The following is a 144,179-nucleotide window of genomic DNA, read 5'->3' on the forward strand; positions in this document are numbered from 1 at the left end:
GGAATCAAGAAATCCCTATGTTTAATAAACCCTATTAACCAGATACCAGGCATATGAACCACAAATCGGGATTCGAAAATCAAGAAGGTTAAGGTGCCTTAGTGGGAGGATTATAAGCAGAAGGTTTAGTGGATTCAATGGATTGGGAGTGGATCGAATGGGGTGCAAGTTGGGGGGAAAAGTCAGGGGAGTGAAAGAGAGAGGGGAGAGAGGGGGTGGAGAGAGAGAGAGGGAGGTACCTGAGTGGTTGAGTCTTGCATCTGGGTGTGGAATTGTGGAATTCATCGGACACAGGAGATTTTAATGGGTTTCAGCAAGTACGAAATTACCCTTGCTACAAAATTTTCATAGAAGGCTCGGTTATGGGCAAAAGTGGAACTTTAGCCCATATGGGACTGAAATGGCGCGATTCTCCCAAATTTTTTGGCGCGCTAACATTTCTGGGAGGAATTGGCAATTTGGCTACTAATTGGCTAGTGTTTTATTTATGAAATAACCTTTTCTAAAAAAATTAAATGGCATGCATATCAGTTGATTGTACATGTAGAGTTATAAGTAAAGTCGTTCAGTACAAAATAACATTTATTCTTATTCCTTCAAATTTTGTTCATCTATTTGTATTAATAATTGAAAAAAATACTCGAGTACAACTAACTAAGTTAATAATTGGAAAAAATTGACTATTCGTCCCCTAGTTTTTTTGGAAAATATTGGTATATTATTTTAGTAAAAATAACCAGCAGTTAATTTTGTATAGCTTGAATAGTTAGGATTTTGGTGTTGTCTTTCTAAGTCAAATCCTAAAGTTGACTCAAGTGCTCACAGTCAAGGTTGGCAGTATCTTGATACGTATCCTAGTAACCTACGATACCATGAATCTGCAATATTGTTTTAAAATAGAGTGGATTAATAATATTATGAGTAAGTTCCTTCTAAAGTTGCATAAATTAAATTAAATTTAGCAAAATCTAATATTATAGGATTTAATGTATACTATAAATTATAAATCTTATATAAAAATTATATAAAAACATGTATTTTAAAATCTAGTAGGATCCCGATACTTGATACTGCCAGACAAAAAAAGATACTACCTGGTATCTTGATACTGATTACCTTTCTTACAGTTACACTAACAAATGTGTGCAAATAGAACTTATATGATCCCATTCGATCCAATCCGAATACATGACATATATATCGGTTGGCCCCTAGTCCTATCCGCCCGCGGCCTCCCGGGCTCGCTGGCACGGGTGAGCCCCTCCAACCCTCCCCTCCCCACTCACGTCACCGATGTTGCTGCAGACGAGTAGTACCGCAATAGATATTGTGTTTATATATATATATATACACACACACACACTACATCTGTCCTTAAATGTTTTACGCCTTAACACATGTTTGACTATTCGTCTTATTTAAATTTTTTTATAAAATATATAAAACTATATATGTGCATAAAAATTTATTTAACAACGAATCAAATGATATGAAAAGAATTAATAATTTCATAAATTTTTTGAGTAAGACGAACGGTCAAACATTTATAAAAAAGTCAACGACATCAAACATTTATGTAGTATATACATAAGAAAAAAAAGGCAGAGCTTGTTTTCATCTATTTCCGAGAAGTTAGTCTGCATGGTATATGTCCATTGGGTACTCATATACTAGTTGGCAAAAAAAACCTGCTTTAAAGCTAAAAAGATGCTGAGCATTCGATAGTTCACGATGTTCATTAAAAATATAAAATGCACACGTCTGTCTTGTGTGCAAACTAATAAATACTTGGATAATAGTAATGCAGTAAGTAATTGTTTCAAATATTACAAACATATTCCCAGATTACTTATTAAAAGAAAGCTACTCATCATCAGTCTCACTAAGTGGACCATCAACTCCATTGTTGATATGGATAGTCCCGGGTATCGTCTTCACATTCTTCTTCGCTGTCACTACTATAAAGTTCATGAGCAATATTTTTGCCTTTTTGGTCTCAAATATTTTCAACCATTTCAATCTGAAGGTCCAAAACGTCTTCATCATCACGGTGAAGTGTCTCTAGGAGAGGATTGATATCACTTACGATGAATTCAGTAGAAAAACTCTCTTGTTGGTACGCATCTTGATTATCCATTTGAAAATCATCATTTTCGTTGGTCTCTGTTCTTTCTTTTTCAGGGACATCATATACATGCCTATGTTCAAAATTCTGCGCTACTTTCCAATCTTTACCAAATCTTGTGTCATCCAAGTAAAATACTTGTTTTGCTTGGGGTGCCAAAATGAAAGGATCGTTCTTGTACCAACGACCACGAATATTAATGCTTGTAAAGTACCCATCATTCCTCATCCGTGTCTTCCGTCCATCAAGATCAAACCAATCACATCGGAACAAAAAAACTGATCTATCCCCATTTTTATTTGTTGTGTACTGCAACTCGAGAATTTCTATAAGAACACCATAAAAATCAATGATTAAATTTTTATGTGCACCCTCAACCTTGATGCCACTGTTTTGAGTCTTTCGATTCTTTTCACGATCAATGGTGTGGTACCGAACCCAATTCACATTGAAAGCTGAGTACACTCTGAGACGCCTATCTGGACCATGTGCTAGAGAGTACAAATCATCTGAAACTTCCGGTGCTCCATTGTAATGTAGCTCCTCAATCTATTACAAGGTTTGCACATTAGATATGCTCTAATAGTTTTTTAAGATCTGGATAATTGAATTACTTACATAATTCTTGAACCATTTTGGAAATTCTCTCTCAAGTCTTGTGTCAATATCATTCACATTGTTCTTCTCTAGTTCTTCTCTGAATATATTAGACAAAACATAAATAGGTATTTAAAACATTATTATAATTCAACAGTAGCAAATTAATGCATAGATTTAAAAGAACGGTGCTTACCTTTTATATTCATCTATTTCAGGAGAATTATTAAGCGCATACCAAACCATTTTTTCATATTCAGTATGAAAATATTTTAGTTTGGAAGGACCAAGTGCATGGGTACCATGTGAAAAAATTGGCAGTACACCGGGTGACACATTTTTTTACCATCCTTGTTCCTCTCTTCCTTGTTAAATCTTGTTTGTATATCATTGAAATATCTTGAGCAAAAAGTCAGACACTCATCAACAATATAGGCCTCAGCTATTGATCCTTCCGGCCTTGCTCTGTTTCTCACATACTGCTTGAGCTTACCCGACCGTCTTTCAATGGAAAACATCCATCCGTACTGGACTGGTCCTCTAAGAATTGCTTCATCGGGCAAGTGAACAGCTAAATGCACCATTACATCAAAGAAAGCAGGTGGATAAATCTTCTCTAACTTGCACAGAATCACAGGAATTTCAGCCTTTAATCGGAGCAAGACATCAATTTTAAGAGTCTTAGAACACAACTCCTTGAAAAAATTCCCTAACTCAGTAATTGCTTCATATATATCCTTTCGCACAATTCCTCTAATACTAACTGGTAGAATTCTCTGCAGTAGAATATGACAGTCATGAGTTTTTAATCCATGCAATTTACATTTTTCAAGATCCACACATCTTGCTAAGTTCGAAGCGTATCCATCTGGGAATTTCACACTGGCCAAAAATTGGCAAAACTTATTTTTTTTGCTCCTTATTAAGTGTATAGCATGCTGGTGGCTTGAGATACGAAGTCCCATTATTTATCAAGTGTAACTCTTTCCGAATATTTTGATCTTGCAAATCAACTCTAGCACTCACAGTATCCTTGGACTTACCCTCTATGTCAAGCAATGTCCCTACAATGTTGTCACAAATATTTTTTTCGATGTGCATTACATCAAGGTTATGGTGTAATTTCAATTGAGACCAATATGGTAAATCAAAAAAACTGGCCTTTTGACTCCAACTTGGATAATCCTTTTCAGGACGCTTTCTCTTCTTGTTTTTTGGATGTTTCCCAGGAACAAAGTCTATGAGGTTCCCTAACTTCTCTAGCAATTCATGATTGGAAAACTTTCTCGGTTTTTCTCTATTCTCATGCTTCCCATTAAAAACTTTGCTTTTTCTCTAAGGATGGTCAGTAGGAAGAAATCGCCGATGCCCAACATATCCAATTTTATTTCGAAGTGACACAGAGCATGGGTTCTCAACACAGTGCACACATGCAAAATAACCCCTTGTGCACCTCGTTGACATAGTGCCTAGTCCAGGATAATCGTGAATACCCCAAATTATAGAAGCATGCAAGGAAAATGTTTCATCTTTATATGCGTCATAGGTAGGAATACCTTTCCACAAAAGTTCCATATCTTCCATTAAACGTTGCATATATACATGGAAATCCTTTCCTGGTGATCTTGGTCTAGGAATAAGTAATGCCATTAGAAAATTTGATTGATCCATACACATCCATGGTGGGAAATTGTATGGCATGACAAATACTGGCCACACACTATAAGAGTTGCTCATGTTTCCAAATGGATTAAATCCATCTGTGGCAATACCTAATTTTATATTGCGAGGATCGTTGGCAAACCATCCATAATTTCTATCAAAGTCTTTCCATGCTTCACCATCAGCCGGATGTCTCATAATATTTTCTTCTTCGCACCTCTTCTCCTGGTGCCATCGTGCATATTCAGATGTTGCCTTTGATACAAATATTCTTTGAAGCCTTGGGATTATTGGGAAATATCTAAGTACCTTGTGGGGAATTCTTTTCTTTCCTTCCATGTCTTTCCATCGTGATGTACCACAGATTGGGCAATGATTTTTGTTGGCATGCTCTTTCCAAAACAGTGCACAATCATACTTGCAAGCATGAATCGACTCGTAACCAAGACCAATTGTACGAAGAACACTTTTAGCTTCATTGTATGACTTTGGTAGGCTATGGTTTTCTGGGAGTACCATACTCAACAATTGAAGCAAGGAATTAAATGCAGAATTTGAAATTCTGTTGTTAGATTTGATATGGAGCAACTTAATCAAATGACAATCTTGTGAATTTTTTACATCCAGGGTAAATCTCTCTCTTGGACTCATCAATTAAATTTGCAAATATATTTGGGTGACCACCACCTTGATTTCCACCCCCTTGATTTCCAGCTACGTACAGATCTTGTACTAAACTCGGAATATCATCGTCGTCGTCCTGGTCGATATCAGCATTTTCTCCAGACATATCAAAATCATCACTATCCACATCAAAGTCATAGGGAGCCTCCTCATCATTTTCTTCAACATCACTGACTGATTCTCCATGAAAAATCCACCTTGTGTATGTAACTGACATACCATTCACATGTAGGTGTTCCATCACATCTTCTTGGGTGTGATTTTTCAAATTAAGACACCGGCGACATGGACATAATATTTCATCGTTTTCATTAAAATGATCTTGAACAAACTATCTAAATTGCTCAACACTGTCTATGTATGTAGCACTGAAACATCGTGCTTTTATCCAGCTTCGATCCATTTTATCCTAAAACAAAAACATATTATGCCAAATTTTTAATAGGGAAGACAAACTTAACATGATAATATATATACTTTACATGGACAAACAAAAGTTATAAGGTTGTCTTTTGAGGAAAGTACACACCAGTTTATTACTATTGAAATTACTTGCATGTGGGCATTTCATCAAACAGTTTGACCGCATAGAGAGCAAACAACATAGTTTTCTCCCAAAATCACTAAGCCAATAGGTGTGTCTAGTTTAGAAGAAAACAAGTAGCAGGGAATCACACAAGAACAATCAATTATATTTAAAATTGTTGGAGAACTAATAAAACAAGATCAATAACTCGATGTGCTTTCAACACTTCCTCGTAGAAAGGGAATGGAATGCCTCTTCTTCCAACACATGAACCAGAATAAGGCATCGAAGAAGTAAATCCAAAAAAGAAAAACAGAAAAGAGGTACCTGAGTGCCAATTTTGTGACTATTCATCAAAAGGTCTTCTCCCCCATTCTTATCTTGTTGGTATAGGAAGAGGAGGTGGTCTGGCCACCTTATCTAATCGGCACTATATACATGACGATGCATTATTTTGTCACAAACAGAAGTTTCTTTTCCAATATAAATCGTCATAAAGTAGATACACTGTGACAAAAGATCTATCGTCATAATAATCGTCATAGATTATTTTTAATTGCCCGCACCAACCCCATAGAACATCTATGACAAAACATAGTCTATATTTAATGACAATTTTGAGAGATCGTCACAAAAATTAGCCTCCAGCCAGGTCTTGTGACGCGGCACTAAGTATCGTCACATATTATACTGTTCTATGACGAAACCATTATTTGTCATCCTCCTTTTGTCATTGAACGTCAGATCTGTTGTAGTGTTTACCTGCTAGCACAGATGGCCGAAAAGCTGAATTTTTAAACGAATTGGGTTGAACATCTATACACTCATGTCCCACTGCTGCTCTACCCCTGTCAGGATAGGTTACACGGTTGATCCTAGCTTAGGTACTAGATCTACTACATATAGTAGTAGGTCTGATTCATATAGATTCTATGCTTACATTAGCCACATAAACAATTCTGTTCCAATGGGATCTCATATATTAGTATCTTTTTTGATACAGTAATGTTGATCTCCCATGTCCAACCTATGGCAACGGATATGAAATTGTGTCCATATTGTTTAATTTCACCGTTTGGAGAGGCTTGCTTAGCTTACTCTTTCTATTCATGTTATTTCACTTATTCATTCAGTTGTTTCCCACTTCTACACTAGAATTGGATAAACATGGTAGTCAATGTCTTGGAGTGTCAATTAATGACATACACGACACTAAGCGCTACCTCTTGCCATTAATGAACATGTAATTTTTATTATATGTAACTCTATACATTCAAGTATATATCGATCAATATTTCTAGTGACTAAACACGTGAACTGTAGTATGCTAAACTTATGGTTGATCCCTCAAAACTCAAAATGCATAATGCATGACACAATGAACGCTTATCAATATTTCTAGTGCTTGGTACTCTGCCCCTTCCAAACGAGAGCACTACTATGGTTGCTTTGGACAGTATTCTAATATCTACATAACTCATATAAACAATGAGTCATTGGTTTATAATTTCACTACTAACACTATTAATAGTTGAGAGGTCGAAGTATACATTGGTATGTTCCATTAGATTTGGAAAGATTGATTTTGTTGTTACTAGAGTCAACTGTAAAACTATATATCTCCAAAGTAACACCTACAACATGGTGTGAAATTGGCTAGAATTCTAAACGCTCGCAAACACTCTGCTTTGGCATGAGAGCATACTCTGAATATTTTGTGGAATGCTACAGTATCTAACAAAATTTGAAGAATAACGGATAAACAACGAGACTGAGTTTTGTGCTACGAACTTCAGCAGCTTTGTTCTTCTCGGTCGTCTTTATTTATCCCTAAACCTGTGTTGTTTGAACTCAATGAAAAACTCGCCTAAAACAATGCCACGATCCATATTGACGGCCCCATTCCATAATTAGCTACGTTAACATAATAGCTGAAGAAACTAAAATTACTAACTATAGCTACTTCTACGGTTTGGACTTCACCTGAACACAGCATATGTCAAGTCCATTTAAAGGAAGGTCGACACGAGAGCTAGGTGCTAGCTTTAAAATCTATTCATGTCATTCCGAGTTAATACAGTGTTAACTTGTATGATACTTACATACAAACATATATTACATCATATATTACATGATATAAGGTCCACCTCCCATACACATGGTGTGTTCGAGTTAGTGAAGCAGCTAGGTATAAATCTGTAGCTTCTTTTATTCTCTCTCCTCCCTCTATAGAAGTATTTTCTCTCTTCTTCAAGTAAACATAAATGTGATGTTGTAATTTTTAGAGCTCGCTTACGCCACTCATTGTACTCGCTCTTATGCGTGTAAAGTAAATAGAGGATAACAAACTAATACAATGGGATTACACAACATGGCATGTAGTCTTCTTTTGATATGTATTACTATTACATATCCGTAGATAAAATATAAATACAAGACAATATATCGTTGACTATGGTCTTTAATATTGAACATTTTGACCATCACCTTCTTTTAGGATATATTATCACAACAACAAAATTAATATCATGCAAAATAATTTCATATATAAATTGAACAATGTTATTTTTATATATGTTCAATTAATTAAGCATTTATGGTGCTAGGCTAATTCAAAAATAATAAAGTTTGAATCTCAAGATGCATATGACCCATATTTTCAATGTGAAGAGTATAGGCAATATAATGCCTTGTATTCAAAATCTATAATAGCCCACTCTACACGTTGAGCAGACCTAACGTGCGCATAGTATGGCACCGATATTTTTATTCTCATTTCGTACAAAAGTGTTAATCGTGAGATATCTTACTTAGAGCACCAAGGCTTATAATATAAGTTTTCATCCACCTAAAATTCGAAGGTGACACTACACTACCATATTACTATGACCACACAAAAGGAATAAAAAAGCAAAAACCATTTTACATTCGTAGATTCCTAAGTATTTATTTATTATTGATTATGATATTAGTTTTGTGGACATTCTGAAGCCTCAAGGAGTAAAAGTCTAGTTTAAACTAATAGTTATCGCTTGAGAACCAATTAACAACAACACCATCGAGATAAGGTTGTTGTATATTGTTCCTTCCCAAGCTAGCATGGACACCAGCAAAGTAAGGCATGGCCTGTAAATCATTTCTCCATTTCCTAAATGTCTTCCTCTTTCTCTATTTTATATTATATATATATATATATATATATCAAAACAGTTATTTTTCCATTTTTATACCATCGAATACTAGTAAAATGTGAATTAGGGTGTAAGGTAGCCAATCTCTTGAAATGCATGCACAAAACATGATAGTATATATTTTCTGTGCATACTCAATATATGCAACTATCTCTCTCTCCATAATATCTTTATCCATCTCTCTACAATATCTCTAGTGACCTAACGACATGAGAACAATGAAACAACACGGTCGTCAACTGGCATCTTCCGGCCTCCTCTTAATCCTGATAGCAAGTAGGTGATAGTTGTTTGTTTTTTCTTTTGTTCTGAAAGCTCTTATCTTCTACATCTAGTGACCTAATGACAAGTGAATTATGATAGACCTGACGTATGGTAGAGCACTCCAAAATGCAGAAAGGCTGCTCGATATATCTTGTCAGCATCCACAGGAAACAACCGGTGGCATGAGGTTTTTCCATTCTTTTAAGCTCCACTTGCTCCATTGTTCACATCTAAACCATATTTATTAGCTATATACATAGAAAATGCAAAGTAAAACTATTTTGTTTTTGTCGATTGAAAAGTATATATGCCTCTTGTTAAGATCCATATATATGTCACAATAACTGTGGACATCTTAAGTGAATTAAGATAGGGTGGCCACTTACACACCGCTCTTTGTGACATGTAAGAAAAACAACTAGCACAACATACAGTTTTTTAATGATAGAAATATATATGCTAGTATGCTACTTGCCCTCGTAAATATAACTCATAATCTAGTATGGCATAAATGATTTTCAGCGGTGAACTCATAATCTAATGTTACCGCTTAATATGACAATAAACACACATATTAATTATTAGCTACAACTTAGAAATTTGATTATGGAAGTACACACGCGTATAATACTTTATAACGGAGAGAGCACATGCATCCATCTATCTCTTGCCTATCCTTAGTGACACAATAAAGGAAGGTAAAGCAAAGCCGTTTTGTTTTTCTTGACTCTAAAGATATTCATCTCATTGAATACGCGTCTTATGCACTCTACAAAGTCCCAAAGTCCCAACTAATAACGCTTACATGACATCCAGATACATATATCTCATCACCCTATCAATCCTCTCGTCATGTTTGACCGACACACCGTTGAACCACCACCGCCCATGCTATAGAGAACCGATTAATTAACACAAAAAACTCATTTCTACCAGCAAATGTTTTTGTCTACACCCAAACGGTTCGACAAAAAACAAGATTTTAATAAAGCAATTAATAAAACCATACTCTCCTGTTTGAGTGACTTTTAACAAAGCAATTAATAAAACCAGGCTCTTCATGTAAGGAAAAATCGAGGAGGAGCAACAAGAAGAAATTTTTGTTTAAATGGAAAAAATAACAATTATCAACCATTTTGCCAGTAACATAACCCGCACATTAACATATGCGATGAATTTATAATTTTTACGACAACATTAACACTATTATAACTATTGATATGTTGATAAACTGAGATTCACGTATAAGTGGGTGGGTGTAACGGCAACATAACGACTATGCTCCAAGCCCATATGAGGCCGGGGTTCCAGAATTCCCATGTCCCATCGCACTAACAATCCGCGATTTTTCTCGCGGCAATGAAACAAAACGAGACGCCGACGGAACGGCCGGGCGGAAAGAAAAGAAGAGAGGACAGAAATCTCGGCGCGGAAAAAGGCCTCCCCTTTATGCTCTCCATACACGGGTGAGGTGACGACGCCACGACGACGACGTCGGATCATTCAGCGCTAACTGCTGAGACGTGCCCGGTCCGCCGGAGGCGGCCGGAGCGCGAGCGAGACGAGACGACCTCCAGCACGCAGCACGTCCTGTGCGACGTCGCTGCCTTGTCTTGCCTGCCCGGCCGCGGTGACCGACCGACCGGCGTTGCAGGGGCAGCCACACCGATTCTGGCGCTGCCCGGCAATAATTCGCGTCCCGGCAGATCGATCGACTACGCATCGCATCGCACCAGCAGCAGCAGCAGCAGCAGCGCGAGTGGTGGTGTCGCGACGATACAAAACCCAAACCCGCCCACCATTAATTCCACCGTGATTCCATCTCCTTTGTCCTCCTCCTCCTGCCTCCACCGCTTCGTCTCTCTCTCTCTCTCTCTCTCTCGCTCGCTTTCCTCTCTTATATATCGCCTCTCCCTCTCCGTCTCCCCCGCTGCGTCGCCATTGCTGCCTTCTCTGAGCTTTCTTTGGCCGGGGTGGTGGTGCGAGGCTGGGAGTTGCGTTGGTTTGTTGTTAGCTTCGAGTGATCTGTGTGGTGTCGTTGTAGTGTGGTGGTGGTGGTGGAAGGCGGAGGAGGAGGAGGGGATGAGGGCGGGCGGAATGCTGTGCCGGTCGCAGGCGGCGACGGCGGTGTGCGTGCCCGGGGACGCGCGGTCCATGATTGTCGCCCGCCGCGCCGACCGCACCATCGCCGAGGACGCGCGCCTCGTGCATGACGTCAGGTACGCGCGCCTCGGAGGGGCCGGACCCGGCGGGCCGCGGGTCCCGTCGCGGCGGTTCGCCGGTGTGGCGAGGCAGGCGGCGGCGGGAGCCCCGCCTGCGCCTCCTCCGCCACCGCCTCCGCCGCAGCACAAGCAGCGGCGCACCCGCCGCGGCGGGGCGGGCGTCGCGGTGACGCTTCCCATGGTGACAAAGAGCCCCAAGGAGACCCCGGCCAGGGAGATGGCCGCCGCCGCCGCCGCCGCGGCCAAGCGTGCGCCCGTCGCCGCTGCGTCGCCCGGCGACCAAGTCCTCCAAGTACGTATACTCTGCTCGATCCTCTGTTCTGCGGCCTGCACACTACAAAATCCCTTCCAAGTTCCAATTTTTCTTTTCACGCAAAAGAATTCTCACAAGTAATCGTTGCTAGTACTATTTGCAATTCGCCCTCTTTTTGCCAAATTCGCCATTTCTCCTCAAGAATATAAACGTCACCTTTGCAAAGAAGATTTTGAGTTTTTGACCATTAAAAAGCACACCGATTTGAAGAATGTGGGTAGCATTGGTGAGCAGTAGCAGTAGTAACTACACGAAGCAGTAATAACAACGCTCTGCTTCTGCTTCCCTCGTTTACGGTGAACTGAAAAACTGAAAGGCGCCCGCGAGCGTTACAGTAACACCATTAACGCCAAATAAAGAAACAAAGAGGACTATGCCGCTGGGAGAACAGTGAAGCAGCGGCAGCAGCAGCAGCCACAATCCACAAGGCAAGGTAATGGCTGCTCCTCTTCTTCTTCTGCAGCAGCAGCAGCAGCCACCACCACCACCACCAATACGCCCATGGCGCCAGTGCCTTCTGAAATCTGCACAGAAATGATGGACGACTTTGCGCCTCTTTTGCAGATTCAGACCGGCGAACTCTGCATCGCCATCTCTCTCTCTCTCACACACACACCTCTTTCTCCCTCTCTCTCTCTTCCATGGCCGGGCCTTTGCTGTTGCTGTTGCTGTTACTGTGAGTCTGTTGCTGCCATTGCTTCTGGTTCTCGTATTGAAAAAGAAAAGCAGGATAGAAAGCCAGTTCATCAAAGAAAAAATATTGCAGGGATAGAATCACTGTGTAACTGTGTAGGTCAGAGTTTACTTGTAGTGAGGATGATGCTGTTTCTTTGGCTTGCTCATACCCAACTCTTTCACTGTGTTCTTGATGGGAATCTTTCCTGGTTTGAGATTTGGGCTTGACAGCGTGTATTATGTGTATGTATGTATGTATGTATGTATGTATTTTTGCAGGTGGTGGTCATGAAGGTGGCTATTCACTGCCAGGGGTGTGCAGGGAAAGTGAGGAAGCATATCTCCAAGATGGAAGGTATGTTTCATGCTTGTACTTTCCCACTACTGCAATTTACCAAACTACCAATCAAAGAAAAAGGTTACCACTGCAATGTGAATTTTGTCACTATGTATGTGTAGTTTAGCACTTTTTGTTAAAATTTTGTTTAGTCATTTTGGTCTCTTCCATTTAAGCATTAAGAGTGCTATCAATTTACAATCAAGTCCTTGGCTAGCTATATCCTCTGGCTTGGTTACAGTGCTAAGTAAACCCAAGAATTGTACTGTATTGCCATTTTGGCCCTATCTTGATTAATTAATGGATCAATAAATATTTCTATATATGTTTCTAAAATTATTAACATCCATACAAATCTAATGTGTGCTAAGGACTTCTTATAATGTAAAATAGAGATCATACTAAGTATTTAGAATTGGAAGAGATACTTGGCAATTAATACCATATAGGTAAAGGTAAATAAAATAGGCATTTGGTAGAATGTCTACTGGGCTTCTGTGCAAAATTCCTTGCTGGTTCCACACATACACCTTTTGACATGGTCTAGTCTACCCCATCAGTACTGCAGCTATGGCAGTATACTATGTCCTGGAGCTATGAAGATCACATGCATATATAGTTCTTTTTGTTGTTGCATCTCCCTTAATTCCACTGGCCACACATGCCGTAGGGCATATACTACTGATCATATATCCAAGCATTGCATTAACTAAAAGAAGCTCAGTGACAATAACATCAGTGGCTTAATTAGTACTGTACCAGAATAAAAGTGGTCAACACAGTAGGTAGTACAACTCATGCTAAACTCTCATGTCAACGCTGACAGTGATGGCTATAAGTTCAGAAAATAGAATTGTGTGTTCTTTAAAATAGAGAGATCAAGTGTAGGTCACTCAACTACTGTTTCTAGTAGAAACACTACCAGTCTGGAAGTAGAGAAATTGAATTAATTAACTTTTTCAATTAACTACTTGTAGAGTCTGAACCGATCGGTCACATGGATGTATGGTGTGTGTTTATATGTATACAGCTAGTCGTCGAAGGACAAATCAATACTTCCTTAAGAAAATGTGTTGAGTCAAATTAATTAAACACACTTGTAACAGGCACTCATGTATTGACTTAACCGGAACACAATTAGATTGAATCTAGAGATCTCTTTGACTAAATGGTCCTAATTAGACGCAAACAAATTTTACAAGATTCTTACGTGAAAGAGCAGTTTAGTTTCTCCAAAATTTATCACGAAATCCTTTCAATCTGAATATACCCTAAAAGACTACGACTGTTGCATGTATGCTAGAGTGATTTCTTTTTTCTCCGAGAACTCATGTAGAGTGACTGAATTTCTGAAAAAGTTCTGACGAAGCACTTGGAACTGAACACACAGTGGTGCCTACCTTTTGTGGCTTATTCCGAATAGATGAAACTACGTAGTTATAAATAAAAATAATTTATTAATAAACTTTTTATATAAACTTGTAGTAATTGAAAAGTCAAGACTGAAAAATAAATTATAAAGGAAAAACTTTAAAATCAACTTTAATTTAAGATTAAAAATTTAAATTTAGGTTTATAAACATAGACATAACCCGAAAAACGAGGGCGCATATCTCTCTGTCCTTTGGAAAATGTTACTATTTTCTCCATGACCCACATGGCAATATATATGTCACCCAGGCCCCTCTCTGACCGTAGAATTAATTTTCACTACCTGATCCATTCAGTACAGAATGTGGTGACGTACTTGCGTGCGTAGGAGGGGATCACGTGCCTGTGCTCTTCAGTAGTACATGGCAAAGATAATACGAGTAAAAAGAAAGATGTAAAATAATACTGCTCTACAGTGCACAGCTGCAGGACGGACGTACGTACGTACGTATTGCATGTTCCTGTGCTTTCATTCACTGCAGCATGTAGCGAGCAATCGACTGTCAAAAACTGCATGTATATGCAGATTGCAGAGTAGGGGCTGCTGCTGCTGCTGCACGAAGCACTGTGAAACTTAACCTGGAGTAGTAGATGGATCGAGCAGTAATTTCTTTTTCATCTGCTACCTCTGTTTGGATTCTTACCGGATGGTGTGTATGCATGCATGGTGGTGGTGGTGGTGGTGCAGGTGTGACGTCGTTCAGCATCGACCTGGAGAGCAAGAAGGTGACGGTGATGGGTCACGTGTCGCCGGCCGGCGTCCTCGAGAGCATCTCCAAGGTCAAGAAGGCCGAGCTCGTCTTCCTCTGATAAACATATGTGATCACCAATCCTCGCCGGCCAGCCATAGCCGCCGTCGTCGTCGTCGCCCCCATGGATGCTTAGCTAGCTGAGAAGAAGAAGAAGAAGAAGAAGCTAGCTAAATTCGCAGCAAACTAAGCTACTGTGGCAGCAAGAGAGAGAGAGAGAGGTTAGAGAGAGAGAGAGAGATGGGGTACATGCTGTGATAGATCAATGGGTGAAAGCTAGTGAGAGAGAGGGGGATAGAGAGAGAAGACAGGCAGGGGCATGCGTGGTGAACTGTGCGTGTTTACTGGTGTCTTAGTGTTTGTGTCGTCGTGTACTCGATCGTGTGTGTGTGTGTGGCGCATGCATGCTTTGCTTTTCGATCTCAAAAAAATCCCTTTCTTTTCATCTCCATTTCTTTCACCTTCGCACGCGTCTCGATCGATCGATCGATCAGTCGCCTGTTGTGTTGGACTTGGAGCTAGAGCTAGAGGGAGACAGCAAGCAAGCATGCATGGCTGAGACATTATTCGCCATGGCCGAGCTCAGCTTGGCCTCTTCCGTTTGGCCCCCGTGCTTTTTGACTGCATCTGTCTAACGCACTATGCTCCTTGGGGCCAAGCTATAGACATTAGCCAGCCCAGTTGCAGATTCCCTTAACACTGACAGGTGGGGCCCTTGCTCGTATTATATATACACTTGCGTGTGGAACTCTCTCCAGACTCCAGTTTTTATTAGCTATTATATACTCGCACCGTCTAAAAAAACCAACCTTTTGGTTTTTATCGAGTATTTAATCATCCATCTTACTTGAAAAACTTTCAAAAAATTTTAAAAAAAATAGTCACACATAAAATACTATTTATGTTTTATCATCTAATAAAAATAAAATTATTAATCATAAAATCTTTTTGAATAAAAATAGTCACACATAAAATACTATTTATGTTTTATCATCTAATAAAAATAAAATTATTAATCATAAAATCTTTTTGAATAAGACAAAGAGTTAAACATTGTATTTAAAAACTGAAAAGTTGATTTATTTTAGGACAGATTTTTTCTAGTGAGATCAACCGATCATATTAATTTATGAAATGGTATATATATATAGTTTTGTAGTCATCCTGTGCGAGGCTGTGCCCCTCGTGACAGGCAGATCGACAGCTCACTCATTTGCTCAAAAGCGTACGTACAAAAAATGTCTCGTGATTAGATCAAATGGCAACAATATGCTACGCAACAAGATGGAACGGTTTGATCGTAGTTTTGGCCGGTCATTTGGCTCGTGGCCTAAGCTAAGCAAAGATAAGCACGCAAGCGTACGTGATGGACAAATTAAGAGACCAAATGGATCCGGATACGGGCAAAAGGGCACTTCATTTAATTTCCACATGAAAAAGAGTATATATATATACGTATAACGTACGGATCAATAATTCTGATGATTCAGGTTGGACGTTCTGACTGATGTCCACATCTCTTTGCTTTATTATTCTCTTCGGATACTGATATATATGACCTTGACCGTGATGGAACAACGAATTACTTTGGTTTCGACCGTTTAAAACAACTTTGGTTTGTCGATGCTTTGTTGCCGACAAGAACGTTGATGTCCAATTAATACGTACATGATTGATTTATCAAATAATTCTTTCAGGTGAGACAACGTGAAATACCAGCCGAAAGTGATCAAACAAAAAACAATTCGAAAATGTGGATGTTTTTGTGAATGTTCAGGTGTCAGCTGACAACTGACAAGGAGAACTCTTTCAATTACTCGAAGGGACGTGCTCCTGGTTTCTGAAAAGAAAGATATACGAAACAGAGTAGTAATAAAGAAAACATAGGAATATAATAGAATCGCATTCGTAAATTATATGATTGAAAAACATAGAAAGATATATAAATGATCGTTTGCATGGCTGGTAGGAATTATATGAATATAATATAATCGTTTGAATGTTGAGTATATTAGGTTTGGAGGAAATTATGTTTGAATGCCTCGACCCATACAGCTTGAGGCAAATATACATGATAATGACGTAATTTGCCTCAATCCTACCCATAGGAATGAGACAAATAAGTCTGGTCGGATTTACCCTTTCCTGTAAAATTCTTTTGAAATCATGTTCAAAGGAGAATTTCCTACCATTTTCCTTTGCTTCATTTCACCTGTGAACCAAACATGTTGAACAGTGACCAATCTATAGGATTGATGCTCCTACGTTTTTCGTTTCACTTTACCTACAAACTAAAGAAGTCCTATAAATTGTTATGAAATATTCTAAAATAGTTAGGGCTCATTCGGAATGCACGATATACAAATTAATATAGGAATAGGAAAAACACAAAAATAATATGGGATTACATGCATGAAATGAAGGATTGGAAAACATAGGAAAAGAAATGGTGTTCAGAACAAAGGAATCAGCTAAACACAAAAATCTTTATAAGCAAGCACATTAAATTGAACAAACTTGCTTTTGTTGTTCTTATCTGAAAGTCAGTTGATGTTTTGAGCATCGATTTTCCTTGGAGTTAGCAAAGTAAAAGGTAAATTCTAGTGCATGTTTAAATTCCTATATTTTCCTATGAAATCTATGGCAGAGGAGAATTTCCTCCACTTTCCTATACCCCAATCTTCCATTTTCAATGAGTAAAGAATGTAAATTCTTATAGGAATCTGAATCCTCCTTTTTTACTCCAAAAATCCTCAAACTGAACAAGCCCTTAAAAGATCCATGTACCATACATATACCATCATTCAAAATCAAGTCTAAATTCAATTCATGCATCAAGAAAAAAATACAAATCCAACATATGAGCAGTACTTTGTATTATTCACACTGTATTTATCATTTTTTCCTCTTTGTGTACTAATTGATTTCAAAATAGATTTTTAATGGGTCATAGATATAATTATACACTATAATTTATTTCAAAAAAAATTTTCCCATAACCATTTATAATCTATTTGACAGAAAGCGATGCATGAGGGGACATCATTGAGGGGTTATAATACCACCTCTGTTACAAAACATAAGTATTTCCGTGCAAGTTCTAAAAGGTACTTGAACGGAGGGATGTCCATATTCATTTTGGAACTCCTACGGATATGTTTAAATTTTACAATGGAGACAATACATTATATTGAATAGTCCAATACATTGATTGTTGAAGCGCAAAGAAACCTTGTTTAAAAGACCCTTTATGATTCTACAATTGATATCACAGCCTGCATAACGATACATCTTTTCCTCACTAGACACTAGGAATGTGAAGGTTGGAAGCCCTATGGGTGTCCAAGGGGCCCATGATCCATCATAATTATTTATTGGTCTATGGTGAAGAGACGTGAACCAAAGGGAGACACTAATATGTTAATAGGAGAGATTGTTGAATAGTTCCAATTTAGCTGCATAAGGGCAATTTAGTTTTGTGGTAAGAATTGTCATTTTTTATTCTATATATTTTGGGAATAAAATGCCTAGTCCAATATCAGACTAAGATAGGTGAACTCTACACCAATGGTGAGCAATAGGGCAGATATATAGATTGCACATGAAAGATGGTGGTGGGTGGTGCACAGATCAGAAAGTGCAAGATCTTAAAAAAGGGGAGAATCTACTATATATCGCTAACTTTGTCCCAGTTTCACGATTTGTCACTAATTTTATTGAATTGTATAACATGCCACGGACCTTTTTTTTAATTTCAATGATTATCATCGCGCGCCGTCCAATTAGTGCTCGTTAGTATTTCAGAAAAAATTGACTAAAACCATAAAATTTGATACTTTTGATTTTTTTTCAAAAGTTTTTGATCCAAGGGTATTTCAGTCATTTAAATAGAAATATACAATACTCATGGAGGCTAATTGGATGCCTATGTACGTTAAATCGTAAAAGTTAAGCAAGCGTTAATACCATATTCTGGAGGTGAACAGAGTTAAGGACAACTCGTGGAGTTTTGCCAAAGGTAGTGTACAAATAATGAATTTTCTCTTTTAAAAACAATGGAGGTGAGACCAGATGTTGAACCATATCATAGATGACATTCCCATATCAGTGACCAATTCATACTCAGGTAAAGGAACTATCATAGATGATATGGTTTTCAACTGTTTCTATAAGATGTTTCTTCTATGGCAGTGAGCCACTGACTATGCACCCGTAGGTCATCTTTTCAGAAGATGAAGGGAACATTTATAGGCTTCTAACACTTTTATATGACATTTGTATGTACCCAAGTTAACATCAGAAACAAGTATTTCGTAGTACTAATGAGTATCAATGATACGTTATATTTATTGGTTTTATGGGGGCACAACCTAATTGATCTATAAGCGGGTTTGTAGCCCACTTACACCCTTGGTCATCTCAAATGGTCTGGTGATCTAACATTTCGAGTGCTCTAGCACTAGCGTGCTGCATTGATGCACTCCCAAGTTATCATCGGAGACTGATTGGCACAAATGTCTAAGATTTGAAAAAAAAATAAACATATATATTGTACACATTATTGTTCGATTAGAACATACTCACTCCACTCCAAAATAACAAAAGGTAGTATGTTTATTTTGGAAGGGGGTACGTAGTATATATGACCCAGAAGGATTAATTGAATTAGTAGCTAGCAAACAAAGAGACCCTACAGGGAGTACTTAGTCCAAATTCAATGATCACCGATATATGTCTGATCTCGAATCGTCGAGTCCAAATTCAATGATCACCAATATAATGCCTGATCTCGAATTGTCTGATCGACTCATCGACATATTACCTGCTAAGTGCATGGATGCACGGCGCCATGTAGGCCGGCCCTTGCCGGTGTGGCCATGTAGCAGCTGGTAGCAGAAGCGTACACGCGAGCTGGGGCTTAAAAAGTACACGGCCGATCGATCGATCGTACGTACGCGTCGCATATATCATGCGATCGATCCGATTGACAGCAGCCCTGCAGCCAGCCATTAATTCGCAGCGAGGGGCATACAAACACACGACACGACACATGCATCCATCCATCCATGGGAATATATATACATATGAAAATATACTGCAGCGACGTCGCAACAAACGCTAGATGCTCATGAGAATTCCACTACGTACGTACGTACGTACAGTATTTGATTATATATATATATATATCGCTCGATCATCTCGTCATGGCAATGCATACAGGCGATGTTGTATGCTAGCTTGTGCTTCTTCCATTATTTATTTTATTTGATACCGCTAACTTTTGTATCTACGGTCGACCGTTTTTTTATTAAAAAAATTACCCAACTATATATATATATAATTAGAAAGTCATGTTTAAATTATCTATAGCAATAAATCAAATCACAATAAAAAATTAATAATTATATAAATTTTTCAAATAAGATAAATAGTTAAACGTATATAAAAATCAACGACATCAAATAAATAAAAATAAAAGAGAGTATATATGTGTGGGGGCAGTGGACCACTTCGGCCGACCGATTCGATTCGATCTCTCTGCTATGCGTTTTCTTTGTGCTTGCTCTTCTTTTATTTTTTTATTAAATAATGCTTCTTGTTCTTTCTGATGGTTGGAGGAATCTAGAATAATAAAAGAAACTACTAGTACTTCTTGTGTATTTAAGCATATGTTGCCTACATGAATATTGTTTATATGCTGAAATAATGCAGGGTTAATTTGGTATATATGTCTGTATGTATATAGAGACTCCTGTCGTTTTGGGAGGGATTACTTAGTTGTTAAGCTTGATTACGCTGATTAATTAATTGGTGTGCGTGTCTTAAACTCGGATTATATTCCATTCACCTACTGTTAACAAATTAATAAACAATATGTATGAGTTGCATCCTGATGCTGGATGACGCAGAATTATTGCAGGCATATGTATGAGTTGGATGACGTAGAACAAGCTATCAACTCGCACCGCCATCATCACTACTTGAGAATATATGTTCACCATTTAAATCTGCTGGTAGTTTCAGTTTGTCCAGTTTGAACTAAAGTCTAGTAAACAATGATGTATCATATCAGCTGCATACTGGTGCCATTGATAAACATAACGTATCCAAAAATACCATCGACGAATACAACTTCTAAGAAATAACATCATACTAACTAACTTATCCAAGAAATATCATTGCCGTCAGTACTCCGTTAAAGTGACACCGTTAAACCATGTGTAAAGACCATTTTACCCCTCGATGTATAATGTGCAAACTAAGACATTGTCTGAATTTTAACAGGAACACTACATTGGAAAAAATATCTAAAAAGTTTACCAAATGAAGTTCATGACAGCATATACTTTGAGTAATTTTTTCTCATTTTTGTAGAAATGCAGCATCCCAAAAAATTCTGCAAATCAGCATCCTTTTCTTACAAATTAAGAAAATTCACCTCCATAGTTCCTTCTTGTCCTGTCTCTAAACAGTGGCCCCAGGAGACCTAGGGCCCAACCTGGACCCACCTGTAGGCCCATCACACGCAAGCCAAGCCATTGGTTAGTCATTTTTTATAATCACTAAAATGAACTTTGTTTTAATTAACTATTGAGCTCTGAAAATTCTAGAGAGTATTTAGGGCATGGAGAGCATAAGAAAATGATTCCCAGCCATGACGTACTAAAGTAAAATTAACTTTCTTTTAGAAATAGTTAATAATATTTAAATCTTTGAGATACAACAAAGCTTGACAAAGACAAAGGTTGATGCAACGACATGAGTTTATTAGGGGATTCAGTCCTGTGTTGAAGAGGGTAATTTAGTCATTCTGACAAAATTAACTATGTCTAGGGGAGTTCAAGTGATGCTGAAGGCATTGAGAGAAATTGACTTGTACGATAGGCATTTATTGGAAGTTGTATTTGTTGATGGCATTTTTTGGAATAGGACACTTGTTAATGACTTTTGCTAGATTTTCTCTTAATATAATGTATCATATCAACACTGTCAAAATGCATACTCTTCTTACCATTTATCATAGTCATGGCTAGTGTTACCTCGACTTGCAAGTCCCAATTTTTTTTGTTGTGTATATGTGAACCCCCGCGTTGCCACAGGTCATGTGTGGGATAACACACATTGGACGAGTCCAATGTAGCGAGATGACAAACAAGGTTGATGCAAGGATCAACGGATATAGTCAAAAGGAGAGTAAAAAGAGTAGATCAAACAATTGATCGTCATTACCATCATCCCCGACCACCGCCGGCATCACTATAGGTACACCTTCCTGCCAATAAGGGTAAGAAGTGGTGGGGATAGGAGAAAAGGGAGGAGTAGAAGGGATGAAGCCATGGAGGCGATGGCCGGTGTAGGGGGACTCATCGTCGGTAGGGGAGCATAGGCTACAGACACATATACCAATACCTCCGCGATTGAAGATGGGACCGCCACCATCTTTCTGTTTAGTCATTGTATTTCATAAATATTATAAAAGGTTTTCCTTTTAATTGATTTTTTCTATGTTAGTCCTAAAGTTTATATTTATTTTTTTAGATCTAACCCTTGGTAATCCTCATCCATCACTAGATCATGTTTTTTTTAATTAATAATACATAGTCTATGAATCCTATTTTTTAAGTGTTTGCCAAGTTGGACTCTGACTCCCGAGTTCGAGTATTGGTAATACTGGCTACAACCATACACAAATCAAATTGAACTTTTACTTTCTAGCAATTTCTAATGTTTTTTAAGAACTTATTCTAGATAAGAATATAAAGCTCGGTGGCCTTGGACTCGTCGTTAAACATCTTAGCATCAATGATCCTGTCACCAAAATCTCAGATACATGTCCTTGTGACATGGACGAGGTTGGCATAAGCCTTGTTGGCACCATCCTCTGCACCCTCTTTCCTAGACCAGAGTTTAGTCCTAAAACTGAAGACGATTTTCTAGAAATGAAGTATGGTACGTACTTGCTTAATTTGTCAGGTCCATCTTAGAATCCGACGCCAAATCAATATGATTTGAGGACAGGAGTGGAGGAGAAAGAGGAGTATGTCTAAATATTAGTAAGAGAAAAAAGACATGGTACGATTTACCATGTTAGTCCACTGTCACGTTGTTGGCACGTTATATGTCAAAGCTTTATCACTTAATTCAGATCTCTCAACTAGTTAGGTTCTTTGTGATGGAACCTATTCATGCGGGTTAAAATCCTAGATTTAACATGTGTTAAATATTTATTGCTAATTGTTCTTTCAGCAGTCAGCGACATACATGTTACCATCAATTGACTTTGTCAATCTTAAAGACATGTTGTTTAATTATTAAAGGTGTTCATATAGTCATAAGGGATGTGTATGCGTCAGTTTATATGGGTGGGCGTGCTATATTACAAGCACATATGTTTTTTTTTTTGCAAAATGATAATAATAATAATATCCTTAATTTGGAGTAAAAATTTAACCAAGCCATGAAATAAATTAACCCCACTACCTAGCTAGAATACACACGATGCCGACAGATCGACTGAGGCACAAGGAGATGACTGAGGCCCTATCTGGGTTAATTGGGGTCATCCTGCCTGCCTGCTACGTACTGTGCATGCGTACATGCTTGGGGTCCGATCTATATTAAGATCGATGTATCGAGCCTGATCCAGGCGTCCGGGTCCTGCCAGGATTAGTCCCATTCATTTCGTTGCCGGGACTTGGACTTGGCCTTCTTCTTCCTCCATCGCCTCCCATCCTGTGTCCCCACAAACCACGCAGTCATTATGTTCGTCTTATTTGAATTTTTATATAAATATAGAAAAAATATATATCATGCTCAAAATATATTTAGTAATAAATTAAATAAAAATAAAATAAGTAATAATTATGTAATTTTTTGACCGAGTATGGTAAAAAATTAACGGCGTCAAATATAAAAAATAATAGAAGGGACTACTTGTTTTTTTTTCGGCCTTTCCCGGACAAATCGGATTTTTACCGGCCGTACTGGATGGTCTGAACCGTTGCATTGCTCGCCAATCTAACAGCCGCAAGCCAACGTTCAACCAATCAAATCAGATTTTGTCGGAATCATTTTGTTGATTTATACGATCGACCAAGTCCTTACTGAATTTGACAACGCCCTTGGAATATATGCATGCTTTTGCTGCCTCTCCAATCATTTTCCTCCTTGCGTCAGGCCATGCCAAGTAACACACTTAAAGATTTGCAGGCAGTAATGGCACCACCCATAAGATCTGCCGGAATGAATGAACGAATGAATGATGGAAGTCTGCGTTCTTTGTAATATAAATTATTCTTCAGCTTTTGTACCTGCATGTATGCTTTTTAAACTGCTGGTTGGTGTATTTCTTGCAAAAAGTTTCTATAGAGAAATTGATCATCTTATATTTTAAAATAAATATATTTTTTAACTTAATAGTAATTAATTTTATTGTTTATATCATAAAATAGCTATCAAAGATCCAGCAAGCGTTCATCTTTCATTTTTCATCTAACATAAGTGCTTCCATGCCATGGCATCCCAATGCAAAAAGCCGGCAGCTGAACAATCACCTGTGACTTTGTGGTCTTTGCAGCCAAATCAACCAAAACCCAGATGGTCCATGAGCACACAGGCTCCGAGCCAAAAAGGCCACTGGAACGAGGCATTCTGTCCCTCTCCCAGCATCAACAAATAGGAGTGAAGTGATGGCAGAGAGAGGCTTGGCTGGGCTGCTGCATGGCTGGCTGGTTGGGCCGAAAGACAAAACTGGGGGATGCAGCAGGGTTACTTGCTCTGGGCCCTGGAGCAGAGCCTGCAATCAGAGTAAATGCATTGTGCAGGCATCGGCTCCGGTTTTGGGCCCCCTTTCTTCCAGCTCCCTGCCAACGTTTCTTCATGTGTGTCATTTAAATGTGCTGTTGTGTTGTGTACCCGGATCGGTCAAGCAGCACGGCTCAAAAGAATTCGAGTTCCGTTTAACAAATGTATAATACTAGGAATTTTATAAGATTACCACATCAGTGACTGCTCTCGCTGTCCCAAAAAAACTAATTTCTCGGTGTATATATGGACAACTAATTGTCTAAATCTTGTTTTGAAGTTGATTTATTTTAGGATGGAGTCCGTCAATTTTAGATAGTGGTGAAGATATTTTTCTAGTAAATAAGAGCATTTAGCGTACAGGAGGAGCCTTAAACAACTTAATGCAACTCTATATATTGTAATCCAATAATTACTACGCTTTTGTCCCAGTTGTTTTGTTGCTAGTACTCCACTTTGAGGAAGCTTACAGGAGAACAGAACAAATGTGCCACTAATATCCATCTACGATAATTGTCATTTTCCATGTACCTTTCTATCAACCGAGTAAATACGCAAGAGTAGTCCAAGAATAAGTATATTTTGCTGATAACGTATGCTAGCTGGTATGGGTTTGGTCACTGCAATATCATTTCTAACTTGGCCTCTCTTATCAACATACCTACATGCATGCAACTCACCTCACCAAGTTAATTTGTTCCAAATGAAAGGTAATTCGGCAATCATGCAAATAAAAACGAACTCATCCATTTGTTAGGTATAAGTACAAGTAACACTTAGAAATGGACAAATTTCGACTTGTTTTTTTTCTTTCTTTTTTTGAGAATTAATTAAGGTGAGATTTGATCCAGATTTGATACTGGACTGCGTGACAATCCGAGGTATGACAAGGATGCTGAAAGCTATCTAAACACATATTTATACCAACTTGCTTGAAGAAAAATCGATAAAGCCGGAAATCTGCACAAAATTCGGTGTGAAACGGCACTAAAAATTCGATTTCATGCTGTCAGTAAGTGTGCACGACCGTGACCCACTGACCGGTCGTGTGGCTATATATCACTCTCTCTTTCAGAATTCAGATTATCCATTACAAATTCTACCAATTCTAAGGTCGCGTCAAATATGTAATGCTAGCAACTCGTTGATAGATTCGTGGCCAGTTCAGATTGCTCGCTTCAAGCTAAAATTAAGCAGCAAAGGAAAATTGCAGTTCTAGAAAATGTAGTTGGTGATGATCATCAGATCAGTAAATGTCAATCATTAGGCGCATGGCCTTTTTGACTTTTAGTTTAGAACAAAGACGAATCGTAACATGGCACACACAATTGTCCAAAGCAGCCATCCATATCGGAGAGACTAGACTAACCCGGCCGGCATCTCAGCAAGAACGTTTCTGTGGTCGCCGGTGACTTGCCCTGACATTGTAGCAACTGGTGAGGCATTTCAAAAGATCAGAACATTGGAAGGGAACTAATTTATCCAATGTGAGTACATGGAAGATGGGTCCTGCATCGTCCCCCCGATGGGTGGCAAAAAAAAAACCCTAGTAGCTGCCACCTCTCTCCCTCAACCTCTACCTCATCGCCGCCAGAAAGTCGCATGGTGAGCAAGAATGGCGGTGGTGGGGCAACACCTAGGTGGCGCACCCGGGCAAATGACAACACAAAGGTGAAAACTCCATACAGCGATGGGCCGGCGGCTATAGAAATTTTTCATTTGGCAGTCGTATCTATCATCACATCATAAGTCTACTAAAAGTCTAAAGTTACAAAAGAATTTAAAATAAAATATAAAATATATTTATATAGAGGTGTTCTTCTTGGTCAAAAGGTCTACAGCAGGCTATAGCGCCATGAGCACCCAACACATGCAAAGCTGGCTGCCTAGCTCTCTCAGGGACAATGGAGGTGGCTAGGACATCCAAGGCTGTGGCCAGATCTGGTGAGGCTAGATCAGGCCAGGTCATGCAACCAGCACGGTAGGGCTGATGGTGTAGGCCGACTACATGGGGATTGGTAGTGAAAGGCTAGTGGAGAGGGCCTCTTCTTTCATCAAGTTCTACATAGGTTAGGAGGGATGGCTAGGTCCTATGTCCCTCGAAACAGAACGTGTTGGTGGTCATGCGAGGCGGCGACAACTCAGTTAGGAGCTGATGACGGTGGGCATGGTGTGGTGGTCTCCGGTGATAACAGATGAGGGGAGGTGGCTATTGCCCTTGCCGGATGTAGTTGCGTCGAGTATGGCTTCTATCTCCCATGCTTGGCAATGGCTGCTGCAAGAAGGGTTGGAACAGGTGTGGCAATAAATGGTAGCTCTCTCTCCCCTCCACCACCTGCCATGTGTCGCCATTGGAGATGAGTTTGCACGCCTGCGACACATTACTTGGGTGAGGCTTGGACTGCAATTTTGATATTTTGGTACTTTTTGAAAACTTATTTTACAAATAGACCCCTAAAAAAACTTATTCCCCGAATGGACCTTTCTGACGGTGCCAACATCATCAACAACGTCGTTGAATAGGACGGCGCCAATGTCATTGGCGCTGAGGACATAGTTGTAAAAAAGTTCTGGAAAAAGGATTAATCTGTAAGAAAAAATAATTACAAATTGGTCCTTGGTGCCAATGTCATTGGTGCCAAGGACCTATTTGTAAATATTTTTTCTTATGTACAGGTCCTTTTTTAAGAATTTTTTACAAATTGGTCCTCGGCGCCAATGACATTGGCGCCGTCCTTCACCATATCAATGACTTAGCTGTCTCGAGGGGCCAAGTTTGTTGACGCCATCATCTTTACCGCCGTAACATTGGACCACGGCACCAATGATGTTGACGCCGAGCTAAAAGGTCTATTTTTGGTTGAAGTTTTTTTAAGGGCCTATTAATGATTAAAGTTTTTCAAAGGGCTACAAGTTAAAAATTCAAGGAGGCTTGGAGCTATGGATGCAAATGGGCAGATAGGCAGCAGGTGAAAGCCTTGCCTGGTGTTTGTTAGGTCAAGAATAATGACACATTCAAGTGTTGTTTTCCCTCTTGGGGGCACCAACCAGCTGCCATGCCTCTCTCGTAATGGAATACTTTTGACGTCGAAAATTCGATCCGACGTGTCACACATAAGGCCTGAGAGTCCATCTTAGACAGCTCCAGTGCAGGACCTAAATTCATAAAATGATGCACGGACGTGCCAGCCAGTTTGATCCTGAAATTGACAAAATGAAAAATAAAACAAGACGATCGGCTATCGAGCCGATAGGTAAATAAAAGCCCAGCCGATTGGATGTTGATGCTGCAATGGTTAGCCGATAGGATGAACGATCGGCTGCAAAAAGTTTGGATTGACTGGAAACTTTATAGAAATAGAGTTAACTTAAATATTAGACCAACATAATCCGTCAAGTTACTTATTAATCTTAGTCGATCGAACAAAGCCCCTATAACCAGATCAAACTAGACGTACAGAGATTGGACCTAACCAAGACAGTATGTAGTCGAGCACGATATGATTATAGGAAACATGAAGATCGATAAGGCTAGTAAATAAACCGACGAATTACTTGGAATAAACAATGAATCATGTGTTGTGATTGGCCAAGACCAATTAACATGCAATCCTCATAAGTCGATACAACATAAATAACTGTCGATCTAACTAAATCAAGCCGATTGGTATAGAAATAATGCAGTAAAGCAATCGGCTACTCTATTGATGTAAATATGATAAGCATGTAGATCAGCGAAAATTGTCGGCTACAGACGGCGGACAAACAACTAAGATCTATAAAATACCTAGCCCAGATTGCTAAGAATAATCATAGAAGATCGGACCCAACCGAGACAGTTCAAGATTAAACCTAGCAATGTCAGGATAGATACTAAACAGATCTAGATTGCTATTAAGCCAATGAGCCGATGATTGGTAACTTATCGGCTGGTACTCCGATAAAACAATGAACAAAATACATAGACCTGATATAAACTATCTAGCAAACGCAATCTACTAGATCGGTGCTAACCGAGACAGTACTAGATTGAATATGTCAAACGGCGAATATCAAACCAACATAGATCACTCAAAGTGGTCGACCAGACCAACTCAAAACACGAAAGTGATATAAGTTGAAACTGATACGATAACTAGCAATCGTGCAACTAGATTAGAAGATCAGATCGAACCGAGACAGTTCTAATCTAGCCGAACGATTACCGTAGCCCGGCGGAACATAGGACTTACCCCTCCATCGGAGATCGAGACGATGCAGCCCCACGTCAGGTGCCAAGTTCCGTCGGAGTTGAAACCTCAGTTAAGAGGGTGGCGATGCACTGAGAGTAATTGATCTAATTGATTGGTAGATGATTTACAATGACCCGAGGCACACATATTTATACCCTCGGGTGGATAGTAATCCGTGTCGGACATGGCTCCTAACAGATAGAAATAACAAACTCTATCTCTAACACGACCCGGTTTCTAATAGATAAAAGAAAACAAACAAGTCCCAATAGGACTCTAATCTACTAGAGATAAAATCCTATCTAACTCTAACTACTAGATAAAATTACACCGCCAAGCCTTGGTCTTCATGATTCCCTGTTGAATTCTAACTCTTCCAGATAAAATATCTATCGGCGATTGCACCATTCCTTATCTGAATCCAATTCAGAAATTTACCAAATTTTGGTGTTAACACATGCCCCCAGTTTTGAAGTATGAGAACTCAGGCTTCAAAGTTATCTTCTCTGCTCCGGCTTGGGCTACTCCAAAAATCCTCTTCTCTTCGTAATCGGCTTTCATGTACCGATACTGCTTGAATGAGATGGGCCAAACTTGCAAACTCATGGCAAAAGAATTTGACTTTGATTGGTTCTAGTAGCCCTCCGAATGCAAGCTCTGCCAACTTTTTATCATTTAAGCTTAAATTATAACATCGGCTGTGAACATTACGAAACCTTTGTATATATTCCATAGTCGATTCTCCTTCCTACTGCTTAACCAGAATTAAATCTGTAAGTGTCATCTCATCCACGCTAGCAAAGAAGTATCTGTGAAACTGCTTCTCCATATCGGTTCAACTTTCGATAGAATTTGGAGGTAACGACGAAAACCATATGAAAGCTGATCCAGAAAGTGACAGCGGGAACAACCTAACCTTCAGGGTACCATGAGCCGATGCCTCTCCACACTGTGCTAGGAATCGGCTAACATGTTCAATAGTAGAAACATCACCTTGCCCTGAAAATAAGGAGAACTCCGGAATCCTATATCGTCGTGGCAATGGAACCCTATCAAACTACTCAGGATATGGCCGCCGATATAGATCTATTTGCTTTTTTGGTCTGATTCCAAATCGTTCCCTCATTATCTCAATAACTTTATCGGCCAACTCATCTTCCTTCGATCGTATTCAACATGCCAATACTTATGAGGTTCTTCTGGCCGATGTTGCCCCCCCGAGTCGAACTCCTTGAGTAATGTATTCATCAAGCATTGTCTTGATTAAATCTTGCAACATATTCATCAAAACTCCAGATTGACCAAATAAAGCAGGATGAATTGACTCATTTACCGCATCTTGAAGTGTTCCATCCATCGACTTTGGGAGCTGAGTCTTCTAAACTGGTCCTTCCGGTGTCATGACGAAACTTTGAACACAACACCTCCGAAAATCCGCCAAGGATTGCTCCACCAGTTGTTTCTGTTCTTCTGTCAAATCTTCCATTGTGACTGAGCTGTTGACATTGACTTTTTCGGAAGACATCTTCGACTTCTGCTCAAACGATCGCTTGTGAGTAAAATTAGCACGTTGTCCCACCAGGCGTGCCAAAAGTGTGTTGACGTCGAAAATGCGATCCGACGTGTCACACACGAAGGCCTGGGAGTCAATCTTAGACAACTCCAGTGCACGACCTAAATTCTTAGAATGATGTGCGGGCGCGCCAGTCAGTTTGATCCTGCAACTGACAAGATAAAAATTAAAACAAGACGATCGGTTATCGAGCCGATAGGTAAATAAAAGCCTAGCCGATCGGATGTTGATGCTGCAATGGTTAGCCGATAGGATGAATGATCGGCTGTAAAAAGCTTGGATCGGCTAGAAACTTTATAGAAATAGAGTTAACTTAAATATTAGACCAACATAATCCGTTAAGTTACTTATTAATTTTAGTCGATCGGACAAAGCCCCTATAACTAGATCGAACTAGACGTATAGAGATTGGACTTAACCAAGACAGTATGTACTCGAGCATGATATGATTGTAGGAAACATGAAGATCGATAAGGCTAGTAAATAAACCGACGAATTACTTGGAATAAACAATGAATCATGTGTTACGATTGGCCAAGACCAATTAACATGCAATCCTCATAAGCCGATGCAACATAAATAACTGCCGATCTAACTAAATCAAGCCGATTGGTATAGAAATAATACAGTAAAGCAATCGGCTACTCTATTGATGAAAATATGATAAGCATGTAGATCGGCCAAAATCGTCGGCTATAGACGGCGGACAAACAACTAAGATCTATAAAATACCTAGCCTAGATTGCTAAGAATAATCATAGAAGATCAGACCCAACTGAGACAGTTCAAGATTAAACCTAGCATTGTCAGGATAGATACTAAACAGATCAAGATTGCTACCAAGTCAATGAGCCAATGACTGGTAACTTATCAGCTGGTACTCCGATAAAACAATGAACAAAATACATCGATCTGATATAAACTATCTGACAAACGCAATCTACTAGATCGGACCTAACTAAGACAGTACTAGATTAAATATGTCAAACGATGAATATCAAACCAACATAGATCGCTCAAAGTGGTCGACTAGATCAACTCAAAACACGAAAGTGATCTAAGTTGAAACTGATACGATAACTAGCAATCACGCAACTAGATTAGAAGATCAGACCGAACCGAGACAGTTCTAATCCAGCCGAACGATTACCGTGGCCCGGTGGAACGTAGGACTTTCTCCTCTGTCGAAGATCGAGACGATGCAGACCCACGTGAGGTGCCAAGTTCCGCCGAAGTTGAAACCTCGGTTAAGAGCGTGACGATGCGCCGAGAGTAATTGATCTAATTGATTGGTAGATGATTTACAATGACCCGGGGCACACATATTTATACCCTCAGGTGGATAGTAATCCGTGTCGGACACGACTCCTAACAGATAAAAATAACAAACTCTATCTCTAACACGACATGGTTTCTAATAGATAAAAGAAAACAAACAAGTTACAACCTCACCAGCCTCACCGAGCCGAGCTCGAATGGCTCAACGAGCCCAGCTATTCACGTACAATTAAAAAGCCACACCCTGTTTGCTTTCCACACGTTACAACCTCACAGTAAGTCTGAGCCTATCTTCATCTTTTTATATAGCTAGTTTTATCCAGGAAGCCAACCATCAAAGCACATTCTCCAACAAAACGTTGCATGGTGGGGTGTATCTCTATGGGTGCAGTGCAATGTCGCATCAACTTTTCGTAAAGCCTACAAATAAAGTACTAATGGTACTCCAGTCAAGCTCGCTACTAATATTTCAATCAATCAAGCTCATGCCTAGTCCATCGTATGGCTGCAGCCATACCAATACTCCAAGCCCGTGAAAAGTTTGAAGCTCGAACGAGCCAAATACAAGCCTAACATAAAGCTCGAGACATGATGAGGCTCGGCTCGAGCTCGGTTCGAGTCTATACAGAGATCGAGCCTAGATAGATAGGCCCACTCAAGATCGGCTCGTTGACAGCCCTAGCCTCCAGGCAGTTGGAACATTGCTTCTTGATGGTAGTGATTTTGTTTGAGGATCCACACCTCTCCTATCCTTCTCACTAAGGCCACAAGTGTTGTTAGCTAAATGGAGATGTTGGGGTGTGTTTTGGCTTTAGCTTTCTTGTAAGTATTGTGGCGTTTGGTCACACCTAGCATCGACAAGTGGTGTGCCAATCCGATGGTGTGGACAAGTGGTGTGCCAATCCGATGGTGTGTGTTGGTGTTGGAGCATGGTGGTTTGATCCTTTTTCTTTTTTGGCTATACTCTCTCAAGACTGTAATCTTATATTTGTTTCTACTCTATTCAATGAAATTAGAGGTCGCTCAGAAAAAAAACTGGAAGGGTTCTCTAGGGTGTCATCGTCATACATTGTACTATATTATCAATGTTCAAGAGATAGACATACTTTTCTTTCAGAATGTGGGAATGAGAGGCCTAATCCTATATTCTCAAGGTTCAAACCCTTCTTAGCTTCATCTGACATTTGTACCACGACTATGGAAGTGAAGGTGAAAAACTAGTACAAAAATGAGTAGTCTTTGTAAAATTGCATCAATCTGCCAAGTGAAAAATAACAACTAAATAAACTAAATTTTATTCGCATTGAAACTTAGTTTTTTTTACTTGAACTAAAGCTCCACCTTAAAATAACCATTGGTCGATCAGTGTCCATACTACCTAGGACCTTCAATCATGGCAAGGATATCAAGATACAATATTTGTTAACAATATTTAGCTGAAACCTATGGAGGTGCTTTCCAAAACAAGGGTAATCCTCACTGGTATAAGCTAGAAATTCCAACACTAATTATAAAAACCTAGAAATTCTCACTTTGGTAAAAAAAGATTAAACCATATGCATCCACTAATCAAGTCCATGACTGGTCTTCCACCAGAATATATGGAGTTATTAAATTTTCAATTAGTAAGTATTAACGGTTGTTAAGTACCAAATTTTGGCTTCAGTTATCTCAGAAATAAAACAAAAGCATGTATTTATTACCTGCAAATTTGCTTAGAAAAATTGTTGTTCTGCTTGTTTTTAGAGATTATGTATAATGCAGGGATTATATATCAAATTAAGGAGAAAATACATCCGACGTACGAATAAGCACACATGCAGCAATTAAACCACAAGAGAGTTTATAGGCCCACCTGTGCTTATAAACCAGAGTATATCAACATAAGTAAGGTCAATTCAACATGTGCTTATAAAAGGACCCACTTGTCAAACTCAAGAACAAAGTCAGTGGCTAAAGGACGTTGACCTAGTTTGGCTGAACCACTATGTCAGCTGACCTAGCCTCTGTCCTCTAACCGTCGGTCGTCACGTGGAGGTTCCTTGTTTAATCCCTAGAACTGTTATGGGTGAAACCACCTCACACAATCGTCATTAAGCTGGTATAAATAGGTGGGTCAATTCTCATTTCAACACACACCAAACAATCATTCTCTATTCGATTTGTATTTATCTCTAGACTAGTGGAGTTTAGGCTAAGAGTAGCTTTACCCTTTGGTTGCCATGTCTTCCTGGAGATCCAAGTATAGCTCTCTTTCCCCTTTGTAAGACTTTAAGATATGCAATTATCTTCTTTGCTCATTGATGTGTTTGGTTCATATGGTGCTTTGTCAGTTATATGTTTCTTGTTTAGTTCCTACACATGCCTTATATTATGTAAGTTTAGGCTAATCAATCTATGTCATCACATTGGTTCAATTATATTTATGTTTGTCAATCTGGAGGGTTGGAATCATATAGGGGAATTAGAGTATTGTTTGGCCATGCAAGCATGGTGCATGCTTTGTTTGGTTAAACGTCGTTGAATGTGGGTGTGCAACACAGGTTGTAGAGGTAGACTGTAGGTGGTGATAGTCGTGTTCATCCTTTATATATAATCCTCCATGTTTGGGTATATGACGTAAGAGTTCATAAATTAGTCGTAACCATGCTGATAGAACAGCAGGGCACGGTCTCTCGATAGTGTCTGGGTACATAGAAATAAGTCCTAACCTTGTAGGTGGTGAAGGGTTGACAGCAAAGGGGAGGACATACCTCTCCACCCACCCGCTCTTCCCCTCACTAGGTTTGTAGGTGGCGAAGGGCAATGACTAAAATGACAAAGGGAAGGGGCTGCGGTGGTGGTGGTGGATCTAGCACCACTGGGCTTAGGAGAGGCGTGCTTGGGAGAGGCAGATCCGCCTACTATAAGTGCAATATAGAGTATAGTTGAATAAAGGTAGGTGATCTTTTTCTCTCGAGAGGGATCCGACGTTCTTTTTTTTATGTCACCCACACTACGACAAAATCGATTTTTGGATGACACCCTCATCAAATTCTAGATGGACCATTAGAGTTCCCGTTTTGTGATGTTGTTAACCGTGAGGGAAGAATACATCCTGCCTACAAAAACTTACAATTGCATGAGGACCAATAAGAGGACCATTTAGGAAAATAACAACACTATTGCAGACAGGCTACAAAGAGGCCGGGTTGGGAAAGCTTATTATTGTAGGCTGGCCTCTTAATGGTCCACCTACAATAATCTAAATTTTGATATAATACAATTTGCACAAAATTTTTCATGTAAAGTTGGATAAAGATAAATTTTATATAAAAAATGTTGGTCTTGATGAATCTAAAACTTTGGAATTGACCTTTTTTTTTCATTTGATGTGTTTTACAGGCCCAGATATTCTATATAACATATCGTATTTTTTATATAAAATCTCATATCTACATTTCAAATGATCTCAAATGAAGATATAATTTATATGAAAGTTATAGAACTTAACTATATCTACAACTTTGTAATGATTATATTTTCGTTAAACATTATTTATAAGTATTATAAGTTTTGGAGAAGTGAAGTCAAAATAATAGCATCTTGTTTTTAACCACCAAGTGCTTCATAGTCTAGTGGTGATGATGGGTGCAAGTGGAACAAGATCTTGGGTTTGAATCGTATAAATAACATATGTGTATACCATGATTAAAAAACATGGTTGCTAATTATGGGATACTCGGATACGAGTTAAATGTAACCTCATATTGAGTCAGTGAGGAGTTTACCAATCTCTAGATTGTATCCTGGTATTATTGGCTTTAACCCTATCTGGGATGCATAGGCTTTATCTTATCATATTATAATTCTATTTGTAACTCTGCCCCTTGGTATATAAGGGGAGTAGGGGTCCCAATGGGCATGGCATCCAAGCAGGCAGAGGGGGTGGGTAACCCCACCTGCATAGTTTACTGCTAATCCAGATCATCGACACTAAAATATATAGGTCTGTGAGTGTGTAAGGTGCTAAAAATAAAAATATTTAACATGGTCCACCTAGGATAATTGATTATACTAAAAAGGTGGGTTGTCTGCCGACATAGAGGCTTATTATTTGCTGACAAAAGAGCTAGGCGGGCCAAATAGCCACATGCACAAATAAATTCTGATTACCCCAAGAAGGTGGGTTGCCCGCCTGCATAGAGGCTTATTATTATCTACCCTATAGTGCACCAAGAGGTTTCAATCATTACTCATTTACTTATTGGACAGATCCAACAGCTGATATCATCTGCATCCATCGAACGGCTCAGATCTATTCCCTGTCTCCCATCTATTCATAGCACGCACCTCCTCTATCTCTGCCTCCGTGACCGCGTACGCCGCCTACGTCGCCACCCGCCTGCCCAGAACCCTAGCCGCCCCCACTTCGCTCCCCCCACCGCCACCTCCCGTCACCTCCACCCCTCACTCGGCCTCCACGCTGCCCGCGCCGCCTCCTCCCTGCCTCCACCGCACTGCCGCCTCCCTCCATCGTCGTCGCCGCGGAGGCCACCTCTTACTCTACATTGGGCCACCACCATCGCCTCTACACGGGGTCCTCCCCGCCACTCCTCCACCGCCTGCACCGCCTCCCTACGTCGTCATCGCCTCGGCCGTCGCCTCCACCCTGCCTCCACCGCACCGACGCCTCCCTTCATCGTCGTCGTCGCGGCTGCTGCCTCCACCTCCAAGTCACGGACGCGCCGCCTCCCTCCATCGTTGTCGTCGTCTCCGCCCCCAATTCGCCGACCCCTCGCCTCCATCCTCGTCGTCGCCCTCTTCGCCCCCCCCAGTCGCCGTACCGCGTCAGCTCGGGCCCACGTGGGCCGCCGATCTCACCGGTGGCCTTGTTCACGTGCTCACCGCCTCCTTCCCCACGCCAACGTCTCCTCCCTTCTCCTCCTCCCCGGCATCACTCCCTTCCCAAACACCTAATTACTTTCTTGCAAAATATTAACACCTCATCGATCAATACTGTTTATAGTAATTTGTCGTGATGTATGCGTGCACTTATCTTCACCCATCAGCCTACTGTAATGGATAACATCGTTGAAAGCGCCCCACTAAATCCATGCTCATAAATGTATGCAGGTGGTCGCTGATCTTCTCTCTGGTTAATTCTCTCAAGCACCTACTACTAATCTTCTTTGGTTAATTCTCTGAAGCACTTTACAGGAAAGGAAGTTTGAGGGTGTAATGGAGATTTCTATCCTAAAAGCTTTCAATTCGCCTAGGTAATTGTCTGTCATGCCAAAGATGTCCTATCGTGCATGGTGTTATCATTATCTTATTTTTCAAGTTCGTAAAGTATGAAGCAAACTGCAAATGAGCTGAGCCCATGCCTGATCTTAAAAGGAGAAAGATATAGTGTTGTGTCAAAGTGGTAGTGTCATTTTCACAATTTTTTTTTGAATTATGTACTAATGTATTTTTGTCCCTACCTACCCTCCCCACCGCATGTTGGTAACATAATCTTATTAAATATTTCAGTGTATGATTATGTTACTTGCTCCTCTTATCAGTCATTTCTTACAGTTAATTTGTATTTGTTTCTTGATTTAGTATGTTTAAAATGAGAAGAAAGTGCCACTGCCGGCTGCCTCTGTGCACCAGGTGCTCAATAATCAAGATAGTGCCTCACAACAAGATGATCTTTGGGACATATGAGAGGGAAATATGGTGCTGCCATGTCACCGGAGACCTCCATTCTCATGGCGCACCAATTGATATGGTCAGTATTTGTTTACGGGTGTGCCATTCGATTAAACCTAATTCATGTGGTGCCAATGGTCTATATGGAGTGCTTTTACTAGGATGTGGATTTTGGGAAGAAATACCGTCGATTATATTATATTGACCATGGTTTTTTTGTTTATTTTAAACAAGATATTTCTATTAATATGCAAATGGAGTTACTTCATATGTAATTCGTGTGTAGCTCCAAAATTTGTTATTTACTTTAGTTGGTACATCACTATCTTGTCTACCTGTATATACTCAAGATCTATTGCTGATTTTTTTTTGTTGACTGGATGTTTGTATTCTGGGCAGGTAGCAAGGTATACACCGCCATATATTTGTGTATTTCGGTCTTCTTTTTGTTTAAAGAAATAGAAATCAACATTTCAAAGTGCACCAGCCTTAGATGTATGAAAAGTTCAGAAGGAGATAGGGGATGAAACTTAGATGTGTGGGTTAGTGCTGATCATTTTGTCCTCAAACTTTAGACACTGTTTTTTAGTGTGAAGAATTGGAATGTGTATGGTTCTGAAATGAACTATGCCCCAATTAACATATTCAGTTGTATCCCCTTTTAAATTAGCTCATTTATTTTCATATCTTTCATGAGCAGAAAAACCCTGGTGGTTAAAAACATGGATTACCAGATGTTATCGTGTAAATTTGCCCTGAAATATAAGTTGGTCATCTAACCTTTTGTTTAGATTTACATGTGATTATTAGTGGAAAATAGTGCACTGCACTAGAGTGAAAGGCAGGCACTATGTTCGATCGAGGAGTCCATAGCCCTCGTGTTATTGAAGCTTTTTTTATCTAAAATAGCCTAACAAAGGAGGCTGGTGGAAGAAGAGAACTGAAGCAGGAGCAGAATAGAGGTTTTTTAGTTTCTGAAACTGTCTTCCATTCCAACTGAATGGGTGATATATATAGTAGGAGTACATGGTCAAGTCAGTTTGTCAACCGTGTATTCCAGCTAGATGTAAAATCAAAATTGACTAAAATACTATAGGCGAAACAAAGTGACTGCTACAACATTTAGCTTCCTGCCTAAGGAAAGCTACTACTGCTAACTAGCTAATATAACTAAAAACTAACCAGAATAAGGACTATACTAACAGTTACCAATCCTTCCCAATTGCTAGAAAGCAATTACCGTGTGAAACGACGACATCTGTGTTTTTCTTTTTTTGATATACGAATATAGTGCGTACTCGTGATCTTTAACTTGTGAGAATTTAATTCTTGGGATCTTTTACATAATCTGTGAGTAGTAGGATTGTTCTGATTTGGAACATGACTCTGGTTGAAAACTTGGATGAGCCCGTGTGAATTATATCTCCTCTTCAATGCACATAATTCCTTTCTTTATCAGTCAGTTGTACTCTATGAGGTCTAGAATCAATGTTGAATGCACAATCAAGTGATAATGTCTGGTCATATTGTCAATATCTTGATTTGGTAAGATAATATCACGGCAAGCACCTGGTTCGCATTTCCAGTGTAAGCATCCATACTCTTGTGTGTGTTCATAAACAACACTTATTTCAAAACTGAAAGATCGAAGGAATGTTATGCTGTGGTGGATGAACAGGTTACAATGAGATTGAACAAGCAGCCCTATGAGCATGGAGCGAAGAGGAACCATGGTACACCATATGCCCACCTTATTGGAAAGAGGGCTCCACTGGAAATTCTGATGTGTATGGTTAGTCCTCGCATCATTTTTTTCCTTCGTAATTTGCAATTCTGATATGCTGCTATAAATCAGTCTATAACTCCACACCGTATCATTTGCCCATCATAATATATACTCTGCTTCTTTTTTGTTAATCCTGTAGCAGGTAAGATGACCTTCCAGGTTTGTAAGTGGCTTGTAAGTTGTGCTTTGAGCAAGAAGAGCAGTGAATAGCTATATGTAGTGTGTAGAATAGTAGACGATGGATGATTGGATTGCATTGCTGTGTATGTTGGTCTTACTGAGCTCAAGAATGTATTTTTCTTTTTATGACATTTTGCAGTCACACCTTAATGTATGAATATTGCTTTCTATTTTGTTTCCTTTTACTAAACTCATTTTATTTTTGAATGGTAATGTAATTTTGATAATCTATTTATCAAATTCACCCCAGGATGATGATGTGAGAACTAGAAACTATTTTCATTTATTGGAATGAAGTTTTTCATTTATCAGAGAATGACGATAAGCTTCATGTCGCATTCCTTATAAAGGGAAAATGAAAAAACGCAATTTATTTCAGTAAGCTTTCCAGACTGTTAAGTTATGTGTGTCTTTTTAGAAAAAGTTATATTTCAAATTACTTTTAAAAACAATATTAATTCAGTTTTCAAGTTTGTAATAGGTAATACTTACCTTATCATTTATTGATCAGATATCTCATTTTGCATGATCTTCTTTCTTCCGCCTTCACTCTGAAACTCACCCTTAGTATGGTTTTCCATTTTCCATTTGTCTCATTCCATCCATCTGAATATACAAGTCAATCCCTCGAGTCAATCCCTCAAGTCAATTTTTTTTTAAGATGAGGATGTTAGTTGCATAAATGTTTGTGTATGAATTTGAATTGATGATGTTTTACATCTCATGAAGTTAATTGCCAATCCTCCAATGGACTTTTAGCCTAATAGTGCTACTTTCTTTAGTTGATTGATTTACATTATTAGATACCACCGTAGCGTTAGCACAGGTACAGTACTAGTAGATAGAAAGAGCTTGGTGGGCAAAATAGCCTACATGCAAAAATAAAATCTGACCGCCTGTAAAGATATTATCTGCAGTAGCGTCAGGCTTTTTCGGTGCGGAGGATTTTAAAACAAAAAATGAAGGAAATGAGTTGTTTCACTTTTAAATACCAGCATTTTAAACATAACCAAAATGTTATTAAAAATTAATCAAAAATAGACAAGTAGATCATTATGTGATATATCACCATACAAACTTATCATTTGAAAACAAAAATAAGAAATTTGATTGTACTTGTATATGTCGACCGAGATATCACATATTGCTCAATTATTTTTTAAAAATATCTTTTAAGTGACATGACAGGACGAGGGGACTTTCGTGTTAATAAATAGAGTAAGCAAATAATAAACAGATACTCCCTCCGTTTTTTAAGACGCCGTTGACCGGACGAGGGAACTTTCGTCTTATTAAAAAATTTTGTTAAAACATATAAAATTATAAATCATACTTAAAGTTATTTTTAAGTAATAAAACAAACTATAATAAAATAGTCAATAATTATATAAATTTTTTAAATAAGACAAATGATCAAACATAGATTAAAAAGTCAACAAAAACTACTTAACATGAACATGTATTGTATGTCTATATTTACCACCGGGCTACGGAGGCTTCAGCTCCTCCCACCTGGTTGGCATCATTAAAACCACCTGCCCACCACCTGCCCTCCAACAAAACTAAGAGAATAAGAACTGCAAGTAGACATTAGCGGGTGATGCCGGTGTGGGTGGCGAGCGCCCACAGCAGCGTGATGAACTCGCCGCCCTGCGCCAGCGCCTCTGCGTGGCCCTCGATCTTCTCCGACGGCGCGATGTACACGACCAGCTCGGTCCACACCTCCGCAAGCAGCGCCCACCCGCGTGCCACGTTGCTGCCGTCGCCGTCGGAACCGCGCCACTCCTCCAACAGCTGCTTCCTGAGCTCGCCGCCCATGTTCGCCGCCTCGTCGGGGTCGGAGACCTCCTCGACCCTCATCACTCGGTCGAGCCTGCTCTCCGACTTGCTCCGCCGCCGCTTCTTGCTCAGCGAGCGCCGCAGGGCACGCTTCGCCGACTTGTACACGCGCTGCGACCCCTCCGTGTTCTCCGGGAGGAGCTCCGGCGCGCACGCCACCAGGTACGCGCAGTACCTGGACAGCGTCGACGCGATCGTCTCCTCCTCCGCCGCCGCGCTCCTCGTCTCTACCGCTCCTCCGCCGCCGGCATTCTTCATCTCGAAGAGGCTGGTCGCGATGTGCCACACGAGGATGACGTGGGTGACGCTCCTGCTCTCGCACGCCCACAGGAGGTCCTGGCGGCCACGGCGGTGAAGCACGGCCACCCCGTTGCTGAGCTGCTCGGCGCCGCCCGTCTTCGCCGCGAGGGAGCGGAATACCGCGCGCTTCACCTCCACCGGCACCGGCACCGATGCCATGCCGAGGAACCGCTGCTGCAGCAACTTGGACACGATCACCCACGGCGTGTGCCTCCGGAGGTCGAGGACGCACACCTGGTTGAACCGCATCCCGGCGCGCGGCGGCCGCCGCCGGCCGAGCCGCTTCGCCCACAGCAGCGCGCGGAAGGCCTTCCGCACCCTCGGCGACGACCGCCACTTGGGCCTACGCGCGTACTCGCACAGCATGGACACCAAGAACCAGTCGGAGAACACGTACACCACGAACTCCCACACCTCCATGAGGATGAAGGTGAGGACGAGCATGAGGCAGACGAGGATGTTGAAGGACGAGAACATGACGCTGATGGTCCTGACTAGCTTGTGGCCAATGCACCGGAATAGCTCGATCGCCCGCCGTGACAGCATGACGACGTCGCGGGCGAGGCAGCTGATGATGGGAAACAGGCGGCCATTGCCGGTGATGAACAGCACCATGACGGCCTGGTTCACCACGATGAGGAACACGAAAATGTAGTTACCTACCAAGAACCACGGGCTACACAGCACCACGGGAACCACCGAGTGGTAGTAGTCCATGACGAAGTTGAGCTCCAGCTCGATCACGTGGAACGCCCTTTCTGCATGGTCGTCGTCGTCGTCGTTGTCGCCGTCGCGGAGCCCTCGGAATATGAGGTCGCGGTTTTTTACCACCACGTTCTCGTCGACGTCGAGGTCCTCGAACCTCGCGCGCAGCAGCTTGAACAGAGCGAAGGCGAGGCAGAGATCCTTCAGTTTGGGATGGTCCGTCAGCAACGCGTCCGCCGTGCCGCCGTCGTCATTTCCTTCCGACAGCTGCCATATGTCTCCCACGGTGATGAGATCCTTCTTCTCTTCCGACTCCGGTAGCTCCACCCGGTAGCCATCGGGGCCAACTTCCCGCTTGAGCCTGTCCTCCCCCATGACCGGGTACCAACACTTGCTCAGAAGTGCCGCGCCGCTCTCCGGCGCGTCTCCAGTGTCCTCATCGTCGATCATCTGGGCAGTGTAACCCACGACGAGTTCTGCGTTCTTGCCGACGGTGAAGGAACGTTTGGCGACCTCGACGGCGGCGACCCTCTGTCCGGCCTTGATGAGGGTGAGCACCCAGAGGATGGTGCACTTGGGCTTCCGTAACCCGTGCACGTACGAATAAATGAGGTAGCCGATCCACCCAATGCGGACGATCTGGTCAATGGCGTCCCAGAGCGTCTGCTGCTGGTGGACGGCGCGCAGCGACGACGAGCTCATGGCGGCGAGGATGGCGTCCACCTTCTTGCGCAGCAGCTCGACGAGGAGCATCCAGATGAGGATCACCTGGGCGCTGAACGGCAGCTGTGGCTGGCCGCCGCCGCCGCCGGCGACCAGCTGCTGCTGCTTCTTGCTGGCCTCGTCCTTGGCCTGGGAGAACATGTAGGACATGAGCGGGAGGAAGAGCGCGAAGGAGGCGTTGAGGAAGACGCGGACGGTGGGGTTGAGGGCGGCGCGCCCGGAGAGGCGGCCGAGGAGGCTGAGGCCGAAGAGGAGGGCGCCGAGCACGAACATGACGGCCGACGCGAGGAAGATGGCGGCCTCGGCCTTGTGGCCGTTGGGCGCCTCCAGGGCGTACACGAACCATGGCCGCGAAGACTGCCCGTGGCAGAACTGGTACGTCGTCGAGTTGCTCGTGTAGATGTCGTCGCACCGCATTTCCACCGATTCGATCTTGCATGCATACATGCTATCAGATGTAGCTATCCCACCCACGTATATATAAAGAGCTTTTTTTATGTAGTTAATAAGTACTCTGAGGTATCATATTATTTAGTGTAAAGTTGTTATCATAATTTTACGCTTAAATTTTTAATATTTGAAAATACATTTTAAGTATGACAAAAAAAAACTCATATATAAAACATATTTATATATACGGATGTGTTATTAATATCCTCTCTCCCCTCGTATTATAACATGTTTTGGCTTTATCTAGTTTGATCCGTGTATCTATAAATATGTTTTAAGGTCCGTCTAATGATCAAATGTTTGAAAATTTTAATTCCATCAATTAAATCCGGTAACTGTTGTTGTTGGATGATAATCTGAACACGCGCACGCAAGTCAAAAGGTTCATACACGACCTCCCCTAGCCCCCACTGTGCGCGTGTTTGATAGAAAAAAAATCAAACGGTTGATCAATAGCAAAAGTGAATAATTTTCAATTATTTGATAAGTAGACGGATCCATTATTTTTTTTCATCAGAATATTGAACACTTTGCTTCGAGTACAAGCAAAAATTCAAGATTATGTGCCCATTGCTCCATCAGATCGACTCCATTTATTTATTTATGGTCCGCCTATTAATCAAATGTTTAAAAATTTTAATTTCATCAATCAAATCCGATTAATGATGTTGGATGATAATTTAAAGATATGTAAGAAAGTCAAAAATTCCATACATGCTCTCCCCTAACCCTCATCTAGTGCGCACGTGTTTGACAGAAAAACAATAAATCAAACGTTTGATCAATAGTAAAGTGAAAATTATTTATTTAAGAGCGGGTGGTCCACTGTATTTATTTTTCTTTCTTTTTTTTTTGCTTTTTTTTCCTGCTTCAATGTAGGACATCGGCCCAAAATAAAGTGATTCGCTTAGTTGTTCCACTTTGACGAACACTGAAGCCAAGCACCTTCGTGATGTGCAGAAAGCTTGGATCAAATTAACTGCCAGCCAGGTTTCTACTTTGCGGCACGCGAGGTGTACCATATATATGCGCGATGCATGCGTAGGGTGTCAACGTGTCATACGCACTGTATATTTTGAAGTCGATTTTTTTCTGGTGAAACTATAAGCTAGAATTGTACTAAACAACAAGAATGGTGTGACCAAATTAAGTTAGGAGTTCAAAATTATAAAAAGATTCAAAAAAAACAGAACACAAAAGGATAAGTGGATATATAGCCTGCAGACTCAAAATCAATAGTGTAGATGTTTATGTTTCTAAGCAACACTAGCATTTGTTAGAGATATAGATATATGTGTTTAGAGTCATCGGATTCAAATATAAGCTCTATACATAGATATAAACTCCTAAAAAGATGAAATAGAATATTTGTCTTGTACTCCAAGTCTTTATCTTATATATATATGTGTTGACGTCAAAATGAGATCGCTGACACGTCACACATGTAGGCCTGTGAGTCACTTCTCAGAACGCTCCAGTGTAAGACCTAAATCTTAGAAACCAGACGTGTCAGTTAGTTTGATCCTGTAACTGATAAGACAGGAAATTGTTAAACCTAAAGCCCCCATCGGCCAGATAGCCAATATAGCTTTAGGACCCTAGCCGATACGTTAAACAATCTGCTTTACAGGAATTTCATGAAAATATATCTTATCGCTGAATTATGAGTAGGATAACCACTAAATAGTTCAATCGACCAACTTATCTTAAAAGATCGGACCTAACCAAGATAGTTTTAAGATTAATCAGCCGATTGAACCGATTTAGCACTTATCGCATGCGTAGTCAGCAGCCGATAGGATGTCAAATGAATTAAATATAGTAAAACTGCATTACTAGACTAATTACCAGCATAAAACAATAATAAATAACTGCATGCATATTTATATTAAACCTATAAGATCGGACTAAACCAAGACAATTCAGATTTAAACATAACCATGCATGAAGCCAATGTAATGCTGCGATATACAGGGAATCAACCATTAACCCAACATAATCCAATGACTTACATGTTAAATTTAATAGATCGAACGAGCTTCTATAGATAGATCAAACCAAATTTACATAGATCGGACCAAACCGAGACATTACGCGGTCCAATTCGATATAACTATAGAAAATATGAAGATCTATAAACTTAGCAGGCAAACAGATGAATTACTCAAGATAATGCCGGTTAGAACTCCAGCAATAAGATCCGATCTGTTAATACAAACCCAACTAACTAGATTGATCGGACTAAACCGAGACAGAATCAAGTTAATTGTGCTCATGCTGACATACCGAACAAATAACTCGCAAGACCTTGATCGAAAACCTGTAAATACTTCGAGCCAAAGACAGATCAAAGCAATAACAAGTCTTAGATAATTCATTAAACTACTAGATAGGAGATCGAACTAAATCGAGGCAGTCCTATCTAGCCGATCGATGAAATGACTATCACGAACTACATTGTGAAGCTGACAAACCGCACGCCGAGAGCTTGCTCCTGTCGAAAAGTTGGCGATGCGCTGAACACGTGTTGATCATATGAGAGTTGATGTCTTTACAAAGCTACAGGGCGCTATATTTATACCCAAGAATTAACTAACTAACCGAACATGGATCCATATCTAACGACTAATCTATTACACATGAACTCTAAATAGAGATAATACATAAACAAACTCAAATATCTAGATAAAACGAAGTTACACGGATTCTAACTACTCTCGAATCCATCTGCTTGATTCCCAGGCCCAATCGGACTCCTTTTCCCATCCGAGTCAAACTCCATCGGTTGTATCCGATTCGTATTCCAATTGTTTCCTGTCTAATTGCCATGTTTCCTATCTAATCCTCATTAATTCTAGTTTAATCTCCAACGATAATTTTCCAAATTCTAGAGTTAACAGTATGATGTACAGGGTCATCCCGAGAAATTTTGGAGCTCCGTGCGAAATGTTAAACAAGTAATTACATTCATCCTAAAATGTAAGTATTTTTAGGTTATTTAGTATGGACTAAAGTCAAAAATAAAAGACTATTATAAAGAGGAATGAATGGGGATGGTAGGATAAGTGAGGGATAAAATCAAAAGAATTTTAAATGTGACGTAATTGATGGGACATGAAGTACAATTAATAGTAATGCAAATACTTATATTTCGTTATAGAATTAAATTCACATAAATGTGGAACAGAGAGTACGTAACTTTAGTGACAAAATAAGATGATAACAACTTAGAGTCCACAAAATATTTTAGAGCAACATGGAACATAACAAAAAAATTTACTTACTAGAGTCCACAAAATATTTTAGAGCAACATGGAACAGAACAAAAAAATTTACTTACTTGGTAAATGAAGTTTTATGCTTTTTAATGTCCAAGCCATATTTTTTAACTGAATTGTATAAGACTTGTCTTGAAAGTTCAAATACTAGATAAAGCTATTCTAATCCAATTGTATAAGATATGGGTTGAAATTCGAATACTAGATAATACTCCCTCCGTCCCTAAATATTTGACGCCATTGACTTTTTTATACATGTTTGACCATTCATCTTATTTAACTTTTTTTTTAACATATGTAAAGCTATATATATGCATAAAAGTATACTTAACAATAAATGAAATAACATAAAAATAATTAATAATTTGAAATTTTTGAATAAGACGAATGATCAAACATATATAAAAAAGTCAACGGCGTCAAACATTTAGGGATGGATGTAGCAATAGATAGATGTTAGATGTAGAAAAAATTAATATAATGTGCATACTAGATAAATTAAACCTACGCACCAAAATTGGAAATTGGAAAATTTTAGGATATGTGCCTACTAGATAAATTAAACCTACGCACCAAAATGGGGAATTGAACATTAGAAATTGGGAAATTTTAGGATTAGGTCACCAAAAACGTACTAGTCATCAGCCAAACCAGGCGTACACTGCAGTCATGTGGCCAGCTTCAGCTTGCTGCCGTGTTGTGCCTGTGTGCTCCGTTAGCAGGACTTTAGTCTTATAGAAGCAGCGCTGCCAATGGCATGGGCGGCAACCGGGAGTTAGATGGCAAGACGATAGGGTCTGCTGAAACGGCTGGTCGACAATAATCCTGAGTGGAACTAAACTAGATTATTAAGTTAGATCACTATAAACTCGTTTATAATAAGTTAGGGGAGAATTTGTTTATCAGATTATTGGATAGGATGGATTAATAGATTTGCATGGCTAAAGTCTGGAATGCCTTCAACTATTACTGGGTTTGTGGTGGCAAGGTGCATAATTACTTCGAAATATCAAAAAGCAGTGGGTCTTTAGCCGACCAATAATCCGAAAAAACACCTATGGAGATGCTTATTAGATTATAGTAATCTAGCTTATGGATTATAATAAGTTATCACAATAATCCATCTGTTTATAGTAATCTTGAGTAAAAACAACCAGGGCCTAAGTCGACACAAGTCGATGTGCTTCATTTTACTGCTTCCACCAAGACGGTTAGGCCCTAAAAATTAGGAGTCCTGTGCAGTCACACGTGTTGCACACCCACGGAGATGGTCCTAGCGCTATATATATGCATAAAAGATCTTCTTATTTATTTTATATTTAATATTTTTCACGTTGTATTAGGATCGTAGCTAGAGCCGTGTCATTCAATCGTAGGTTCATCGTCATTTTCCATTTGTGCCGCACCAAGGCAGTTGAGATTAATCTTCAAAATTTCCCTACGACACCGCCGCATCAATTAGCTACCAAATATTATTCATAGATTATATTTTTCCAAGAATTAGTATTAGATCAAATTATTTTTAGCAGTGAGACCCTATTTTGCCTCTGTCGTCGACAATTCGACGTCGTTGTCTTCGTTGCGAGGACCATTGATCACCTCCCGCCGACAGCCATGGTTGTTGATGCTGGTGGTGGCCACCATTGACAAGAGCAAAGCCTGACGTGAACAATTAAAAGAGCTAGTAGCAAAGATGAAGCTCATCAATTTCTTCTGTTAAACACCGTTTCAAAATGACCAACAATTCCAGCATCAACATGACAGCAAGATCGAACGCATACATCGATCTTGATACATTTGCATGCATGCTTTAGATCAATAAATCAATTAAGTTGTCGAATGCATGCGATAGACACCATCATCAGTGGTTTCGAGGAGTTCGACATCAAGCACTGCTCTGACATGCTGCTAACCTACTTCGACAACATAGTCCAATCATGGATCAAGGCAAAACAACACATTTTTTTACATTTTGGCTCTTTTTAAAAACTTATTTTGCAAATATATCCCTTAAGAAACTTCAGTAAATAGACCCAAAGCTTAGCACCAAGAAGCTTGGCACTAAGGGGTAGCATGAGGCATGAGACAGTGTCATCAACCCTAGCGCCGAGTTTGGAATACATAATACATGCTGGCAGCTTACTGGCTGAGGGACGGAGCCAGGCAATGTGGCAGGCAAGGTCCTGGCTGGCAAGGGCCCAACCTTTTCCTTTCCCTTCTCTTACCTCTCCCTTCTCTTCTCTTTCTTCCTCCTCCCTTGTTGGTTATTTGTGTAGATCGGAGTAACGACCTAGAATGACTATATGCATAGTTTTTTAAATTTTTGTTGTGATGAAATGGCTAATTGATTCAGCCTAGTGTACAAGCATGTGTGCCGTACTCAGTTTTCTATGTGAGTATGTGACATCGTATGGAAACCCTAGAAATCAATATATGTAAAGTAATAATCTATTTGTAATATGACATTGATATTGTCATTTTTTTTTTACGGTAGACAAGGGTGCAATTTTTCTTTTTTTCTTTTTTTGAAATGTGAATGGAATCCCTAGAAGGCAATGTATGTAAAGTAATCTATTTGTAGTATGACATTGATAATGTGATAGTTGTTTTTTTTTACACAAGGGCGTAATTCATGTTTTTCTAAATGAAGGTAGTAATTGCACAGTGGGTAGCGCATGTATGTATGGCTATAAAATTTAATTTGGATGTAGTAAGATTTTGTATATCGTTCATAGGATGCTTAAGAAGGATACAACCGGTTATTGCCCTAAGCAGCAACCACCACCGGATACAACCCATCCCATGTTTTAGTGCGGTAATGAAACCTAAGCCTCCTAGTCTTGGTTGTGCTGCAACTAAGCCTATAGTGCTTAGAAACCTAAACCGCAACCGAAGCCTAAGGGAAGGAAGGCAAAGACCAAGCCCGTTGAGGTAAATTCTGTTGTTACAAATTTGGGATTTTGAATTGTTGTTAAATTATAATGAGTTGGTAATTAAAGCATATAATTTGTTGGCACTGAAGTCATTGCGTTCTATGTGAGACTTCATCGAGTGGATTGATAAGGAGATTGACCCTTCTGATGCTAGCATGGTGGCTACATGGCGCGAATGGGAAAAAGAACTGTTTGAGGATCACATGGCAAATGCGGCAAGGTGAGAGTAGAGCAAGAGAAGAGAGAGGGGATAGAGCTTAGAGAGAAGGCGAAGGAGCTAAGGGACAAGCAATTGTGTGAGAAAGGATGAGATAGGAAACTTGCTAGGGCGAAGCATGTGAAAGAGGTCGAACCTGAGGCCACTAGGAAGAGGAAGTATCCAAGGTGGACCAGTAGAGCAATAGAAGTTGTAACATGAAGGGAAAGAGAAATTTCTTTGGTCTCATCAAAAAGGGCAAAAATTTGAAAAATACTAGCAAAACGATCACGTCGCCACATGAAATTTCTTCCGTCTCTTCAGCAGTACCGATGGCTACTAATGTTAACCACTTTGCATCACCAACCCTATGAGTCTAGTAATCTTTATCAACAAGGTAATACGCCACTGTCGTTGTTTTATCTCTACGAACGGATGTCTCGTGTTCTCTGATAGGAATCTCTACGTGATGCTTCAATCAATGCCTGCAATGACCACATCCTCTACAATGGCCATGATCACTTCATTGACAATGTCATTAACTATGTTATCTATTACGGAAAAACTGCATCGGCCCAACATCACTATAGTGATGAGGTTCTACATGACGTACAGACTCTAACTAGAAGTGGTGACTTGATCGTCAACGTCATTTGAATCTGTAAGATGACCTAAGGGCATTATTAACACCAAAATTTGGTAAAATTTCTTATTGAATTCGGATAAGGAAAGGCGCAATCACCGATGAAAATTTTATCCGGAAGGGTTCGAATTCAACAGGGAATCGTGAAGACCAAGGCATGGCGCCATAATTTTATCTATTAATTAGAGTTAGTGTAGGATTTTTCCTTTATCTCTAAGAAAGTTAGAGTCTAATTGAGACTTATTATTTCTTCTTATCTATTAGAAAACAGTGTCGTATTCAGTAGGAATTAGAGATAGAGTGCAAATAGGATTTGCTATTTTCTTCTATCTATTAGGAATCGTGTGTTGGGTCCGATATGGACTCATATCCTCTCATGGATATAAATATGTACACCTGGCGTCATTGTAAATTATCTACTTATATAATATATATCAATTACTCTCGGCGCATCGCCACCCTCCTCACCGAGGTTTCATCATCGACGAAACTTGGCACCTGACACGGGGCTGCATCGTCTCGATCTCCGGCGTGGGGGGTACGTCTTATGTTCTGCCAGCCACGGTAATCGTGTCGGCTAGATTAGAACTGTTTCGGTTTGGTTTGATCTTCTTGTCTGCTTGTACGGTTGTTAGTTATCATATCATTTTCAACTTAGGTTACTTTTGTATCTTGAGTTGATCTGGTCGACCACTTTGGGTGATTTACGTTGGCTAGATATTTGTTATTTGACATATTCAATTTGATACTATTTCGGTTCGGTCTGATCTATTAGATTGCGTTTATCAAATAGTTTATATCAGATCAATGTATCTCGCTCATTGTTTTATCGGAATACCAGCATCTAAGTTATCAGTCATCGGCTTGATAACAGTCTAGATTTGTTTAGTATCTATCCTAAATTGCTAGACGTAATCTTGAACTGTGTCGGATTGGTCTGATCTTCTATGATTATTCCTATTAAGCTAGACTAGATATTTTATGGATCTCGGTCGATTATCAGTTGATTATAGTCAATGATCCATGCCAATCTATATTTTCATTGTATGTATATTAGTAGAGTAGCTAATTGCATTACTGTATTACTTCTACACCAATCGGCTTTATTTATTTAGATCAATAGTTGTTTATGTTGCATCGGTTTATGAGAATTACATGCGAGTTAGTTTCACCCGATCGTAACACATGATTCATTGTTTATAATTATTACTCAAACATATTCGGACTAGATTCTCAGCTAATCCAAGCTTTCAACAGCCGATTGCTCAGCCTATCGGCTAAACGCTACTACATCAACATATGATCGGCTGGATTCTCAGTTATCTATCGACTCGATAGCCGATCGGCTTGTTTTACTATTTATCTTGTTAGTTACAGGATCAAACTGACTGGCACACCCGTACATTCTTACAATTTAGGTCTTGCACTGGAGCAATCTAAAAAGAGACTCTCAGGCATTCATGTGTGACACATCATCGGATCAATTTTTGACGCCAACAGGCATCCTTTGACATATACTACATCTGTTTCATAATATAAGATGTTTGACTTTTTTTATTGTAATGTTTGGTCATTCGTCTTATTCAAAAGTTTAGTACAAATATAAAAAATGACAAGTTGTGCTTAAAGTTCTTTTTATAATAAACTAAGTTACAAGCAAAATAAATGATATTTTCATAATTTTTTGAATAAGACGAACGGTCAAACATCACAAACAAAAAAGTCAGATATCTTACAAAAACTGAGGGAGTAGAAAAATAGAGAAACAATTAAAATGACAAAGTAGCTGAAGCGTATAACCATGTAAATAATATTTTAGCAAAACTTATTTTATTAATGCTATTATTGCAAAAGGATAGGTATGTAATTTTCTAATGCGGTCCGCCCTCCCGCACCGGCAACCCTCGCGACTATTCCGCAGTCAATTCTCCACCTTCCATTCTCCCTCGGGTCCGCTCGTACGACCCGCGCCGTGCACCCGTAGACCCGAACCACGGTTGACCGCACTGCTCCCGGGTGCCCGGGCCCACCCGCGGCCGCAGTCTCCCTGGCACAGCCATTTTCGAGTGCCACTGTATTCGTGCGTGCCGAGCGTGCGACTGCGTATATTTGCCGGAGCGAAATCCGCCATTGCTGCCCGCTCGCTCCTCCTCCTTCTTCCTCCCCCTCCTCCGTTGGGAAGGACGGGACGGCGAGGAGTTTGGTCTTCCGGTTCTCTCCAAGTATGTGTTGCCCGCGTCTCTGCACGTCCTTCCAAATGGTCGCGCTGTTGTTTTGTGCTGGTGGTCTTCTTCGTCTTCCTCCTCCTCCTTGATTCTAACGCCTTCGTTTCTTGGCCTGAAGCGAAGGAGATGTCGCGTTCTGCGAGTGAGGCCTGAGTGGCGCCTCGCTTACCTGGGGAACCCGGCCAAGGCGCACCTGAACCGTTCGGTAAATTTCCTGCCTGAAATTACTTGTTCTCCATTACCTGCATGCGTGCGTCAGTGCGCGAAAATCGTTTCTTTCTGTGCTTCTGCTGTTCTTCTTGTTTGAGAGGAGTTCTTCGACTATATCAGGGATGGTTAGAATGTTTGGGTTATTTTTTACCTCTTCACTGTTGTTAAATTTGGATTGTCTAATATTGTTGCCACTATTTTTAGTTATTTCTAATGTTAGTATTTTATCCCCCCGTCTTCCAATCAACAGAAACCGGAAACACACACCCTGCATCATCTTAGCCTGTTACGAGTCAGTGTCCGGTATAATTTAATTACATAGGCCAAAAAAAAAATCAATCCACAATTGAGTTACATATGCCCCATTCTTCCCCCCACCACCTACCTAGATATTGGATCTTTTGCGGGCATACTTTCCATGTTACTGAACGATATGTTTCATACAAAAATTTCTATATAAAAGTTTCCCGTCTAATCTTTCTATAGCAAACTTTTAAATTTCTAATAGTTAAATCATTCATTTATACGCTCGAAAAGCCATCACAAAAATCACATAATCTTTCAATTCTTCAACCTCGGCTATCTTACAGACCGTCATATTGCAAGCTCTGTTGGAATGTTCAGGTTTTCTGGTTTATTCTACAGCAACCTAAACTCATGCTGCAGAGCAATTAGTACAGGATAGGTCACCTGTGAAAAGTGTGATTATAAGTGATCTTTGCGGGACCTACTCATACAAGCAGAAGTTTGAACAATTGATAATTGTGTACACAGCTGCCTCTGTTAACCTTCTTTGATTGGAAATTGCATAAATGTACGCCTGCATAGAGTCATATCTGGTAAAATATGCACTATCAAATCATATATGGTAGATAATTTCAGGCTACGCGCAAAGATGGCTGAATTTGGTTGTCTTATAAGTTGCTGATTTATATAATTGGTTCAGGATTCCAATCGAATTGTTCAACCTTTCCAATTATTGCAGTCTGAATAAACCTGCTTGGCCTTATCAGACTGAAAACGAGTCTCTTGAGTTTATCTGAAGTAACTGTCCACCCACCATATGGTCCACACGGAATGTAACAACGCCATGGAAGTCTCTCCCTGCAATGTATATTGAATAGATAAATAATACTAGAACTAATAGCCGGCAACTGAGATAAAAAAAATATTGCTGTTTTTCTATGTAAGAGTTTCACAGAACAGCCACACCTCCATTGACAATGCTTTGTCTGAATTCTGAAACTGAAAGCATCTTTACGGTGCTCTCTTTTGGTAGTATTGTACTGCCAGTATTATCATTAGTAGAATAATCTCAACCGTCAATTTAGAGTTCTATTACTAATAGAAAAATATTCTACTATCAATAGCTGTTGTAGTAGCAAAAATAGATATGATCAATTAGATTAGAAAAGGTAAATGGTATAGATTAGTTTTACTACTAGTAGAGAGTACTGTAAAACACCTCTTCTATATTATGTCATCTGACCCTAAGAGCTATAAGCATAAATTTATTTTCTTTCTGTATAGTTACAAATTGCTGTTGGAAACTGATTGAGTGACAATAGTTGTGCAATCTTTACTGTTGTGACATCCATTGATCAACTTTGTGCAAATTTAACTGTTGTTACATCCATTGCTTTGAAGTAAATAATATTCCTGATTTTGCAATTAATTTTACCTACCTTTTATTTAAAAGCATATTGGCATACCGCTCCTTGACTAGTGCAGTTTGCTCTCGTTTCATTGTCGCAATTTAGAAGTATGTTCACCAACAGCTTCCATTGTTTCTTCTGTAGCTGAAGTTAATTCCACTGTTTTCCCAGGTTATTTAACAGTTAATATAGTACTTCAGACATGGTTCATCAGCATGATGAGTCAACTGCCAATGAAGTCAACACCAATGCACAGCTTCCCTCCTATGAACCGTCTCAAGAACCACACGTGTACAAGGTTGGGCGTCCCCCTCAAAAGAACTTGGCCAAAGAGCTTGCAGACACATTGAGAGAGACTTTCTTCCATGACAACCCACTACATCGGTACAAGGACCAGTCTGGATCGTCAAAGTTCATGATGGTGTTGCAGTTCCTGTTCCCAATCTTTGAGTGGGGCAGGAGCTACAGCTTAAGCAAGTTCAAAGGTGATCTAATTGCTGGATTGACCATTGCAAGTCTCTGCATTCCCCAGGTATAAAATGGGACTAGTCCATTAGAGTGTTTTTACTACTTAATATGTCCCTAAAGTTGTATTTTTACTGTAATAGGACATCGGATATTCGAAACTTGCTAATTTGGATGCACAGTATGGACTATGTGAGTTCTCTGATTAGAGCTGTTGTGGCGTTTTGAAGTGAAAATTTTGAATGTTTCTGTGCTATAACTGGCATTTTGTTTGTTTGGTTTCAGACTCCAGTTTTGTTCCCCCATTGATATATGCTGCAATGGGAAGCTCAAAGGATATTGCAATAGGTCCAGTTGCAGTGGTTTCTCTTTTAATAGGTTCACTTCTACAAAATGAAGTTGATCCTGTCAAAAACAAGGAGGAATACGTACGCCTTGCTTTCACTGCTACCTTCTTTGCTGGTATCACTCAAGCAGCCCTAGGATTTTTAAGGTATACACAAATATCTCCCAGAAGCTTTCACTGTACTGTAGATGGACTAAGGTATGAGTTGATGTATTTCAGGCTAGGATTCCTCATCGAGTTCTTGTCACATGCTGCAATTGTTGGGTTTATGGGCGGAGCAGCCATTACTATTGCTCTTCAGCAGCTAAAACTTGTGTTGGGTATCAGGAGCTTTACAAAGAAAACTGACATAGTTTCTGTTATGCGCTCTGTTTGGAGTTCAGCTCACCATGGGGTATTTATCTTGTAAAATCCTAAAAAACTTACTATTTTGTTCTATACTGCTGAGTTTTATAAATAAGATGACAGCGAGTTTCCATATGCAGTGGAATTGGCAGACTATTGTGATTGGCATGGCCTTCCTTGCTTTCCTTCTTTTTGCCAAGTATATTGTGAGCATCTCAAACTTCACCTTTAACTTGTACTAGCTAGAAGAATTGATCTCACATACTAGATTTTTTGATATTAACACAGGGAAAGAAGAACAGGAAGTTTTTCTGGGTGCCAGCTATTGCTCCTATAATTTCAGTTATCTTGGCAACACTTTTTGTGTACATTACCCATGCTGAAAAGCAAGGTGTTCAGATTGTAAGTACCAAGTTAGTACTAATAGGTTCAGTTTGTATCCATCATCTATTGTTTTTCATGGATTAAAATGTATGGGCATTTGACCATCACAGGTTAACCATATCAAAAAGGGCGTCAACCCATCATCAGTCGACAAGATTTATTTCACCGGTCCATTTGTTGCAAAAGGTTTCAAGATCGGTGTTATTTGCGGCATGATCGGTTTAACGGTAAGGTATTAACTATAGACTCTTGCCTTTGTTCCTGCAATGTGCCTTTTTGGATGTCACGTTAATCTTTGCTTGGGTGACTTATTAGGAAGCTGTAGCAATTGGAAGGACTTTTGCTGCTCTGAAGGACTATCAATTAGATGGAAACAAGGAGATGGTAGCACTAGGAACTATGAACATAGCAGGCTCAATGACATCTTGTTATATTGCAACAGGTAACTATATCAACTTAGCGTAACAGAGCTTCTGGTGACCAATCTGAAAAATACAATGCTGAAATCCACACATTTTATTTTATTTTCCCAGGTTCATTCTCTCGTTCAGCAGTCAATTTCATGGCTGGCTGCCAAACACCAGTATCCAATATCGTGATGTCAACAGTTGTTCTCCTGACCTTGTTGGTCATCACACCACTCTTCAAGTATACACCGAATGCGATCCTCGGGTCTATAATCATTTCTGCAGTGATCAGCCTTGTGGACTACGAGGCAGCAATTCTCATTTGGAAAGTTGACAAAATGGACTTCATTGCCTGCATGGGAGCATTCTTTGGTGTGGTTTTTGCATCTGTTGAGATAGGTCTCTTAATAGCTGTAAGGACTAAATCTTGGTTTGACTGCCGATGTCCTTTTCTAAACACACATAAAAATTAAGTTCACCTTGTTTCTCTGATGCTAACAGGTATCAATTTCATTTGCTAAAATACTTCTTCAAGTAACGAGGCCAAGGACCGTACTTCTTGGAAACCTTCCAGGCACCACAATATACAGAAACACCGATCAGTATCCGGAAGCAAGACATGTTCCTGGGCTAATAATAGTGAGGGTTGATTCTGCTATCTACTTCTCCAACTCTAATTATGTCCGGGAGAGGTATAATCTTTATATGTTTACCATTTCTGAGTGTGGAATTTGAGTTATAATGAAACGCAAATGAACACAACCTCATATAAATTTGCCTGGTGCTCCATTTCAGAATTCTTAGGTGGTTGACGGAGGAAGAAGAGAGAGCCAAAGCAGAGGGAGAGTCTAAAATCAACTTCTTGATCATAGAGATGTCTCGTAAGTAGAATGATTTGGTAGTCTTGTATCAATAATATTGATCATCAATCCTTCTTGAGAAAATACTGATTCAAATCTAAATACTTTTGCAGCGGTTATCGATATCGATACAAGTGGCATCCATTCTCTAGAAGATCTGTACAAGAATCTTCAGAAGAGAGACATTCAGGTACATGCTCTTAAACAAAATTATCATCACTTATACCAAGTACTTCTGATAAATTGTCTACTAGTAATCGGTCTAGTAATATGGAAATATTAAACCAAAATAGTTTAATATGGAAATATTGTGTATTTGGCAGCTTATCCTAGCGAATCCTGGATCCATCGTCATCGAAAAGCTCCTGTCGTCCAATCTCACCGAGCACATAGGAAGTAACAATATTTTCCTCACGGTTTCTGACGCTGTGTGTTTCTGCACAAGCAAAACGATGCAAGAGCCGTGAAGAAAAATGCATGGCTGTGGTAGACATGGTGTTATAGTATACGCGTATCATCTATCCGATGATACATAGGAGCAATTGCATAGCCCAATCAGGTGGTTCAGTGACATGGTTATAGTACTGTAATATGCATATATAGCTGTATGGTGAATAGGTTTGATGCAAACTAAAATGCCATACCTGTCACAAATTTAGGAACAGGTAATAGTAATAAGGTAGGCATTCCCTCCTACCCTTGAACTGTTTTCTTTATTCTCAAATAGTTTGATGGCTAGGTGAAATTTAAAAATCATAAAACTCACTAATATATATTAAAATATATCATACATAAAAATATGTAAAAATGTTTTAGGAGAACTACTGTACAACACTTAGCGCATTATTCAGCCTAAATAGCGCACCTCCAAATTTCCACTCCTTCCCATCACCACTCCACTTTTGATGTAAAACAATTATTCACTCGTATATTTACCTGTATATTATTTACCACCCCCACACCTCTCTTGATATAAAACAAATACTCATGGTTTTGTCGTTAAGCTCTTCACCAATCTTATCCCATCTTGGTATAAAAGAATTACTCGTACATTTACTCAAACATTAGTTCCCACCCCCACTCCGCTCTTGATGTAAAACAATTACATGTTTACTCCGGGTTAAAAAAAACGAAATAGTGGGGTACCACTCATTTATTTTTCAGAGCTAGGTTTAGGTTGTTGCGAGTGTCTGAATTGGAAATAGATAAGCTCTAGCTAAATTATTTTCAGAACAGGGGTACTAGGAACCTGTGCAAGCAGCTCTAACTAGAACATCAGTTTTGTCAGAAAATTGTCACTCCCACAGTTTCCAACACTAAAGGCTTGATGAATACCATAAAGCTAATAGAAAAAAAAGTTTTTTTCACCATTCTTATCAAAAATTTTAGTATAAAATTTCGGTACTTTAAGCTATATTATAGATCAAGTTACTAAATTTTAGGGTTTTTAGCATCCTCTAAAAGCAATTCGAGTTACCAAAAATTTTAGTGCAAATTTATGGTATCTTAAAGTACTAAAATTTTACATTGAGAAATATGGTACCTCGAGTATTTTTTAAGAATGTTAAAAGAACTTTAAATTTTTAGATTAAGAAATATGATACCTCGAGTTACTTTTTTAAAGGCAGTAAAAAAATTATAGATAAAAACAGAGGGAGTACTACCATTCGTTGTTAGTGGAGCTCCAAGTTTCTCCAGCACCTCGGCGAGAAGAGAGGGACAAGCCTCCTTGAGCTCGCTGAACCCCTCGGTCGCCACCACGGCCGGCAGCATGCCGGGCGAGGCGACGTACTCCACGCACAACGCCCTGAGCTGCGGGCAGTGGTGCCGGTCCGCCAGCTGCAGGGTCGCCGCCACGTTCGTCGCGCCGACGGTCCGCCACAGCAGGTGCTCGCACAGCGCCCTCATCCTCTCCAGGTCGAACCGATCCGCTGCCAGCCATTCGCTGATCAACGATCTCTCCATCGCTGCCAGACCTTCTCTCGGGAATCCGGCGACGGCCTCCATGAGCTTCGCGTGGTGGCTTCCTGCGGCGCCGCTGGGCCGTAAAGCCTCGTCGACCCCGGAGAACGGCAACGTGTCCGTGTAGACGAAGTGGAGCACGGCCTCGAACACGGGCGGTCTCATGTCGTGGATCTGGACGTGCTGCCGGCCGCCGCCGCCGCCGGCGCCCGCCATCGGCCCGAAGAACTGGGCGCAGAACACCGGCGACCGCGCCGCGAGCACCGCTCTGTGCGCGTCGTACTCGCTCGTTTCCACCTGGAGCGTCACGTCGGCGCCCCTCTTGCTCTCCAGCAGCTGCTCGAGGTGTCGCACGACGCCCGGCGGCGGCACAGAGATGAAGCGGCTGAGGCTCACGGTTGCTCCGGTCTTCGTCTCCTTGAAGACCTCGACGGTGCAGTGCAGCCTCAGACGGTCATCCATGAGGTACTCTTTCTCCACGGTTGCGACCTCCATAAACCTGAACACCCCGCATGGTCTAGCGATACGTCTGAAGTTACACCACACCGGAGACGACGACGACCTCCGAGCCTCCGACTCCGAGTGATGCTTTCAACGTGGAATGCGAGCCTCGCCGTAACTTCGCTTCCGGCATCAGTAATCGATTGCAGCTCGAGGAGCGTGGACATGTATCCTTCGTGCTCCACCGGAAGGGTACAGTCGAACCGCCCAGCTGAACCCGCCGACCTCAAAGACGCCGGACGTGATGGACTGCCCGGCGCCCTTCATCTTCTGCAGACTGAAGCCGGCGACGGTGAACTCGTGCGTGCCCTTGACCAGCTCTGTCGAGTGCGTCGACATGGTTGTGTTCGCCGTCAGGCTGCTGGTAGAAGACGACGGAGGCATTGATGATGCAGCGGCGGCCATTGGGGTGTGTGTCTCTATATATATATATATATATATATATATATATATATATATATATATATATATATATATATATATACTTAACTACTTTTTACAATTGACAGGGTAGCTCGGAGGTCAGATGAAGGGTCCTCCCCATAAAGATAGATTGTACTGGAAGGTTCAGATGAAGGAAGGGCCGAAACAAGGCAAAAACTTTAAAATGGGGTAAATAAATATGAGCAATCCGTGAGAATAGCAAACCCCTATCTCTTATAAAGAAGAAGACAGATAGGTCCACGAGTTGAGACAGAGAAGTTCTGACTAATCAAGTGTATGTATGTATATATATATATATACACACACGTGGTTGACAAAATATTCAGGAGATTAGGATAGAAAAAAGTATATTTCTAACTAATCTATCAACTAATCCATCGCTGCATCATTAGGATTCTTCCTGATGTTATCATTTTTAGCACACGAGTGTACATATACCCGTGTGTTTGTATGTCATCTAAACAGTCATCAAAAAATATGAAAAAAATTGATAAGATAGATTAATATGAGTTATATCACTCCACAAATATGCAAGCTTAAATTCAACTTCTACAAGTTGTAGCAAAAAAACAAATAAAACTGAAACTAACTATACGCATATTCATATTTATTTTTATTATTTTTTCTACAACTTCTAGAAGATAAATTTAAACTTGCATGTTGGTAGAGTGATATAACTCATATTAAACTATCTTATTAAACTTTTCTATATTTTTTGGTGACTATTTAGATGACATGCAAGCAACAGGTGTATATACACCCGTATGCTAAAAAACTGCTTCCCACACATATACCTTCTCAAACTATATTTCTAACATGCTTCCCGAGAGAGTATATACTTTTTGTAACTTGGGTACTTATTATTGATTATATATGGGAGTAATTTCTGAAATTGAATGATGACAAGTATTTCTTTATATGTACGTACATACAAATACGCCGTTGGGACACAATATTATCACTTGATTATGATTTGACCATACCTTATCTATAGTGATTTTATCTTTCTTTTAATTCACCTGTGTCGGCGTATCCGCATCTCTCTCCGTTACATATGCTGGGGGGAAATACTGCGTGTATATTTGTCCTCAAATCTATTCTAAGGTACACCAACTTGTTTTATTTACTCATCATCATCATTGTGTGACACATCTAGTAATCTAAAACATTTTTAAGCCGTTTAAGATCTAGATCCTCCTCTATGTTTCCATTTAACCTAAATCTTTAATATGAAAAGCCAACAATATATCATAAAAGGATCACTAATTAAGAATTTTTCTTCTTAAATCTTATATATTTAATTATTTTATTCATGTAAGGATCACTACTTTATGATGGATAATATTTGATATACTATATCTATATTACAAGAATTTCTATATATAAGACAAACTCTATCGCAGAATCACTAGAGATTGATGGATCACACTGCTATTGTCTGCATCGTTTTTAATTGCAATGAACATTGGTAGTCAGTTGGTGCAGTAGCACTTCCGTGGCTAACAACATATTGGTGTTGTCCGTAGTAGCAATGTATGTTGGCAGGCGCCTGGTACAGTGTCACTCTCACTGTTGACAACATATTGACATCATCCGTGACAGCAACACATGTTGTCTGCAACGATACTTTTGTTTTCTTCACTAATTTTATATTAAAAATGCTACACGATTAAAGTGCTTTTATGTGTGTGTGCATATGGATGGTATATTTATGTCAATTGTGATGAGAATAATACGTACACTGTTATTTTTGTTCTTGATATGTACTATAGTCTTACAAAATTATATTTTGTAAATTTGTATCTATCTATCCTATAGTGCACAACATACTTTACTTATTCTATGTATTTCACTTATCATTCTTCAAATCTAACAGCTAAAATCATCTTCATAAGATCAAACGGCTAGGATGGACTTTACCTCTCTTTATGTAGATTTTTCATATATTAAAGACTTTCTAAACTAGAAATTATCTTACCAATTTTTTAATCATAAAGTTTATGCAAATATGCTATATATATACATTTAGAATCAAAGCTCCATCTTAATTTTTTAGTCACGCATTAAAACACTGACAATGATACAATACAATAAATTTTGTGTTCACTACTATGCCGCAATTATGCTAATTATAATATCAATTAAGGGTCTATACCACTATTATTGGACGCCTAGGAATCACTAACGATAATATCAAAGACTCTAGTAAGAGAATGAGTATCTGGTGTCTTAAAAATATTTTGTTAGCACCATTTTTATGTGAAATAAGTTTTTTTTATATGCCAAATGATTCATCACTATAGAATATTTTTTAAATCATGAAAAGATATAATTAGTAGTTTCTCTTTGTTAAAAACTATATATTTTGTAAACTGTAAAGAATATATACGATAAATATAATATTTTCTAAACTGTAAAGAATGTGTAACATGTTATTTGAGAGTTGCACAGTTATTTTGTTCCTTTGATATATAGAAATATCAACAACATTTTATTTATTATAGCAAAACGGAAAGTTGAACGATGCAACTCATGTTTGTAAAAAGTGGTTTTCATTAAATTTATCCTTATAAAGTTCAATTTTTAATATTTGGTAATGCAAATAAATTATTTAATTAAAATTATCCTTGTGATGTATGAACTTTGATATTATAGTGATTATGAAAATAGTGTATCAATTTGTTGTTGCAATGTTTCTGAAATTAGCATATAAACATGGTCTTGCAATTAATGTCAAACTTGAAAACTCATAATTTATTATAATATGGTTAAACCTATGATTAATTATTTAAATATTTTGTCCGACTTTGTAATTTATGACATTTATATTTGAAATCATTTACAAGGAAAATAAGTATTTCAAGAAGAAATAAAAAACACATCATTCTGAATATAACAAGTGTTTTATACTGAGATGGTAATATAATTCTTTGTTGCCGAGAGCGGTCTTGAGTTTGCACCTCAAAAATCGAATTTCGTTTTCCAGGCATCATGTCACCACCACAAAAAGTCTATTTTCAGTAGCAGCCAGAGGCCGAACTAGTATTGCGCTAGCGAAGATCGTTGATGTTCACTTACCTTTAGTGGAACGTCTAGCCGTCAGGGAAAATGTATTCTAGCCATCAAGAAAAATGTATTTTTTAGTAGTAAAAGGATTAAGAAATAGAAAGTTCAATTACTAGCACTCTTCTTTTAAAGTTGCTACCATTTTATCAATTGATAAATGTATATAATTTTTATATATGTCTAGATTTTTTTAGCATTCGTATAAATTTACGTAAGACTAGAAAATTATATTATGAAACGGAGGGGGTAAATTTTACTGCATGCTCCGATGATAATAGAGAGATAATGATGTGTATTTGGCAACTTATTCTAGGAATTAATCATGGATCCATCGTCGTCGAAAAGCTCCAGGCATCCAGAACTCTCCGGTATCTCAAGTTCTCTCTGCATTTCTACACAGGAAAGTGGATGGAACGATAAAGAAAATTAGATGTGGAGTATATGAGTATCGTTAAGACATCGACCATGCAATGAGGCAATGATATGTACAGAGTGGTAGGTGGAACGGCGATAATATTTCAGAATGCAAAAGGTCGTAAAAAAAATTAAGACTCGATATGCAACAATTACACTCCCTAAATTTTTCAAAAGTATTACACCTGTAAAATGTCAACACTAACTACTTCTATATAGTTAAAAAGTAATGATGATACTTCCGTATTGAAGACTATATATACTTTCTCCTTCCACATACGATCTACGTATAAGTTTTTTCGTTAATCTTCTAGAATTGATCTGTATATAGCATACGTCTCTTTGGTTCTGTTGACTTATTGAAGAGATACCATACATCGGGAGCCTAGATGCATACAAACTTATGTATGGCGTTTGTTTTATTATCATATGAATTAGTTTAACTTAACCTTCATATTAGGGATGTGAGGGATAATTCAATGGTAGATAATCCATGCAAATTAAGCTTTGGTTAATTTTGGTACAAATACCAAGATTATTTGTGGAAGAAGGGAGTAATGTATATCAGCAATGTTGCAAATGACGAGTTGAAGGGAAGTCCTAGCTGCAGCTTCCAAGTTTCTCCAGGATCTCGATGAGAAGAGAGGGGGAGGCCACCTTGAGCTCCTTGAACCCCTCGGTTGCCATCATCGCCGCCAGCATTCCTGGAGACGCGATGTAATCCATGCAGAACTCCTTGAGCTGCGTGCGATGGTGCCGGTCAGCCAGCTGCAGCGTCGCCGCCGCGTTCGCCACGCCGATGGTCTCGCACAGCAGCGCCATCCTCACCAGGTCGAACCTGTCCGCCGCCGCGAGCCACTCGCACACCGTCGTTCTAACGACCTCTTGTTTGGAAGACACTTCCAGCTGGAAGGTGCCCTCCTCGACATGCGGCAACGTGTCCGTGTAGACGAAGTGCAGCACGGCCTCGAAGACGGCCGATTCCATGTCGTCGATTCGCACTTCACTCAGGCCGGCCTCCGACGTCGCCATTGGCCCGAAAAACTGGGCGCTGAACACCGGCGACCGCGCTGCGAGCACCGCCCTGTGCGCGTCGTACTTGCTCTGTCCGACCCGGAACGTCACGTCAGAGCCTTGCTCTGTCCAGGAGCTGCTCGAGATGGCGGCAGATGGACGGCGGCGGCACCGTGATGAGGCGGCTCACGGTTGCTCCGGTCGTCGCCTGCTTGACCACCTCGAAGGCGCAGTGCAACGTCAGGCAGTCATTCACCAGGTACACTGACTCCACGGTTTCTATCTCCATAAATTCGGGGAACCCCCAGTCGGTGCGAGGCTTGAAGTCGTGAATCTCGGTCGAGCGCAACGAGCTCGCGGCAGCGTCGTTGAAGTGGAAGCTGCACTTCGCTGCAACTTCCTCTACGCCAGTGCTTTGCAGCTCGAGGAACACGGACACGTGCCCTTCCTTTTCCTTGGTGCTGCCGGCAGCATAGAAATGGATCGCCCAACTGTATCCACCAACCTCAAAGGAGCCGGACGTGATGCGGTGGCCGGAGCCGTTCCTCTTCTCTAGGCTGTAGCCAGGGACGGTGAACTGATGCGAGCCCTTGACAAGCTCAGTGGAGTGCGTGGACATGGTGCTGTGCGGTGGGCTGGTGGTGGAAGAGGATGAAAACACAGTGGAGGCGGTGGCCATGGCGGATATGCCTGAAGAACTCTTCGTCCACAGGGGAATTAGTAGCTCGATTCCTCTTTTGTTTCCGTTTCTCTTCCTCTTCCTTCTGGGATCCATACCCCGTCCGGAGATTTGCAAAAATGACGCTCTAAACATGGTTATTTGTAATTTTGTCACTGGATGACAAGGGGTACGTCAGGGGAATGCGGTGCCTTGTACATACTGCTTCCTCGTCTAATATAAAGCTCACCGGGTGAAAAAACCCGGCATGAGTTAAAAAAAAAAATTAGTAGCTGGATGTTTCTACTTGGTTAGGTCTCGGAAGTTCAACCGTCGTATTAACGACAGTAAAAGCTAATCGAAGCATTTCGAGGGGCCGGTGTCTCATCGATTCTGGCATAATTTATCACGGATGTATCGATGTGTCGAACAAGCAGTACTGCGGAGTAGTATATTTTAAGAGCAAGTTCAGTCAACTACTAGATTTAATTTATCTATATTTAATTCAATAACTAATTTATATAATAGTTACCTATAAAACATCAATACATAATCTCACATATCATACACACATTTTGTTTTGAGCCCGTATGCAGCTGGCTAGCTACAAATTAGTAGGTAACCCTTCTTCTCTGTTTCCTCTTATCTTTTTAAAATATGTTTATAACTGGTTTACAGCCTATACCTGCTATAAGGAGAATACATATATTAATATATATTGGAAAATGCTGGTGTACATATTTGCACGATCGTACTGAAACCTGGAAGCTCTTTCCCCATTTGAAAAGGTTGGAAAATATAATTAAGGCATGTGTTTATTTAGCAAAGTCTTTTTTTGTTAACAGTTAAGCTGATAGCATAACATGTACCATCTCTGTCTAAAAATATAATTATTTTTAGGTTATCTAGCATGGATTAAAGGTTGTCATGCTCATCAACAAGTGATGAATGAGTGGGAAGTGGATATTGAACTCAGGAGATTGAGATTCATACTAAGTGCATGTACAGTAATCTAAACAATTTATTATATATATAAAGTAATAGGAAAAGGAGTCTTCGTATTCTCTCTCAAAGGCTAGAAATTTCGAGATTAATCAAAAGAAAATTAGAGAGAAAAAAAAAGAGAAGACCGTGCATTACAAGATAGAGAAAAAAATATTAGCCTTTTGAGTCGGACAACAGGAAAAAAGGAAAAGATCAGTCACCGTGTATTACAAGAGAGAATAAAATATCAGTTTTTTAAGTCGGACAATGGCAATTTAATGATTGTGGCAGCATATTCTTTATAATGCAATAGCGCGTTCATTCTTATGAGCACATGTTAATCAAAAACAAAAAAATATAATTAGAAATACAATTTCAGAGTCCATTATAATAAAAAAGAATTCGGTTAGAAATAAAATTTTAGAATTAAAAATAAAAAATAATAAAAACGAGTCAATGTGTAAATACAGTTTAGAAAAATCTAAATACCAGATTAAAACCCACATTAATCGAAATAACATACGATTAGAAATACACTTTCAGAATTATGAAACAAAGAAAGATAATAAAAACAGTTCATGTGTAATAAAAAGAATTCAATTAGAAATACAATATCGGAACTAAAAATAAAAAAATAATAAAAAGAATCCATGTATCGATACAACTTAGAAAAATCTAAATCGCAGATTAAAATTTTAAAATAATTAATATTGAGGGAAGAGTTCATCTATAAATAAAAAGAATCTGATGAGAAATACAACTTTTGAGATTAATTGGAAGAAAATTAGAGGAAAAAAAAAGATAAAAAGATAAGACGGACAATGAAAAGACCGTTATTATAAGAGAGAGAAAAAAGAAAATATCGATCTTTTTAGCCGGACAATTTAAATGAATTAGTACCGTAATTGGATGTGCTTCAGCCATGCATCAACGACGAATAAATATGATTAGTGTGATGATATGTGCTACAATTAGTTTCCGAGTTGAACACAATCTATCATGATATATCTAGATCATGCGGTCTAAAAATCCAAATTTCCTATTAAATATTTTAAAATAATTGATATTGAGGAAAGAGACCATCTATAAATACAATTTAGAAAACATCTAGAATCTGATTAGAAATACAATTTTTGAATTAAAAATAAAGAAAAAAATAAAAGAGTCCATGTGTAAATACAATCTAGAAAAAAATCCAAATTTTAGATTAAAAATTTTAAAATAATTGATATTGAGGAAAGAGACCGTCTACAAATATAATTTGGAAACATGTAAAATTCGGTTAAAAAGTAAAATTAAGAGAAAGAGTTTAGATATAAATATAATTGAGAAGTATTTAAAATTTAAATTACAAATTAATTATTATGCAAAAAAGAGTTCAGGTACAAGTACAATTTAGAATATAGATAAATAAGGTTTCATGTAAAATCATCTTCAAATTAACAATTGAATTAATTATTATAAAGATAAGAGATCCCTGTATAATGATGCTAGCCGCACATTATGTGCGGGCCCCAATGCCAGTTACTATCTATTTGACATACATAGACAATTAAACAAACATGTTGTACAATGAGTTATCTATTTTGTTGTCTCTATTGTATTTAATACATGTTTTGTATTTATTGCATGTAACCAATGTATAAAGTTTTTTTTTCGTAAAAGAGGTTGCATGCAGCTTAGGAATATGTGGACTAGCAATAGACAAATGAAGAGATACAACCAGGTTTGTCTTGAGTTAATAATACTACGTAGGATAATTAATCTGGCATAGATATATATAGATGATTGTTGTGTCACCGTTGTACAAGCTGTAAGTGCACTTCAAGAGAATAAGATTTGTAAAGTAGATTTTTTCCCTTATTTTTTTGCATTTGCTATAATCGTCAAGAAATATTAGCGCCAAGGTTAAATGATTTGAGATTAGGTGTCTGATCTTCCGAATTGAATTTAGCAACATGAAAATATTCATGTTTTGAGGCTTCCAATCACCAATCACCACCTCACGATAACTACACCCTCATATCTAGTCGTTATCGACCATGCTCTCACGTAATCGATATCCAATACGAAGGTTATGCTCCTGCACAGATAGGATGAAATTCACAAGAATAGGAAAAACACTATCTAAATTGCTGATAAATGATTAATTAGGCCCACAACACAATTACAGTGTCCAAGGCTGCAAACAGACTCGGATTGGGTAAGGTATGTGGTTTGTTTTGGTCATTCAAGATAGCCTCAAAGAAATTTTGACGTGTAACCAAAACCATCTAAAAGTATGCTGCGAGGCCTTTCCACAAGTACTCAGGGGCCCAAAGGCCTTATGCATCAGTGGCAAAATATGCTTGAAGATGACGATGTTTGGAGGACAAATTTTGAATCCAAAGCTTAGTTCTTTGTCTCTTACCTTTTGTTGCCCAAAAATGATGTGGTAGCTTCAAGGAATACTTGGATAAGATCATGAATTGGTCCCCAATCAACTTGATTAATCGATCAAGCATTCCATGATCTTTCTCCCACTGCTTTGAGCCATGCAAGTAGTTATGCAAATGATAATACGATCGAATAACTCATGTGCAGAGTTTTTGCTTCAAATATACAAAATATAAATATAATATAGAAATCATGTACCTGGTTTATCAATGTGTAACATAGGCATTGTCATATTCCAGAAGGTTATGTTCTCTCCGACAAACATCTCGGCATCAATGACACTGATGCCAAGATCCCTGCTCCTAGCACCAAAAAAATGGGCTACTATTGTACACTATCTTGTTCTAGAACATGATGATACCCACAAGGTACTAGGCTTGATATGTCAAGCCCTAAGTTTTACCTACCCAAAAAAGTCAATAAGAAAAATCACCAAAAATCAATTTTGTTTAATAATCCAAGAGAAAACAATCCAAAAGAAATTATTTAAATAAATCACCTAAAGGTCGCGAAAACGGGTTTTCGTTTTTCGTATGATCAAAATCGATTAACATGACGTATAGTTGAATTTCAGAAGAATTGCATTAAAAATTCACCAAATAAAAACAAATCAAAGCTTTTAAAGGCAACTCGGCATCCGTTTTTCTTTTCTTTTAGCAGTAGGTTTTGTGGGCCGAAACTAAGTTTTGGTCGTGTTTTGGGCCCAAAAGGTTGCAGACCCATCTCTCCCTCCTCAACATGCGGCCTCCCCTCCTCTATCCCTTTCCCAGGCTAAACTCCTCCCCCTCTCCCTAAAAATAGGATCAGTTATGCAATGGCTTCTTAAAAAAATTGCATTTTAGTCATTTAGTGATAATCATCGACTTTTGAATCGATTAGATTCCTTTGTGTGTATTTAAGGGGGTGTTTGTTTCCCCCTAACTTTTTTAAACCACGTTACATCGAATGTTTAAACACTAATTAGTATTAAATATATACTATTAATAAACTCATCCCATACTCTGGACTATTTTGCGAGATAAATCTATTGAGCCCAATTAGTCCATGATTAGCTAATGTGATGCTACATTAAATATTTGCTAATCATGGATTAATTAGGCTTAAAAATTTGTCCAATGTAATATCCTTTATTTATGCAGTTAGTTTTGTTATCCGTCTATATTTAATACTCCTAATTACCGTCCAAACATCCGACGTGACAAGAGACAAAAAAAAGTTCCTAGATCCAAACGGCCACTGATTGACTTTAAAATTATTAAAATGATTAAAATCATACGAACTAATAAAAAATACTACCTCCGTTTTAGTTCAGAAGACTTTCTGGATTTTCTTAAATTCATATATATATGTATGCATATGTTTTAAATATGTGTCTAGATTAATTAGCACACAAATGAATCTACAAGAATAATTTCTATCTGTATTTATTGCTATGTCATGTAAATAATTTGATGATGTGACATATTATTTAGCGGAGAGAGAAAAAAATAAATAATCTAGTTCTAGATTAAGACCCAAGATTTCATATAAAACAAGACTGCTTGTGAGAGACAAGTGAGTCATGTGATAACAAGATATAAAAGTTGTATTATATAAGATAGTTTTTTAATACGATTTTCTAGAGTACATAAACTAGGCTAGTTTTAAGCATTATAAGTGTTTTATAATATGAAACAGACCGAATACTTATATTACGATACAAAATTTGAATAAATGCATGCTCTTGCTCCCCAAGGCCCAACTGACCGTTCCAAAGCTCCGGCGTGGCGATTCGTGGCTTATCCAAATTCCCAATCCAATGGCTCGCGCCCTCTCTCGCCTCCTCCCCGCCCTCCTGCTCCGCCGCCCTCTCCCTCCCCTCCTCCTCCTCCTCCGCCGCCGCCGCCGCCGCGTCGTCCTAACCCCTAGCCCCAGAGCCCTCGCCACGCGCGCCGATGCCGAGGCCCTCGCCTCCCGCCACTCCCTCGTCCTCCCCGGCGACGAGCGCTCCCCCTCCCACGGCTCGGTCCAGCCGCCGCCGGACTACGGCGGGGGCGGGGGCGGGGGCGGGGGCGGCCTGGGGACCATCGCCGCCATCGTCACCTCCCTCGGCGGCGGCCCCGCGGCCGTGGGGATCGTGCGGCTCTCCGGCCCCGACGCGGTCGCCATCGCCGGGCGCGTGTTCCGGCCGGCCAGGGGGGCGGCGCCGTCGCCGTCGCCGTGGCGGCCGCGCAGCCACTTCGTGGAGTACGGGGTCGCGTTGGACGGGGACGGCAACGTCATCGACGAGGTGCTAGTGCTGCTACTGCTGGCGGCTTCGGTGGCGCTGGCTGTCGATTGGTTGTGTTTGATTATCTGGCTCTCTGCTGATCTCGCGATCTCTGGCAGGTCCTGCTGGTGCCTATGCTGGCTCCGAGATCGTACACGCGGGAGGATGTGGTGGAGCTCCAGTGCCATGGGAATGACCTTTGCTTGCGGCGTGTGCTCAGGGCCTGCTTGGAAGCCGGTGCTAGGCTCGCTGACCCGGGTTAGCCTCTTACTTAATCGCTCTATGTGTTGATTTTCCTTCTCACCTTTTGTTTTAAATGTTTCTTTTAGCTCATAGAACTAAAAGATGGACAGAACGTGTTGATATATACTACTCTCTATAGAGGATGCCATGACTTTTTGACACACATTTGATCATTTGTCTTATTAAAAATGTTGTGCAAATATGCAAAAATGTAATTTATTATTAAAAATGCCAACTAATAATTCCAATCACAATGATAATTGCGTAAATTTTTTAAATAAGACAAATAGTCAAAAGCGTGCCAAAAAGTCAATAGTGTTATCTATTAAAATACGAACTGAGTAAAATTTTTAAACCAGCATGTCATCAAATTTATGTCTTTTTCCAGGTGAGTTTACTCTTCGTGCATTCCTTAATGGGAGATTGGACTTGGCACAAGCGGAAAATGTGTCAAGGCTCATTTCAGCCAAGTCTGCTGCTGCAGCAGACTCAGCATTGGCTGGCATACAGGTATGGCACCAGTTTATGTTGTGGCAAACTTCTTTTTAGTACATAAAGAAATATATAAGTGGGAAAGTGTTAGAAAGGATTGTGATAATTCTAGTAGAGATACCAGAGCCCAAATACCCTAGAGCAGGAAGCCAGGAAGTAACTGAAACAATTTATTTCTCTGTAACACCCCTGGAATCTTTTGTACGGGTTATGAATCGTTATAGATTTTCAACCTTTTTTAAATCATGGAGTTTCAGTTCAGCTCCTTTGAAAGGCTCAATGTATAAGGCTTTATGGAGAAGCTGAATGCTCACGACATGTTCTGAATTGTACATATGTTTGAATGTAGGGAGGCTTTTCTAAGCTAGTAAAGTCAATGAGATTAAGGTGCATAGAATTGCTCACTGAAATTGAAGCCCATCTAGACTTTGAAGATGAATTGCCTCCCTTGGATCCAACAATGCTGGTCAGCAAAATTAATGGTATGACACAAGAGGTTCAGGATGCTTTGGATACTGCTAATTATGATAAGCTATTACAATCTGGTCTACAGGTACTTTCTTTGTATCGTATTTTAGGGTTAAGATAGAAACGTAATGAACTGAAAAAAGAAATGTTAAATATATAATTCATTGCAGGTAGCAATAATTGGACGCCCAAATGTTGGGAAGTCAAGCCTCCTGAATGCTTGGAGCAAGGTATGTGCTTCCATATCCCTCTTTACTCTTTTGCATATTAAACCAGCGTCTGTTTTCTAGCTCTCTTTTCTATGTTATTGTTCTTGTGAAACTTCTACCGTGTAAATATTTCCTACGTTCACGTGATAAATGAAATGACCTATTATCATGTAACACTTTCTGCTGTGAATTTGAATAAACCTCATGCCATCTGATACGTGAAGGGAGTTAAGATTACTTTCTGTGACATCATGGGCCCAAAATTCACTTAAATCTGAAACTTGCCCATACTTAGTTACTTGCTTGGGTCCAAGCTGCATTTTTCTTTTGCCAGTAGCTTAGTATATTCCATACTTACGGCTGTGCAAACTTAATGACTTGCTTGGGATTTTATCCCCACTGAGGCCAACGTGCATTTTGTTGCCAGTAGCATAGTATTGCACCCCTCAAAATGGCAGACCATGAGCTACATCTGAATTTGGCTGGGATGTTACACTTTGTTCTTTTTCAGCAGATTCAGTCCTGAACACAATTATTTGTTCCAACTGAGTGGATGATATATAACCAGGAGAAATAATTGTAGTCTATATTTTTATATACCACATCATTGTACTGCACACTTGGAATGTCATATGTAGTTGGATTCCTCTTGGATTGCATCCATACTGGTTGATATTGGAATTTAAATGATTAGCTTGCAGAGTGAAAGAGCTATTGTTACTGAAATAGCTGGAACCACAAGGGATGTAGTAGAAGCAAATGTCTCAATTCATGGCATTCCCATCACACTTCTAGATACTGCTGGTATAAGAGAAACTGATGACATTGTGGAAAAAATTGGTGAGACATTATTAACTTAGATTTTGGAACATATATTCGGTGCTGCATACTTGCATAAGAAGTGGTGGTAAAGGCTTAGGTACAAGCTAACTGACGCATATCTTTAATTCTGCTCTTACATAGGCGTCCAACGATCAGAAGCTGCTGCACTGGGAGCAGATCTGATTATTATGACAATAAGTGCAGTTGATGGGTGGACTGATGATGACACCAAACTTATTGAGCATGTATTGATCAGTAAGGTACATTCAGTCTGATCTTCTTACCAGTTTTCCTGCCTTGTTCAGGATTGCTGCTTAGCTGGTTTTGTTAGAAGTTTTACTTTCCTTGTTTGGTAGTCCTGACAGTTATAGTACTGCTCTTTGAGATATTTTATCTGTGGTCATTCAACAATGCTACATTGTGACCATTGTATTTTTTTTTCCTTTTTTGGATATCAGAAATCCTCAGGTTCCGCAGTGCCAATGGTCCTTGTAATCAACAAGGTAGACTGTGCACCATTTATTTCAGGAGAACAGTTTGAACAATTCAGTGGAGTTTTCAGAAAACATGTGCAAACATGTGCAGTCACTGGTAAAGGCATTTCTGAGTTGGAGAAGGCTATAATAGAGGTTAGAGGTCTTGATCCTCTACCTTCAGAGGGACGACGATGGACTGTAAATCAGGTAGGTGACTCAATATTCTCAATAACAGAAGAAAAATACTTCAAGCATTGAGAAACTCCAAATGTTTACATATGAACGATGTTTTAACTGCTTGTGAAACTATTATATATGCAGAGGCAATTTGAACAGTTATTGAGGACCCAACAAGCTTTTACTAGGTTAGAGTCATCAATCAATGAGCAGTTGCCGATGGACTTCTGGACAATAGACTTGAGGGAAGCAGCATTGGCCCTTGCAACAATTAGCGGGGAGGACATCTCTGAAGAAGTTTTGAGCAGCATATTCAGCAAATTTTGCATTGGAAAATGACTGGCAAGCATTGCAAACTGCGTATTCTTGTTGATGCACTGAAGATAGTTACATTCAGGTGTTTTGAGCCGAAGCAGTAACTGCTCGCCGACACATAGAATGGTGTGTACAACTTTGTCAGTCTGCCACCATCTCACTGAAGTTTGAGACAGAGCAGGAGTAAAGGACACTGAAACCTATCAACGGTCTTAGGTTACTCGAACATATGGATGATTGAGCAAGCTCAATGACTAGCTGCGAGGTTACTTGATTTTTCACCGTTCACCTGAGTAGCTGTGCAATACCTGCAAAACTTTCCTTATCTGCGCAAGATGTCTTTAAATGCAGTTTGGGTCTAGAATGAAAAACTCGTTTGTGCTGTTTCGATCATCCTCAGCTGTTTTGAAATTTGAATGAATGGCTCAAGTGTATCTGTATACCTACTACTTTTTTTTTAACCAATGCACAGTGGGGGAAGCCCCTACGGTATGTATGCCTACTACTTGTGAGTTATGGTAATGCATTCTGAAATTACAATAACCTGTACGGTGTGGAACTGAAAAATTCAAGGGCTTAAAAAGCTTCTAGATTCTAATATTCCAGATCTTAAACCATGAATTCGTTTACCAGCTATTTGTAATGGGTAGGTTCAGTTGTATGGAAACGGACACAGCTGATAAATATGAGTAAGACGAGGAAAAAATCATAACCCGACCTTAGCTCAGTTGGTAGAGCGGAGGACTGTAGTTGTTGCAAGTTAATCCTTAGGTCGCTGGTTCGAATCCGGCAGGTCGGAATACTTTTTTTAAAAAAATTTCCCACTCATCTTTTTTTTAGGCGCTTACTCTGGCAAAAATCTCTGAAAAACTTTATTTTTATCCCACGCAAACATTATAAATTAAAAGTACAAAACACCGTTACCAGTGCCGTGCGGACGTCATCGGCCAACCCACCCAGCTATCCTGCCTGCCTCGACAACTCGTAGTCGAGCTTGCCGGCCGAGTACCCCAACTGGCACGCATGTCACCGGGAGGTGGCGGATGGAGGGCGGAAGCGGGGTGGGGGATACCCTACATCCAGATGTGCCGAGGCGACCTGCCCTAATGACGAATGTTTTGAATTTTTACTTTTATTTATTAAATAATTTACAAATTTTATTTTGCATTTCGAAAAATCACAAAACTAATCTCCTGCCGTCCTCTAGGAGGGCGGAAAGATCGACGTGGCAAATGACCACTAAGCCGCGAGAGATGGCCCGACAACGGCTGCACGATGAATTTTTTTTTATTTAGCCTCATCTGGAAATTTTACAATTTAACTATGGTCGATACATATGTGTATAGTGTATAAAATTTCTTAGCTAAATATAAAATTCGCCGTGCTGCCGTCCCTCGCGGCTGAGTGGTTGTTTGCCGTGTCACCTTTTCATCCTCCTAGAGGACAACAGAAAGTTGGTTTTGTAATTTTGAAAGGCAAAATTAAATTTATAAATTATAAAAAAAATAAAATTCAAAAAATTCCCCTAATAACATACGACGTGCTTGGGTTAGCACAGCCCAAACTGACCTGTCGTGCCTTTGCACCGTGCTTGGGCTGTCTGCTCGACCGACACGGTGAGCAGACGGAGTGGCACGACCTGCTTTCGCACGAAGCAGGATGGGCCGTTCCGTTCTAGCCGAGGACGGCCCAAAAGTCCCATGTCTACCGGGTCGCAAACGCCATGCATGCTGGTCAATCACGGACAGCTACAGCAAAAAGAACGGTGAAGAAAATAATCCATAGGGTCATCTTGCTGCCGCGTGCAGCCGTCGTCATTAAATTTCTCTGACATTTCCAGGCTCATTGTTTGGTTACTTTTTTAAAAAAACAAAATCAAACCGTCGTATTTACATATAAAAAATAATTTTTAAATAAAAGTTTTACATAGTTCTTTTTTTATCTAAAAGTAAAAGACCAAAAAATAAATTATGATAAAAACACCTAAAATCAACTATAAATTTAAAGTTAAATTTTTTTATTTTGACTTATAAATATATGGGAAAGCGAAAAGATTGACCCTCTATCCGTGCAGCCATATGCGCCCATGGCTTGGTCTCTCTTCTCAGCTGCAGCAAGGAAAGAAAAAGCGCTGCACTTTGGAGCATGCAAAGGGCAAAACGAGCAGTAACCTCACTTCTCAATCATGCATGCTGACTTGGGCCGCGATCGGCAAGGGCCTTAGTTAACTTAAAACCTCGTTATCTGTTCACACGCTTTTTTTATAAAAATTTTCTATAGGAAAGTTGTTTTAAAAAATCATATTGATCTATTTTATATTTTTTTAATAATTAATAATTAATTAATCATGTACTAATCTATTACTACGTTTTTCATGTCGGATAAGTTAACTTACTAAGTCTATGCTGGAATATAACTGTTCCAAGAGATAAATGTAAGGATGGAGACAAAACTCGATGGGTGCCAGAACCAACGATACCATCGAGTCCAAGCGATGAAAAGCTTCTCTCAATTATTACTGCTCCCTTAATTTCATACCGCAAGACATTTTAGTTTTATTTATATTTATTTATTAATTAATATATATATATATATATATTTTAATGTATTAGTAATACGTAGATCTAATCAATATTAAAACATCTTAACGAGGAAGCAGTACTTTTAAGGGTTTGTAATAGTACGGGTGGTTTATCTGCAATGAGCCTAATCGACGAGCCAACCAGCTGAGGACTAGCTCAAAGATCTAATTTGCCGGTCCTCGGCAATACACGTTAATACAACTTGCCCTTACAACATACTGCCCCAATTTAAAATATTACTATTTCTAAAATTTAAATTGTGTATCGTAATATAATCATTGATATACTAACTTATATGATAATTATTTGATGATTGCTAAGTATTGCAAAGAGGTGATTGTTTGAGTGCATAAAAAAACCAAACACTACATTTACAAATAAAAATAATTTATAAATACAAGATCTATATATGTATTCTTATCGATCCAAAAGTCAGTGCTAAAAAAATAAAATTCGGTAAAAAAATCTTAAAATTAACTCCAAATTTAAGTTTAAAAAATTAAATTTTGGGTTATAAGCTAAGCACAAGTGAAAAGATGGGGTATTTAAAAAATAGTCACTGAATTGATTCAAAGATAATCTTTTGATCTAAATTTAGTAGTTGCTAAAGTATCTAAAATACTTCTATTTTAGAAACTATGGCCGTGTGCATGTTTAGTTGCTATTTTCTTAGTGTAAAACTCTCAGTTAAGTACAAGTCGATCCCTGCATTAATTAGCCACATGATTTCGTAGCCACATGTATTGGACTTACATTTATAAACCACTTTCTTGCATCCAAAGCATGCACTTGCACTAGTATAAACCACGTAGCTGATGGACGCAAAGCTAGGCTAGCCACCCATAAACGCATCACCTCAGGTTTATTTCTCTCCATTTGTGCAGCTTTCAGTGACCTGGCTGACAGGCAATTATCGGAATAATCAAACGCCTAATGATGATGGCACCTCTTGCTGCTCCCTATCACCCCTGCATCAGCTCTAGCCATGCCTGCGTTTGCTACGAGTTTGAACTACTCGTATGTAAAAAAAACCAATTCTCCGGTTTCGTGTCTAACGTTTGACCATCCGTCTTATTTTAAAAATTTTCAGAAAATTAGAAAAAAAATTAGTCACACGTAAAGTACTATTTATGATTTGTCATCTAATAAAAACAAAAATATCAATCAAAAAAATTTAAATAAGACGAAAAGTAAAAAATTGTAGGTAAAAAATGAAAAATTGATTTATTTTGAGACGGAGGGAGTAAACAAATAAGTAATTAATTCAGGTTCGAGTCGAGCTCACATCAGTCACTCGCTCTGCTCCAGGAAGAATGGTCCAAACTGTACATCATCATGCCATTCAGATAGGTCCCAAACTAGCTACTTGCAGATGAAATCAAAAGGTAAAAGAAGATTAGCATGCGTTATATTCTTGCTGAACTTCCATGTTGCAAATGTCACTTTGGAGTGCAAACCTAATGTTCACCGGACTATGAAAGCTCCAACCATTGGAAACATTCTACATTTTGTTGGGGTGGGGGTCATAATTGATGAGTAGAGATAGGTTCCTGATATATGCTATGCATATGAAACTGTGCTGTTCCTTTTCTTCTGAGGATATGCCTATGCGTACGAAACCACTGTAACATGCAAATTGCCGACCTATCTTTTATCTTTTGCTTATACTTATAACCTAAAATTTAAATTTTTAGTGTTAAATTTAGAGTTGATATTTAGTTTTTTTTACTAAAGTTTATTTTACAACCTTGGTTCTTAGCTTGCTATAAACACGCATATTAAAGTTTTTGGTTCTTAGCTTGCTATAAACACTGCATATTAAAGTTTTATTTATAAATTATTATTTGCAAACATGTCGTTTGGCCATTTCTTTTAACCCAAAAGACGACCCATGTATCCTTTATGTTTTAATCCAGGACAGTTGCATGCATAGACTAGCAGTAGCGGACCCAGGATTTTTAAGATGGGGTACAAATTTGTTAAGAATCGTTGATCCATAATAACTAATAAAATATTAATATTTTTAAATTAAATATATATTCATGTTATGCTAAAAGCTAAATAATCAATAAGATACATTTACAATATTTTTAGAAAACAAGAAATTTTACGATCATTAAAAAACTAGCGAGATTTACCAAATTTTTACTGTAAAATTTCAGTACATTTAGATACCTCAAAATGTAATACCTCAAAAAATTAATGCTTTTAGTAAATATGATACCTCAAAATACATTGTTAAGGAAGGTAAAAAAGGACCTTTAGAAAATAGATAGTATAGTTAATAAAAGATTAATGCTTTGTTCCAAACCAAATATAAATTTATTTTATGCTCAAAGCTACAAAATAAATAAAACAAATTTAGAATATCCTTAGAAAATTGATCCTTTCTAAAATGAAGGTCAAACGATCTGGCTTCTACTTGAAAGTCAGATATAGAAGTTTTGAGTTAGGATTCCATCTTTTCCATCCGGTGCGTACACTAAAAACATAAAAAAAACTCTGAACGACTAAATAAGACCCGTAACTAAACATAGCTCCAAGACCCGGGAAATCACACTTCTAAGAACTAATTAAACACAAGACTGTAAAAAGATATTATGCATGGTTTTTCCACTAGCTATTTTGACTCAACTTATGGTACATATGTCTAATATACAGGTTATGAAGTGATTTTTTTGCCAAAAAATTTCAGGTACAGCGTACCCCCATGTCGTTTGGTGTCTCCGCCACTGTAAGACTGGGATCCAACATTAATTAGCAATCCAAAAAAAAATAGCCTACAAAGAAACTTGTAAGTGTTCCCACATTAATCCGCTTGAATTTTGACAGTTTCATATATATTCCAATTTGTCCTGGTCTAATATATATCATATGCCTATAATCCTATATATATTCGAACACTAATCAGTTCACATAAAAGTGCGAAAAACCACACGACAGAGACTCCACACCGCTCACAAAATAGGGATACATGTCACGGGATCAGAAATCAAATCTTAACATTCGCCGCATATATCGACATATTTCGCCATATGATCTGCTAGACACGCATCAAGCGTGTGATCGATCATCGATGAGCATACATATGTGGAATCATGGATCATCCACATATGTATGCATATATGTAGACTGTAGTAGTATTCAGCTGGCAACCCAGGCAATGCAAGTTGGCCTCATCTTTTCACCCATATTTATACTTATAAAACCAAAACTAAATTTTTACCTCAAATTTAGAGTTGATTTTGGTTTTTTTCATCGTGTTTTATTTTCCGGTCTTATTTTTAAATCGCTAAAAACACGTATATAAAAGTTTTATTTAAATTTTATTCCAAATATAACTTTTGGTTTTTTTCTCAGAAAAAAACCCAAAGATGACCCTGAGGCCATGTTTAGTTTCCAAAAACTTTTTCCAAAAACATCACATCGAATCTTTGGACACCTAAATAAAGTATTAAATATACATGAGTTACGGGGGAAATCGTGAGACGAATGTTTTGACCTAATTAGGACATGATTAGTCATAAGTGCTACAGTAACCAATATATGCTAATGACAGATTAATTAGACTCAAAGTATTCGTCTCGCGGTTTCCCGGCGTAATTTGAAATTTGTTTTCTCATTCGTGTCAGAAAACCCCTTCCGACATCCGACCAAACGTTCGACTTGACTTTTTGGCAAAATTTTTTGGCAACTAAGGTGGTGTTTAGATTGAAAAATTTTGGGAGAAGTGTCACGTCAAATATTTGACCGGGTGTCGGAAGGGGTTTTTGGACACGAATGAAAAAACGAATTTCACGGCTAGCCTAGAAACCGCGAGACGAATCTTTTGAGCCTAATTAATCCGTCATTAGCACATGTTGGTTACTGTAGTACTTATCACTAATTATGGACTAATTAGGCTCAAAAGATTTATCTCAAGATTTCTTTCATAACTACGCGGTTAGTTTTTTGGTTCATCTATATTTAATGCTTTATTTAGGTGTCTAAAAAATCGATATATTGTTTTTGGAAAAAAATTTTGGAAACTAAACAAGGGCTAAACAAGTCCTGAAGTCTCCATCTCGCTTTTTGCTGCCACTATCCTGGAACAAACTTCCACAGTGCTACCAGAGGACACGCCCAGCTTGCACATCACAAGAAGCAACCTCGCACACATCTTTGCAACAAGTTGCAAGATAGAAAGAAAAAGGCTCTCTCGATCCCATTTGGCCCTGTTTAGTTTTAAAATTTTTTTCAAAAACATCACATCAAATCTTTGGATACTTAAATGAAGCATTAAATATATATAAACATTAAAACTAATTACACAGTTATAGGAGAAATCGTGAGACGAATTTTTTGAGCCTAATTAGTATGTAATTAGTCATAAGTGCTACAATAACCAATATGTGCTAATGACGGATTAATTAGACTCAAAAGATTCATCTCGTCGTTTTCAGGTGGAATCTGAAATTCGCTTTTTTATTCTAGTCTGAAAACCACTTCTGACATCTGGTTAAACGTTCAACGTGACTCTTTGCCAAAAAATTTTAACAACTAAACAAGGCCACTCGCAAAACCATTTCACTCTGCGTATGTCTCCATCGATTGCCTGACGCCGTGCCACAGAATAAGAACAAGAACAGTTCCTTTCTCTTTAGCTCATCGAGAGAGAAAGAGAAAGAGAGGGAGAATGTACCGGAGAGAAGCTAGCATACAATACGTGCATACAGAGATCGATGGTGAGAGCGACGAATAGGAGAAGAGAGAATGCAATTGTTGCGTACGTGGTGGGACAAGTGGACGGCGAAGGAGAGCAGTAGCGGCGGTTGGACGTGAGTGAGCGCAACGCCCTTCCAAGGGGAGGACCACCGGTGACAACGCCAAGATTCAGAATTTTCAGAGTTATGGGAGACCAGCGCTACTGCTAACAATGTAGGTACAATTGTTTCAGCATGTCTATCTTTAATTTCGGTTTGTTGCTTATGCTTGTAAACTAAAATTTAAATTTTTAAACTTAAATTTACAGTTAATTTTAGGTTTTTTACCGAAGTTTATTTTCTAGTGTTAACTTTTATATCAGTAAGAATACATATATATAAAAGTTTTATTCACAAAGAGGTTATGATGTTCTTTATTTCTTACTTCCCATTTTGTATTATAAGATATTTTGAGGCTATTTAGATTCATTTATAGATTAATAAATATAACAATAGGATAACCAGAAAAACACGATACCTTATAATGTGAAACAAAGATATATAATAGTAGACATGTCGATCGAATTTAATCTTATTATTTAATGAACGTGAAGATCGATGATACAAGATATACTACATAATATTAGTTTGCATGACAGAAATAAGATGGCACATGCCTTTAACTGCTTACTTTTCAATACCTAAGTGCTGCTAACTGTGCTAGCTACAATGGACAGCGCACAACCTAGCTAAAAAGGAATCGTTTGATAGTCCACTGAGAGATATGTGTACGTAGTTATGCTCTTAATTTCTTTTGTTGCAATTCATTGTTGATCGATGCCGTTGCTGGGGATGGCTGTCACGATGATGAGGCCGAAAGGGACCTCGCAGATCTAAACATATCATGTGTTTCTAGGTGTGCCCTGGCGCCCTCCTAGGCGTCATATGATGGAGCTGGTTGGTTATCATGGTGGTCCTACTGTTTCCCTCATTACTCACTGGATGAAATTCAGATAAACCAATGGACGAATTAGCCCACATATATACCATGTAGTATCTCGGTTGTGTTTCAGACCCGGCCATGTTGAATTATTGAGTTTTGTCGGTACGTTTTTCGAATTTTTAAATGGTGTATTCTGTATAAACATTTATATTAAAAGCTCATTATCTGAGATTTTTATGGTTTACTCCCTCTAGCCAAAATTATTTATCACTTAGAACAAAATTTGGTCAACTTCTAAAATTTCGACAAGCAGTTTTGCGTTATAATAAATTTATAAAATATAACAAGTTTATAATATTATGCTAATATTTCTCGGTGAGAATCTATGTCTATTATTTACATTGTACTTAACTAAGTATTTAAGAAATTATCGATGATTAGAATTTTTAGAAGCTTGATCAATCTTATCCTAAACAACAAATATTTTGACCGGAGGGGTATTATTTAATTTAGTTGTTTGTACTATCAAATATCTATCACAAAATTAAAATCATATTTCCTCCGTCCACTAAAAAGTGCTAAAGTATGTGCAGAGAAACAAATGGCATGGTTTTATGCATGTGTATAATGGCTGCAAAGATAAAAAAAATATTATCAAAAAAATAGGCTAAACTTTTGGTATTGCATATATAAAATTATACTCTCACACAAATCCTATTGTACACATTCTTGGAAAAATAAGTTACTGCCCAATAATTATTCAGTTTTAAGTAGTAAAGTCTTATAGATCTGTAGTTCATATACAAAAATGTGAACAAGTAAATTCGTATGAAGCACATTTTAACATTATATTTTTATTGTTTTTGTTTTATGATGATACTAGCTAAATGCATGTACTGCACAAGTTATTGAAAATAGCATAATTAAGTCTAGTTGACTTTCTTTTTAAATTGGTTGAAATAAGATCGTGTATTTCATATTGTGTTTAGAAAACGATTGGATGATATAAACGATGAAATTAAGTACACCAAAGTTAAAAATCTACCCTAGAAAAAAAAGATGATGAACCGTTTAAAAAAATGTCGTTTAGCAGGTTGGCAAGTGTACGGACAAAAAAGCATAGAATAATCTAGGAATAATCTACGGAAACGAACACAACCTCGGAATAAATTAAAAATTTCTAAATTAAACTGGCAGAAAGGTGTGGCTGGGTGAATCATTTGAGATGTGTTTCTGCAAACTTATCAGAGAGGTGAAAAAATATATAATGTTTACAACCAGACTAGTCTAGAATAAACATCATATTTGCTTGGCTGAAAGGTTCAATAACGTACCCATATTTTTTTCATTTAATCCAAAATTTGATTTTTCAACTTTAAATCTATAGTTAATTTTAGGGTTTTACTATAGTTATTTTTCAGCATTAACTTTTAATCACTACGGATACATATATAAAAATTATTTTCATAAATTATTTTCATTTGTAAATATGTCATTGACTAAGCATGAGCTAGATATTTGTTAGGCGTATCAAGCTTCATTATGTCTATAGGATCAAGCTTCATTAGGCGTATCAAGCTTAAACGAGATCAACCGTATTTTTCAGCGAGGAACAGAGCAGTTATGGGATCAGCATCAGTCAAATGAGAATGGTTAGCCGTATTAATCAATCATTAAGCGAAGGAGAGCCCTCCTGCATGCCAAAAATGGTAGGGCCAACGGAGAGACGCCGAGTTGCTGCCACGTCGGCGTCACAGGCCACCCGACAGGCAGCGTGGTCATGCCACGTAAGCAGCGACGGTTTCCGGTAAACGTACAGATGGACGGTGACGCGTGGGCCCTCACCGTGAGTCCGGTCCACCGTGTCGGCAACGGTTACTTACGTGGACGTGCTCCGGTTGGCACGTTGCTGACATAGGATAGTGGTCCACGAGAGGTGCCTGTGGACCGAAAGGACACCGTGACAAATCACCCAGCATTCCCGTCGAAAGAAAAAAGAAAATCCTTTCATGAGAAAAGAAGGCAGCAATAATTGGTACTTGGCAGTGTCGACATTGTGTCAACATTTCTGGCCTGGAGGTGTACCCTTGAGTGGATGGTTTGTCTCCTTGGGTTGTTGGAGTTGACGCCCGGGAGATCTCCTGAGATAAGCATTGTATATAATTTTTCGCATAGACTAGGAAGATATAAAAAAATTCTTCTTTAGTCACTTTGATGATTAATTTTTAAATATAAGATTAATTAGATTAACTTTCTAAGAATCTGATTGGCTCTCGAATTATTGAAATTTGGGGTGTGCCTTGAGTGGATGGTTTGTCTCCTTGGTAGTGGCATTAGAATCCAGAGTTGTTGAAGTTGACACCCTTCAAACCTCATGAGATAAAGGTAAAGACAGAGAAGTATTGTGTATAAATAATTTTTAGATTGTTTAATATATATTAAGAAGATGTTAAAATTTCCTTTTTAAGTCACTTCAATGATCAAATTTTAAATTTTGAATTGATTAGATCAACTTTCCAAGAATCTGCGTGGCTCCAGAATCATTGGAGTTATTGAAATCATGGAAATTGGTGAAGATATACTTCTATTATGGTATAAAATTTGAATCCTAGAAAAACTCATATTTTACAAGACAGTGTTATTTTGTTCATTAGAGTTAAAATCCTCCGCCGCCCACGACCATCCCTCTAAGTCCGAAGGAAACTCCCCTTTTCCCCCTCCAACAACCCCCACCCTAGCCTCAAACCCTAACCTGTATGCTCACTGCCGGAGTTGGGGGTGTCGCCGGCGCCAGAGAAGAAGGGGAGCTCGCCGAAGTCGGAGGAGAGAAGCTCATACATGAATCTTGGCGTGATCCAATAGTTCAAAATCTGTAAATATTTATCCTTAAATTTCACTCGAATGTCATATAGCAATTCCGATCTTATATACGGTTCTGTGATCCTCAATTTTAAATTGAGAATCGGGTAGCATTTGGTTTGGCTCTGTCTCAACCGGATAAGATCCAGAGTCTATGATGTCTTCTACAAATATATTCCTCCATATGTTTTATGGTGTAAGATTTATTAGTCTTGTCTAAATTTATATAAATGTTAATAGAAATAAACATATTAGGTGTTCCACGGATAAGTTTAGGTAGGGCAAAGAAGTCTTAATCTCTTAGTATTTTGTTCTGTTAGGACAATGTTTGATATCAAAGATTCATATATTAATATATTATTTATTTGATAAGAAATTATGATTATAAGAATATATTTTTGAATATAGTCTAATAATATTATTTTTTATATCAAAAAGCCATATACTAATAAAGTATCATTGGTTAAATGATTGTAATAAACAAAATGCGTAATCGAGGGACTAGCGTATGGAACGGGAAGTAGACAATTTCCCCCAACCTCGACATGTATCAACCCTGTTGGAGCATCCCCAACAGCTCATGTATCTCATCCTCTATCATGAAAATAGAGGATGAAGACTATAAATTGAGCTCCAACAGAACGGCTATCCTATCATCTATTTTTAGATGTCATCTATATTAGGAGAGAGAACCTTCATATTTAAATGATCTCTCTATCCTCCAAAAAGATATAGAGAATGTCATATATGGATGATCTAGTGGAGTACATAGAGATATAAAGGATGAAACTAGTTTAGATGATCATCCAAATGAAGATATGGATGACCAAATTTAGATGAGCTGTTGGGGATGCTCTTATGGATCCTTTCTTATTCTACTGCTAGTTTTGTTTGCGTGCAAGAGATACATATAGGCCGGCACTTCATCACACTTTTATCAAAATGTGGGGCCTACTTTTGTATAGATGTTTTGGACAAAATCATCATGAATATAAAATAGTTATAGTACCTCCATTACAAAATATAGAGGATTTCGACTGTATAAATACATTGGCAAAATCCCATAGATCATGAGAGTTGGTAAATTTTATCAAAAAATAATAATTTTTAAATAAAAAATTGCAAAAATATATGTCAGTGAGAAAATTACAAAAGAAAAGCCTCATTAAACTTTACATGGTCGACATGGCACCTACTTAACATAGGACGAATGATAGGACCCTATCAAATTGAGCTACACCAGTGTGGGTCCTTTCGAATTTCCCTAGTTTGATACGCTTCCTCCACACCAGATCTGCTGAACATCGATAATTCAACAAGATAATTCTCCCTCTTGAGATGTCCATGTTGAATTGGGTTGAGTCGATAAGCCCCTTATCGAACAGACACATATCGACATGTCCCCTATCGACCCGATCTAGTTCGACAGGGTGGTATTCTTACATTTTTTGATATAAAACATTTGTTTTGCCTTTTCATTTAAATGGTATACTTTTAAAAATCTAGTAAGATAAAAAAAGTTATATTCAAAATTGATAGCTTTATATATTTAAAAACAAAGCTAAAGGTCATGTTTGGCATGGCTCTGACTATGATCACGGAGTCTGAATCCCAAGTGGAGACGTGGAACATTCCGAAAGCTGCTCCACCCCCTAGTTCATTTTGAAGATTACTCCAAAAAATTTTGTTTTCTTTTTGGGTGAAGCTCAATTGTTCGGTTGAACTCTAGCTCCAAAGAAAGATATATCTCAGAGTTACCTACAGCCATTGCAAAAAGGGATAATGAGTACTCTCATGTGTTAGTCACTCTGTTGAAAATAATTTTATTTTTTAATTATTGCACATATATTTAATATAAAAAAGACTATAATATCCTTCACTTGATCAAATATCAATATAATTGTTTTCTACCTATTTATTTTTAATGTGTTTATTATCTAGTTTCATAAACTCCATTGTGGCGATGGCTTAAGGATGAATGGATGTTAGGATAACAAAAGGGTGAAAGATGATCTTATTTCAGGACAAGCCAGTAGATTCTGAATTTTTGGGCCGAGTTAATTATATGGTTGCATGGCGATACACCCATAGACCGAATAGTACTCCCTCCGTCCAAATTTGATCAGCGTATTATTCTTAGCAGCGAGACCAAGGAGAAGAGAAGAATGAGTTATAGTCCATTTACACCATGACGCTAGAATGATTATTTGCCTAATTTATTTGCTTGCATGGGAACCGATTGGTCTAACCTTGCATGAAAAATGAAAAGTCAGTGTTCAATGAATGCATGCAGACCTAGCAACCAAAAAGCTTATGCACTGATCAATTCTAAACGTTTGCTTTTTTCCTGCTGCATGTTTGCATCCATCCGTCCATCCATGGACGGCTCGCCGGCGACCATTTCGCTCGCATTTGGTGAGACGGCATCAACGTACGGCGTGCGTGTGGTGGTGCACCGGTACGTGCTACTAGTGCTGGCGCCAGCTTGCCTGCCGCGCGTGACAGCGGTGCGTGCGTGCCCCCGGCCATGTGATCACTCAAACCCTTCTCATGCCATTAGCTCCATAATTGCCTAGGGTTATTACATTACATTACACAATATTAATGCAACAATTTGCGATGATTGGTATATGCATACATGCATGGGCAAATAAGTCAATAACCATATACTCGTATGTGTAAAATTATAAAAAAATATCTGGCATGTGTCATGATTAATTAAGTTTGTCGTTCTGACCGCAAAATGAGATTCCCTGCCCCGGGGTTCCGAATTGGTGCTGATGTAATGCATGATTCTTTCACGCACGAGAGGTCACTGATGTAGACCTATTGGAACTAATACACAATAATGAAGCTATATGCTAATAATTAAGTGGATTGTGTATGTGATTCTCGTATAATTAACTGCATTGTCTAGCTAGTTAACTTGAGGATGCCGTCCATCATCGGCTTCAATCATTCAATCCATCTATCGATGAATGGCTCTTTTGAAATGCAAGATTAAAAATAGATAAGTGCAAAATATAGAATTTTGACTATAATATAAGTGTAAAAGAGAGAATTATAAAACGTATAATAAGTACAGGAACTGTTGGTTGGATAGATGAAAGAAATCATTGCATGAACCAGGTAGGAGGATATATTCGAAGGAAATTCTTTCAAGATGTTGAAACGCTTGCTAACTTTCCACCAAAATCTATATGCATCATGTTATTTCTGCAGAAATTTAATAGGATTTGGAAAATTGCAATAATTTTCGAAATGTTTTATATAGGAAAATTTTCTATTGAATCTAAATCCTACAAAAATTCTTATATTCCTCTCCCACGAAGGATGCCGTTCTACCACGTGGTCCACGTACCTCCTCTGTCCCACAAAGAAAGTCGTTTCAAGGGTTCTCACACAAATTTACTCTTGAGTAAAAATGATCAAATTATCCTCATTTATTAGTTGCAGCAGTACTTAATTGACTGGTTTAGGAAAATACTTAATTCAACGGGTCCTAAATGAGGCCAATTTTACTTAATTCAATTTGTAATCTGGGATGGATGGATTACTTAATTGACTAACTTAGGAAAATAATTAATTCAAGTGGCCCTAAACCAATCAGTTAAGTACTTCATATATCCCAAAATAACTTCATTTTGCGTCCATCCCACTTATACTAATACAAAGACAAAAGACTAAAACACAATATGCTTTCACAAATTGCACTGTATTGTTCTGTACTTTTATAAATTTCAGTGCAATATTTTCCTACTTTTATAAACTTCAACGCAATGATAGTATAAAGATGAGACTATTTTAGGAAAAACAAGAAAGAACAAAGATATCTTATTTTAGGACCGGTTCTTAAGGTCGATTTTTTATCCTTCCTTCTAGCCTTCTACACTGAATTGTTTTGTCATTTCGTTGAAAACATAACATGACTTTGCAGAATATAATTAGTTTCAGACTTCTAGAAGTTCAGATCAATATGTACTCGCTCTGAAAAAAATCAATTCTCTGGTTTCCGTGTTATATCGATCATCCGTCCTATTTAAAATTTTTTTAGAAAATTAGAAAAAAATTAATTACACGTAAAGTACTATTCATCATTTGTCATCTAACAAAAATAAAAATATCAATCGCAAAAAAATTTGAATAAAACATAGAGTCAAAAATTATAGATAAAAAGTAAAAAATTAATTTATTTTAGTACGGAGTGAGTATACTGAAAGCATTCAGACTTCAGTAGTATGATAAATAAATAATAATAATAATAATATATTAGAGTAGCAATCAAACCACATCGTCGGAATAGTAGTTTGCATCGTGTCATGTTTCGGAAGCGGTTTGACGCAGCGCGTGAAGGCGAGAGAATCTTGGCAGGAAGAAGTAGAACAATAATTCGTCGATCGATGGGCGACGATTATTGAAGGAGAAACAAGTAATTAAACAGCGACAAAAATTTTCCAAGGGATCGCCGGATACGGATGGATGCAGGACGACGAAGCGAAGAAGGCCAGGGTGATGAAAAAAAAAATCCACGGGCGGAGGAAGGAGGAAGCATGCGAGAGCAGAGCAGAGGAGAATATGAGATCAGATTGGAATGGCGTAACATAAAGGCACGAGGCGTTCATCCGCCATCGGTACTGGTATTACGGATGCGTCGTGGTACAGAGTAGAGCTGCATAGTTCGTCGTCGTCGTAGCTATATGGTTGGTGTGGATGTCGTCGATGGAGCCGGCGACCGGTCGGCGAGGTGGTGGGGGAGGGAGGGCTACGCTGCGGCGAGGGTGCCACCTCCGGCCGGGCTGTCGGAGCCGGCGGCCGTCGCCGGCGTCACCGGGTCCGGCATGGACGGCGGGTGCGGCGGTGTTGCCGCCGCCGCCGCCGCGGTGGCGATGGCGAGCGCGCGCTTCTCCTTCCACTCCTCGTGCGTGATGTGCTGCTGCCTGCACTCCAGGCTGCAGAACGCCGTCTCACCCCTGCAGAGACGAAGACGAAGACGAACGGATCGAATAAGCCATGGATCTCGATCTAGCTCCGAGGAGAAGGAAGAAATTAATCAAAGCGAGTGAGAAGGAATCGATGTGGGGAGTGGTGCGTGGCCGAGTTTTTTTTTTTCGGTTTTTCTTGACGTACTTGTACATGAAGGTGTCGCGGCCGGGGCCGAGGCGGCGGTTGCAGAGGCCGCAGGCGCGGAGGAACGCGGCGGTCTCGACGGCCGAGAAGTCCGCGGAGTTCCGCCGCAGCCCCGCGAGCGCCGGCGCGGCGCGCGCCCGGTACGCCGCCAGCCAGTCAGCCCTCACGCCCGCGGCGGCCGCCCCGGCGCCGCCGAACCACCCGTACGACGCCTCCTCCACCGCGGCGTCCTCCTCCTCCTCCCACCTCCCGTTCGCCACCTCCAGCTCCGTCGCCTCGTCGGCCTCCGCCTCCTCCTCCCCCGACGCCGCCACCACGTCCACCGGCGGCGCGAACTCCGTCATGCTCGTGGTCCGCCTCATCGATTTCCTCCCTGCCGCCGCCGCCGCCGTCCCTCCTCCCCTCTTCCCCAACATCATCATCCCCCACCCCTATAGATCTATACACACACTATGTACGGGCTATGTACCAGTAGCTATCTACTCGCCCAACCAAATCGAAGCGGCTATGGCGATGGAGAGGAGAGCACGAGGGCTAGAGGAGGAGGAGGTGTACGGGCGTGGAATCGAGGAGAGGAGGGGAGGAGGAGGAGGCCGTGGCCATGGCGGGGTGGAGGGGGAGAGGAGGCGAGGTGGTGGGGGGGAGGGGATCTGGTGTGGGTGTGGGAGAGGAAGCGGGAGGAGAGGAGTGGAGGGGGATAAAAGAAGGGGAGGGCGGAATCTGGGCCGTTGAAAGGAATCTCCGAATCCGTCGGATCCACGTCACCCACCACTCGATGTTATTCCCTGGGCCGTGGGCCTCCGCTGTGGGTTTTTGTCCCCTTTTCCATTGGTTTTCCCGTCGAAAAGTTTTTTGTTTTTCCGTGGGAAAAAGGAAAACTTCCTGCGTCACTTTGGTTTTCTTTTATTAAGCTCTGAGTGTTTTTTTCTTTCGAGCGAATATTCTGTCCCCGAGACTTTTGGGAGAATGTAAATAACATACGGGGTAATCGTAAATTTACCATCAGTTTGACTCGTTGTTTTGAAACTGCCACAAGGAGATTAAAAATTATCATTAAGATTGTTGTTCTATTAGTATTTTTTTTAAATATAAAAACCAGTTGTAAATTTTAAAAACCCTATAACATAAAATAAGTATGAAATTTATAAATTAACGTACTCAATCTTCTCTCATTTATTTTCAACCAATTGAACCTTTTTGCTCTGACATTTTACTATTTAATAAGAGATATTATACTCTTTTCTTTTATCTTTCTTTTATCTTTTACTCTTTCTCAGGAGTCCTAAAACCATTATATCAACAAATAGAAGGAATAGCTCATATTATCTGTTTGGATTGAATGCACTATGGATACGTAAAGATTATCTAATTTTTCTTATAACTATTTAGTGGTATAAACAATAGAACTAATTGCTGCAAAGTTAAAGATATACTTTAAAAATATAAGATAATGAATTTTATACATAATTTTATTTGCAAAAATACATCATTTAGTGGTTTAGAAAACATGTGTACAAAACCTAAGAAAAAACTAAAAATAAGCTACTACTGGTACAATACTTTGTATAACGAAAATAACCTGTAGCAAATTCCCCCTCCTCGACACATCCATGCGTACGTACCTACGTGTCAACTCCCACTGGCTCTAATTCCCGTAGCTTTAGGAGCTTTTCGCTATTTTGGCCATCAAACCAAGTGCTAATCAATCAAACCATATCAGTTATATATTATGAACAATTTTCTTTTTCTTTTTCCCTGCAACAACACTACAAAGGACCAAAGTACCTCTCACTCTCTCAAAAATATTATTTCCCTACAGTCCAAAGCCCGAAAAAAAAAGAGGAAATGCTCCCAGGCACTCCAGCGCCTGTGCATGCATGCGCTTGTGGTAAAAATTATATTTTCCACAACCAAGTTAACACAGTTGTTTGTATAAACATATTACATTTTCGAACATACACATAAAAAAAAAGAAGCTTTACTGAGTATGTCGCTTGGCTGTACAACAGTATTTGTTAATGGCTTGCCAGTGGAAATTTTTATTACCCCTAGCGCATGCATGCACAGAAATTGGAGTGCCCTGGGAGCTTTTTATCTGTTTTTTTTCTCCTTCACGAGTGAGTGCACTGGGAGCAGGGGCTCTGCGACGGCAGGAGCTCGGACTGCACATGAGGTGGTGTTTAGTTTGTAAAAAAAAATTTACAAAAACATCACATCAAGTCTTCGGATACATATTTAAAGTGTTAAACGTAGTCTAATTACAAAATAAATTTTAGATTTCGGCTCGAAACCGCGAGACGAATTTTTTGAGCCTAATTAATCTGTCATTAGCATATGTTGGTTACTGTAGCAATTATGGCTAATCACTTTTCAATTAGGCTCAAAAGATTCGTCTCAAGATTTCTTCCGGAACTATACAATTAGTTTTTTTAGTTTATCTATATTTAATGTTTTATTTAGATGTCTAAAGATTTGATGTGATGTTTTTGAAAAAAAAATGGAAACTAAACAAGGCCTAAATAACGTTTTGAGAGAGCGAGGGGTAGTTCGGTCCTTTCTGGTGTTTCTTACAAGGAAAAAGAAAAGAAAATTGTCCATCGTAAGCTGTATGGCTATTATAAAGATGTGTTACCGATTACAAAATCATTTTAGCAAAGTCTACGGTTCCATAGCTATTTTAGTGAAGCCACCTAGTTTTGTAGCCAAAATAGCAAAAAGCTCTAGCTCTAGCGGTGAAAACGAGTTGAGCACATGAAGATTGGCATGAGAATATGTTTGGCTTAACTCGGCTTGGTTATGGAAACCAGGCTCAAACTGCTCGGCTCAGCTAAGCTCGTTTCCTGGCTCGAGCTACCTCGAGTTGACTTTGGAGCTTCTCGGCAAGAAGTATCTCTCTATAAAGAACTTGTAAATAGGAAAAAAATACTATGAAAAAATAACAAGTCACAAAAGAAGACAAGTTCACTTATTTGATTCTCCAAAATTCACATGACAACCATAAGTAAATAAATAAAAACTTCACTAAGCAATAAGATAATTCACATGCGCACTTGATAGCATAGGCTCACGAGCCAACTTGGGCTTAACTAGTTTCAAAAATGAGCTAAGAAGGAGGCTAGGGCTTGTTACGTTTGGCTTTCGAGTTGAGCCCTACAAGCTCGAGCCAAGCTCAAACCGACCTAGTGAGCCTGAGCTTTTATCCACCCCTACTGAGCTCGTACAACAAAACTCAAGCCCCGTCATTGGCATGAAGAGAAACAACCTTTTTTAATAATAATAATAACATGACCAATTAAATTCGCATTGTTATAACTATATTAGAACTTTTCATTTATCAACTGTCTAGATTTGCATGGGAAGAAAGAAAAAGTCTAGATTACATGAAGATTTATATGGAGAAAATAGAAAATATTGTGGGTGTGCTCTTTAAATAGTTGTACTTCCTCCCAACTTTTTTGTGTGACGTTGGCTAGTTCACTATTGAGTTAGCCAACGTCAAACATTTGCATAGGCAGGGAGTATATGAATTATATAGAAGTTATACTGTATAGTTTATAACTTGTACTTCAAAGCTTTTTAGAAAGAAAAGTTGCACAGTATTTTAAGATAATCCTACAAACCATTCATGAAGAAAAAACATGTAACATCAATTGATTCCAAGAAGACTGTAATATAACCAACTTGTTTTGGTTTTGGACATGCAGAGCCAATCAACGATAATACGATCGGCAGTCGTCCTAAGTGTCAACAAAAATCTGGTTCTCAAACAGATACGAGGCTAAGAGCGTTCAATAGTATAGCCAACTACTAGCTCTAATTTATCTATAGCCAACTTAATAGCCAATTCATACGATAGTTGTCTACAAAACATTAATACATGATCTCACATGTCATACACATATGATGTCTTGGAGTCCGTATTGTAGCTAGCTACAAATTAGTAGTCCGCTCTCTTCTCTCTCTTCTTATCTCTTTAAAATAGAAAATATTTTGGATGCGCTCTTTGAACAGTTGTACTCTCTCCCAACTTTTTTTGTGTGACGTTGGCTAGTTCACTTTTGAGTTAGCCAACGTCAAACATTTACATGGGGAGGGAGTATATGAATTATATGTAAGTTATATTTGTATAGTTTATAACTATATTGTAGTTCTACTTCAAAGCATTTTAGAAAGAAAAGTTGCATAGTTTTTTAAGATAATCCTTATTCATGAAGAAAAGCATGTAACATCAATTGATTCCAAGAAGACTGTAATATAACCGACTTCTTTTGATTTTGGACATGCAGAGCCAATTAGCGATAATACGATCACTGTCATCCTACGTGTCAACAAAAATCTGGTTCTCGGACAGATACGAGGCTGAGCAAGTTCAATATTATAGCCAACTACTAGCTCTAATTCATCTATAGCTAATTTTTACAGTATTTATCTATAAAACATAAATACATGGTCTCACATGTCATACACACATTTTATTTTGAAGGCCGTGTGCAGCTGGCTATAAGTTAGTAGCACACTTCTCTTCTCTCTCCCCTCTTATCTCTTTAAAATATGCTTATAGCTTACTTATAGCCTACTATTGTACCTGCTCTAAGGATGCATACAACGGTAGTTATTAATTTACTCTCCGTTGTCACGTGAGCAAATAACATGACATTAAGGGCCCGTTTGGCATAGCTCTAGCTCCCAACTCCAACTTAACTAGAGCCGGAGTTGTACCAAACAGTACAGATTCTAACTTTTTTGGAGCAAAGTTGACGGAGCTGCTCCTGAAAAATAAACTACAGGGGTGGAGCTGGGTTTTTGCTGCTGCACAGCTCCACTCCACGCCAAAAGACCCACTGCTCTTTATTATTTTGTTGTAATTACTTGAATTTTCCACTCATGCTACTATATATTATTAGTAAATATTTATATTGTGTGTTAACTATCATATAGTATTTTATAACTATATAGTTATGTTGTTAAAGTTTAAAATAAAAATAATCAGTATTTAATTACATAAAAAGAAACATAATTAAATCATGGTTTAATCATGACTACACATAATTCGCAAGGCTATTATTGTCAATCTACTTCGTGTTCTCTCTTTTAGGAGTTCTGAAGCAGACCAAACTAGCTAAATAGTTTTGATCTGCTCTCCGACTTCCACAGGAGCAGCTCTCACTGGAGTTAGAGTTTGGAGCTAGGATCTGGAGTTTAGAGCTCTACCAAACAGGCCCGAAGGAAAGAGAAGTGAGGAGAGAGAAAAATGATTGTTATACATGACAACAACTTAGAGTTGACTACTCGTATTTATTTAAAGAAATTTTGCTGCATGAGATATATTAAAAGAAAAGAAAAATAATAAAAAATATATTTTGTTGTATTAACGAAGAAACAATGCCTAACTCAAACTTTAACGTATGCTTATAAATATTCGTTGCTGATGTGGCCGAGAAAAGAGTGTACTCTCAGGCTTTAAACATGTCCTAAATGGAGTGCTAATTAAAGAGAATCACATGAGTGGAGGCCACCCTGAGCTGGCAGACATCGACCGGTGGATTGACGTGGGCCTAACCGGCAGGGACTCCACGAATAAATTGCTACACGTACTTCTCTCCCAGTCGACACATAAACGAGGGAACATGATAAAAGGGCCCATTTAAAACACAAGATTAAAATAAAGGAGGAATAAGAAATAATAGATTTTGATAGGAAAAATGTATGATTGTGAAACACATGAAAAATGTGTAAATGATGGTTTGAATAGACTACACGTAGAACTCACAGAGATGTGGGCTTTTGATCAGATTATTGCCAAAATGAACCTTACCGAAATTTAGCACTCCAAATGTTGGTAAGTTGATGACATTGTTAACTTTTGGAAGAGCAAGAGTTTTTTGGTTGTGCCTCACATTTTACCCTACCAAAATTTGGCATTATAAGCTGCTTGCAAGGTAAAGCTCACCAAGCCAAATTTTTGTAGGACTGTGGTTGTTACCAAATTCCCTAGACAACTTGCCAACATTTTTTTTAATAAACTAAATGCATATTTTGTGGGTTTACCAATCACTTATAAGGTTTAAAGTGACATCAATCTAAACAGCCACAAGAATCTCAAATGGTTGTCTACTTACAACAAATTCTCCTCTTATGATCTTATCAAACAGAGAAGGTATTCACTTAGGAGTAAACGTGTATTTTTGAATGGTTAATTTCTACTGGTAGCTAGGTGGTGTTTAGATTGGAAAAATTTTTAGGAGAAGTGTCACGTCAAATGTTTGATCGGATGTCGGAAGGGGTTTTCGGACACGAATGAAAAAACGAATTTCACGGCTAGCCTAGAAACCGCGAGACGAATCTTTTGAGTCTAATTAATCCGTCATTAGCACATGTTGGTTACTATAGCACTTATGGCTAATGATGGGCTAATTAGGCTCAAAAGATTTGTCTCAAGATTTCTTCCATAACTGTGCAATTAGTTTTTTGGTTCATCTATGTTTAATGCTTTATTTAGGTGTCTAAAAATTCGATGTGATGTTTTTGGAAAAAAAATTTGGGAACTAAACAAGGCCTTAGATAATCAATCATAGAGTAAATTTGGATGATGCAACTATTTTATCAAAATTATCAGTTTACTACAACTTTAAGTAAAAACTGCAACAATAGTGTTTGATTTTATCAAAATCTTGCGAGCCTTTATTTGTTTGATAAGTGTTGGAACTATACGTCAGAAACACGTGATGGTATTAGTTAGATCTACATATCCTACAGTACGAACAGATTGCCCGTGCGTTACAACATGATTTAATTTTGAAAAATATCATAAGATGTTATTAACATTATTTTTTTATATGTTATATTTTTATTGTTACATATATTTGTTGTTGACAATGAGTCTATTAATCTCATAGTTTTTTTCTTCTCGTAACAAGTAGAGTTAGTGGAAACGGTTAATATATGTAATCCACCATTTTTTTCTTTTAAAAATAGAGTATAGATAAAAAAAACCATATTAGAGTTTTATGATAAAATCATCATTGGCTATAATTAGAGCTTTTGTGAGATACTATCGATGTAAAACCGTAGCAAAGTGATAGTTTGGCATTTTTGGTGAAATTTAATCTTAATCGTACAGATAATATTTCGTAACAGAAATGGCATTTTTTTTCAAGTTAGTAGACATCATCACTCAGTTCGTGACGGACCGACGTGGCAGGATTTATTGGTTTTCATCTGATCCATTAACCCCGTATAAGCTGTGGTTACATCAACCAACCACCAATCATATCGCTGTAACAAATACATAGAGAGATGTCTAAAATTCATGCCTAAAACTGAATTAGGGAAATTGAGCTAAAAAAAATTTCTCCAACAAATTATCAAATACATTTCTAATATTTACCCATAGCTAAATAGCTCACTTGTGTCTTAAATTTAAGGCAAGAATATGTATTTCAAATACATGATATTCATTTTTAGAGTTTTATTTGAGGGATGTGAAATTTTTGTGCCCAATAATTTTTTAGATCAACCCAATACAAATTTTTAGAAAGTAACATGTTAGCATTCTTTTGGAGATACTCAATCCCAACATTAAGTATGGCTTCTAATTTTGTTTTTTTATAAATTTTTTGAATAAGACGAACGGTAAAAGATGGATGGACTAATCGCTAATAAGTATATAAAAAAATTATTCATAAATTATTTTTCGTTTGTGAACATGCCGTACAATCATCCCCTCAGACAGTTCGATTATAAATTTGACTTTTTTTTTTCTGTGGTTTGTCTACGCCACTACGGATTTCTTGGAAACTAATAAAGCTATTACTACATATCATAGATAAGTGATTAACCTAAAGAAACACATTTAGTTAATTGCATGCTGTTCAAAGTAGATTGTTCCTGAGGAGGCACTAGGTTGAATCACAATTATTTCACACGGACTTGCATATATGGCCGTGATATATGTGGGAAGTTCTTGCATAAATTAAAGTATCTCCTTCAATAGTTTACTTTCTATATAAGTGTTACCCGCTAGCTGTAGTAATCGCTACAAAGCAGGCCCTATCCAAAGCCCCACGTCATCAGGATTATCTCGGCCATTAGATCGGGAAGTCGGATAGTTATCAACCCTTAGATGAATGTTTCTTTTACCGTGCCAAAGGCCACATCTGGACCCACTTTGGCCCAACACACCGGAAGGTTAGCTGTGGAACGGCCCATTGCAAGAGTGCTGCATCGCTGTGGATCACGCCCACGCACGACTCAGATGCAAAGAAAAAAAGTCCACCACTAAACTTGAAGGTGAGTTTATTTTTCGTCTCTTAACGGTAATACGAGAAATATGTACCCCTATCCGTTCAAAAAAGGCCCCTCTATAGTATTGACCCTTTTCTGACCGGTTTTACTAACATGGCGTCTGGTGGGTCCCACATGATAGATTTTTTATATTTTTTCTCTCTCCTTCCCTCCCTTACTCTTCTCTCTCTCCCTTCCTCTCCCCTCTCCTCTTCCTAACTTTCCTCCTCTCCAGAGCAAGTCAGGGGGGGACAGGAACGACGTCAAAATCTACTGGTCCCGACTAGGGATGATAATTATACCTGTTTACCCGCAAGTAAAAACCCTAATAAGGTCGGGTTTGTTCTCTATTTAGTACTCGCGGGATTTTATTGGGTCAAGATTAGTACCCAACGGGTAAACGGGTATAGGTAGACAGTACCCATACCCGTCTCGCTCGTTTACCCGTTTATAGGAGACTGACAAATGGGCCCAACTATCCACGCGCGCGCGCGCGCACACACACATATATGGAATTAGGTTTCCATCCACAGCAAAATCATCTCGGTCTCCTACCCGGCCGTCACCGCCCCCATCCTCCCCCTCGCTGATCCCCTCCCCCCTCTGCCGCCGTCGTCGGGCCGCCAGCGCCCCCATCCCCTCGACGACGACGATGTCGCCGCTGCCGAGGATTCGATGACGGCCGAGGCCACCACCCCCGTCCCCGCGCGACGCCCGCGCCTGACGCCGACCGAGGCCATCGCCCCCGTCCCCGCCGACACCCGATGCCGACCGAGGCCGCTGCCCCCATCCCGATCCAGCACCTGCATCCGATGACGACGATGCCGCCGCTGCCGAGGATTCGAGGCCGAGGCCGCCACCCCCATCCCGGTCCGACACCCGCATCCGACGACGTTGCGGTCTCATCCGTTGTTGTCTCCATCTTCTCTGTCCAGTTTTGTGGCTGCTACATTGCCTTGTGATTGGCGGGTAAACGGGCATTTTACGAGTATACGGTGCCCGCCGGTATCGGGTATGGGTAGAGGTTGTTGCCCGGGATATAATAACAGATATACCCGCGGGTATGATTTCTCTCACGACTATGGGTATGGGTAGGCAGTACCCATACCCGCCTTGTCCGATAGTCATCCTTAGTCCTGACCATCCAAGTACCCATCATGTGCACTGCACGCGGTCATAACAGACTAGAATTTCAGCTTCCATTGAAATTTTCTCAAGGAAAAAAAATCATGTTTTTATTCTCGAGGGAAAAACGTGTTTTTTTTTCAGTGGAGGAGAAGAAGCAACAGCTTCCGGTGAAGCTGGAGGACGGCGCGCGGCGAGCAAGCTACTAGTGTTTCAATGCTTCCAACTACTAGTGTCACCTCCTAGAGTCCCATGCTTCCAACTACTAGGGTTGCCGCTTCCTACTAATGAAGACGCTACACTCCGCCGCAGTTGGTGGTTCTACTCGAGTGTGCAACATGGGACGGAGTTGCAGACTCATGAGAAGGATGCCGAGGTACTGGATGACATCACCATAAAATATCCTGTCCCTATGATGGTATCCTATCCGCCTTTAGAAAAGAAAAAAAATGTTAATCTCTAACTTGGATGTTTGCTTTATCTACAACATAAGCATGGACCAGCTCATCTTTTTGCTTGATATAAGCATAAGTGAAACACCTATTAGCAATTTAAAAATAATTTGTTGGTAACACTTCTATACGCGTCTTCTTAGCGGTCTAAAAGTAAATGCTAAAAAATAATTTACGATGAAAAAATCCCCCAAAATCAACTCCAATTTAAGATTTTAAATTCAAATATGAGCTTATAAGTATAAGCATTAGCTAAAGACGGGGCAATAAATATATATAGATAACACAATACACCATGCTGTATGAAAGTTATACAGAATTGTTGTCGTCAAAAATGTGCTTGCTGATGTGTCACACATGAAGACCTGAGAGTCACTTCTTAGAACGCTCCAGTTCAGGACCTCAATTCTCAGATTGCGTAGGCATGCCAGTCAGTTTAGTCCTGCAACTTCAAGATATAAACAGTAAAATAAGTCGATCGACTATCGAGCCAATAGATAACTGAGAAACCAGTCGATCGGACGTTGATGTAGCAGTATTTAGATGATAGGATCATCAATTGACTGTTGAAAGCTTGGATCTGCTGAGAATCTGATAGAAATACTTGAATCATAAATAAATAAACAATGAGTACTTTGCTGCGATCGGCTAAAACCAACTTGCATGTGATCCTCTTGAGCCGATGCAATGCAAAACAATTGCCAATCTAAATAAATCCAGCCGATTGGTATAAAAATAACACAGTAAGGCAATTGTCTACTCCATTGATGTAAATATGATAACCATGTAGATCGGCAAAAATCATCGGCGATAAACGACTGACAAACGACTAAGATCTATAGTATATCTAGCCTAGATTGCTAAGAATAGTCATAGAAGATCAGACCAAACCGAGACAGTTCAAGATTATACCTAGCAATATTAGGATAGATACTAAACAGATCTAGATTGCTATCAAGCTGATGACTGATAACTTATCGGCTGGTACTCTGATAAAACAATGAACAAGATACATCAATCTGATATAAACTATTTGATAAACACAATCTCATAGATTGGACCGAACCGAGACGGTATGAGATTGAAGATGTCAAATAGCAAATATCAAATCGACATAAATTACTCAAAGTGGTCAACCAAATCAATCCAAGATACAAAAGTAACTCAAGCTGAAACTGATACGATAACTAGCAATCGCGCAACCAATTAGAAGATTAGATTGAACCGAGATAGATCTAATCTAGCCGATACATTTACCGTGGCTGGCGGAACGTAGGACATACCCCTCCGCCGGAGATCAAAACTATGCAGCCCCATGTCAGGTGCCAAGTTCCGCCGGTGTTGAAACCTCGATGAAGAGGGTGGCAATGCGCCGAAAGTAGTTGATCTATATTATGATGTAGATGATTTACAATGACCCTGGGCATACATATTTATACCCTCGAGTGGATAGTAGTCCATATCGGACACAAAACACGACTCCTAATAGATAAAAGGAAATAACAAACTCTATCTCTAACACGACACACTTCTCCTAATAGATAAAAAGAAATTACAAGTCCCGATTGGACTCTAACTCTCTTAGAGATAAAGGAAAAATCCTAATCTAACTCTAACTACTAGATTAAATAACGTCGCCAAAGCTTGGTCTTCACGATTTCTTTCTGAATTCGGACTTTTCCGGATAAGATTTTCATCTGCTGATTGCGACTTTTCTTAACCGAGAATCCACTAAGGTAATTTTCCAAATTTTAATGTTAACAGGAATATACTATCGGAAACACTATTCAATAGTTTGATATTTACCAACAAGACATAATAGGATGGTTGTATTTTGGATACTAAAGAAGCCCTATAAATCCACTGTCTTAAAAAAATACTAGCAACCGCGCACGGCATTGCCGTGCACACCTAATACTCCGTCTGATTTTTCTAAATTGTGCAATTAATTTTTATATTTATGTTTGACCCTTCATTTTATTCAAACTTTTTGTCAAATATGCAAAATTATAAATCATACTTAAAATTATATTAGTAATAAATTAAATCATAATAAAATAATTAATAATTATATTTAATAAAATGGAGTCAAACATAGATTGAAAGTGAACAACACCAATTAAATAAATTGGAGGAAGTATAAAGGTTTATTAGGATTATTTATTAGCCAATGATATTTGATGACATATTATAACCTAGTTAAGCTTAAATATTTGTTACATGACATTCATTATTCGAAGAGAATGTAAGCGAAATGAATTTAAAAAATTGAAGGATATGTAGTTTTGAGAGCTACTAGCTCCTATTCATCTATAATCAATATAATAGACAATTCATACAATAGTTACTTACAAAACATTACATGGTCCCACATATTATATACACCTTGTGTCTTGGATTCTGTGCTCTAGCTAGTTACAAATTAGTAGCTCATTCTCTCTTATCTACTTAAAATATTTTTATAGCTAGCTTGTAGCCTGCTATTGTACCTGCTCTAAGAGATTTTGTTTTGCGAGCGGCATCGGTGCCACGCGGCCTAGCGCCTGGCGGGCCGCCGCCTGCTGCGGACTGCAGTGTTGCTTGCCTTCAACCTTGCTGCCTTGTGCCTTCCTCTCTGGGCATGCACAGTGCATGGAGCTTCATCAAGAAGTCTCATATAAAAAAGTGATGCCACGTAGGACCAAGTCACAGATAGGATCCATGCTCCACAATGCACAATGCCTCATGTGGGACCATCCTAAACTTTTTCTTTTTTTTAATGTCCCAGCCTGTCTCCTCATCTCCATCTCTCCCCCTCTTTTCTCTCAATCTCTCCTCTGTCTCTCTCTCCGGCGGCGTTGGCGTGTCCCGGCGGGCGACGATGACCTCGGCTGCGGCTCTCCAGGATCTGGCGGAGGCGGGCGGGCAAGGTTGGCGTCCGGGATGGCGGCGGGCGGGCGAGGTCGGTGTCCAGGACGGCGGATCTCGGCGAGGAAGACGCTTGGCGGCGGCGCTCAGGGATAGGTCACCCTCGGCGAGCGGCGTAGCTCAGCGCCGGTGTGTCCCGCAGCAGATCTAAATGGTAGTGGTCTAGGGAGCGCAATTGCTAGAGCACGGGAGAATGAAGAGTAATGATGGTGGGTGCTCGGCGGGCCTCGGCGGCCGGCAGATCTGGGCGCGCGTCGGGTAGCGCACGTCTGGGTGGAGCTCGATGGCGACTGCATCGGGGGCAGCGTTCGGGGCGCAACGGGGTGGAGCTCGCCGGCGACCGCGTCGGGGGCGGTGTCTGGGGCGCGACGGGGCGGAGCTCGGCGTTTATTTTTTGCTTGCTCTCTCTCCTCCCTCTCTCATCTTTTTGCTAGAGCACCCCGTGCCCTCTGCGGCGACGACGAGTCTCGGCGGCGGCGTCCCGGCGGTTGTGAGCATCTCGGCGGCCTCAGCTCGGCGGCGGTGTCCCTCTCTCTTCCGGGCGGCATGTCATGGCGACGGCACTTCACCTCTCCATGCTCCGTTAAATGTTGCTTTTTCTAAGAAAACTAGCTTTTTCCTGATGAGGAACCGTGCCATGCAGAGGAGACGAGGGGCTTTGCCAGACACGGGATGTGCCGAGGTGGAACAGAATCTTTGAGCTGGCCGGGTGAAGCCCCGTGCCAGCTCACCGCACCGTTCACGACCTCATTGGTAGGACAGGGCCAACCGTTACCCTCTCATTTCCTGGACAGTGGGCATCCTGGACAGTGGGCAGTGGCACAGTGGCATGTTCCTAGCCAGAGAATCCACCCATAATTCATATTATAGAGTCAACCTTAAATTTGGATTTGATTTGAAGTTTTTTTACCGTTGTTTATTTTCTAGCATTAGTTTTTAGATCGCTAATAATACGTATAAAAAGTTTTATTCATAAATTATTTTTTATTTATAAATATATCGTTTGATATTTTTTATTAAAAGAACCAAACAATCATCACACTTCTTGTTGAAGTGAACTGCAAAAAAAGTGTGAGAGTACTGCCTATACGTCAACTAATGGTTGGGTAAGTGACAAATATTAGTTTTAAATTTGAATTTGGACGCTAAAAGTCCCTGATAAAAAAATGAGTGCTAAACTAGGGATATTTGCAGAAAGTCAAAATTTGCTACAGGGCATCGAGAAAACGTGTAATTAGCCAGTGGACACTATAAGATCACAAATTTGCTGCAGGGCACCATAAAAATGTGGTAATTAGCTGGTAGACACTTTGACCATTATTTTATTAATTTTGGAGTCAAAAATTTTAAAAATGGCGAGATTGCCCTTGGTGCCCGGGTCACCGCCGCCATCGCCGTCTGCTCCATCGCGCTGTAGGCTAGGGTTCGGGTGTGGTGCAATGCTGAGACCAACTGGGTCTGGTTCGACCGGACCCAATCGATATAACAGGTTGTCCACTGAGGACAATCTCGTCATTTTTAAAATATTTGATTCCGAAATTAATAAAATAATGACGGAAGTGTCTACCAGCTAATTACCACATTTTTGTGATGCCTTGCAGTAAATTCATGATCTTACGGTGTCCACCGGCCAATACACGTTTTTTCGATGCCCTGTAGCAAATTTTGCCAAGTAGAATACTTATATTATTTACTGGAGCGCATGATAACAATATTAACAGAGGTGCTAATAGAAAATTATTGGAGACAAAGACCAACCATTGAGGCATGGACGGGTCAGCTCTGGCAACAGTGACCAGTCCGTTTATCTCTCTAGCTTGTATTTTGTCTAGAGGTAGCGACGGGGACCCGATACCTAATTCTCCACGGTGAATTCATTTATTAGGGGATGAGGATGGTTAAGATATTATATCCATGAGGACGGTGCAGCACTCCTCATCCCCGTTCCAAACGGTGACCGGTTTACACTTTAAAGGGACCAAATATAGGCTTCATAATTAGTTTGGCCCCGAATAAAACAAAGCCCAATGTCCATGGTATATAAACCTAACCCTAGTCAATAGTCAATACTCAACCCAATCCAACACTAGTATGACAGTACACCACCAGCCGCAAGCCCGCCGCCCACCTTCGACCCCACCGCTCGCTGACGCACGACTTCGCCGCCGCCCTGCCCTTCCGCCCGCTTGCTGCCTGTTGACCCCGCCGCCTGCCGATGCTCGGCCTCGCCAGCACGCCGCCCCTCCCTCGACACTCTTTGCTGCCCGTCGACCCCCCCTCGCCCGCTGACGTGCAAGCTCGTTGGTGCGTTTCTCATCTCTCTGCTCGCCCGCTCCTTGTCGACCCCCTCCGCCGCCCGCCGACGAGCAGCCTCGCTGGCGCCGTCCTCCTGCGCCCGCCCTCCGGTCGCCGGCGTGCTGCCTGCGTCGAACTACGCCCGGGCGACCATGCCCGACCGTCAACCGCTGGTACACCGCCTGCGCCCGCCCAATCTCAGTCGCCTGCGCCCGCAGCAGTGACGGGGACGGGAAACAACTAGAAAAATTCATCGCGCGGGATCGAGGATGGGTTAAATATAGCCCCGAAGTGGTTGGCGGGGACGGGATGAAAAAATATTATCACTACGAGGGCATGGACACGGCAGTGATCCCCACGACGAATTCCGTGTTGCCATTTCTAATTTTGTCATCTATCTCATTTTCTCTGTTCTCTCGGTTGCTATTTTCTAGTCCTCTTTCTCTGGCTCTTCCTCGATGGACGAGCTGCTCCTACGGTGACGGACATATACTCCGTACGTGGCTACGGTGCTGAGGTGCAGCTGGCATGGCGCGGGCCACGTCAACTCCGGTCTACGGCATCCATGCCTGGTAACCGCTCGTGCGATGGCCGCGAGCATTCCCCGGGTGTTTGGGCATGCCACGTGCACACGTTATCGGCCGTCGGATCTCCTCAGATTTCGTAATTGAGACATAGAGATACTATCAGAAACTTTCATTTTCGGCATTTGATCTGGTTGCACATCAAAAAAGTAAAAAACTTTCCCCTTTCTGCGTGGTGCGACCAAATATGCATTGTACATGATTTCATGATTTTGATAACTTGGTCTCATTAATTATTATGCACATATATAAGAAAATAATACCTTAAAATACAGTCAAATGATGCTCATCGGAGTTGATTGCTGAATATCCATCATCAACTAAGGGCATGTTTATTGGCAGTGTCCATTATCAACTCTTATTTAATATACGTCGACAACAAGAATATATTTTATAATGATACGTATAAATGTAGAGTCATATATGGTTTCTACATTAATGCATAAAATATTTTTATTGTGCTAGTTTCTTTTTTATCTACCCACATGAAAAAAGTTTCCTTAAATAAATGCTAAGAGTCGACTCTACACTGTTGTTATGAATGATAATAGTTTTTCTCTCTCCTTCTCTCTTTTTTTTCATGTCACCAAATTTGGTTACATGAGGGCACTCATAGTGCAGACCTAGGGGTAGTTTCTATCTGTATTTATTACTATGCCACATAAGCAATTTGGTGATGTGATAGATTATTTATGGAAGAGACAGAGACAAAAATGAAGAAACTAGTTCTAGATTTAAAACTAGTGTCTTTACGTAAAACAAGATTGATCGTAAGAGAGATGAGTGTGCCATGTGATAACAAGATACAAAAGTTGTATTGTGAAAAAGATAGTTTCTTAACACGATATTCTAGAGTATATCACGATAGTTTCTAGCATTAAGAGTTACTTGATGATTGAGAGAGTCAACTAATAAACACCTTTGTACGCGCCCTAAGGCACGATCTTGTGACCTTCTTCTTTTACGTAGGTTTATAAATTATACACAAGATCTAAAAGATCATATATATGGAATAAATAAAATACTGGATAATATCAAAGGGAAGTATCTCTCCCGGTCTCGTGGGCCGCAACCGGGGAAAGGAGGCAGGAAGGCTACTGTAGCGGAAGGGGAAGAGGCACCGCCTGCCTGCGCAACCCAACATGCCTCTGACATATCGGGCCCACCATCGCCGCCTCGGTCGGTCACGCGTCCATTATCCATCCCGACTATAAAATCGCCCACGTTCTCGGTGCGTCGGGTTTTCTTTCTCCCCGCCGCCTTCGAATCTAAGAAAACGAATTAGAAAAAAAACCGGAAAAAAAGGGGACAAAAATCCCCCCAAGTTCCCCACCCTCGAGGCGCCTCGCCGAATTCGACTCGAGGTCCCGCCAATCGAGGTGAGCCCACGAGAAATCAGCCTAGATTTTAGGGAAATTTGGGCTCCGTTCCCCGTCTTTTTGATGGTTGATTCTGCTTGTTTGTTTTTTTTTTATTATTGGGCAGTTTTATGATCGGCGATTTTGGTTTGGTTTGCAGTGTGATTGATTTATAGGGTCGCGGTTCGCCTCGATTTTTGGGGCGATTTTGTGTTTTTAGGGATGTTGAATGATCGGCGATTTTGGTCTGGTTTGGTTTGCAGCGATTGATTTCTAGGTCGGATCGGGGAATCGGATAATGGACGAGTTTGAGCTGGAGGACAACCTAGAGCTAATCCTTCAGAGCATCCAGGAACTCATCGAGGACCCTGGGGAGAACAACCCCTTCGGTGCGGCCAACCATGACGAGCTCATCGCCAGCCTCCTCTACAACAACCAGGTACCCCGCCGCCGCCGCCGCTTTTGGATTTCTGATTGCTGCGTCTGTGTTTTCAGGCAGGCTGGGCTTATCTCGTGTTGTTTTGCAGGAGAATATGCAGACTGATGTGTCCGTGGAGGACGTCAGGGATGGGAAGGACATGCAGGGGATCCCGTGGGAGAAGATTGTGTTTCGGAGGGATCAGTATCGGGAGATGAAGATGAAGAATTACAGAAATTATCAGAACCTGAGTTATGCCCGAGAGGAAGTTTTGGAGGTACCTTTCGTCTGCTTTTGGACCACCTTTTATTTATCGAATCACTTAACCAACTATGGTAGCATTCAATAGTTGAGTTGAAAATCACAGGGGCATGTCAATCTGTGCCACCAATTGTTGAGTTGAAAATCACAAGGGCATGATAGTATGGGAGAAAGAAGACAGGGGTTCAAAAACATGATAATGTGTCTGTGCTACATGCCTGTGGTATATTGTGGAGAAACTGATGGACATAAAACCATAACACATGTCCTTCTAGCATACTAAGGCAATTAATTACTGATGTATGTAAGAACAGAATTCTCATAATTTAATTACCTCCTGTAGAAAATTGTCTATTGGAGTGCATATAATCTCCAGTACCACAGACAAATGGCAAATGCTTGTTTTAACTGTCTAGTTTGTTGATTTATTTTTTGTTTTTTACAGTTTGTCCCAAAAATAGTAAATTACTACTGAACACCATTAGTTTCTTACTGACCCGTTACCACTTACCACCTTACGACCTTGCAAGTTAAGTATCCATTTTATGTGTAACCTATGCAAATGCTTGTTTGTGCCCTCATACCCAAGAGCTTGGATAGTCATTTGAACACAACCTGTAGATGATTTAAGGTGGTTTGTGTGCTAATGAGTGATCATCCATCATGGTGTTGATTACTTTATCCTGCATTAGCTGATTTAGGGGTTTATTTGGTTGGGTACACATATGATGGGTGCAAAATCTTGTTCCTATTACTGAACTTTTTTTATTTATGTGTGTGAATTGTTCTTGTGCTGTTTGTGTTTAGTTGATTATATGCTTATCTCAAATTCAGACAGCAATGCTTACAACCATCACTAGTCACCAATGGATGATATAGCTTCTAGACTGTTAAATGACATGCCTTGATTTATTTAGCATGAGCCACCCTTTGACTTGGTTTTAATGGCTGTTCATACTCAATAAATCTTCTCTTATGTATCACTGCTCACCACTAAGAATTGATGATCACCAGTGATGAACACAAAATAAATAACATTTAGAATGCACAGCTAACTGTATTGCATGAGCTAATCATCTGAAAAAAAACTCATGTTGTATGAAAATGCACACCATTTTACATGATATAAAATCATCAAGCATATTAGGAAAACACTCCAAATCCTTACCTCGTGCCCTATCATGGGCTTTCCCAACACAGCTATTCCGTCCCTCATTGTAGTTTTGTATCTGTATCACTATTTCATAGTTAAGATTGTTGGCGATGGATCTTTTCTCTGAGAACTTAACATTATTGACCTGTTGTTGTTTGTTTTGAGCAACCTATAACATAGTATCTATCTAAATCAGGGTTCATTATTTTCTCTAGAATTCGTGAAATCAAAGAAATCTTGGTGATTTTGGATCATCCCAGAAATGAAAGTATTTTGATCAATTTGAATCCATGGGAGTCGTTTAGAAAAAAAACTGTATACTGTTGATTGATTTGATTGTATTGTATTAACTCACACTTAAAAGCTATGACTTGTGTATGTTTTCTTTTTAGCTGAGAGAAGAATCTGAAAGATATACATACTGCCCAAGGTTGATTGGAACTTAAGGAAACACTGTTTAATGCTATTTATGTGAGAACTTTTGTCGTGTGATTCCCATCTTTGACAGCTTTATTTAGTACTCACTCTGTCTCAAAATATAGCTGCTTGTAGGATTCAAATTTGTTTAAAGATACAACTACTTCAGCTACCTTCCCATCTCAACCAATCACAACCTTCTCCCACTTAATTTCTTTACTTACTTTCTCATCTCAACCAATCACAACCATTCTTCACTTCACATTAACCCCTCCAAAAATAAGTTTATATATTTTAAGACAGAGGAAGTTGCATGTTGCTTTCTACAAGGTATAACGATTTTCTGTAAAATTTTTCTTTTTTTAGTAGTTCTTGTCTTATGTATGATAATTATACCTGACATGTATATGACTATATGCTGGAGTGTATAAATGGATTGCAACTTTTATGATGTTCCTTGCATGATTTTGATGCTGTATTGTTCTTATCTAGCTGAATTTACCTAAAACTAGGATGACTTGTGAACTCAATACAGTCCCCACAAACAGCTGAAACAATCATTTTGTTTTTACTGTCTGCTTGAATAATTAACTGGTAAGCATGGAAGAAGATGAAAATACTGTTAAAGGCTGTTTTTTCTTTTGTTTTACAACAAGTTGCTTTGCTCCCTAAGGTGTAATTGTAACTGCATGCAGCTTTCTGCGGAAACAAGTAACTCTGAGGGATTAAGGAGGAAAGTTATTTTTACTGTTTGCAGTTGTTTAGGAACAGAAAGAAAGTATGCGTATGAACCAACTAATTTCAAATGATATATGTACTATGTAGCGAACCAATTTTTATAAGTGTTTACGTAGTACCATACTGGCGTTTATGCCATAAGTTGTTGCCTGAGATCATTTAATTTGTTTAGTGAAATTTCTCCACAAGCCCCTAGTCTTCATTGACTAACTTTATTATTATGTAGTCCAGTGGGTAGTGTTAGAAATTCACAACACAGTCAACAGTCAAGTCCTGAAAAATAACTTGTATCATCAGTTTTCTTGTCAATCAGCTTCTCTAAAACTTTTATTTTTATGTTATACAGGACTGCAAATATGTTGAAAAAGATAGTCCTTACTACGATTTCCAGTACAACACAAGGCGTGCTCGTCCATCAATTGTACATTTTCAGGTTTGTATTAACTACGTTGGCATTCCAATGCAATGGTGTGGAGCTTAGTTGTGGTATGGTTGATCTTATCTTAACTTGACAGACTATGCTGTTTTTTGATACTTGGTCATAGTAGTTCTAGGAAATGATAAACCTTTTCAAAATGCTGGCTCATAGAGATAATATAGGAATTGATGGAAAACAAGATAGTGATCTTCCAAGAACTAACATTTAGATAGCTGAGCAAGTGGCATAACTTTACCTGTATGGCTATATGGCATACAAGATTATGAAGGAAAAACTTTACTAATTTTTGAACATCCATTTAAACATGCTAGATGTGATTCTTCCATACTTGCATGCATCGAAGGCACCAATTTGCTACATATAACTCTCTCTCCTGTACTTTACCTTCAGTGGTATTGAATCATTTTCGAGCTACTGAAGGTGTGACTAGTTTTAGCAAATGGCATATAGTACATTAGCACCTTCTGAGCTAATAAGAATTTGTTGAGACAGAGGGATTAGGAATCTGTTAATTATGACAACAATAGCTTGATATAAGTTACTTTTGTTGTCGACAATCATACTCTGTTTTCCATTCTATATGTTTGCTGGTAATTCTTGGATTTAATTTAGTCAGATGTAGGCCGAGTTTTACGTAGCTGGGTTAATGAGATCAACATGTTATGTCTTCTCAGCATTCTTATGCTTGATGCCTCAAGTTAAATAAGTATATCAAAGGATGTGGTTTTCAGTCCTGACATTAAAGTTTTCAGCTAAGGAATCTGGTGTGGGCAACAACCAAACATGATGTTTACACGGTGCACAACCAATCAGTGATGCACTGGTCATCACTGGACCAGACAAGCACTGAGCTAATCAATGCAGATGACTGCATTATACCAAAACAGGTGCCTACTAAATCCATAGACCTTAGCTCTTGTTGTTGTTGCCTCATCATCTCTTTGGCCTACATCATGCAAAATTGTCTTGTTTCTGGACAGAGAGGGCATGGGTCACAGTCCGTTGCAATGGTCCAGGTGACAACTATGGCTGTGGATGATAGTTTATTGGTAATTGGTGGTTTTCAGGGTGAGATTATATGCAAGGTATGCTCATGGAAAAACATATAGTTATACTCTACGTTTTCATCTAATGACCCGTAAATTGACAAGTTCTTTGGTAATAGCGCCTAGAGGATGATGGAGTTCTTTTTAGCACCAGAGTTACAGACGATGAGAATGCTATTACCAACTCTTTGGAGATATATCAGGATCCCAAGTAAGATTTGATGCTTTTGGAGTTATAGGTTTTACTTTCAGGCCTTGTAACAGCTCCTAAATATATATATATTTTCAGTGGATCTAGACGGTTGGTTGCTGCTAACAATGACTGCGCTGTCAGAATTTTTGATATTGAGTACTTTGACCTGCTGAAGCACTATGTCTTCCCATGGTCTGTGAATGTAAGTAACTTCTCCATACTTGTTTATCCCCTGTAGTTATGCGTCTTCTTTGTCTCAAGCTTACGATTTTGTTTTCAATCAGAGCGTTTCAGTGAGCCCAAAAGGGGGACTGTTCGCTGTCCTTGGGGACCATGAGGATGGCTTGGTAGTGGATCCCAAGTGTGGCAAGGTAAGAGCATGACTATTCGTACCCTAATGTTTGAGCTCTTAGCGGCCTCTGATTTTATCTTAATCTGTAATTACCTCTCTTGCTTTAGGCAATTGGTACACTTAAGGGTCACTTGGACTACTCTTTCGCATCTGCCTGGCATCCTGACGGCAATATCTTGGCTACCGGCAGTCAAGATACAACTTGTCGGCTGTGGGACATTCGGAACCTGTCACAGTCTGTAGCTGTACTTGGCGGAAGGATGGGCTCGATACGTTGTATCAAGTTCTCTTCAGACGGGCGGTTCTTGGCTACTGCAGAACCTGTGGATTTCGTCCATATCTATGATTCATATGCAGACTATGGCAGATCTCATGAGATTGATTTGTTTGGTGAGATTGCTGGATTGTCCTTCAGCCCAGACACCGAGGCCTTCTACGTTGGCATTGCAGACCCAACATACGGAGGCCTCATCGAGTTCAACAGGAGGCACCAGCACCATTATTTGAACTGTATGTGGTGATGCCTTTGCATTTGCAGTGCATTCAGTCCTCAGTCGAAGAGCAGCAGGTATAGCAATCATTCGATTGTGTGCCGCATAACTTGCACAACTGGCGCACTAACAGTTACATCTCACTGAAGAAATTTGCTGCTTTAGTTTTTAGGTGCAGCACCTGAAGCTCATGAATGATCTGGAACTGTATAGAATTATGTGGTCTTCCCCCTTGTTTTTACCCTTTCGTTTATAGGTTGTCCTAGGAACTGGTGGGAGATAGTTATGTATGTACATATAGTTGGTGGTACAGGTTGTGCATGTGGAGAGTGACTCCCCGGTTCTTTAGTCTCTACAAGCCAACATCAAGCATAAGAGCATTGGCCACAAAACAGCATGCTTTTGCGGAGTTGTGGGTAGTTCGTCTCTAAGAGCATTCCCAGCATCTATTCTACCCTTCTCTATTATGGAAATGGAGTACGAGAAAAAAAAAGTTACTTGAGCACATATTTTATCTCATTATTAAAAAATACAACATTTTTCATATTTAGAGTTTCTCTTTCCTCGTTCTATATCTTTAACATCCAATCTCAAAAAAGTATATCATAGTTACATATATCAATAAAAGGTCTTACAATATAGAATTGACATCAATAAAAAGTTTTACAATATAGAAAAGGCGCAGAATAAGTTATTGTTATTCTCTACGGCGTTCGTGTACTTCAAGCTAATTGATATGTCCGTCCATATCATACCTCTTAATATTTTGTGATCATAGGAAGACACCCATGTCACTGGCACATTCACAAATATGTATTCTAATAAAAAAAATAGGTGTGGCCAAGTGCCACAGGGAATAGAAACAATGGTAAAGAAAAATAATTGTGTATAAAAATAATGGGCCTATAAGAAACTAAATAGACTGATAAACCATTAAAATATGCTTAAATTATCTCTTCCGTATATCCATTAATATCAAACAAACCTAAATGCACTTTCAAATATTCTACTGTAACAAGTTCAATATCATAACAGTTAAATAGGTATTCAAATATACCAAAATTTTAATCATTCAATCTATTTTATACCAAAAAGTAATCATAATAGTAAAATCACAATGGTCAGGCTCAGTCTATTGCTGCTGGATCGTTGACCATCAATCCCTAGCCTTAGCCTTAGTGTCTTTTATTCGCTGAGCTCGCATAGTGTAAATGTAATTCAGTTCACAAACTCAATACAAGCAATACAGGAAGAATTGCTCTCTTTTTATCGCATCACCTCCTTCCTCTCTCTCATTTGGCTCGAATGACAGTCGGTAGCACAGTAGACGAACGAATGTTCACTACCAGTCTACCAAGCAGGGGGAGGGGGAGGAGGTATTCATGGCCAAGGAAATGTTTGGCGGGTTTCATACCTTGCCACACTAAGGCCGCATTCGGCTAGAGTGGTGGTAAGTTAAATTACCCAACATGGAAAACGTAGTAATAGATTAGTACATGATTAATTAATTATTAATTATTAAAAAAATAAAAAATAGAGTAATATGATTTTTTAAAACAATTTTCCTATAGAAAATTTTTATAAAATATACACCGTTTAGCAGTTCGGGAAACGTATGGGCGGAAACGAGAGGGATAAGTTAACTTAGCAGTGGTGCCGAATCTCTGCTTAAAAGACATATTTTGGTGCAATTGTTTGATGTAATTAAATTGTTATTAAAAGTGCAATTGAGTGAGTATAATTTTTATGGGCACCATAAATTATACCTTGGTGACATCTCATATTAAATGTTCAATCCATATAGCTATTTGGTTTTATATAACATAGGAGGATCAAGTCATAAAAAAATTGTTAGTTATAAACAGTCATAGTAGAATTTACATAGACTACGCAATGCACGTGCACTAATCTCTCTAAGTGAAAGTTTTCTCTAGAACACCTCTAGAATGAGCTGCCTAATCAGGGCACGTACAGAGGTATTTATTAGCTGATTCTTTTATACGCACGTATGCAAATTTGCTGATATGGAGGAAGAGAGGTAATGAGAGAGAAATGTCAAGAGTCTGACTCTTAGTATTTATTAAAGAAAATTTTGTTGTTTAGAGATGAATAAAAAGAAAAGTAATGTAACAAAAAATCATTTTATTGTATCAATGAAAAAACCATCTGACTTTGCACATATCATCATAGAAAATGTTTTTGTTGTTGATGAGAATCAAACAAAAATCCATAGTAGACTCTATCTTTGAATATGCCTTTGAATATGCCCTAATCCTATTTGCCTTCTTATTTAACACGGTGACAAAATAGCTATAAGGAAGCTAAGCCGTTGGATAGATAATCCTATTTTTTCTTTAAGAAAAGAAGCTTTGACTGATTAACAGTACTATATATGTGCTCGTTATAGTTGTGTTTAGTGAGGTAAATGAGATATTCCAAATTCTTTTAAATGCAATCTTATAAACAAAATATTCATAGTTAATATGTTTATTGAATACTTGATTATTTAAACAAAACCTGATAAAATAGCAACAAACTAATCGTAGGTTGTCACTCACACATTGTAAGTGCAACTTTTTAAGTTTGGATGGTAACTTCAGAATTTCCATGTCCAAGTTCATACACTAATTTTAGAAAAATTACAAGAATAATTTTAGATACTAATTTTAGAACCACTGCAAGATGAAGTGACACGACAATTTTGATTGAATAATTTATTTTATTATCTAATATTAGCAAAAAATTTAAATTTTGTAAAAAAATTGGTGAAAGCTACTTTATGTAAATATGAGTCGAATTCTATACAATCTAATGTCCACATATATTAAATGAAAAATTATTGATGTTATATGTATGAAATGAATAGAAGAATTGTGCACCTCTCAAATAATACGTATATCAACATCTGTCTCCTTATATTAAAAAAATAAATAAAATTTTAATTGACCATATAAAACATAGCAAAATATGTATCACATGAGTTCTTTTCGATTTTAAATAATATATCATGTAGTTTTTACCAAAGTCTTATCGATCTGATGACGAGTGTATCTATGCCATAGCGATGAAGACGAGCCTCATCATTTTGGTATCATTATTTGTGTTTCATGCCGACTTGTGCCACTACACTGGCCATGGCGACAATGTGATTGGGTTTTATTACGTACATAGTGTATATTTATAGAAATTTTATAATTGAAAAGTGTATATCTTGTATTTATATAAAAAGTATAATACATAGAAAGTGTTTTTTCATTTCTAATTGGAAAAATAATTTCTAGCATACGATAACTCTACAATTGATAAAACAATTGCTAATACATTAGAGACTCTCTATATATTTTTATCTTTATAGAAACTCTCTTAATATAAGCGATCTGAGCGGTTGAGTTAATATGAATAATTATATATCATAAGATTTATCCAATGAGTAAAAATAATTAGGAACAATTTCTTTCTTACCCCTATTTTTAACTCTAATATATATTGTTTTTACCTTTTTTTGGTTTTTATTTTTACCCCTGTTTTTTAACTCAATCAAAAGTTTGTCCCTCTTTTAGATGGAGGGTACTGACAGTTTTAAGTCAGCCGTTAAATTAATATTTTACCCTTTGTCGGAAATTTTATCTTTATTCTTGTATTTTTATCATTTGCGGTTATATATATATATCATTGGTAAAAATAAAATTCCTGACAAAGGATAAAATAATAATTTAACGTCTAACTTAACACCGTTAGTATACTCTATCCAAAAGAGGAGCATTCTGTAGATTGAGTTTAAAAAAGCAGGGGTAAAAATAAAAACACTAAAAGGAGGGGTGAAATCCAGATCGAAACATGGGCAAGAAAAAAATTGCCCCAAATAATTAATGTATTGTTTGTATACTAGAAGCCACCGAGTATAAAAAGTGAACGCGAGGAGGGTAGCCATTACCCTCGCTATATCCATACATTCAGTATTTGGATAGTGTAGTTATAAAATAATAATTATCTATTTAAATTTTGGCTATGACGAAGTTATTAACCATTATATCTGTACCCATTTTGTAGATATAAACATGGATGTCAAATTTTTAAACTCGTGTTCCTATTACAAAAAAAACATCAATTTTGACAAAAAATTGGAGGGATGATTTATCATATTGAGAAGCAACTTTGTATAAATTTGAGTCAATTTCTATATCTAGAACCCACATATGTCTATTCTCTTACATATTGAATTACACATACACATTGGCTAATACCCTTTAGTTCAGTTATAGGTAATATCTTTGAAAATGAGCATTAGTAAAATTAGGTATGGGTGGGGTTAGCCAATACTCTCCCAAGTATTAGGTATTAGGACTAGAATACACTAGGCAATGGAGAAAAGAAAACAACAGCCTCCCACGCGTAAGAAATTCAACCACTCTTGTGTTTAAGTCCCTAATTGTGTTTATTATGAACTCAAAACTTTAAAGTAGTGTGAATTAACACTCAGGGCCCTTACAAGTACTGGTAATTATGTATCTGTTCAAAGTGAATTTGTATGTACATTTCCCAAAAAAAAACATACAATTATCTCTGATAACGTTTTTGTCTGTTACTTGCAAAAACGGATGCCAATGCATAAGGAGCAAAAATATGTAGGTGAGAGAGAAGTAAGTGAAAAGGATACAAATAGGCCTTGTTTCATTGATGTTTTGGTTTTATGAAACCATAATTTCTTCCTTCCAACCAGGCGGCCGGTACTTTTACACGTAGCTTCCTAATTAAACTATTTTAAAAAAAACATTAAGAAATTTATAAATTTTCATTATAAAAATCTCAACTACATAACGTCATTAATATATTTTCTTAGACACCACACCTAACAAGATGGTCATAATTGTGCAAATGCACAAGTTCATATACTAGTTAGTCCTAATCAGCAACCCCATTTTTCTTAGCACAAATATAACGACTCATCAATTCACAGAGGCTAACACCATTGCACTAGCACTTATTTTAATAAACATTTAGCGTCTTATATCTTTTAAACCGTATATTATTTCTAAGATTTATTTGAACCACCGTATTCCACTTGAAATGTATGACACTTGAATCCAACATTGAATATATCAAATTGTTTAATTTTATTTCTTGTTCTTAACTCCTATAACTGTGGATCTACTTCTAATACGATGGACCTATTTGGAGGGGCTTCTCCCAGCTGCAGCTTTTCCCAAAAGCTGCTTCTGCCAGAAGCTGTCCCAAACGGTCCATAGCTTCCCAAACGGTCCATAGCTTCTAAGCATCTGTAGTTATATATTTTGGAAAATGAACTAAGTATCCAGAAGCTGGAGAAGCTAGGTTTAGGAGATTTTCCAGATTCTCATAAGCTGGCTACCAAGCAGCTGCTTCTCATAATCTAAAGCTATCCAAACAGGCCCCATGATCGAATAGTTACTTCATTTTAGCAGTGCACCTACTTCTACTACCATGAAGAGCTACTTTCCTCTCGCACTATTCCTACGTCGAATAACACGAATAGTTACTCTAATATTTTTTAGAATTAACTTCTAATACCATGAAGATTTACTTTCATTTTTTTTTCAAAGTTACTTCCTTCTTTCTTGTAGTGTAGTAACTTCCAGTAACATGAAGAGGAGCAGAGTTACTTTTTTAAGCACTTTGTATATGCGTGAAGTTACTTTTCTTAAATATAATATAGTGACTTCTAAAAGTAAACAAGGTCTACTATTTACTTGTCAATTTTCTTCACATAGTTAAATTATTTTGTACTCTTTCATACTGTGTACGATGGTTCAGACAGATTTAAAATATAATACATGTTTCAAAATATATGAGTTCTCAAAAGAAACATCTAAATAAAAAAAACAAGTACTACCTAGGGGCACTTGTTAAGCCTAACTACTTCTCCTACCTATGAATTAAGGGCTCGTTTAGTTCCTAATTTTTTTTCTCAACAACATCGCATTGAATCTTTACACATTTAAATGGAGCATTCACTACGCCAGAACGCCACACCTGTGACAGGATACCACTGACGGGCCAACGGCCCGGTCAGTGCCATCCCTCACCTCTAACGGGTTGTAACCACATCTATCACAAGTGTGACATCCTACCTCGGCCTAGCAGCGGTCCGTCACTGGTGTTTGATACCACTGACGGGCCAACGTGAAAAGCCGTCACAGGTGATATCCCATCACCTGTGACGGGCCGCGTAGAATAAGCTGTTTCTGATATGGCGTCACCTGTGACGACTTTTCCAGTTGTAAACCGTTACAGTTAACCTCCCACCACCTTTGGCGGGTATTTCATTAAATCCGTCTAAGGCGTGTGTTCGTGCTATAAATACCCCTAACTGCCAACTATTTTATATCCCGACCAATGCACTGTTCACGGTTGGGTTGGGAGGACCAAGGGGCGAATTTTTGCAAAAATTGGAGGTAAAAATAAGATGTTTGACCTTTTTTTTCTTTCAATGTTTGACCATTCATTTGTCTTATTTCAAAAATAATGGAAATATTTTATAATATTTTTTTAATCAAACATCATATAATATTTCTTTATGTTATTTATTGCAGATGGATCGGAAGTGGATGTAACATGTTCATCGTTTATCCACGAAGTATAGGGAGGGGGTCACTGAATTTGTTAAATTTGCGGACAATGACAGGAAAAGCGGGATGAGCCTGTATATATCGTGTCCATGTAATGACTGTAGGAATAAAAAGATGATCCCTGATAGTTCAGAAGTGCATTCTCATTTGATAAGGAGAGGATTCATGGAGAATTATACATGTTGGAGCAAGCATGGAGAGCAAGAGACACCTAATGTTGATGCTGATGAAGAAGTGTCGGATCAAAATATAGTGAACGTCGCCGCAGCTCCAGAAAACATGTTTGCACCATCTCCGTTAGGCGGAGATACCATTGATTTTGACACTGAATGTCTATCTCAAATGTTGCATGACATTGAAGACGCAGATGACAATGACAGAGACTTTGAGAAGTTTAGTAAGTTGGTGGAAGATTGTCAGATGCCCTTATATGATGGATGTAAGTCGAAGCACACTAAGTTATCCTGCGTGTTGGAACTCATGAAGCTTAAGGCAAGTAATGGATGGTCCGACAAGAGTCTTACATAACTTCTTGAGCTGTTAAAAGACATGTTGCCAGAGGGGAACAAATTACCCCAGACGACATACGAAGCTAAACAAGTGTTATGTCCGTTGGGTCTGGAAGTTAGAAGAATTCATGCTTGTCCGAACGACTGTATTTTGTATTACAAGCAATATGCTGACTTGGATGCTTGCCCTGCATGTGGGGCTTGTAGATACAAACGAGCAAAAAGTGCGGGTGAAGGAAGTAAGTCAAAGAGGGGAGGACCGGCAAAGGTTGTATGGTATCTCCCAATTGCGGAGTGCATGAAGAGAACATTTGCGAATAAGGAACAAGCAAAGCTCGTGCGTTGGCATGCCGAAGAACGGAAAGTCGATGGCAAGCTTAGACACCCAGCAGATTTAGTACAATGGCAGAGAATCGATAGGATTTACCAGGAATTCTCAGAGGATTCAAGAAACATGCATTTTACCATGTGTACAGATGGAATTAATCCATTTGGTGATTTGAGCAGCCGTCATAGTACATGGCCAGTTCTTCTTATAAACTACAACCTTCCTCCTTGGGTTTGCTTCAAAAGAAAATATATTATGCTTGCCATGCTCATTCAAGGACCGAGACAACCGGGCAACGATATTGATGTGTTCATTGAACTAATAATCGATGACTTCACGACACATTGGAATAAGGGCACACGTACATGGGATGCATATGCATAGGAGTATTTCAACCTCCATGCAATGGTTTTTAATACTATCAACAATTATCCAGCCCTTGGCAATCTTTCTGGCCAAACAGTCAAAGGGAAATTGGCGTGTTTGGAGTGTATGGACGAAACAAGAAGCAAATGGTTGAAGCATTCACACAAGATGGTCTACATGGGTCATAGGAGATTTCTCCCACGGTATCACCCTTATAGGAATATGAAAAAAAAATTTTAATGGCCACAAAGATACAGCCAGACCCCCAGAACACCCAACAGGGACATATGTGCACAACTTAGTGATGGGAATAACCAACGAGTTTGGAAAAAAGAGAAAAGCTGTAAAGGCAAAAGATAAGAGCATGCGGAAGAAAAAGTCAATATTTTGGAGACTACCATACTGGAAGGATCTTGAGGTTCGCCACTGCATAGATCTGATGCATGTTGAGAAGAATGTATGTGAGAGTTTGATGGGGCTACTGCTTAACCCAGGTATTACAAAGGATGGTCTAAACGCCCGACGAGATCTGCAAGACATGGGTGTTCGTCCGGAGCTACATCCCGTTACCACAGAGTCTGGCAGGGTGTACCTTCCTCCAGCCTGCTACACTCTATCGAAAGATGAGAAGATGAATTTGTTGACATGTCTTAGTGGTATAAAGGTTCCATTTGGTTACTCGTCAAGAATTAGTAAGTTCGTTTCACTGCAAGACCTTAAGCTGGTAGGAATGAAGTCGCATGATTGTCACGTTCTTATAACACAATTGTTGCCCGTTGCAATAAGGAATATTTTGCCTCCTAAGGTGCGACACACGATAATGCAGTTGTGCTCCTTCTTCCATGCTATCGGCCAGAAGATCATTGATCCTGAGGGACTAGATGAACTACAGGCAGAAATTATAAGAACGCTATGTTATTTGGAGATGTACTTTCCTCCAACTTTCTTTGATATAATGGTAAATCTTCCAGTGCATCTTGTTAGACAAACAAAGTGTTGTGGACCTGCTTTCATGACGCAAATGTATCCTTGCGAAAGGTATATGGGGATCTTAAAGGGTTTTGTACGGAACCGATCCCACCCCGAGGGAAGCATCATTAAGAGTTACACCAGCGAAGAGGTCATCGATTTTTGTGTGGACTACATGTCGGAAACCTCTTCAATTGGATTACCACGATCTCATCACGAGGGGAGGTTTGATGGTGTGGGTACTGTTGGACGGAAAATAGTAAGGATGGATCGAAAGGTGTATGATAAGGCTCATTTCACGGTACTCACGCATATGACCGAGGTAGTGCCATATGTTGATGAACACTTGGGATTTCTCTAACATGAAAACCCAGGCGGGTTAGAAACAAGCACATGTCTTCCTTCAACGAGTGGTTGAAGAATAGAATTACGAACGAGCAAAACTTGTCCAGTGAAACATTGAAGTGGTTGTCACAGGGTTCTAAATGGAGTGCCACAACCTAGCAAGGATATGACATAAACGGATACACCTTTCACACGATCAAGCAAGACAGTAAATGCACAATGCAGAACAGTGGGTTGCGCATTGAGGCTAGTACCGACGACGGTGGTCGCCGTGATCAGTACTACGGCAGAGTAGAGCAAATATTGGAGCTAGACTACTTGAAGTTCAAAGTCCCGTTGTTTCGCTGTCGATGGGTCGATCTTCGCAATGTAAAACTTGATACGGAAGGTTTTACTACTGTCAATTTGGCTAACAACGCCTACAAGGATGAACCTTTCGTTCTTGCCAAATAAGTTGTTCAAATCTTCTACATACTTGATCCGTGTAACAAGAAGCTATATGTTGTTCGTGAAGGCAAAAGAAGAATAGTTGGATTGAACAATATCACAGACGAAGATGACTACAACCAACACGTGCATGACATAGCTCAAGAAATACCTCTAGAAGAGGAGGAAGTGGAAGATGATGTTCAACATGCCCGCGTTGATCATGAGGAAGGATTATTTTTGTAATTTATGTTATGCACGCGTATGAATGTAATATGTTTGCAATGCTCATTAATATCATATATATTAATATCATGCATTAATATCAATCTACTATAATATCATGTATCAATCCACTGCATTAATATCATGCATCATCTATGATAATATTACTCATGTATAAGTAGAAATTTTACCAATGAAAATTATTTTTCATATAATTCCAAGTAGAAGGTCAAAATTTTAATATCACTTTTATTAAAAAACTTAATCTAAGAAATTTATTTATTTTTGTATTTTACTTGCCAGTATAATTTTGATACACTTTACTTTTCCCATCTGAATGTGTAATTTGTTTCTAAAATTTATTTTATTTTACATAATAAAACTTAATTTGACCTGGTGCAACCTTGAAGAGGCCGAACCCTAAGTCAACTATGGTCAACCTTACCTCTGACGAGCGCCAGCTAGAGGCCGTCACAGGTATGCATACCTGTGACGGGTTGAAACCTCAGAACCGTCAAAGTTCCTGATATCTTTGACGGCTCCATGTATCCCACCCATCACAGGTACGCTTACCTTTGACAGGTCCTTAGTTGGAGCCCGTCACAGATAATGTTGACCCAAGTTAACCTAGGGTTCGGCTTCTTCAAGGTCCAGATCCGACCACACTCTCTCTCAAACTTCACCGCCGCCTCCCCGTGCTCCCCCTGCCTGTGTCGTCGCCGCCGCCATCGGACGTAGTCTTCAGCGCGCCTCCCCGACCTTGCCGTCAGCGTTGCCTCCCTAGCCTGTGCCCTAGCCCCGCCGGCCGACCTCCCCCTTGGCGTTGGCTCCGGCTCCTACTGTCGTGCCGACTCCCCGACCTCGCCCTCGGCGCCGCCTCCTCAGCCTGCCGGCCTTCGCGTCATACTTTGGCCCCGCGTCCCCGACCTCCGTGTCAGCGCCGCTTCCCCCCTCCCCCTCCCTCTCACTGACTCCTCTTCCTTCTCCCGGACCAGGTAGACCGCCGCCTTCGCACCTCCCCCTCCCTCTCACTCCAATGAGTTTGATGCAGCGGATGGTTAGATTAATTTGATGCAGTGGATGAATTTGCGATGAATTTAGTATGATTTTGATGCACTGGATTAATTTACGATGAAACTAGGTTTATTTTGATGCAGTGGAAGAATTTTGGATGAATTTAGAATTGGTTTGATGAATTTCGGAGTAATTTGATGCAGTGGATGAATTTAGAATTAGTTTTATGCAGTGGGTGATTGGCCAATGATGAATGCTCAAGAACAGATTATCTACACTTGTTTTTCTTTTTTGAAAAGTTGGTTGTTTTGTGCTCATAAATAGATTACGTACACATGTTCTTTCTTTCGTGGTTAAAAGTTGGCTACTTTATGGTCAAGAACAGATTATCTACACTTGTTATTTTTTTCGTGGTTAAAAGTTGGCTACTTTATGATCAAGAACATATTATGTACACTTGTTCTTTTTTTTGGTTAAAAGTTTACTGTTTTATGGTCAAGAACAAATTATGTACACTTGTTTTTTTTTGAAAAGTTGGTTGTTTTGTGCTCATAAATAGATTATCTAAACTTGTTTTTTCTTTCATGGTTAAAAGTTGGCTGCTTTATGGTCAAGAACAGATTATGTACACTTGTTTTTTTTTTTGAAAAGTTGGTTGTTTTATGCTCATAAATAGATTATCTACACTTGTTTTTTTCGCGTTTGCAAGTTGCCTGTTTTCTCGCGCAAATGATGGTATTTGATGCATACTTTCTGAGCAAAACTGAGGCCATACCTTAGTACAATCATGTTCTAAAAAATATAAAATTACATGTACCAAAAATGATAGAAGGTTTGTAAGCATTTTCACATGAATAGACCATGACAACGTCTGTTGCATCCCCGTCGTTCGCGACGCCACCGAGGCAACAGGCAGAACCCGACCAAGCTACAGAGGAGGTTAGGGGAGTCGAACCCATGCCGACAACATCAATGCTCCAGGCACAAGTGGACCCAGCTGTGGAGCCAGTCCCGGTAGGTCAACCATCGACGACAATGGCAGGCGAACAAATCGAACCTCGAGGTAAATTACAGAACAAATTTGCAATACATGACAATTTTGCAACACCAACCTCATGTTTGTGTTATAGGTGCGTCGCAGGAACAACATACCTCGATGTCGGGGGGGACTAGTGCAATTAGGTCGAGTAGGAATCCTCGGACACAAAACAAATGGCCCACGACAGTGCAGGTGATAAGAGAGGTAGATGTTAGTGGTAGGCCCACAGCGCCGAGAACTGACATAGGAAGATGGTCTAACTGCTGTGAGGTGGCGGCCCGTGAAAATTTCGGCATCCTACATAAGGATATAGGGAAGGTCTCGAAAGCTGAGAAGGAGCGAGCTTGGACGGCTATGGAGAAATTGTTCACATTTCCGGATGAAGCAAAAGACAGGCTTAAGCGGAAGGCAATCTAGAAGATGGGTAAAGCTTGGAAGAATTGGAAGTCCAAGCTCCTAAACGAGTACGTCATCCCGCCCGGCAATCGTCTGCCATTCGTCGAGTACCCTTAAATTACGGATGCAGTCTGGGAGCAGTTCCGCTAACTGAAGAACACCGACGAGTTCAGGGAGTCAAGTGAGGCACATCGCCGACTACAACAGCGGAATGAGCACCCGCATCATCTGGACACGGCCGGGTACATCGGCAAGGAGCAGATATGGGCCCAAGAGGATGCGGCCACTGCAGCTGTGAATCTCCCCGCCCCGTTCTCGGACATTCCAGAACCACGAGCTCGCAATTGGGCAAGGGCAAGGGGTAAGGTCAACCCGGACGGCTCCATCACATTTGACAACAAAAGTGATGTCGTCGTCTATCGAGACCTGGTAAGATCGCACCTTAGCATAAGTAATTCCCGTTTGTACGAGGTGAAATATTGTAACAACCTTTCTCGCTTTTGTACAGTTGAATTTGGTTGCCGAACAAGCCTCACAGAGCGAGGTGGAGTACGCGCCGAAGATGCGCGAGGATGACATTCTAACGAAGGCACTCGGAACCAAACTACATCCTGGCCGGACACGGGGAATCGGCATCGACGTGCCCTGGAAGCATGACCTGCCACAGTATAGCTCACAATACAGGAAACGAAAAGTCTCGAAGGAAGAGATAGACGCTCGTTTAAAGGCTGAGCTTAAGGTGGAGGTTATTCAAGAGCTGTAGGCAAGCATGGACGCCAAGGTGGAAGAAAGGCTTAAACAAGTCTTGGCTGACATGAACATACCCCGAGACACACCACAAGCTGTTCATCCTACTCCTCGGGCACATCATGATGCAAGCCCTATCCCTGGTAGGAGCAGTTGTGCATCCACGGAGTTGTTGGCCCCTGGTGTACCTATCGCAGCACTAGCGGCAGTGGACAATATAGAGGTAATTGATGTTTTCCTATCCAAATGTACTCCAACACGTTTGCACGTTCAAATATTAATTTGAAACTTTACACATGCAGAACGTAGCGCAATGTGCCCTATTGGTGAGGGTCCACCCAAATTTTGCTCAGGAAGTCGCTGAGGGCATGGCTTTCAAACCCTCCATGACAGAAAAGATCCATGGCGCAACCCTACTATCTGGGTATGCCAAGGTGTCCATCGATTCAGTAAAAGATAACTGGTCAGCCTATCCACTACCTGTGCCCCCAACGATGAAATCATGACTTTGGGTGATGCGTGCAAGACATTCATACAGTGGCCTAATGAAGACATAGTTGTCAAGATGACTCCTCGTCCAAGTTGACCGACGGAGCTCACACCTTCCAAGTCTCCCAAGTCAAAGCTTTCTATCAAGGCTCCGCGTGGACCGGCAATGTCGTTACCGCATTCACCGGATGCACCTGATATGGATTTGGGCGATATTACTAAAAACATGGCTCGATCAAGACCACAAGAAAGGTCGATAGCTCCCCACCAGTTGTCAAGGGACCACACAAACATGACTTGGGAGGTCGAGGAGTCGGAAAGTCGAGGAGTCGGCGCCGGCACCCAAAAGGGGGAAGGCTGCAACTTCAGTGGGAGACACCAAATCGAGTAAAGTCGAGAAGGCGCTGGCCCAATTTGAATTGGGCAAGCCATTGGTGGATGACCATATATTAGTCATGATGGGCATTGATTGCAGAGAGCTACATAAACAATACATGGAGCTGAGCAATGCCAAGCAGAAAATGAGGGAGTCATCCATAGTTGGACATCACGACCACCGGCCGTTCCTGTCGTTGCCTGCATATGTAACTATAGGCTTTGATTACCTCTTCGACCTATTCAGGATCCGGAAGTTGGACACCGGACTTCTAAAATGCTACTCCTTGTAAGTGCAATCCATACTCATTTCTTAATGAACTGTCTCCTACGTAGATTAGTGCTAATACGTACATGATTTAAGGTTGTGTTGGCTTGAGAGTCGTCGCCTTGGTAACCTGGTTGGATTTCTTGATCCATCGATGATCAACGAGGTAAATTTACGACACAACTTCGACGACGTAGTTGAATATGTAAACCGGTGTTTATGGGCCCACCAAGACAAGGAGTACATCATGTGCGCACATAACCAACAGTAAGAACATAGTACCCTTCGTGTATATTAAGTCTGAAGTTAAGGTTCTTAGTACTAATGCTAGATATCCACCGTGCAGGCAACATTGGGTTCTGTTAGTTATCGTACCTAAATGGAATAGGGTCGCCTATCTTAACTCCAATAAGGCCAAAGAGTATGATTTCACTGAAATCATTAAGGCCTTAAATTCGGCTTGGGGTCCATATGTGGCAAAGGGTGGTAGGCACAAGGATGGTAAGAACGAGTTATATCATGACACCAAGTTCACATGTCCACAACAGATCGGAGACCAATGTGGTTTCCACGTGTGCCACAACATGTCGACACTTCTAAGAGCGGTGAAAGATTTCGACCCTGAGGTTGTTTCTAATGGCAAATAAGCTCATTTCAGTATCAATTTTATTTTTCTGAACGTTTTAACCCCTGACTTATTGAACAGAAAGATAAAGCTGTCACGAAGATGGTACCCATCAACCCCCCGCTATTAGAGGAGAAGTGTGCGGCTTCATTCTTGCTGAAATAATGAACAAGAAATGACGTTTTCACGCCACTTTTTTAGACATTTTAACTGGTTTAATTCAATGTGATGTACAATTAACCATAAACTTGTGATGTACATTTGAGCACAATAGAAGTTGTCCTTGTTTTTATATTTCTATGGTATGAATGTAATGTAATTTACTCTCATATGTATAATATTATGGTTGTTTGCTAAATTTTCTTCAATTTTGATCAAATACTAATTATGTTGGACTATTCCATTTGTTTTTCGAATTTAAATACGACAGGTCATACATATAAAAGGTATGAATTTGTGGCTTTCATGCATTTTGCTAGGCAAAATTGTGGCATTTCAATTGTATATATAAGGTATGAATTTGTGGCATTTCAATTGAATATGTTGGGAATTACTGGTATATGTGAAGTTGGGCAATATGTCAAGTTGGAGAGAATATGTAAAGTTGGGCAATATTTGAGTATTTGTAACTTACCTGTGATTTTTACTGCTATGTATATGTCTATTCTTCAGAGGGCATGGCTAGCGAATCCTGAGGCTAGCCAACTTTTAACATTTATTTTTTTTCTAAATTTAACTCATCACTGATGAGTTAGAACTAAAATCCGTCATAGGCAGTAACTCCTCTGACGTGTTCTCGCTAACGAACCGTCAGAGGTGACTTGTCTATGACGGTCACTACCCTTTGGGCCCATCACATGTGTATTACCTGTGACGGGTCCTAACTGGCCGAAGGGTACGAGCGATCAACACCTTTAACGGGCCGGAAGGTATGTACCCGTCAGAGGTGTGAATAACTTTTGACGGCTTTCCACCCGTCAGAGGTAACTCCACTCACCAGTGACCACTGATCACAGCAATGGCCAAAACCGTCACAGGTGAGGGTTTGGGCCCGTCACAGGTGATCATGTCCAGTGTAGTGATTAAACATAGATAAAAATAAAAACTAATTGCCAGTCAGTGGAGAAATTGTGAGATAAATTATTTGAGCCTAATTAGTACATGATTAGCCATAAGTGCTATAATAATCTATATGTGCTAATGGCAGATTAAACGGGCTCAAATGTTCCGTCTTACGGTTTCCATGCAAGGTATGAAATTTATATTTTCATTCGTGTCTAAAAACATCTGATGAGACACCCAACCAAAAATTTTTGGGAAGTAAAGAAACCCTAAAGTTATGCACGTGATTTGCGCTCGACCCACTTTTCACTTAAATACATACAGTGTCCCCTCAAGCTCGGTGAAGCCATTAAGCACGAAGAAGAAACCGTTCTCCTCCATGAGCCACCTATGGCCGGCTGGTGGAGAACCAGATACCATCGGGGAAGAAAAAGAAACATCAGAATCTCGAACATCGCATTGATGCTGTGCATCATGCATGAACCCAATTAATTTAAGCATGGAATAATATTTGTAAATATAATCCAGTAGTGTTGGGCCCAAGGCTAGCTACATGCTCACTCCGGTAACAAATTGCTATTTTCTGGACGACGTCGACGATAAAATAGTTTATCACTAACTTTTCTCATACAATATGTATATATTATTTAAATTCTAACATGGATGAAAACATATTTTTCAAATAAAAGTATTATCTCAGCTCTAAAATATAAGCAATTTTTTTCTCTTTTGAAATGAAAATATGGACATACTTATATATTTCTGCTATGTCCATATTCATTACGAGAAACGTCCAGAACTGATTATATTTTGGAACGGATTGAGTACTTATGATCTGTTGATTTTAATGTATATTGTCATTAACTTTTTAACATATATTTAATCATTTGTCTTGTTAGAAATATTATTTATTTTGTTGCTTTAGGCACTTTAAATGTGACTTACATTTTTATATTTATATATTTTAGTAAAATAAATGATCAAACATATGTTTTAAAAGACAACTGTGTCAAACATTGCGGGAAGTACAATTTTGCATTATTCCATCTAAGTCTTCGAGAAAATATTAATACTCTGATTTTCAAAGCTAGACCTGATACTGTTCCAGAACGACAAATGGTCTGTACTAAATTAAGTGGCTGTTTGGATCTAGAGACATTTTTTTGTCCCTTATCATATCGGATGTTTAGACGTTAATTAGAAGTATTAAATATAGACTGATAACAAAACTAATTGCATAATAAAGGCTATTTCATTAGACAAATTTTTTAAGCCTAAGTAATTCACGATTAGCAAATGTTTATTGTAGCATCACATTCGCTAATCATAGACTAATTAGGCTCAGTAGATTCGTCTCGCGAAATAATCCAAAGTATGGGGTGAGTTTTTTTAATAGTCTATATTTAATACTTCTAATTAGTATGTAAACATTTAATGTGACATGCCTTAAAAAAAGTTGGGGGTAAACAAACACCCCCTAACTCGTAACCCGCAACATTATACCAACCGAATGCAATGGGATATATAGCGTGTCACGATGCCAAGAAGAAGGGCAGACAAACAAGCCTGAAACCCCGAAACGGCCACAGTTTTCTTTACGATTCCCCTCCCCCGGGGAAAGACAGATCACACACATGGTACATGCAGATTGGTGCGTGGTGGTTCATGCACCTCGAGATTTGCGGATCCAGCGCTCTCAATGCGATGGTGCGGTGCGTGATGGGGAGACACCGAAACACGGGCCATGTGCGGCGAGCGAGCTCTCCGGTCAAAGTCTTCAGCTGCTCTTCACATGGCTGTGGTGTGGTCCGTGTGGAGTGAGAGTGAACCCCTCGCCATCGCCAAGATGGCGCCGCCTCCTCCTCCTCCAGTCCTCCCCTTTCCTTTTGTTTTTCCCTTTTTTTTTTGTTAAGAAGGCTATAGTCTCAGATTATATACTATAAAATGGTTGGGTTCACAGCCGGTTTTATGGAACAACAGCTGAAAATGAGGAAATTATGTTAAGGTGCTGGAATTTTCGAAGAAGGACAAAGCAAACCATGAGGAAACCAATCAAGCCCTTCTTGACTTGTTCGAGTCGGTCATTTCTTTTTACTGAAGAGGACGGTGGTAGGCACAACAATAATGAGCTGCCGTTGAAGAAGTCTCGGCATTCTGGCAAAGAATAGCTTAGAATCATCCTAGGAGTACACCATTAAAGATAAATCAAGCAAACAACTCTGTAGATAATCCAACAGGATTGTTGGCAATTGATCCTACCAACAGCGAAGAGAAACATATGTTAATGGAGCTTAGAAACATAGTCTAGAGACTAAGCTACAGTTGGGGCCTCGATAAGATGAAAGGATGTTAAAGCTTCTTCAGCAGAATAATCCATTCTTAGTTGCTTGATATATGATATAATGTTTTCAGTGAAGATAAGGAAGACCATCACCTATGGTGTACGTATGTCTAAAAGCAAGGAGATTGTTGCCAGTACCAAGAGGATTTAGCTTGATGTGACTGCTATCTAGTTGATGTGGTGACAGAGAAGCCAAAAGACTCAAATAACTAATCTCATAGAAGCTTGACCGATGAAACCATAAAACAGGATAAACGTAACATATAGGGAGATCTAAAACATAAGGACTCAAACCTAGACTACTCTAAACTAGTACATAAAGATGACATGACCCCTTCCTTCTCTACCCTCACCGACATGAACCGCTACAATCATGGGAAGACGAGTCGGAAGGTGGGGATTATACTGTAGATGCTCAGTTTCCTTTAGAAACCTAGAGTCGGTCAAGGTCTTTACCAAAAGTACCCGATCCTTCCATCTCATCTCTCAACCTTTGCTAATCTTACCTTGTGTTTCACTAAGTTTAAGCCTAACATGGGATTCGTCTTTAGCATTGTTTGATTAAAGATGAGAGAACATGGCATCCTTGATTAATTAATTAAATCTTAGATATAAAACCATATTGGTAAATTCATAATATCTCAAGTTATAGTTGAGTTCTCTGCCTAGAGGGTTAGCTTCTTTAGTCATAACCATGTGTAAGTACTCATATTACTTATTTTTAATAGAAAAAGATAATGAGGAGAGTCTTGGAAAAATGTTGTACACGCTTCACCCAATAATACAACCACTATTATACGGGTAGACACCACACCTAGTACTAGTATTCGATAATATATAACCATGTACTAATTAAGTTGCTATAATATAGAATGAAGATGGCAACAAACTTTTACGATAATAAATATGTGTAGAATAATTATTCGTGGTATTTTCTTTTGTAATAGGCCGCCTCCTCACCAAATAGCCCTAGTGCTTTTCTATGGCTCAATTCCTACCTCCCTCGCATGTGACAGCCTACTGTCATAATAACAAGGATGGCAGTGGAGGAGATGGAGAATGGTGTACACAGACCATAGAGGTTGCCGTGAAACACTGGCGTGACGTCTATGCCGGCGGCGTCCACCGGATCGCAGTAGGCAGGGTTCAGGCCATTCAAACTACGCTAGATCTCGTCTTCACCTGCTACATCTTCACTGCCGATAAGCTGACATATTGCTCTTATTTTGGTCCTATTCCTTCGATTAATGGACAGCACTACCTTTTTATACTTGCTGTTGATGAGCTCTCTTTTTCCTAGATCTGACGCCTCCTTGTTCACAATACTAGCTAGGAAGATGTGCTGTACTCCCTCCCTCTGTTAAAAAAACAATTTTTTGTTTGTGTGTCCATGTTTGATCATCCGTTTTATTTGAAACTTTTTAACAAATTTTAAAAAATAATCACACATAAAGTACTTTTTATGTTTTATTATCTAATACAAATAAAATTATTAATCGTAATTTTTTTAATTAGACGAAGAATCAAATATTATATCTAAAAATTAAAAAGTTGATTTTTTTGGGACGGAGGGAGTATCTTGGTTACCTCGTCGATGAGGCTAATTAATAAAAACACTATGGTTCCTTCTATAAGGCCATATTTAGTTTAAAATTTTTTCCAAAAACATCACATCAAACTTTTGGACACCTAAGTAGAGCATTAAATATATATGAACATTAAAACTAATTATACAGTTATGGGGGAGATCGTGAGACGAATATTTTGAGCCTAATTAGTACGTGATTAGCTATAAGTGATACAGTAACCCACATGTGCTATTGACAAATTAATTAGGCTCAAAAGATTCGTCTCACAGTTTTTTGGCGGAATCTGTAATTTGTTTTGTAATTAGACAACATTTAATACTTCAAATGTGTGTGCGTATATTAGATGTGATGTTTTTGCAAAATAAATTTGTAAACTAATCAAGGCGTAAACATGGAATTAACCAAAGTTCCTTGCCAGCAACCTCTTTTCTATGGATAAGGTAAGAGTAAAAAAAATCTAATCTACCGGAATATAAAGAAAATTTATACCCCAGTGGTGGATCCACGGATGGGGCTGGTTAGGGCGTCAGCTCCACCTCCAAACCTTGCATCTAATTAGAAATTAATTAGCCTAATTAGCGTTTAGTGTAAAACTGGTTGTATGTCACAAATCTCATGGCCTCTTGTATTTGCTTTTTATAAGCATAAGTACAACGATTTATTAATGATTAAAAATATTTTATGGATAAAACTTTTATATATATGTTCTTAGAAAATAAATATGATAAAAAAACTCAAAATCAACTCCAAATTTAGATTTTTAAAATTCAAATTAGCATAGAAGGATAAAAAAAAGATTGCATGTTCAAATGTAGAGCCTGCAACTAACTTTTCTTTGATTCACATCAATAACAATAACTCATTTTATAACGCCATGCACTCCCTCCGGTAGTTTGATTGATGCCGGTTAACTTTTAGATTTATATTTGGTCTTTCGTCTTATTAAAAAATTATATAATATTGATTTTTTGGGTATGATTTGATTTATTACTAAAGTAACTTTAAATATAATTTATTGTTTGTATATTTGGACAACAAATTTAAATAAGACGAAGTGTTAAACATAAATCTAAAAATCGACAACACCAATAGAAAAATGAAGAGAGTATAAAAGTATTGTCAGGTATGGTCTATCAATACAATAAAATAAAATTTACACCCATCTTTAATTTTTATTCACCTCACGCAACAAATTCTTTTCCATAAATACTAAGAGTCAACTCCATAATTAACATACTAAGCTAATAAACATCTTTATATATGCCTAGTATAGCTTCAACTTTCTTCCTATAAGCACATTTCGGTTTCAGTAGAAAATACCCTATTGTTACGTCTCACATTTTCTGCGGTCCTACTGTATTTTAACACTTGCTAGGGATGAAAGCGCACTGAAAAGAGATCTATCAAATTCATTTCTATTTTTTTAGTCACAATCGGAATTAGAACACGGATACGAAAACAGAACCGGATATTATCGAATAAAGAGATACAACAAATATGAATAGATACGAATACGGTAACAAATATTTATCAGAACATAAAAGCCTCTTATAATGGACTCCTCAAATCAATGAAAGTTATAAACTTAATGTTTAACGAAAAAATAAATCAAGTTGATTAAATTTTAGCAATCGTGTATATGTTTTACTTGGCTTCATACAAAGAAATATCTAGTTAGTATAATATTATATTATTATGATACAAGATCATATTTAACAATTTATATTAAATAAAATATATCATCATAAATAACATGACTTTAGTTTTACTACCATAGATTTTAGTTTATTTTTTATAAAAGTCAACAAATGTAAATTTATTTTAACAAATATGAAGTTGTTTCCATCTGAAAATTACAAATTAATATTTTATAGTTTAATTTTCAAATAAATCAAGATAGTGATAGTAGTGCATTCCAGTAATTTGGTAGTAAGATATCATATTTAAAAATAAATGATAATTGACAAATGAGTTAGGCTATAAGTTTGAGCCTAGAATATAAGTTATATGGAATGATATTTTTTTCTAAAATTTTCGGAATAATTGTCTGGATGCATATCTTGATAGTTTCCAATCAAATATGGTTTCCGTAAGGTACTATTCTTACCGTATATGTGTCCGTTTCTGAAAAAATATCTAAATCTATTTCTTCAGAGACTAACCGAAAATATTCCGCCCACTGCTACCGTTTCGAAAGAAATGGAAGAATTCTGGAACTATGCAAGTGGATGTCATCCCCAGCACTAGCCCTTCCTGATTCCCTATGGTTGTACCCCGAATATTCGGCGAGGAAAGCAAGCACAGCATATAAGAGCAGGTACAGTACCCTCAACGATCTATAGCAGCGGCTATAGCCAGCTACGAGCAAAGACTTCAAAATACACTTGTATCTGACAGGTGGGACCATATATTAATTGTATAGTATATGACTATTGTATGAATTAACTATTAAGTTAGATATAGATAATTATGAATTGACTATTAAGTTAGATATAGATAATTTGTAGATAGCAGTTAGTTATACTATTGAACTTGCTCTAAGCAAGGCTTCTCAAAACCTTGGTGGTTGTTTGCATCCAGAAACTTTTTAGTCCCTTATCACATCAGATATTTGGACGTTAACTAGGAGTATTAAATATAGACCGATAATAAAACTAATTGCATAAGTAAAGACTATTTCATTAGACAAATTTTTAAGCCTAATTAATCTACGATTAGCAAATGTTTACTGTAGCACCACATTCGAATCATGGACTAACTAGGCTCAATAGATTTGTCTCGTGAAATACTCCAAAATATAGAATAAATTTATTAATAGTTTATATTTAATTTTTATAATTACATGTCTCAGCTCGACTACGAGAGCTACGAGCACACGATCGGACCACACAAAAAAAAAAAAGTTGAAACACAGAATCGACGGCTCACGTCACCTCGCCCTCACCCCGCACGCACGCCACTTCGCTTGCGTTTCGTGCTCGAGCCACGAAACAGGAAACACGCGATCCGGGCTCCCCACCCCCTCGCCAGTAGGTACACCCATCCCGATCCAACCCTTCCCCAACACCGAACAGCGAACACCCCAACCCACCCACCAAACAACCGCACGCCACGTGCCCACGAATGGAAACCGACACCACCCGGTCGACCTCCCCGCCACGTGTCCATCACGAAGCACCACGTGTCGCCACTGGAGTGGCCTTCACCGCTTAACTCCCAGCCGTGTGGGCCCGCCCGGGGGCCCCGCTGCACAGGGACACTGACACGAAGCTTCGCGCGCGGCGCCATTTAGGGAAGCGATTAAGCGGCGGTAATGAAGATAGGGTTAGGAAAAAGGGCGTGGCGTCGGCTATAAAAGACCTCCCTTGGTGTCCCAATGTCCCATTCCACTCCCCCGACCAACAGACTCCACTAGCTCAAAAGAAAAAAAAAGCCAAGCCTAATCCAATCCCTAATCACAAACTCCATCGCCGGTGAGGATCGTGAGAGGTAGGCGAGCCATAGATCTGAGCGAGTTCTTGGTTCTTCAAGCAGGTAGCTCTCTTCATCTCAGGATCTCCCTCTCTCTCTCCCCTTTTTTTTTAGGTTTCTTTGGTGTATAGGACAGAGTTCCAGAGCCTTTTAGTTTCTGGTGTGCTCTGATCTATTGTTGTTCTTGGTGTTAGCTAGATTATTTGGTCTGATTAGGTAGCCAAGAGGGTTATTTTACCACACCTGCTTGTGCTAGCTAGTAAGTAGCTGTACCTTGTAGAGTGATTAGTAGATCTAGGGGCAAAAGAATCTCTTGTTGGTCTGCCGGTTCTTGGATTTTGGAAAGAACGGGCGATTTGTTTCAGGGTTTTAGTTTAGAGAAAAATCAGGAAAAAAAAGTAGATATTCGATGGCGGCTGCTATAGATCGTTCAGGGGATCTGATGCGGGCGCTGGGAGATGGTCAGTCGCCCCAGATGCCGCAGTTTTATCCCGGCTTGCCGCCGGCGCCGGCGACGACGGCTTTCTCGGCCGGAGGCCACGGGTTCCGCTACATGGGCCCGGCCCAGCTGAGTCCGGCCGAGATCCAGTGCGTCCAGGCCCAGCTCCACCTGCAGAGGCAGGCGCAGGCGGGGCTCGGCCCGCGGGCTCAGCCCATGAAGCCCGCGACGGCGGCCGCCGCTCCGGCGACGGCGCCGCGGCCGCAGAAGCTGTACCGCGGCGTGCGGCAGCGCCACTGGGGCAAGTGGGTGGCGGAGATCCGGTTGCCGCGCAACCGCACCAGGCTCTGGCTCGGGACCTTCGACACCGCCGAGGAGGCGGCGCTCACCTACGACCAGGCGGCGTACCGGCTCCGCGGCGACGCGGCGCGGCTCAACTTCCCGGACAACGCCGCGTCGCGCGGCCCGCTCGACGCCGCCGTGGACGCCAAGCTCCAGGCCATCTGCGACACCATCGCGGCGTCCAAGAACGCCGCCGCCTCCAGGGCCAGGGGCCGCGGCAGGGCCATGCCCATCAACGCGCTGCCCGCGGCGGCGTCGTCCGGCAGCCACGGCTCCTCCGACCACTCCGTCGACGACGGCTCGGAGACGACGTCGTCCGCGTCGCCGCCGCTCGTGGAGATGGAGCAGCTGGACTTCAGCGAGGTGCCGTGGGACGAGGCGGAGGGCTTCGCGCTCACCAAGTACCCGTCGTACGAGATCGACTGGGACTCGCTGCTCAGCAACAATAACTAGCTTTCTTGTACCTAGCCTGCCATGGCCGGCGGCCGGCAGCGGATGAGGTTTTAGGCATTCCGCGCGGCGGCCAGGCGATCAATTTGTCTTCCGTTCTTGTGTAGATCCTCTCATAGGTCCCGGAGGCTGCTCGCCGGCGTCGTTTTTGTGTCCGGCGCCTCCGATGTGTAGAGTAAGCAGTGTGACTTGTTTAGCTTAGTAGTCAATCTACAGGTCATGTAGGTTGTTGTAATCAATTGTTGGCAATGGTGTACTATTGTGAATTAATTAACCTATTATTGTGCAAGAATCTTCAATCTTTCAGTTCTATAACTTGGATTAAGGTGGTGTTTAGTTGCTAAAATTTTTTGGCAAAAACAATCATATCGAAAGTTTGACCGGATATCGAAGGGGTTTTTGGCACGAATGAAAAAACGAATTTTACGGCTAGCCTAGAAATCGCGGGACGAATCTTTTGAGCCTAATTAATTCATCATTAGCATATGTTGGTTACTGTAGTATTTATAGCTAAGGCTCAAAAGATTCGTCTTAAGATTTCTTCCATAACTGTATAATTTAATTAGGCTCAAAAGATTGTACAATTTAATTAGGCTACCATAACCGTATAATTTAATTAGGCTCAAAAGATTGTACAATTTAATTAGGCTCAAAAGATTCGTCTCAAGATTTCTTTCATAACTATATGTTTTTAGAAATAAATTTTGAGAACTAAACAGACCTAATATCGAATGGGTTCCAAAGACTGAAATCCACCCATCACATTCACACCACAGCACTACTCTCCATTTCTCTGTTTTTTTGGGGAGGAGTTTGAATCAAATTGTGAGTTGGAGGCAAATAGCTCGCACTAATTGTATATTTGTGTCAATACTTACCACGCGACGAGGATTTTATCTTAGAGCATTGGCGGCTTTCTTCCATGATGAAGCCAGGCATGATCCAACTCCCCAATCGAGACCCCAACACCAAAGTGCTGTGCTGTTTGCCCCCTCTGTTTCAAGGTGATTCTGTTAACCGGCTCTCCATTGTCTTTCGCCCAAGCGAAGAAATAAGAATTGTAGATTTGTAGTACTTGGTATTACTGTGATACTGATGCGGTGAATTTCCAAGGTACCGTATCAAGTATGGCGTCAATGAGGATATGAGATGCGTTTCTTGTAAGAGCTGCCAAAAGTTTCCAGTTGAGCTGATGCATTTTGGTCAGGTTGGTAAGACCATCCTGACAGCTCATCTAAATTTAGTTATCTATATGTTAATTTGGATGATCATTTAAACTAGGTTTATCCTTCATATTTCTATGTACTCCACTAGATCATCCATACATGACATACTCTATGGAAGATGGAGAGAAATCGTCTAAATATAAATGTTCTCATTCCTAATATGGATGACATCTAAAAATAGATGATAAGATAACCGTTTTGTTAGAGCTCAATTTGTAGCCTTCATGCTCTATTCTCAGAATAGAGGATAAGATATATGAGCTGTTGGGGCTACTCTAACATCTCACCTCACCACCGTGGTCTCCATTTTTTAGATGATACTACTCCTTAGAACAGTTTGTGGTGGTCTTCCTTCTAACAAGTAACAAGCACGCTTTTGAACCATAAAACGCTCGTATGAATACGGAGCTACTCCCTTCCATATGTCGTATATTATAAATAATACATCCGTAACATCCATTTGTATTGTACTCTCTCTATTTTGTATCGTAAGATTTTTTTGAATTTACCTAGATTTATCTATATACCAATGCATATGTTTGCTACATGTCTCTAGATTGATTAGCACACATATAAATCAACACAAGACCAGAAAGTCTTATAATATAGAACTAAGGGAATAATACTTTCTAGTATTGATGAATGTATAAAATTGATATATACGTCTACATTCGTTAGTATCCTATAAATATAGCCAATTATAAAAAATCTTACACATGAAATAAATGGAGTATTTTAGTCCTATCTATATTCAACAATGTATCAATTAATACATATACATGTGAGTAGATTCATCTGTATACATAGGAATCCATGAAAAGTCAGAATACAGTGTGAAATGGGAACTTATGACATCAAGTGGAAATTTTCCCTCTTTAATGAAATTAAGTGGGTGATTGTTTGGTTTTTTCATGGAAAAAATCAAATGACGTATTACAAGAAAAATAATTTATGAAGAAAACTTTATATGTATTCTTAGCGATCTAAACATTAAGACTACAAAATAAAGTTCGCTTAAAACCCTAAAATCAACTCTAAATTTAATATCAAAAATTTAAATTTTAGCTTATAAGTATAAGCAGAAGACAAAAGACAGGGGTGCACGGGAAAACAATCTCTCAACAAATCTGAGCATTTCCTCAAAACTGTAGGGTTTTTCCATATGAGAATATTATTTCCCTTTACATTTTCAACGTCAATAAATGCTTGCCATGGAGATGAAAAAAAAGATAAGTCCTAGAAATCGCGTGGATCCAGGACTTCTTTGCCGGTCTGCAGATGGACATAATAATGTTCTTTCTTGAGGTTTTGAGAACGATATGAGCTTGAGACTTGAAAGACCTTAAAAAACATGTGTGATGTATTCCTCACCTTTGGCCTGAGGATTAACTAGAATGGGCCATGTTCACCCTCACATAAGACAACGAAACAAACGCGCGCGCTCTCTCTAAAAGAGACAAAATGAGTATACTTTAGTTCCTTTAGTACAGACAATCTCATTTGCATCCCTCAATCACAAAACAGATGTAGAGACTCCCCAACTATTAAAACCAGCTTATTTTGGCTTTCTCGGTTTGCATGGTGATTTTATCCTACATGTGCCTAAATGGCACAGTAACTTGATTTATCTAATGTGTGGTGCTTATGTGGTGGCATATCCAACAAATAACCATAAAAATATTTAAAAAGTTAATGGGTGATAACAATGAGTGACCACCTCATGTTTGTCTCGATCCTTATCTCTCCGCACTCTCCTCTCTGTCTATCGATAAACATGTACTGTTCCCCTCCTTCCTATCAATGTCATAGACGTTGATAAGAAAGCCGTGATGTAGTTTGGCTGTCCTAGCTGTGGCAGGTCAAGGTCAATGAGGTCGTAGCGGACATGGTGCTTGAGCTCAACAACCTATCAATCCGCTCTAGAGGTCACTGCGATTACAAGGACACCTGATTCACATGGACGTCAAGGTCAACTGAAGTCAGTATTGAGGATGACTATGTCAAAATAGTGGAAACCGACGCTCATCCGTTTGCCTCCGCTCCCTCCCCACTGTCCCTCTCATGGCCGTTGACCAAGTGGAGCATGGCCAGATCATGCAGTGTTGGTGTAACCTTGCCGCAATCGATGGTAGGTATCGAGATGATGAAAAAACTACCGATTCAAGTGGTATACGACATGAGTAAGGTGGTGGTGGCAGTAGTTTCCTCCATAATCTCCATTGTAGCTTCTTCCACCATGGCACCATTGTCTTTGCTCATGGAGCTACCACTGTGGCCAGTTCACCCCCAGATCAAATGAATGAAGATGGGAGGATGGTAGGAGAGATGGGGAATGAGTTTTCCCTAAGTTACTACCATCTGATGTGAGTCACTGACATGTGGGTCCATATAGATGTGAGGCCCACATGTTAGCCACTCAAAGTTAGACAATAGTAAGTTAGAGGATTGTTTCCGATGAGAGTGTTGGGTTGCCATGCGGACTCATCTTTTCCTTCTTTTAGTTACATCCATGTTGTCGTGTTGTATTGAGTTTTTTTTTACTGACTATAAATATATATTAGTGACGCATAGACGCCATGTTGAATGAATATGTAAACATGCCAATGTGGTGTCATATAGGGAAAAACCACCATCCAAATCGCTGAAAGAGTTCATTTGCATGGGTCTCAATAGATGATGTAGATGATATATCCACTTTTACACTCGAGGGATGCATCATACTGAGGTATTCATAAGGTAAACAAATATACTCTATCTGTTTCATAATGTAAGACTTTCTAGTCTTGCCTAGATTCATATGGATGCTAATGAATCTAGACACACATATATATATATATTATATACATTTATCAATTGTTGAATTTAGACCAGGCTTAAAAGGTCTTACAATATGAAACGGAGGTAGTAGATGTTTTTATCTCAGAACATGAAAAAAAATTAAAGGGTCTAGACTCTAGAGAGTCAACAACATGTTTTAACTGGAGGATGTAAATTAAGCCTGCAAAAATGCTGTGCTGGAAATTATTGTTCTCCGTTGCACTGAAACAAAATAGTTCTTATTTGAAGGGAAACTGATCTAAACAGGATCAGTAAATCAGGTTGGAAGACCACTCTGGGCCGTCAAATGTGTTAAATGGGCCGTATGGTTATGGTTTAATCTGCTAATGGGCATGCTCCCCTATGTCCCCGGTCGGTAGATTTTAATAAAAAATTATGGTTAGGAAGATAAAACTAGACATTTTATATACCTATTAGCTAATTTAAAGTATCTATCTCGTTTAAAATAATTTAAACGACAGATTTCTACTTCATTTAAAAATATATTCTTTGAACTTCTTTACATACAAAAGCAAAAGCATGTATTCATTGTGTATTTCAAAAGTATATATGTATTCATTGCGTGTGTCTGTCAGAATAAGAAAAGGAACGAGACATTGCATTTCGTTGTGTACAGAAGAAGAAGAAGAAGAAGAAGAAGAAGAAGAAGAAGAAGAAGAAGAAGAAGAAGAAGAAGAAGAAGAATCTACCGCATATCAGTGGTTGTCCACTCAATTAGGGATTACAGAATGAACGAAGTCGTAGATTAACACCACATAGGATTCTCTGAGAGGGAACTGATCCGGGCAAAAGCATCCGCGGATTTGTCCTGTCAAAAAGATATAACGCAGATACGTGATTAAACAAAGTTACAATAAGATCACCGGCAGTTCCGATTCCCTCCGGAAGATTTAACGAACATGCAGAAGATCAATAATGTAGTCATTTGTCACACATGCTGCCGTAGCAGGAAGGAAGAATCAAATCAAGAATGAGAGAATTCCCAACCGGCCAGTCCAGCTCGATCCCCCGAACCTGCAAGATCGAGCAAAAAAAAAAAACTTAGAGGATGATTACATGCTCTAAACTTAAGGTTTTAAAAATCTAAATTTTAACTTATAAGCATTAATAGAAAGATGGGGCGCTGTGAAAAAATTTGAAAAAAATTCAACTTGTATGCTATCTAATTATAAAAAATATAAAAAAATTTGTGAAGATAGATTAATATAGGGATAAGTCACTACACAAACATACAAGGTAAAATACGACTTCTACCATTCATAACAAAAATAACAAATTAAATTGTGAATAGTACACGTACTTACAATCATATATTTATTATTTTTGCTATAAATTATTGAAATCATATTTTAACTTACATGTTTGTGTGGTAATATCACATATTAATCTATCTTCATAAATTTTTTATATTTTTTGATTAATATTTGGATAGCATGCATTGCATAGACGAAAACAATTTCCCATAAAAATCGCAGGATCAGGTCAAGATACGCGTTCACATCGGCGCAAGCATCCCGATCGACAGAACTATATACCGTCCGACCGACCAGCACACGGCGGGTGACGACACGCACCGCGCGTGTAGCGCATTGGTAGATCGCGCACGATGACACGGGCGCCTGATGTGGCGAGAATTATTCGGAAACCCCTGTCTCCCCTCCTCCTCCTCCTCACTACTCCAGTAACGTAGAGTACAGATGGTCACATGGATGCAGCTGTAGCAGCAGCAGCAGCACGCATATTCTCGCCAGTGCTCCGACGGCGACCAGAGATAAAAACTTTTGCCTGCCCGCCGGCCGTCACCCGGTCGAGCCGGTCGACGTGGTGTAGCGTAGGCAGCCGAATTAAAACGGACGGGGTCAAAGCCGTATCGCCGAGAGGCTTCGACACTCCCGTCGTCCGCGCTGGATTCGGCGCGGAACGCGGCGTGGAGGCCCCCCCCTTCGTAAAAGAGAGGCGCAAACACGCACCTGCTCGGGCTCGGGCTCGGCTCGCCGAAAGAAGAGAAAAAGAAAACGCCCCCCCAACCCATCGCGCAGGGGATCGAGCTCGTTCGCGACTCATCAGCCAGCCAGCGTTCGGAGTCGCGCGCGCGGGTGTTGCGCTCGCGAGGCACGACTCGCGTGCGCTGCGCGCGTCCACGTCGTCGTAGCCGATTGAGCTCGAAATGGATTAAATGGGTTGGATTTTAATTTGGATTGTCTTTGTTAGATGCAAATAGATTGTTATTTTAAATGGATTAAAATGGATTGTTACTTTTAAATTGATTGGGTTATACAGACAGATGGATTGATATGGGCTGTGTTTGGTTAGGTGACTTTAGGTTTTAAATGGATTTAACCCATGGAGGACAAATGGATTCTTTAATTGGATAGCTAATGGATAAGAGAATAAACATACGTGGGACTCACATGTAGAAATTGATCAAAATTTACACAAAGCTGCTCTTACACATAATAAATCATCCCACCAAATTTCAGTCAAATTTGATAAATTTTTATAGTATGAACGCGAGTTTTAAAATTTTAGGTCCGAGTTTGTACATACCAAATGGGCGCATCCATTCTACTAGAGTGGGTTGGATCCATTTTAACTAAATGGTTTGGTGTGGATTGGACTAAAATTAAAGTTGGATTGGTTTGAATTGCATCCTATTGAAAAATAATTGAAGTGGGTTGGTTTAGTAGACTACCTGAGATGGATAATTCAAATCCATTGGCCGGCCTAGCGCGGGATCGATGGCGTTGCGGCGCCCGGCCCCCGTGTACCGCACTGTGTACTGTGTGCGTCGC

The 144,179-nt window shown here is 39.5% G+C and overlaps 8 protein-coding genes, 1 non-coding gene and 2 pseudogenes across 11 annotated transcripts; 7 read left to right on the forward strand and 4 right to left on the reverse strand.

Annotated features, from left to right (window-relative positions):
• The first annotated feature begins 10,926 nt into the window (after window positions 1-10,926).
• On the forward strand, window positions 10,927-15,464 carry LOC102713206 (protein SODIUM POTASSIUM ROOT DEFECTIVE 3-like). The gene is made up of 3 exons (XM_015840106.2): window positions 10,927-11,563; window positions 12,539-12,614; window positions 14,716-15,464. The coding sequence occupies exons 1-3, from the start codon at window positions 11,132-11,134 to the stop codon at window positions 14,835-14,837; spliced, it is 630 nt and encodes a 209-aa protein (XP_015695592.2). The 5' UTR covers window positions 10,927-11,131; the 3' UTR covers window positions 14,838-15,464.
• Window positions 15,465-36,724: 21,260 nt separating this feature from the next.
• On the forward strand, window positions 36,725-39,507 carry LOC107304727. Of its 3 annotated transcripts, none has more exons than XM_040527235.1 (5): window positions 36,725-36,770; window positions 36,863-36,921; window positions 37,250-37,418; window positions 39,018-39,131; window positions 39,265-39,507. In XM_040527235.1, exons 1-5 carry the CDS (start codon window positions 36,759-36,761, stop codon window positions 39,274-39,276), a joined length of 366 nt encoding a protein of 121 aa, XP_040383169.1. In that variant the 5' UTR covers window positions 36,725-36,758; the 3' UTR covers window positions 39,277-39,507. The 3 variants fall into 3 exon arrangements, with proteins under 3 accessions (XP_040383169.1, XP_040383170.1, XP_040383171.1); XM_040527236.1 differs by having other exon boundaries at window positions 39,268-39,507; XM_040527237.1 differs by lacking the exons at window positions 39,018-39,131; window positions 39,265-39,507 and adding an exon at window positions 37,739-38,058.
• A 1,388-nt stretch (window positions 39,508-40,895) lies between these two features.
• LOC102713487 lies at window positions 40,896-43,289 on the reverse strand. The gene has a single exon (XM_040527159.1). The coding sequence runs from the start codon at window positions 43,287-43,289 to the stop codon at window positions 40,896-40,898; it is 2,394 nt and encodes a 797-aa protein (XP_040383093.1).
• Window positions 43,290-52,083: 8,794 nt separating this feature from the next.
• On the forward strand, window positions 52,084-58,003 carry LOC102701648 (sulfate transporter 1.2-like). Its single transcript, XM_006659322.3, has 15 exons — window positions 52,084-52,594; window positions 52,716-52,802; window positions 54,634-54,994; window positions 55,071-55,119; window positions 55,213-55,420; window positions 55,493-55,667; window positions 55,759-55,824; window positions 55,907-56,020; window positions 56,113-56,229; window positions 56,318-56,444; window positions 56,536-56,822; window positions 56,911-57,101; window positions 57,205-57,290; window positions 57,383-57,459; window positions 57,593-58,003. Exons 3-15 carry the CDS (start codon window positions 54,665-54,667, stop codon window positions 57,734-57,736), a joined length of 1,971 nt encoding a protein of 656 aa, XP_006659385.1. The 5' UTR covers window positions 52,084-52,594; window positions 52,716-52,802; window positions 54,634-54,664; the 3' UTR covers window positions 57,737-58,003.
• LOC102713764 lies at window positions 57,900-60,137 on the reverse strand (annotated as a pseudogene).
• Window positions 60,138-64,256: 4,119 nt separating this feature from the next.
• Window positions 64,257-65,349, reverse strand: LOC102714036 (annotated as a pseudogene).
• A 5,197-nt stretch (window positions 65,350-70,546) lies between these two features.
• Window positions 70,547-74,638, forward strand: LOC102714314 (tRNA modification GTPase MnmE). Its single transcript, XM_040526537.1, has 9 exons — window positions 70,547-71,017; window positions 71,116-71,254; window positions 71,628-71,749; window positions 72,081-72,284; window positions 72,370-72,429; window positions 73,110-73,248; window positions 73,372-73,490; window positions 73,689-73,913; window positions 74,028-74,638. Exons 1-9 carry the CDS (start codon window positions 70,547-70,549, stop codon window positions 74,220-74,222), a joined length of 1,674 nt encoding a protein of 557 aa, XP_040382471.1. The 3' UTR covers window positions 74,223-74,638.
• A 273-nt stretch (window positions 74,639-74,911) lies between these two features.
• Window positions 74,912-74,997, forward strand: TRNAY-GUA. Its single transcript is given in 2 exon segments — window positions 74,912-74,948; window positions 74,962-74,997. It is a non-coding gene; the product is annotated as a tRNA-Tyr (tRNA).
• Window positions 74,998-89,856: 14,859 nt separating this feature from the next.
• LOC121055126 (FCS-Like Zinc finger 6-like) lies at window positions 89,857-90,995 on the reverse strand. Its single transcript, XM_040526584.1, has 2 exons — window positions 90,392-90,995; window positions 89,857-90,234 (listed from the first exon to the last, which is right to left on the reverse strand). Exons 1-2 carry the CDS (start codon window positions 90,811-90,813, stop codon window positions 90,027-90,029), a joined length of 630 nt encoding a protein of 209 aa, XP_040382518.1. The 5' UTR covers window positions 90,814-90,995; the 3' UTR covers window positions 89,857-90,026.
• A 16,304-nt stretch (window positions 90,996-107,299) lies between these two features.
• Window positions 107,300-113,428, forward strand: LOC102701930 (uncharacterized WD repeat-containing protein C2A9.03). The gene is made up of 10 exons (XM_006659323.2): window positions 107,300-107,416; window positions 107,659-107,834; window positions 107,923-108,090; window positions 110,729-110,815; window positions 111,574-111,708; window positions 111,802-111,906; window positions 111,987-112,078; window positions 112,157-112,262; window positions 112,345-112,431; window positions 112,520-113,428. The coding sequence occupies exons 2-10, from the start codon at window positions 107,694-107,696 to the stop codon at window positions 112,931-112,933; spliced, it is 1,335 nt and encodes a 444-aa protein (XP_006659386.1). The 5' UTR covers window positions 107,300-107,416; window positions 107,659-107,693; the 3' UTR covers window positions 112,934-113,428.
• A 22,560-nt stretch (window positions 113,429-135,988) lies between these two features.
• LOC102714581 (ethylene-responsive transcription factor RAP2-13-like) lies at window positions 135,989-137,631 on the forward strand. Its single transcript, XM_040526538.1, has one exon. It carries the CDS (start codon window positions 136,502-136,504, stop codon window positions 137,324-137,326), a length of 825 nt encoding a protein of 274 aa, XP_040382472.1. The 5' UTR covers window positions 135,989-136,501; the 3' UTR covers window positions 137,327-137,631.
• The last annotated feature ends 6,548 nt before the right edge of the window (window positions 137,632-144,179 follow it).

Source organism: Oryza brachyantha, chromosome 8 (assembly GCF_000231095.2).
Source record: "Oryza brachyantha chromosome 8, ObraRS2, whole genome shotgun sequence".
In the NCBI taxonomy this organism is placed as follows: Eukaryota; Viridiplantae; Streptophyta; class Magnoliopsida; order Poales; family Poaceae; genus Oryza; species Oryza brachyantha.

Coding starts and splice junctions, on each gene's coding strand:
- LOC121055126 (XM_040526584.1), bottom strand. CDS start 90,813: ATGATGATGTTGGGGAAGAGGGGAGGAGGGACGGCGGCGGCGGCGGCA. Junction 90,235..90,391: donor CGCGACACCTTCATGTACAA/GTACGTCAAGAA, acceptor TCGTCTCTGCAG/GGGTGAGACGGCGTTCTGCA.
- LOC102713487 (XM_040527159.1), bottom strand. CDS start 43,289: ATGCGGTGCGACGACATCTACACGAGCAACTCGACGACGTACCAGTTC.
- LOC107304727 (XM_040527235.1), top strand. Junction 36,922..37,249: donor AAAGCTTTCAATTCGCCTAG/GTAATTGTCTGT, acceptor TTCTTGATTTAG/TATGTTTAAAATGAGAAGAA. Junction 37,419..39,017: donor ATGGCGCACCAATTGATATG/GTCAGTATTTGT, acceptor GTGGATGAACAG/GTTACAATGAGATTGAACAA.
- LOC102713206 (XM_015840106.2), top strand. CDS start 11,132: ATGAGGGCGGGCGGAATGCTGTGCCGGTCGCAGGCGGCGACGGCGGTG. Junction 11,564..12,538: donor CCGGCGACCAAGTCCTCCAA/GTACGTATACTC, acceptor GTATTTTTGCAG/GTGGTGGTCATGAAGGTGGC. Junction 12,615..14,715: donor GCATATCTCCAAGATGGAAG/GTATGTTTCATG, acceptor GTGGTGGTGCAG/GTGTGACGTCGTTCAGCATC.
- LOC102714581 (XM_040526538.1), top strand. CDS start 136,502: ATGGCGGCTGCTATAGATCGTTCAGGGGATCTGATGCGGGCGCTGGGA.
- LOC102701930 (XM_006659323.2), top strand. CDS start 107,694: ATGGACGAGTTTGAGCTGGAGGACAACCTAGAGCTAATCCTTCAGAGC. Junction 108,091..110,728: donor CCCGAGAGGAAGTTTTGGAG/GTACCTTTCGTC, acceptor TATGTTATACAG/GACTGCAAATATGTTGAAAA. Junction 111,709..111,801: donor ACTGCATTATACCAAAACAG/GTGCCTACTAAA, acceptor GTTTCTGGACAG/AGAGGGCATGGGTCACAGTC.
- LOC102701648 (XM_006659322.3), top strand. CDS start 54,665: ATGGTTCATCAGCATGATGAGTCAACTGCCAATGAAGTCAACACCAAT. Junction 55,825..55,906: donor TTCTTTTTGCCAAGTATATT/GTGAGCATCTCA, acceptor ATATTAACACAG/GGAAAGAAGAACAGGAAGTT. Junction 56,823..56,910: donor AGATAGGTCTCTTAATAGCT/GTAAGGACTAAA, acceptor TGATGCTAACAG/GTATCAATTTCATTTGCTAA.
- LOC102714314 (XM_040526537.1), top strand. CDS start 70,547: ATGGCTCGCGCCCTCTCTCGCCTCCTCCCCGCCCTCCTGCTCCGCCGC. Junction 71,018..71,115: donor ACGGCAACGTCATCGACGAG/GTGCTAGTGCTG, acceptor GATCTCTGGCAG/GTCCTGCTGGTGCCTATGCT. Junction 72,430..73,109: donor TCCTGAATGCTTGGAGCAAG/GTATGTGCTTCC, acceptor ATTAGCTTGCAG/AGTGAAAGAGCTATTGTTAC.